This window comes from Callithrix jacchus, chromosome 6, assembly GCF_049354715.1.
Source record: "Callithrix jacchus isolate 240 chromosome 6, calJac240_pri, whole genome shotgun sequence".
NCBI lineage: Eukaryota > Metazoa > Chordata > Mammalia > Primates > Cebidae > Callithrix > Callithrix jacchus.
Genome location: NC_133507.1, coordinates 162,972,789 through 163,094,900, shown reverse-complemented (window position 1 = coordinate 163,094,900; position 122,112 = coordinate 162,972,789). Strand labels below are relative to the sequence as shown.

The following is a 122,112-nucleotide window of genomic DNA, read 5'->3' as shown; positions in this document are numbered from 1 at the left end:
ACGTGATCCACACACACCCCAGATTCCCACAGGACACACGCATGACAGAATGCACCCAGCACGTGATCTACATGCGTGCTCCAGGTTCCCCTGTGGAAATCTTAACCCCAAGGTGCTAAGTCAGGAGGTGGGGCCTCCTGGGAGGGTGGAGTTCTCATGAACAGAACAGTGCCCAGATGGGAGACCCTGGAGAGGCCTCTCCCTCGTGTGACACAGTCAGAGGCCATCATCCATGAACCAGAAACTGGGCCCTCACCAGACACAGAACCTGCTCTCATGATCACAGGCAGTGACCTTGGACTTTGAGCCTCCAGAACCAGGAGAAATATAATTCTGTTGTTTCCAAGCCTCCTGGTCTATGTACTCCATGTTAGCAGCCCCAAAGGATTAAGACACAGACCCCCTAAAACCAGCACTGCCAGCCCCACCATCACCTGAGCCCCTCCTACAAGGGGCTGAGGCTACCTGAGGTAGGGCGGGGCCCCAGTGATGGTGAGAGCTCAGGGCTCTCGGGGGCCCCAGATCTAGGCCTCCATCCTGCCCCTGCCTGGAACCCAGTGGTGGCCCCTCTCAGGCAGCAGCCCTCCCTGCAGGGCAATTGCTGGGGAAAAGGGGGGCACCAAGGGAAGCTCCTCTCTGCTCCCTTAGGGACCGTCAGCGACTCAGAGACCACCTGGATGCCCTGCACTGCTGAGGGCTAGCTATGGGTCCCCACCCTTGGGAATGGTCACCAAATCCTGCCCAAGGAGTGACCAAACCCAGAGACACACAAGAGAGCCCATAACACACAATTTACGGCTGGGAAGAAGGTATGCACCACCCGCTGGCCTGGCATCCATGGGCTTGGCAGCAGGCTGAGCAGGGCTGGTTGAAAGGAAGCCAGAAGGAAGCAACATGGGGAGAGGGGCTCAGGGGGCGCACTTCTCTTTTTTCTTTATAGCTTTCTACATTTTCCAGATTTTTTTTTTTTTTGAGTCGGAGTATCACTGTCGCCCAGGCTAGAGTGCAGCACACAATCCACACATGCCCCAGATTCCCACAGGACACACGCATTACGGAATGCACCCAGCATGTGATCTTGGCTCACTAAAACCTCTGCTTCCCAGGTTCAAGTGGTTCTCCTGCCTCAGCCTCCCAAGTAGCTGGATGACAGGTGCCCACCACCACGCCCAGTTAATCTTTGTATTTTTAGTAGAGACGGGGTTCCACCATGTTGGCCGGGCTGGTCTCAAACTCCTGACCTCAGGTGATCCACCAGCCTTGGCCTCCCAAAGGGCTGAAATCACAGGCATGAGCCATGGTGCCCGGCCTATTTTCCAGATTTTCTGCAGTGAGCATATGTTACTTTTATCACCAGAAATGAAGACTTTAAAAGGAGAAGAAACAAAAAGGAGCTTCCCTGGGAAACAGCCCCAGTGGAGCCCAAGCCCCTCAGGGTGGGCTCAGGGGAGTGGGACACTGGGCTGACCCTGGAAGGCGACCCCCTCCTGGCGTCCAGCTCTGCTGGGAGAGGCCCTGCCTCCTGCTCCTCCAGCAGGAAGTTCAGAGCCGGGCAGACCACAGGCAAATCACGAACACAGGAGGCTGACGGCGGACGCCGCTTCCTCCCCTCTTGCCCTCCCTCTGCTGGCTCTGGGACAGTTAGGAGCAGAATTTTTCGAAGGCAGCGAGATTTCGCAGTGGGGGTCAGAGAAGTGGGCTAGAGCAGAGCTACTCTCCCCAGGGCTTGAACCTGACAAGGAATGGAAAGAAACGTCCACCCAGACACAAGCACAATCCGTTTATTTCTGGCCAGAAGGTAACCAGTAGGCAAGTGCTACAGACCTGAGGTTCTGCCCCGGCCCTGGCGGCCTCGAAGGGAGCTGTGGGGTGTCGCCCAGGGCCCAGTTCCTGCCCCGACCCTGCCCTGTTCATGCCCAGTCCCTGTTCCCCTTCCTAAAGAGCAGCCCCTGCCTGAGAGCTCTGAGGAGCAACTTGTTCCTCATCCACAGGGTCCTCCACTAAGACCCCCCCACATCCATCCTGGGGCCCCCCCTGAATATTCCACCCTTCCTCCCCAGGAACCCCCACATCCATCCTGGGGCACCCCAGCATATTCCACTCCTCCTCCCCGGGACCCCCCACATCCATCCTGGGGCACCACAGCATATTCCACCCCTCCTCCCCAGGACCCCCCACATCCATCCTGGGGCACCCCAGCATATTCCACCCCTCCTCCCCGGGCACCCAAGGGGCATGGGTATGGCCAGGAGGCCTGTCAGGAGGGCCAGCAGCGTCCCCAAGCCTTGTCCCCAAGGACGGGTGGCTCGGGGCCAGCAGGCACGTTCTCTAGGACATCATGCAGAGAGAATGTGCAGAAGGAAATCTCCTCATAGGAGGTCCTGGCCCCGTTCTCAAACAGGCAGGCAAAGACCAGGCCCCCGCCAGGGGCCGGCCCAATGGACGCCAGGTCAGAGTAGCCGCTGGGGCCCTCATAGATCACCCAGGGCCCTGTCCAGCTGTTCGGGTCCAGTGGGGACCGGCTCAGGCGGATGCCCATGTTCAGCCGAGCCCTGCGGCCCACGGGGTGGGAGTACAGCAGCCATGTGGGGCTCTGGGGCACGGTGGCAGAGGGCACTGTGGGCGCCAGGGTCCAGGACCCCACATCTCTGCTGACCCCAGGCCTGGGACTGTCCCCCTGAGGCTGTGGATGGCTGGAGAGCCCTCCAGGCACCTGGCCTCCACGGGGGTCTCCAGCAGCCTCTTCGGGGGGTTCACGGACTCCAGGACAGAGGCGTGGAGGGTGGGGGGCACTCCCGGGGCCCGTTGACCATCCATCATCCCGTGGCCTGCTGGGGGTGGGGGCTAGGAAGCCCACGATGCTGCCCTGGCAGCCCCAGGCGGTCTCGGGCAGGGTGGCCACGCGCTCTGCGGGCAGGAAGGAGGTGCCCTCATCGGTGCTGAGCGCCTGCACGCGGCTGCCCAGGGGGCTCCGGGCATTGCAGTAGAGGAAGCTGCCAGCCTGCCCCCCGTCCACTGCCGCCAGCTGGCACTCGCCTGAGCGCAGGTTGGGCACGAGGCCTCCACAGCGCCAGGTGCGGCCGTGGTCATCGCTGTAGAAGGCGAAGGAGTGGGGGCTGGTCCGACAGATCTTGCCAAAACACTCTCGGCGGTCCACGCGGTAGGTATAGGCGGGCACCAGCAGGCGGCCTGAGGGTAGCTGCACGCCGTGGCCTGGGCCCACCGCAAACGTGGCCCAATCTGTGGAGAGAAGTGGGGGTGGAGGGGCTGCTGGAGAGAGGAGGGTGGGGTGGGAGGGGCCGCTGGTTACCCGAGGTGGGGGGATGGAGGGAGGCACAGGAGGAAGGGGAAGGAGGGTCTGGTGCCTCAGGTCAGGATGGTCACTTGCCAATCGCCCTTCCACACAACTCATCCCAGCCGCCCTGAGTCCTCCCAAGCTGGACAAGCCTCTCACAGCCCTCAGCCGGTGCCCAGGAATGCATGAGTCCCCGCTCCTCAGGCAGCCAGCCCCAAGCCCAGGTGGACAGCACCCAGGGAGCCTGGTGAGCGGTGCCCACAAAGAGAGCAGAGGGCAGCAGGGGGCGTGAGGCCCTGCGGCAGAGTCCCTGGGTCAGCCATGTGTCTGTTCCACTCCCTGGTGTGGTTCCCACGTGCCAGGGTCAGGTAGCCACAGAGGACAGGGTGGAGGAAAAGCTGTGGGCAAGGCCTGGCCAGGCTCCAGGCAGGGTGAGAAGGGAGTGAAGAGGAAGGAGAGAGGGTAAGTGGGGGTGGCTGTTGGTTTGGGGGCTAAGAGACACCTCAGCGTCCAGCCCATGAGAGTCTTGCGTCAGCCATTCCTGCTTCTGTCCACCCGGTGGCTGGGGGGACGACCAATACCCATTTGCCTGGGATGGGGGGACGCAGGACAGTCCTGGGGAGAGGGATGGTTGGTCCCCTTGTGGTTGGAGGCAGGGGCAGGGGTGGGCAGAATGGAAATTTCCAGCTGGAATCTCCCATGTGGACCGTGGCCAATCATAGGGACCCAGACCGGTGCACTGCCCACCTGCCCTGCCCACCTACCCTGCACGGCACCACCAATGGCCTCCTCGGTGAGGTCCCGGGCACTGCCCCATGTGAGACCTGCGTCATGGCTGGTCACACAGCAGAGGCGCGCGGCGTTCCTGCCCGTGGCAATCTGCACGGCCTCGGGCGTGTGACCCAGCACCGCAATGAAGAAGAGGAAGACGGTGCCTGTTCCAGTGTCATGCACGGGGCAGGGGTTCATGGACCGGTGCTCCTCCAGGGCCGCGGTCCCCAGCACGTGCAGAGCGCCCCACTGCCCAGAGAAGGAAGTGCCGCTGGCCAGGATGTCCAGGGACCTGGGCGCAGCCCCTGCAGGGCACCCTGGGAGAGCTGAGCCTGGTTTGCTCATCTCCACCTTGGCCACCCACCTGCCTGCCGCCCCCGCCCCCCGGGAAATGCAGCCCCAGCCAACCCAGCCACTCACCTGCATGGAGCCCCGGGCCAGTGTGCCCCTCCTCAGCACCAGGCGGTGGGCATGGGCGTCATCAGGGCTGAGCCGCTGCTCCACAAAGGCCAGCAGGGTGGGCCCGGGGGGCACGGGGAGCAGTGAGGGCACGCGGTAGGTCAGGCCAGTCCTCTCCCGCTCAAAGAGCACTGTCCTCGCAGGGGTACGAGGGGACCCCATGCTCTGCCGGTCACAGCAGGTCCACAGGTCAGCAAGATGGGCCCAGGGAGCCCCACATTTGCCCCCATCTGGATTGGGGATGGGGCTCAGGAGGTACAGACAGCCACAGCCCCTTCCCACACCTCGGCCTCTTCCTGCACCCACCATGGGGTCAGCCCTGTTTCTGACTCCCTCACCCCAGATCTGGAGCATTCCCTCCCCCACCCTCCTCACAGCCACTGCACCCCAAATATCTGTGGAATCAGCCCCTTCCCCTCTCAACACGGCTCTGGAAGCTGACCCTTGGCCAGGATGGTTGGGGCCGGGGTACAAGGGAGGCTGGCCGGAGAGCCCCAGGGACCCTGTGAGCCATGTGCCCAGGATACAGGGTCATCCAGAATTCACCCAGCAGGAGGGCATGTGGTTAATCAGGACACAAAACCTCGAAGGAGGAGCTCCGTGTCCCCAAAATAGAGGCCACTGCAAACAGAGACATAGAGGTGTGCCCACAGGAAGCCTCGGGAGCCATGGGGCTCTCTGGGGATAGGGGACCCGCTGCCACTTCCTAAACCTCATCCGGTGGCCCAGAGCCAGGGATCCTGCAGGGGACAGGCGCTGGGCAACCGGACCCCCGCCCACAGGCAGCTAGCCCTACAGTGCCCTCACCCCACCCCTAGTGCTCCCCGCCTGCAGAGCCCTGACCCGAGGAGCACCTGAGAAGCCCCTTTGCAAATCAGAAGCCCCAAGCTAAGTGGGGCTCGGGCAGCCGTTCTGGGTGTTTGCTCCCAAGCAGCACCCACAAGGGCAGGGCCTGGGTTAGGGAGCACACATGGGGTCTACTCACTGCAGGCAGGAACTTCCCAGGGGCCTCTAGGTCTGAGTCACACAAAGGCAGGCCGAGCGGGGTGTAAGCACACACAGCCTGGTGCCGGGCGGTGGCAAAGTTGCAGACAGGTGGGAGCACCGGTGCCCACCATGCAGGACATGGAGTGGTCAGCGCCACGGCCAGCCACCCAGGCTAAGCACACGGGGCACTGGATGGGAGTCGAAGGGAAGGAGGGAGGCGGGAGATGGCCTGCTACGACCGGGACCTACGCACACTCACGAGTCCAGTGGCACCCACAGATGGAGACCGGGATAAAGGCGAAACACTCGGGCAAAACCCGGGCAGGCCTTGCCCCAACGCCTGAGCCCAGACACCGCCACCTGCAGCCACCTCTGCCCCAGGCCGCCGTTCCCAAAGGCTCTGGGCGAGGCCAGCCGCCTTCTCCTGCCGCTCGCCCCACCGCCAGTCTTGCAGCTTCTGAGAGCAGCTTCCTGTCCCCAAGAAGCCCCTGGCTCTGCTCTCAAAGGGCAATTGTGGCCAAGTGGGAAGCAGGTGCAGACGCCACGTGTCCCTCTGGGCTGAGCAGGCACAAGCAAGACATTCTCTCCACACTTGGCTCACTCCCCGAGGCCTGGACCACAGGAGCAGCTGCAGCACCCCTGCAGATCTGAGGCCCGGCCCACCCTGGGGACAGAGAGGGAGCGAAGGAGGCTCCAAGAACAGCTGGTCACTCCCGTTGTTGCGCAGAGGGGAAACTGAGGCCCACAGAGGGGATGGGGCTGCCACACATGTGGTTTGGGGTATCCTTGCCATGGCCAGGGCCTGGGTTCCACAGAGCCTCTGTGTCCTCAGGGGCTCCTCCATCTCAGAGGCCAGCCTGCTCAATGTGGCCAGCTCAGCACATTCCAGGGGTTTGTCTTCATTGGGACAGCTGTGTCCTGACATTAACCAGTGCCCCTGCCCTCCCTGACAGGGCCCTCCTCGGGGGTGTGGAGTCACAGAAGGGGAAACTGAGGCCCAAGGGAGATGAGACCTCCAGGAAAACCTGGCCTTCTGGCCCCTGGACCCCTACACAGGTTGTATGGGGTCACTCTGGCTCAACAGGCAACCATCAGACACCCCACCCCTGGCAGCCAGTCCTGTGGGGCCCCCCCAGAGCCCTGAGGTCAGCCCGGGCCCTCTGCACACACCTTCTGGGGTCAGCACTTCTTGTCGTGGGACCGCTCAGATGCAGAGTAGGACCACCTCAGCGAGGGGCTTCACAGGCACCACGTCAGGCATGAGGCCCTTTGCACAGAATCTCAGCAGGGGGCCCTCGGGCAGCTCTGACCCTCAGCCTGTACTGTGAGCATCCTGTGCCCTGGCCAGGGCAAAGACTCCAACCACAGACCCTTCACCTGGTGCAGTGTCCCCGGCCAGCCCAGCCGCAGAAAGACCCTGTGGTCTGGGGCAGCCCCTGCATTGGGCCCCTCACAACTGGTCTGTCTCCATGCCACGCCCTGAATCTGCCCCCAGGATCCCTCAGTGTCACACCCATCCTGTGGGCCAAGAAACTGCTCCGTTCGGAGACACGTTTGGGACTCTTGCTGTAGGGCCCCTTGGGATCCATGCAGCCCGACCCGTTTGAGAGGTGAGGAGCCACCCAGGGCCTGACAAGAGGACTCGTCCAACAACCACAGACAGAGGGGGCAGCCAGCGGGGTGGGTGCCTGAGGAGGGTCCTGGCCCCGAGCAACAAGGTAGAGGGTCAGGGCACGGGGAATGCACAGGACGGGGACTCACCGGCCACCTCGGCAAGGCCGCAGAGCTCATCATGGGTGGCCGCCTTGCCTGGCCCAGAGCAGAGACAAGGACCCACTGTGCAGGCGGCAGGCCAGGGAGCTGGCCACGCCCCAGGGCGACGTCAGGACCCTGGAGCCTCCCACGTGGCATGGCTCCACTGAAGCCCAGAGCAGAGGCACAGGTGCAGATGGGCACCCAGGAGCCACACAGACACCGGAGCCAGCACAGGTGCCTAGGACCCAGGGCTCGCTCTCTAACAAGGGCCATGCTGAGATAGGCCCAGCTGTGGGGCCAGAGTTGGCCTCCCAGGGACACAGGTTCTGTAGCTCCAGAGGCGCAGCGGGGAAGGGGGACTCCAAGTGCAGGGCCTCCCTTGGCACAGCACAGCCCTTGAAGCGCAGGACACACCTCGCTGGGCCCCAGCTCTGCAGCCACGCTCCTGGCAGGCCAACACCCCGCCCCAACGTCCTGTGCCTCTCAGGGCCCAGGTGACCCCTCCCCAGCACAACCACCCCCACAGGACTCCTGCCAGCCCCATTCTTTCCCGACCCAGGCTGCCATTTTCTAGGCAGCCTTGGTAACTTGATGCTCACGTGACTGCTGCCCAGGCCAGAATCTCAGAGAAGGCCACGAGTCCTGGTGCACTCTGAGGGAGGCAGCCTCCGGGGGCTCCCTGGGCCCTGAACACCCTCCCTCTGCACTGTCCCTCCATCCCCTGTGAAGGGCGTCCTTGGCCACTTCTGAAACCTCGGGGGCTGTGGTGGGAGACAGGCTGAGGGACAGCAGGAGGTCACGTGGTTTCCAAGCTGAAATGAGAAACCTGTCATCCCTCCAGGTCCTGGGGGCCTGAGGGGATTTACTGGGGGGAGCTGGGAGAGGGCCAGGGAGGATATGGGAGAGAGGGAAGTGGCAGGGTGGGCCCCAGGTCCTCCCGAATCTCCTGCATGGCCCCCGTGGGCCAGGAGAGGTGTATGGAGTGCAGGCAGCTCGGCCATTGCACACATCCCTCCTGCTCACAGCCAAGAATCCTAGGGCAGGGGCAGCTGGGTGGGAAGGGACAACCTCCCCGCCTCTCAGAAGCCCCACCCCAACCAGAACCAGGCAGCCATCTCCCTTTTCCTGTCCCCAAGACTGGTGAAGTCTGACAGGGCCGCCCCTAAGCACCCAGGCTCACAGGGAAATGGGGCCTGCAATCCCCCACATCATCTGGCAAAGGCCCCTCCTCAGCCACCCGGAGACAGAGGCAGGGTCTGGAGCAGGGCTGTTTAACCAGGCTGTGCCCACAGAGCGGGAGTGAGGGGCAGACCTCACCCCCTCTGCTTGAGGCTTTTCAAGCCAGCTTTTTTCAACCTAGAGATTTCACAGAAAAGTGTGTTTCCAGCTTCTCTGGAAAAATCGGATCTTCCCTCAGGCATCACCCACTTCCCCTGGGCACCCTGCCTGGACAAGTCGACCCGGGGCATGTGCCAGCCATAGGTACCCCCAGTCGTCACCCTGTGGCCCACGGCTGCTCAGAGGTCCCTGGGCACATCTGAGGCTCTGTCCCTGTGGGGTGAAAGCCACTGGGAGAAGCTCCCTGGGGGAGCTCTGGCAGCCGAGGACCCACACTGACCCCAGCTTCACACCGATGCCGGGACGTGCCTCTCTGAGTTCCCGCTTCTCCGGACAGCATTTTAACCAACGCTTCTCAACACGCACCCTGAACAGGCTGTTGTAAAACTCTGCTGGAAACCACATACAGTTTTACTTCCCCAGAATTACCCCCAAATTTCTATGCAAAATCACAGGGCCAGTTTCTGTTCCGCCAACCTTGAAGGCAGAGACAAAATGACGGTGCCCCACTCTTGGAACTTCATTTCTTTGGTGACTGTGGGGCTGAGGGCAGGGTCCACACCTGAGGACAGGGCTGCCACCGTAGCGGCCACCATGTCCAACCCTCTTCCTCCTCCCCAGAGGCAACCTGAGCTCGGCTCAGAAGCCTTACCTCCTCATCCTGGTCTCACCCACCATCCCACCATCCCTCAGTCACGGGCCCACGTATGCCAAGGGGGCCGGAGGATTCTTCCTAATCCTCAGAGAATAAATAACTGGATGCTGAAAACTGTGAGTCTTTCTTCAACTCAGGGATGCGTGTCTGTGGCAGGCCAGGTCTCACTAGCGCAAGCCTCTGTAACAACCGCTTCAGCACACTGACTGGAGGTTAAGTTAAATGTGAAAAGCTGAGAGAGCCAGTGCCCTCGTACAAAGGCCAGGATGTAACAAAAGCCCACCATGAGTTTTGCGCCCGGCTTTTCTGGGCTGTGAGGCATGATCAGACAACGGAGGAATTCTTAACAGGACCCACTGAAGATTCAACAACTTTTATTGGGGGTCTGAAAAAACTCCCCAGGCCTCCACAAACAAGTTTATTGGGGTCGGAAGGAACTCCCCAAACCTCCAAGATTTAGCGGAAGACAAGATAAGGGTAATACCCAGGCACCTGGACCTATTTAGATTAAGTAAATTGAGGCTACAGAGGAAGGACTTCAGGACTCAGGCTCAGTTATAGAAGGGAAGAATTGAACCACAGTCTTTAGGCAAATGCAGGCTTACACGTAGACCTATAGCTTAGAAGGTATGTAAGCGCTGGAAAAACTCTGTAACCTGGAGTTGGTCTGGCGATCGTTCCCAGGCCTTCTCCTTGTAACCAGATATGGAAATAAACACTCTTCCTCCCAGTTCATCTGCATTTCCTCGCTGGACCTCTGGAATAAGCAGCCCTGCCCTGGGTTTGGCCGGGAATGTTTTGCTATCTGTGTGACCTGACTTCTCATTTGTGGTCTCTTCTGTCTTTCGGGACTCCTGTCATTGGCCGGTGGGCTCATCCCAGGCCTGCTTTCCCATTACCCGGCAGAATGCCCTACTGTGCCCTCCTGGGCTGAGCCAGGAAGAGTGGCCTGCAGGGGGTCCCTGGGCTGAGGTGGGGAGGGTGGCCTGCGGAGGTCCCTGGGCTGATGGGGAGGGTGGCCTGCAGGGGGTCCCTGGGCTGATGGGGAGGGTGGCCTGCAGGGGTCCCTGGGCTGAGTGGGGGAGGGTAGCCTGCGGAGGTCCCTGGGCTGATGGGGAGGGTGGCCTGCAGGGGTCCCTGGGCTGTGGGAGAGGGTGGCCTGCGGAGGTCCCTGGGCTGATGGGGAGGGTGGCCTGCAGGGGGTCCCTGGGCTGAGTGGGGGAGGGTGGCCTGCAGGGGTTGCTGGGCTGAGTGGGGGGGGTGGCCTGCAGGGGTCCCTGGGCTGAGTGGGGGAGGGTGGCCTGCAGGGGTCCCTAAGCTGAGAGAGGGATGGTGGCCGGCAGGGGTCCCTGGGCTGATGGGGGGAGGGTGGCCTGCAGGGGTCCTTGGGCTGATGGGGGGAAAGTGGCCTGCAGGGGTCCCTGGGCTGAGTGGGGGAGGGTGGCCTGTAGGGGTCCCTGGGCTGAGTGGGGAAGGGGGCCTGTAGGGGTCCCTGGGCTGAGTGGGGGAGGGTGGCCTGCAGGGGTCCCTGGGCTGAGTGTGGGGGAGGGGCCTGCAGGGGTCCCTGGGCTGAGTGTGGGGGGTGGCCTGCAGGGGTCCCTGGGCTGAGAGAGGGAGGGTGGCCGGCAGGGGTCCCTGGGCTGATGGGGGGAGGGTGGCCTGCAGGGGTCCCTGGGCTGATGGGGGGAAGGTGGCTTGCAGGGGTCCCTGGGCTGAGTGGGGGAGGGTAGCTGCAGGGGTCCCTGGGCTGAGTGGGGGAGGGTGGCCTGCAGGGGTCCCTGGGCTGAGTGGGGGAGGGTGGCCTGCAGGGGTCCCTGGGCTGAGTGGGGGAGGGTGGCCTGCAGGGATCCCTAGGCTGAGGGAGGGAGGGTGGCCTTCCGAACGTGCTGCCAGGTAGGTACATTTCCTGGGTGCCCCAGGCACTGGCTTGTCCACATGTGTGCACCCCTTTACCGGTTAACCGTCCCCTGTCCCGGCAGCCAGGATCACGTCCTGCCAGGCAGGGAGGCTCTGCCCCTCCAAATGAATGACAAAGACGGTGCCCACAGCTGCCCTCTGGCACCACACCCGACACCACCTCCAAGGCAACCATGGGTGTGTGGAGCCCCAACCACTCCCACCTCATTTGGTGAGTGAGATGTCCTCTCCTCCGCCAGCATTTCTGCCTGACAGCAGAGGCCGTGGAGTTGAGTTCGACGTGGACCCCTGTCTTTTGAGCAACTGTTCCATCTCTCTGTAGAAAACGTCCTTCCATCAGAAGTAAACCTCCTATAGCCAAAGATGGGAGCTGTTTCCACTCAGCTCCCCCATCACTGGCTGCAGGGCTGAGCCTGGGGTCTTTGTGGCACTGCCTGTACCTGCGCATGTCTCTGGGACCAGCACCCTGTTGCCAGGGCTGAGAAATCCAGGGGAGACACTCTGAGTTCCTCCGAGAACCCACAGCCCCAGTGCCAGGAACCTCGGGAGACCCGGGGTCATGGGCATGGGGTTCTGCCCGGCAGCGTGCTGGCCTGTGGTCAAGCATCCATCACTCCTCCCGCCTCGTGTTCAGTTCTATTCGGTGAACTGAGGCACAGCTGCAGACTAGGTGGGGCTTCCACCAGGGCTCAGGGCCCTCTCTGGGAGGGATCTGGGCGGATGGCAGAGGTGGTGGGGGGGGGGCGGCTCTTCACTGGGGTCTCCGCCCTCTTCATTTTAGAGCAGGGGCCGGCGGGCCTGGGTTTCCCAACTGTGGAGAGAGGGGCTGGTGTCGGCGGGAGGCCCCGGCCCCCGCCCCCTGTACACTCCCCCCTCCACCATCTACGGGATGTTCTTCGGGGGCTTCTCCGGGAACTGCAGGGAGTACAGGTGGGCCATGTACTGGAGCTCGGGCGTCACCATCCGCTGACACACACGCCGCGTCTGGTTGTCCAGGCCTGGCCTGAGGTTGTAGCCCAGGATGTCGGCCGCGCCTGACTGGTAGGGGCGCAGGCCCGGGTCGTGGATCTGCGTCCGGTTCTGGGGCGCGCCGGCGTCCTGCAGGCACAGGGCCGCGAGTTCGCGCCTCCGAGCCCGGAGCCGCGCCACCTCCCCGCGCAGCCGCCGTGGACCCAGCTCGGCGCGCAGCTGCCCCCAGAGGCTGCGGTTGAAATGCTGGTACAGGCGCCAGTCCAGCGCGCACCAGCGCCGCGCGCGCTCCCGAGTCTCGGGCGCCAGGCGGGTCACGGAGCGCGCGCTGCGGGAGTTGAGCCTGAAGGCGACCACGTCGTCCAGCGCCCAGCGCAGCCGGCGCCGCAGCAGCACCAGGGACTCGTCGAAGTGCTCGGCAATGAGCACCAGCTGGAAGCGCCGCTCCACCTCCGCGATGCGCGCGCGCACGTAGCCCTCCTCGACCGGCGCGTTGGGGTCGAAGCCGAAGTCGAACCACATGTTGTTCCTGGCGTAGACGTTCCTGAGGAGCTGGCTGTCGTTGTAGAACGTCCGCGGCGAGGCCAGGAACGCGTCCAGGCTCGGGGCGCCCCGGAAGGCGGGCGCATAGGTTTTGTAGTAGATGAAGGAGGACTCCAGCTGGAACACGGGGTTTCTCAGGATGGAGAAGTAGAAGGTGTCGTTGGGCATGACTTTCTGCACCTGCGTGGGGACCGAGAGGCGGGCTGCAGACCCCGGGCTGGAGCAGGGTGGCCCACCCGAGGGGAGGAGGCGCGCCCTAGCCACATCGCCCAAGCAGCGCCCCCATCCTCACATCGGAGGGACCTGGACCGGGCGCCTCCTCGTGCGGCAGCTCCGGAAGCAGACCCAGGGCCACATGCAGGCCCTGCAGCCCAGTCACTGGTGCCTGGGTGCCCAGGAAGGGGCCTCAGGAGGAGGAGGCCGCGGCCAGAGCAGGAGGCGGGAGGCGGGAGAGGGAGCTCCCATTGGCACCTGGCGGCAACCCAGAGGCCTCAACGGGTGGGATGCCATGGGGCACAGACACCGCACGATGGCCCTCCACGGACCCCTGGCACAGGGGACCTTCAGCACTCCACCAGCTGCCCACAGGCCAGGGTGACACCCACCTAACAGACAAGGAAAGTGAGGCCCGGAGAAGCCCGGTGACTCAGGTTCCCCGCAGGGTGGGTCTGGACTTGCCTTCTCTTGTGCCCCTCAGAGGTCCCGGAGTTCACACGCCACCCACAGAAAGTAAAGTCATGCAAAAACTCACGCCCAACGACACGGTCTGCTTCTCCACCCTCAGAAACCCCGCTTGATGGGAGGCCTACCTTCTTCCTTTCCCCTCCTCCCGGCCCCCCTCTTCCCTCTGCCCCTAGGCCCCCACCCCACAGCACACCCAAGCTGCCCGGCTCTGCCCGTCACCACCTGGTCTTCCTCTGGCCGCGCCTGGCCACCTAGCCCCTGCTGGCCATTTGCCACAGAGCACTAGAGTGACCCTAAAACACCCATGCCTTCCCACAGCCCTCCCACTCACACTCCCTGCCCTGCTTCCTTTGTAAGGAAGGTCAGGGACGGCCTGGGGGAAGGCCAGCTCTATGCTAAGAACCCAGGGACTGGAGCGGGGCCTGCAACCACAGGCGTGAAGGTCATAGGGTGGGGAGAGCTGGGCCTGTGCAGAAGCAGAGGGGGCCAGAGAAGGAAGGCGCTGGGGATGCCCTTGGGCAGGGCTGTGGGGCTCTAGGTCTCATTCCAGGAGCAACTGCAGGCGACTGACCGCCTGAAGGGGCGGGGATTGGCTCAGCTGGGCTTGCGGTCCAGGCCCTCCCCATTCCTCTCTGCATGCCCCGCCCCCAAGCCTTACACCCCTTCCCTCCAGCCTCCCGGCTACACCACCGGACCCCACAACCACAGTCAAGACCGCTGCCCGCCCTCCTCCCCGCAGGGCCCGCCTTCCTCCCCCGCAGGCCCACCTCAGGCAGGTTGAACCTCAGGTGGTTGCACATGATGTTGAATTGCTGCTGCGACCCTACACCTTCCACGTAGCGCGCCAGGAAGAGCCAGGGGTAGCCGAGGTGGACGTGCCAGCCGGTGGGCAGCGCCACGGAGAGGTTGTGGATCTCCGCGAAGCGGTAGAGGATGTTGAGCACTGTGCTGCTGGCCGTCTTGTGCGTCTTCAGGAACATGATGTTGGTGACGGGCGGCCCCTTGGCCTGACCCTCAAACAGGCTGGGAGGGAGGGCACACACCACATCAGCAAGGGTGCAGATGCTCCGACCCATGCCCAACAGTGACCCCTGGCCCGACAACCCCAAAGAGAGACCTTCCAACCTGAGTCCCCCAACTCTGGACCGGGGGCCCACTGGTAAGCACCAACCCATGGCCCCAACCCTTGCCCCACTCCACAGCCTCCCGTCTGGTGGCCTGAACATACACTCCCCCAGCTGTCTCCCATAACCATGCTTCCCCAACCCTGTGCCCCTGAGAACTAAAAACCCTAATGTCCCCCACAACTGACTAAAGAACCCCCTATTGGCCAAGGGGGCCCCAGACACACCTTAAAACTGAGTTCCCAGCAGTGATGCGATGGGAGGTCAGACACCTCATCACACCCTCTCCCCTCTGCGGTTTAGACACAGCAACTGCCCAGCATGAATGTTTAAACAGAGACCATAAAGAAAATGTGGTACATAGACATCATGGAATACTATGCAGCCATAAACAAGAATGAGTTCTTGTCCTTTGCAGAGACATGGATGACGCTGGAAACCATCATCCTCAGCAAACTAACACAGGAACAGAAAACCAAACACTGTTCTCACTCATAAATGGGAATTGAACAATTAGAATACACGGACACAGGGAGGGGAACAGCACACACTGGGGCCTGTCAGGGGAGGTGCGGAAAGGGGAGGGAGAGCATTAAAACAAACACCTAATGCATGCGGGGCTTAAAACCTAGATGACGGGTTAATGGGTGCAATAAATCACCATGGCACATGTATATCTATGTAACAAACCTGCACGTTCTGCACATGGATCCCAGAACTTAAAGTTTTTAAAAAGTTTTTTTTTTTTTTGAGATGGAGTTTTGCTCTTGTTACCCAGGCTGGAGTGCAATGGCGCGATCTCCGCTCACCACAACCTTCGCCTCCTGGATTCAGGCAATTCTCCTGCCTCAGCCTCCTGAGTAGCTGGGATTACAGGCACGAGCCACTGTGCCCAGCTAATTTTTTGTATTTTTAGTAGAGACGGGGTTTCACCATGTTGACCAGGATGGTCTCAATCTCTTGACCTCGTGATCCACCCGCCTCGGCCTCCCAAAGTGCTGGGATTACAGGCGTGAGCCACCGCGCCAGGCCTAAAAAGATATTTTTTTAGCAAAAAGAGACCATAGCCTGGCAGAACCGACTGTGGCCATAAGACACCAAATCCTCAACAGGATCCAAGGCCACGCCAGGCAGGGGCTTCGTCATGCACGCTGCACTTAAAGCAGAAACCAAGTTCTCCCTGCCACAGGCTTCTCTTTTTCTCTGGCAGCCAAATACTGGCCTCCAGATGAACAACGTGAAACCAGGTGCAGCTCAGCCCCTGCCAGACACGCCTCACTGACCCCTGCTCCACTGGCCACAGCCGCAGCTGCACTGGGACAGGAGCCTCATTTCAGCAGCTGCCTCCTGAGCAAGGACCCCTGGCCCGGACTGGTTCTGGCGGTTTACAGAGGCTGCGCATCTAGGGCCTCCCATCCCCGCTTCACCTGTGACCTGCAGGGCCTAATTGTAACGCGGTTTGATGTGAATTCTCCACCCCAAGGTGAACGTGGGTCACATGTGCCATGCATGTTTGTTCAGGGCAAGTGCATCAGGGAAGAAGTGGCTCCTCCTGTCACCTGCTGAACATGTACTTGGCCAAGGTGTTCAGAGTAAGCCCCTGTCCTGTCCACCCCCACCCCTGTGAAGTATCCACCCACAGTCTGTGTCAGCTGCTGTGCTCCCAGCCTGGGGGATGCCTGCACTTTATGAGAAACAAAGTCCCCTCTCCAAATTGATAGATGTCATGATTCTTTAGTTGTCACCCCCAACCCTGGAATCCAAACCAATACTACCTGTCACTGTCCCCAGCCCAAAGACCCTCAGTCCTGGTCTTGGGGGCCCCCATTGAGCATCCCCAGACCCATCACTGTGCCCCCAGCCTAGTAGAGACCCTCAGCCCCGGCCTCGGAGGTCCCCATGGAGACAGCGTCCCCAGATCCATCACTGTGCCCCTCAGGGGCTACACCATCTGCCCCACACATCACCCCAGCCTTCTCCCTGGCTTCAGGGTGCTGGTGCTGCTGGCTCTGTGACCTCAGCCTCACATGCAGTGCTTGCTTCTTGGCTGTCCCTTCACACCAGGAAAAGGAAGGACTCCAAAGCTGAGAAAGCAGCTAGATGTGGGACTGGAGTGGATGCTGGGCCCACTCCTGGGACCCCCTCATGACTCCCACCCAGTGGGCCTGGAGTAGCAGGTGCCCTCCCTGCCCCAGAGCAGGGCCGGCAGGAGTGACCAGGATGGTGGGGTCAGGGTGGCCTGGGGTGACGGAGGTGGGCAAAGACAGGGGCCTTGGTACCCGTCTCCAGCAACTTGGCCCAGAGGGTGTTGGTGCTCCCCTCCCTCCTCCAACCAGAGGGGCTGGGGAATGGTGGGGCCTGGAAGACCCCCAGCAGCCTGGCTTGGACGCACATCTGGGCTACAAGGTGGACACAGGTGGGCATAGGTGAGGTGGGCACAGGTGAGATGGACACAGGTGGGGTGGGCACGGGTGAGGTGGGCACAGGCAAATGAACACAGCTGAGGTGGACACGGTTGGGGTGGGCACAGGTGAGATGGGCACAGGTGAGGGACACAGGTGAGGTGGGCACGGGAGAGGTGGGCACAGGTGAGGGGCACAGGTGAGGTGGGCACAGGTGAGATGGGCACAGGCAAGGGACACAGGTGAGGTGGGCATGGGTGAGGTGGGCATGGGTGAGGTGGGCACAGGTAAGGGGCACGGGGGATGTGGGCACGGGTGAGGTGGGCACAGGCAAAATGGACACAGGTGAGGTGGACACGGGTGGGGTGGGCACAGGTGAGATGGGCACAGGCGAGGGACACAGGTGAGGTGGGCACGGGTGAGGTGGGCACAGGTGAGGGGCAGAGGTGAGGTGGGCACCAGTGAGGTGGGCACGGGTAAGGTGGGCATGGGGGATGTGGGCATGGGTGAGGTGGGCACAGGCATGATGGGCACGGGTGAGGTGGGCACAGGTGGCCACCTCTGTGCAGCAGGGGCCCCACAGAGGCTGTGTCCTGGGCAGGTCAGGGAGAGGGTCTCCAGGCGGGCCCAAGGCTGCAAAGTCTCAACTGAGCATGGGTCTGACCTTTTCCTTCCCAGATCCAAACCTAGGCCTAGCGCAGGCCCACCTCTGCTGTGAGGAGCAAGAAGGCAGCCTCCAGCCCTGCCTCCTGCACCTTGGTACCCTCTGCACACACTGGCTCTGCCCCCAAACCCCTGCTTCCCAGACCCCTCCCCAGAGGCTGGGTGGATTCGTGGTTCACAGGAGACATTCATGGGTCTCCCAAGGAAGAGCCCATCTATCCCTCCTCTTCCAGAAGGATGCAGGCCTGGTGGGGAGGCGTGACCGTGCTGGGGTCCCCGGCTCTGCCCTCGGGGATGTTGGGGAGCCCAGGGCAGGACTTACGGTGTGAGCAGCTCCAAGTCTGTGTGCAGGAATCCAGCCAGCAGGAGCAGTGTCAGGGCGAGGAGGAGGAGGAGGATGACCCGGAAGTACCTGTGGGCAGGGCACACCATGAGTGCCCAGGGCCAGGCTGCACCACCCCCACCTCCCATCCCAGGTCACACAGGTCTGGGCTTCCCTCATCTCTGTAACATCTTGTCCTGAAACACTGGATGCCCACCCGGGGGTAGGGGGTGACCTGGAACAGGCATGAATCTGACTCCACCTTGAACACCCTGCCCGGCTCAGGGCAGGAAAGAGCCTAGTGGGTGACCCATCCCCTTCCCTGGGGTTCGCAAGCTGCCAGAGCCACGCTACTGGGACCAGAGGTGGGAGCAGGTCAGGGGACCTCTGCCCTCTCAGGACCCCCCCGGAGACTGTGATGGGATGAAGACTCTGAGCTCAGCATCCCCAGGGGGCTGGAGAGGCTGAGAGGTTGGTGCAATGGACTGTGCACCCCCAAAATCCATAGGCCAAGCCCCTAACACCCAGCATGATGGTGCCTGGAGGTGGGGCCTCTGGGAGGTGGTCAGGGCTTGTGAGGGAGGGTGTAGTCCCTGTAATGGGAGTCATGTCCTTGTAAGAAGAGGAAGAGACCAGAGAGTGGCTTCCTCTCCTCACTCTGGCTCCCCACATGGGGGGCACAGAGAGAAGGCAGTGTCTGCAGGCCGAGGAGGCCCTCCCCAGGAACCCGCCACACTGGCTCAGGACTCCCACCCTCCGGCCTCCAGAACCGTGAGAAGCACATGTCTGCCGCTGAAGCCACCCAGTCTGTGGCGTCTGCTGCGGCAGCCGGGATGACTGAGCCTGGGGAAAGCATGATGGCTCGATAGAGAGGTGGGGCCCAAACAAGGAGGCCTCAGAAGGCCTGGACTGGGTCCCAGGAACCTGGCAGGTGCAGCCAGATCAGAGAAGAGCAGATCCGGATGATCCTGCCTGGGAATCAGGTGAGGAGCCAGGCTCCCCCATCCTCTGGGCAAAAGCCCCCATCAGTGGAGAGCAGCAAAGGGGTCTCTCAGTGATGGATTGGGGGTGCCACATGGGCCATGTCCCCTCGATGGGGTGGGGGGTGCCACATGGGGCCAGCTCAGGGCCACCAACAGCCCAGCTCCCCATGGGAACCACCCAGTAACCATCTGTCCCTGGCACCCAGCTGCTGGTCGGGGCCACACTGTCTCCCAACCCCACCCACGGGCCCTGCTCCATGTCTCTCCTCTCAGACAAGACCAGAGCTGGCCATGCACCCCTCGGCCATCAGGGAGAGAACAGTGGGATGTGGGGAGGTGGGTGTGCCGGGCTCCACTCACAACAGCAGAATTAACTCTGGATGAGATGAGTCTGTCTTCCACAGAAGCAGACCGGGCAGGGCCCTGATACGTGGTGACGCATCCGTGGCCAGCCCAGGAAGGGCTCCCGCCCTGGTCCTCGGCAGCTTCCCTGCTGACCAGGATGCTCCGAACCTGCTTCGTATGTTTCCTGGCCCAGGCCTGGAGTCAGCCACGTTTCCAAAGGGCCCTGGGTCCCGCTGGTAGGAAGCAGCCTTTAGGGATCACAGTCTGGGTGCTGGGGTGCTCACTGCCCAGAGAAGGCCGCATGTCTGGGTCTTCTCCGTAGCCAGAGCTCAGAGCTACACATCAGAAGACGGAATCCTCACGAGTCCACACCAAGAACCTCCAGCTCCAGTTCAAACCTGTGGCTTTCAGCGGAACCTCTATGTGGGACATCCTGTCTCCTTTCTTCCACACCAAGGGTCTGGGTCTCAAAGACACTGGGGATGGCAGAGCTAAGACCTCCCATAATTTCTCACCTGCTTCAGGCTCACGGCACACCCAGCACCTCAGACACCAACACCAGCTCCACCACCGTGGTGGTCCCACAGCCACGCCTGTAGGCCCTGCAGATGGCACAGGACTTTCCCCGCCCTCCATTCACCATCGCCCTACAATGCTCTCCAATGCCCCCTCCAGTCCTTACTGAAAAATGGGAACCACCTCAAAGAGGCACCCAGTGGCCAACCCCAAATACACATTAGAATCCCAGGTGCAGGGAGGTGAGTGGGAGGGGCCAAAGAGCAGAGACAGCCACACCCCCAGCAGGGTCAGGGTCCCATGGGAGACAGACATCCTTGTGAGAAAGGACATGTTTCCCAAACCCAAGTGTGGTCCCACACAGACTGGGGTTCCTGCTCTGCCGTTGAACCACTTCTGTGGACCTGCCAAGACCTTCCCAGGGAAAGCGACTGCACCAGGGTGGGAAGGGCAGTTTTACAGCTCCGAATAGTTAGAGTTTAACCCACTACTGATAAGCCCACGCAGGACTTCACCAGCCTGGCCTCTCAGCCGCCTCCGTTGGCCATCCCTTCATTCCGCCATATTAAACTCCTTCCTCAAACACTGCACTTCTATGGCCCCTCACACACTTTTATGCCCGCTCTGCACTTCTATGGGACACACTGGCCGTCTGTTAGAGGTGTTGCAGTCACACTTAGAATAACCCCCTTGGCCTTGGGGCAGCATGAACTGGTCTCCGTTCTCTGCAGCTGCCCAATTGTCTCCAAAATCTCACAGCTTTCTCAAGGCCGCTCTTCCCCGTCAACAGGGGTCAGGTAGGGTGGTCAGTGTTGGAGCAACTGGGAAGGGGGTGACCTGGGGTCCCCAAAGGTGAGTCCAGCCACAGGTGCGCTTGACCGACCCAGAGGACCAATGGGGCAGGAAGTGGGTGATGTGTTTAGCCAAGCAGAGATGAGGCTTCTGCCCGTACACCCAGGAGTTACAGTGTTACACTTTCCTTTAAGGAGAGCCCACGGCTGCACCACTGTGAACTTACCAAAATCCACTGAATTGTGCACTTTAATTGGGTAAGTTCTTTGGTATGTGAATTGCATCTCAATAAGGCTGTTTAAAAAAGCAATTAAAAGGCCAGGCGTGGTGGCTCACCCCTATAATCCCAGCACTTTGGGAGGCCGAGGCGGGTGGATCACGAGGTCAAGAGATCGGGACCATCCTGGTCAACAAGGTGAAACCCCGTCTCTACTAAAAATACAAAAAATTAGCTGGGCACGGTGGCGCGTGCCTGTAATCCCAGCTACTCGGGAGGCTGAGGCAGGAGAATTGCCTGAACCCAGGAGGCGGAGGTTGCGGTGAGCTGAGATCGCGCCATTGCACTCCAGCCTGGGTAACAAGAGCGAAACTCCATCTCAAAAAAAAAAAACGATTAAAAAATGAAAAAGAGCTCAGCTACTGCAAAACTTGAAAGCCAAGGATTGTAGGGGAGGGAAATGAAATATTGCTGAAAATGATAAACCATCTGACATTGCTTTCAAGTGTTTTTAGCGTTTAGTGGCTTCCTGAAGTCCCCAGGACCCTCCCCTCAAGCTGAAGCTGCCTTATGGGACTAGTGACTGTGGGGCCTGTGGCCAGGCCCTGCTGCCTTTGCTCTGAGGTTGCCAGAGAGCTCAGTGGATCCCAAAGAGCCTCAAACTTCCTGCTGTTGCAGCCTCGGGGCTTGGAGGCTGGCGACCTGCTGCCTCCTTGGGAGCACCCAGAAGGTCTGGTTTTCCAGCTCTGGGCACGTTGCTGAGGCTGATGGTTCTTGATCAGGGAGGGCCATGAGGGGCCATGGTGCACAGGCCCCAGCAAGTGGCTCCAGCAAGTCCCTGAGGCTCTCCAAAAGAAAAAGCAGAGAGGCTGGGAGGCACTGGCCCAGAACCAGTGGGGACAGCAGGGACAGCCCGAGATGCCAGCCCAGGGCCTGCAAGCACACCTGGTGACCTGTAAGCGCCAGCAGGATGGCAGTTTGCAGCGCATTCAGGGAGAATCCTGCGACTTCTGACCAGAATATCTAAAATTAGGGGTAATAAAAGTCTTGGCCAAGCGTAGAGGTGGCAGGATCAACTGAGTCAAGGAGTTCAAGACCAGCCTAGGGAATACAGTGAGACCCACAACTCTAAGAAAAACACAAACATTAGCCAGGTGTGGGGGCTGGAGACTGTGGAGGCTGAAGCAGGAGGATCACCTGAGCCAGGAAGGTCTGGGCTGCAGTGAGCCTTGATCTCACCACCGCACTCCAGCCCGGTGACTGAGCCAGACTGTCTCAAAGCATAACACCTAAGACTTCCCATCTCCAGCTCAGGGAACTTCCGGTTTGGGAAACCTTTATGACTATGAGGAAAACTCATGGAAATTCTTATGGTGATGATGTGTTTGCACCAGGATTAAACAAACAAACGTAAGAGGATATTTTCCTCTCACATTTCACGCCATTTTCTTCTTAAAATCTTTTGGAGAAAGCATTTTAGAAGAAAACGCATGTCTGGTCCCAGGTTTTGTCTGACCCCTCATGACAAGGGTGGTTTACTCCTAGACCGACAGGTCCTGAGTTATTAGGAAAGCTCATTTTTAGAAGGTTGTGAAGACTCATGTCCTATGAAGAGAAACAGGGGAAGGAAGAAAGAAAAGCAACAAAGCAAAGAACACTCCAGGAAAAATCGATACAGGCCACACACTCGGAAGCCCATCCGTCCGCAGGCAGGCGTGAAAGCGGCTTATGCACGTAGACAGGCTGTTCTTCTCTTCTCAGGTTTAAGTAGCCTGGCTTCAGTTCGCAGGGCTTTATGAAAGCACAGCTCAGGTTTCAGTGACTCCAAATTAGGAAAAATGGGGGCGGGGTGGGCGCGGTGGCTCCTACCTGGAACCCCAGCACATTGGGGAGGCCAAGGCAGTGGATCACATGAGGTCAGAAGTTTGAGACCAGCCTGGCCAACATGGTGAAACCCTGTCTCTACTAAAAACATAAAAATACAAAAATTAGCAGGGTGTGGTAGCAGATGCCTGAAATCCCAGCTACTCGGGAGGCTGATGCAGGAGAATTGCTTAAACCCAGGAAGTAGAGATTGCAGTGAGCTGAGATCACTCCACTGCACTCCAGCCCGGGCGACAAAAGTGAAACTCCATCTTAGAAAAAAAGAAAAGAAACATGGCGGGGTGAAGCAAAGGGAAAAAATTGAAAACATTATTTTGAAGACTTGTAGCCAAGAAAAATTAGAATTTGGTCCAAACCATAGAAATAGTAAAAATCGAAAACACCGGGCAAGACTAGACGCTAACAACAGTTTTACTATAGTTTCAAAACATAACTTTTCTCTCTCCAGTTTCCTGTTTTCACTAAAGACATATCATGGTAGGGCTGGTCTGCTTTATTAAACCTAGCCTAATTATTTGTATACAGTACAGCAAGAATATTTTTTACATAGGTTTTTAAATTGGCTTTGACAGAACATTGTTTCATGGGAGGAAACTCAGATGAGACTTTTTTAAAGCTGAGCCCAGGCCGGGCGCGGTGGCTCACGCCTGTAATCCCAGCACTTTGGGAGGCCGAGGCGGGTGGATCATGAGGTCAAGAGATCGAGACCATCCTGGTCAACATGGTGAAACCCCGTCTCTACTAAAAATACAAAAAATTATCTGGGCATGGTGGCACGTGCCTGTAATCCCAGCTACTTGGGAGGGTGAGGCAGGAGAATTGCTTGAACCCAGAAGGCGGAGGTTGCGGTGAGCAGAGATCGTGCCATTGCACTCCAGCCTGGGTAACAAGAGTGAAACTCCGTCTCAAAAAAAAAAGCTGAGCCCAGCCATGAATTTGTGCCGCCAAATACCCATGAGTTGAGTGATTCTCACCTCTTGAGGTTCCAGGATAAACTTGGGGCTCCCAGGCCTGTCAGAGAGTGATACATTTTTTTCCTTTTTTTTTGAGGCAGAGTCTTTCTGTCACCCAGATTGGAGAGCAGTGGCATGATCTTAGCTCACTGCAACCTCCACCTCCCAGTTTAAGCAATTCTCCACCTCAGCCTCCCAAGTAGCTGGGATGACAGGTGTGTGCCACCACACCCGGCTATTTTTTTTTTAGTATTTTAGTAGAGATGGGGTTTCACCATCTTGGTCAGGCTGGTCTTGAACTCCTGACCTCGTGATCCACCCGCTTTGGCCTCCCATAGCTCTGGGATTATAGGCGTGAATCACCACATCTGGCCCAGAGAGTGATATTCTTTACTTGCCAGACGTCAGGAACCCTTACAGGGACTGTGTAGACAAAGTTATGAGGCCAGTTTTCCAAAGGGCTTCTGTTGGCTCCATAAGTCAAGTCTGATTCCTTAAAGGAACGCTCACTATTGCAGTTAAAGCCTTGGTAAAATAACCAGTTTATCCAATCGTGTCCTGTTGCAAAATGAAAAGACATTCTTATTGCACTTATACAAATAACTGTATTGCCATAAGTTAAAAATAATCACAAATAGGTTCCAAATTCTGGAGAAACTACATAGAGAGTGTCAACGAAAAGAGTCAAACTGTAAATAATTGAAGAGATTTATTCTGAGCCAAAATGAGTGACCATGGCCCACGACACAGCCCTGAGGAGGTCCTAAGAACATGTGCCCAAGGTGGCTGGTATGCAGCCTGGTTTTATGTATTTTTGGAAAGCATAAGCTATCAATCAAAAACATTTAAGAAATACATTGGTTTGGTTCAGAAAGGCAGGACCAATCAAAGCAGGGACTTCCAGACTATAAGTAAATTTAAACATTTTCTGGATGACAATTGCTTGGGTTTATCTAAAGACCTGGGATCAACAGTAAGGAACGTCCAGGTTAAGGTAAAGGATTGTAGAGACCAAGTTTTATTGTGCGGAGGAAGCTCTCAGATCGCAGACGTCAGAAAGAGCAGGTTGTAAAATGTTTCTTATTGGACCTAAGAGGGTGCCTGGCTCTTAGCTGATTATCTCCTGGATATGGAAAGAAGGGAAGGAAAACAAAGGAGAATGGGGATGATTCTCTACAGAATGTGGATTTTTCCCACAAGAGACTTTGCAGGGCAATTTCAAGGTATGGCAAAGAAATATATTTCGGGGTAAAACATTTTAGTTTTCTTCCTTGTCATGCCACAGTCAGATTGGAAAGTAAGTCATGATATACAGGGTCAAATAAAACCCATCTGATGAGAATTTATGGTTTGTAGGTCATGACTCTCCAGACCCCTTAGACAGGAATTTGGGCAAGATGAAAAATCAGAGCCTAGTCCTCAAGAGAAACAAATATACCCCAAATTATGTTCATAGGAGTATACAGAATTGTAAAAAAGTTGTCAGTAGCTCAAAAGAAAAGTTTTCTCAGCTCTAAAAAATACAAACGAAAGAATCAGCAACATTTAAAGCAAAAAGATTACTTCAGTCTTCTGTCTGTTCAGTTTATACAGTTAACTCCTGTTCTGCTTGATATTCATGAACATTTCAGCTCTCCATGAGAGTTCTGAAAGTTTATTTCTCTAATGTAATGTCACAATGTCCAAAGTTATCAGAACCCTGCCTTTAAGAACACCTGGCTGAGCATGGTGGTTCTCACCTGTAATCCCAGCACTTTGGGAAGCCGAAGCGGGCAGATCATGAGGTCAAGAGATCGAGACCATCCTAGTCAACATGGTGAAACCCCATCTCTACTAAAAATACAAAAATTAGCCAGGCATGGTGGCACGTGCCTGTAGTCCCAGCTACTCAGGAGGCTGAGGCAGGAGAATCACTTGAACCCGGGAGGTGGAGGTTGCAGTGAGCTGAGATCTCACCACTGCACTCCAGCCTGGTGACAGATCCAGACTCCATCTCAAAAAAACAAAAACACTTGTTAGAGTTCTACACCTGATCATAAAACCACCTTAAAGAGGACCAAAACAAGACAAGAATTGTCTGTGAATGACAAAAAGTTTTAGGGCAGCCATAGTCAAAGACACAATTGACAAGGAAATTTGTTACCTCTCTGGCACACAATAATTTAACATAAGAATTACAATTGTTGGCCGGGTGCGGTGGCTCACGCCTGTAATCCCAGCACTTTGGGAGGCTGAGGTGGGTGGATCACGAGGTCAAGAGATCGAGACCATCCTGGTCAACATGGTGAAACCCCATCTCTACTAAAAATACAAAAATTAGCCAGGCATGGTGGCACGTGCCTGTAGTCCCAGCTACTCAGGAGGCTGAGGCAGGAGAATCACTTGAACCCAGGAGGTGGAGGTTGCAGTGAGCTGAGATCTCACCACTGCATTCCAGCCTGGTGACAGATCCAGACTCCATCTCAAAAAAACAAAAACACTTGTTAGAGTTCTACACCTGATCATAAAACCACCTTAAAGAGGACCAAAACAAGACAAGAATTGTCTGTGAATGACAAAAAGTTTTAGGGCAGCCATAGTCAAAGACACAATTGACAAGGAAATTTGTTACCTCTCTGGCACACAATAATTTAACATAAGAATTACAATTGTTGGCCGGGTGTGGTGGCTCACGCCTGTAATCCCAGCACTTTGGGAGGCTGAGGCGGGTGGATCACGAGGTCGAGAGATCGAGACCATCCTGGTCAACATGGTGAAACCCCGTCTCTACTAAAAATACAAAAATTAGCTGGGCATGGTGGCGCATGCCTGTAACCCCAACTACTCGGGAGGCTGAGGCAGGAGAATTGCCTGAACCCAGGAGGCAGAGGTTGCAGTGAGCCGAGATCGCGCCATTGCACTCCAGCCTGGGTAACAAGAGTGAAACTCCGTCTCAAAAAAAAAAATTACAATTGTTATTGATAAAGTACACTAAGTTATATCAGAATTATAGGAGTTTCCCGTAATTTTGGAACACATACCAATAATATATTTATACAAATATAGCCTAAAGAAAACCAAATACCATTTCATATTTGACAATGCTTCCTGTATCATTTTTATATCAAATAAGCCAAACTACGTCATTGTTGGACTTTAACGTCTTAAAGGATTGATCAGGTCAGAAAGAAACATGATTTATAATTGGATTTTGGAAGTTTGTCAAACATCAAAAGCTTAAAACATTTGATATCACAAAATAGCATCGTTCATTTAACCAAAGTGACAACTCAAGGATTTTAAAAAAGGCAAAAGCATTCATCCTTTGAGAGAGAAGATTCAATGCTCCAAACAATAAGACCTAATAAAAACAGCATGAGGTCAATTAAATTTATCATTTTTTCTATCTATTTATGTATTTATTTGGAACAGAGTTTCACTCTTGTTGCGCAGGCTGCAGTGCAATGGCATGATCTTGGCTCACTGCAATCTCTGCCTCCCAGGTTCAGGCAATTCTCCTGCCTCAGCCTCCCAGGTAGCTGGGATTATTACAGGAGCCTGCCACTACGCCCGGCTTTTTGTATTTTTAGTATTTTTAGTTTCACCCCGTTGGCCAGGTTGGTCTCAAATTCCTGACCTCAGATGATCAGTTCACCTAGACCTCCCAAAGTGCTGAGATTATAGGCATGAGCCACTGCGCCTGGCCCTATTTTTCAAAATTTTATAAACCATCTATAACATTTTAATCTTGACCATAAGATACAAATTCCATAAGCCTTTATAACCTTTATTTAGAAGTGGGTTAATGCGTCAAGAAAACATTGTCAGTATGCTGGTCCTGCATCAGTATGTCCTTGACATTAATGATTAATTTGTAAGGAAACAACTTATTTTATCTCTCAAAGTCAGCCCTTATAATCTCATACACTTACCTCTTCCATGATAGCTCCTGGGTCTAGAGGAGTTGAATATTTATTTATTTATTTATTTATTTTTATCTTTTGAGATGGAGTCTTGCTCTGTCGCTCAGGCTGGAGTGCAATGGTGAGATCTTGGCTCACTGTAACCCCCACCTCCTAGGTTCAAGCAAATATCATGCCTCAGCCTTCCAAGTAGCTGGGATTACAGGCCCACACCACCACACCCAGATGATTTGTGCATTTTTAGTAGAGACAACTTTTTGCCATATTGGCCAGGCTGGTCTTGAACTCCTGATCTCAGGTGATCCACCCACCTTGGCCTCCCAAAGTGCTGGGATTACAGGTGTGAGCTACCATGCCTGGCCCTAAGGAGTTGAATAGCTTTAATTTCTGACCTGTGTTTCAAGAATGCAGTTTATTTTGATTGGCATCTTCTGCCAAGCCTGAAGATGGGCTTTAATTGCTGACAGTGTTTAAAATGTAGCAGGACTTGGTGTGTCCTTTTCACACAGAGGAGTCAAAGTCCTGTAACTCAGTGTCACAAGTACTTTAAAATTACTACAAAGAGATAAACAGATGTAATAACCTTAGTTTAAAATTTCAGATTTTTTTTTCCTAAGCAAACCAAACTGAATAATAATGTGACAACTTGATCATATAAAAGTGTTGGGTTTTTTTAAAAATATAAATCCTCTTATTGGGACTTACACAGACCATTCATGACATGCTTGGATTTTCTGGTTTGTCTTGAAATTCTCTCCTTAAACAACCAGTCATTTTACTCTAGGACTACATTTATCATACAAGATTCTTTCTAATATGAAATTATTTCTCTTTAAGCTTTCTTACTAAAAAAACACTCTTTATTTTTATAACCTTCTATTTTGTTTCATACATAACCTTTAAGCTTTGAATTAGACAAAAATTATTTGCCTTTTTAAAAGGGCACCTTTTTTAATGTTTTCCGACAACATATCTTTATGGGAAAATGCCCAAATAACAAAATATTTGTTTTTTAATGTAATTTTTGATTCTAAATTATGACGTTTGTCTACAAGTATTTATCCTTTTACATTTGTCTAATTATCTTATTTTAATCATTTACTTAGTGAAACACTGTGTACACAACACCTAAATACATAGACATCATAGGCATGCTGATAGAAGTACATCTTTTTTTTTCTGAGGTGCAGTCTCACTGTTGTCAGCCCAGGCTAGAATGCAATAGCATAATCTCAGCTCACTGCAACCTCTGCCTCCCGGATTTCAATTCGCCTGCCTCAGCCTCCTGAGCAGCTGAGATTACAGGCACCTATTCACCACACGCAGCTAATTTTTGTATTCTTAATAGATACAGAGTATCAGCATGTTGACCTGGCTGGTCTCAAACTCCTGACCTCAGGTGATCCACCCTCCTCGGTCTCCCAAAGTGCTGGGATTACAGACATAAGTCACCATGCCCAGCCAGAAGTACATCTCACAGATTCTTAAAACACCATTTTTTTCCCTTAGACTTCCAGATTCTTGGTAACCTGTATCACAACCCTAAGGCAGTTGTCAGCTAAACAGCCTGAAATTTGCATATTAAAGGAAACAACTCAGGTGAAAATCAGACAGGAAAATTTACACAGTAAGGTATGAAGAGAAAGTCTGGTGAGCTAGAGGGAAACTAAAACACATTTAGTTGCCAATTGAACATAAAATTATAGAAGTCTACTATAAAAGCCTTCAACTATATACACACACACATTTACATAACACATACACACCCACAAAGATTCTATAGCTCTTACTTTAGGACTTGTTAGATCCAGACGGGGCTTTTTATTGCAGTAGAAAAGTAACAGCAGATTTCAAGCAGGCAGAAGAAAAAAAAAAAAACAGAGGAAAAGGGGACATAGGAACTCCATTGTTTTTGGGTCAACCTTAGGGCTCTTTTTCCTTAATGTAAATGTGTACAAAGGCTATATGACTTCCATTTACTCTGGCAAATAGATGTGCCATAAAACCTACGGAGAGCTCAAAAGTGGATCATTCTCTGTGTTTTCTCCTCAGAGTATTTGTTTCCTGCTTTTTTTTTCTTAAAAGGAGGAACTGAGCTGTGGCCTAGGGTCTTTGTGTGGATGATCAAGCGTGCCGCTTGTGGGCAGGACTCCACAGTGTGTCACCACTGAGTCATTTCCACCCTCTTATGAGTCTCAGTTTCTCTCTCCAGAGGTCTATGACCTCAGAGAGGGCTCAAAATGCTGGGTCATCAGCCTTTACATGAATTTCCTGGATGAGCTATTTTTAAATTAATTTTGGGAGGAATTTCCCTGAAGGGCCACTGCATGTCACGGAGGGGGGTCAATCCCGTAGACACTCCCACGAGGCCCCCCGGTCACCCAGGGGCACCTTTTGGCTGAGAGGACCAGATGCCGTTTCTCCTTGGAGCTAAAAAACTCAGTCTGTCATTCATCTATGAAAACAGCAGTTTAGCCCCTCATGCAAATGCACACAGACAAACCAAGCCGAGATTAATTTTGGGAGGAAAGCAATAGAGAAGACCCTTTAGAATGCATCTCTGAACTACAATTAGGATCCTTAAGCAATAATTTCCAAGGAGAGAAAGTAAAAAAAGAACAGCCAAGACCACTTCCTGTAAACCATACTCAGCCACATGTAACTATGTAGCACTCCTGCCATTGTACCTGCCAAGGACAAACCCTCTCACCGTACAAGGTCATCTCTGGTATCCTCAAAGCCGAAGAGGTCAGGTCATGCAATACAAGAAAACAGAGCTTTAGACCTATACAGAATCTGCCCATGATTCCTGAAACTCCATGAAGAAAACCAAACACCCCAAAAGGAGTGAGTGGTGCCTTTGTTCTGAATTCTTTAGAGGGGTTCAAGTCATTAGAAGCCATCTCTAGGTGTTTCGGTGTCACAGATGACAACCAGGAGGAGGAGGAATCGGGTGGAAGAAAAGTAAATAAAAGAACAATTTTTTTTAAGACAAAAAGCAAACACAGAAGGCAAACACATCTGTTTTTTTCTTTTTCCCCCCTTTGCAGCTGCAAGGAATTATAGACAAATTAGAGGGGACTTGTTACCCACAATTTGGAATTCTCACTCAGATTTGACCAAGTCAGGTTGAGTTGGCCAACATGATCACTGAGCACTCAGATGGTAAGAGGGGAAATTAAGACCAGCTGGTTGTTAACTTTAGCCAAGACAGAACCCCAGTTCAGTTACCCACCTAGGGAAGGGTCTCAGGCTGAAAACAGCTCTCTACCATCCTAGAGCAAGGAAAAAACCTCATCTTTGCTGTAGGAAGCAAGTTCAAACTCCATAAACGAGTTACCTGCCTTCCATCATCATGGAAGCAGGAGAACTTGTCTTCCTTGTTGGAAGCAAGTAAAACTTCAAAAAAAAAAAAAAAGCATTGGGGGCAGTGTTGTATAGCAAAATAAATTTTAGATCTTGACCAAATGTTGGGAGATCAGGGATTCTCTTGATCTGAGTCCTGAAATTCGCACAGACCAATACCGAGCACCGATAGGAGATTTGTCAAAGGTCAGAATCCATCTCTGGTTACCAAAATGTGAACCTAAAAATGTGAGACACGTCTCAGTTAATTTAGAAAGTTTATTTCGCCCGGGTTGATGACACGCATCTGTTACACAGCCTCAGGAAGTCCTGACCACATATGCCCAAGGTAGTCAGAGCACAGCGTGGTTTTTTTTAATACATTGTAGGGAGACATGAGACATCAGTCAACATGTTATATGAACACGGGTTCAGTCCTGAAAGGTGGGACAACGCGAAGCAAAAGAGGGACAACTTTAATCGCGGAGGGGCTTCCAGGTCATAGTTAGGTAAGAGACAAACAGTTGCATTCTTTTGAGTTTCTGATTAGCCTCTTCAAAGGATGCAATCAGATATGCATTTATGTCAGTGAGCAGAGGGGTAACTGAACAAAATGCGAGGCAGGTTTACCCAAAGCAGTTCCCAGTTTGACATTTCACTTTATCTTTGTGATTTCACTGGCCCAAGATACTTTAGTTTCGTAGAGCTGTCTCAGATTTCAGGGTTTGCATTTTGGTAACCATGGAGGGATTCTAAGTGGAGATGCCCCTGACCTTTGACAAATCTCCTGTCAGTGCTTGATACTGACATGAGCTAACTTTATGGCTCAAACCAACAGGACAATTTGCTGAGGTCTGGGAGTGCTCCCTCCAAAAAATCCCTGATCTCTCAAAATCTGGGCAAGGTCTAAGGTTTATTTTGCTGTATAACTCCCTTTGGTTTTTTTTTGGAGTTTTACTTGCTTCCCACAAGGAAGACAAGTTCTCCTGCTTCCGTGATGACAGAAGGCAGGTAACTCCTTTACGGAGTTCGAGCTCACTTCCAACAGGGAAGATGAGGTTTTTCTTTCTTTTCCTGCTTCTAGGATGGTAGGGAGTGTCTTCAGCGTGAGACCCATCCCTAGGTGAGTAGCTGAACTGGAGTTCCGTCTTGGCTAAGTTATCAATCAACTGGTCTGAATGTCTCCTTACCATCAGAGCGCTCAATAATCATACGAGTTGTGTGATTGTTTGTTTTACTTAACTGTTTGTTGCTGTTGTTTCTGTTTTTGTTGCCGTTTCAGTATTTTTCCCATTGGGTTTGACCAACTCTGTCTAACTTTATCAAATCTGAAGAAAAGTTCCAAATTATTGGGAACAAAGCCGCTCAAGTGCTTAAGTGCCACACACACACACACACACACACACACACCCCACACCCCACACACACACCACACACACACACCACACACACACAAACCACACACCACACACACCACACACACCACACACACATCAGACACACCACACACCACACACACAGACACACACACAGACACACACACACAGACACAGACACACACACAGACACACAGACACACACACAGACACACACAGACACACACCACACACACCACACACACACCACACACACAAACCACACACACACCCCACACACACAAACCACACACACCACACACACACCACACACACCATACACACACACCACACACACACCAAAGACACCACACACACACACCCCACACACACACAGACACACACAGACACACACACACAGACACACACAGAGACACACACACAGACACACAGACACAGACACACAGACACACACAGACACAGACACACACACACAGACACAGACACACAGACACACACACAGACACAGACACACACACACACAGACACACACACACACACACACACTAGGTGGCATGGCGGATGAGAAAAACACCAGCCAAAAAAACAGAGGAAAGATTTTATTTTGACTACTAAAGGGACTTTATTTACACTACAAGGCCACCTTTTTGCTAGGCAGGCCAAACTGGAAGAGCAGTGCTGTTCCTCTGAAACAGCAGCAATCTGTCCCAGGTGAAATACGATAATGAGATTTCAAAACCTTTTTTTAAAGGAGCTCAATGGTTAAAGTCAGCTTAATTGAAAGCTAAGATCCAAGGGGTGTGTGTGTGTGTGTGTATTTAAAGGCCTTCTTCATGTTTTGGGGTTTTCTGTCTCTCGTAGGACCTTGTCCTTTTTTTGAGCAAAAGTCTTTTCTCAGTTGACTAAATTCTGTTTCTCTTTATTTACTTCTGCTGTCTCTCCTTTCTCCTGCACCCTCTGCTGCATGAGAGACCTAAAATAGTTCCTAAGAGCCTGGGGTTCCTTAAAGAAAACCAAGAAGGTGCCAGGCTCCTTTTGGGGAAGAACCTACTTTTCCTTATGGAACCCCAAAAGTGTAAACAGACAAGTTTGTCCCAGTCTTTTTTTTTTGACGGAGTTCACTCTTGTTGCCCAGGCTGGAGTGTAATGGCGCAATCTTGGCTCACTGCAAACTCCACCTCCCAGGTTCAAGCAATTCGCCTGCTTCGGCCTCCTGAATATTCAGCTGGAATTACAGGAGCCCACCACCACGCCCGGCTAATTTTTTGTATTTTTAGTAGAGACAGGGTTTCATCATGTTGGCCAGTCTGGTCTCAAACTCCTGACCTCAGGTGATCCACCCGCCTCGGCCTCCCAAAGAGCAGGGATTACAGGTGTGAGCCACCACACCCGACCCGTCTCAGCTTTTAAACTGCTTGCTTTTGTGTCGTGTTACCTGATTTATTGACTAAAACAGTTATTTGAAACACAGGCTACTCTTGGGTTTGTACAGAAGAGTGTAGTTTAGACACTTACAAATGTCTGCTTGGCCGGGCGTGTGGCTCACGCCTGTAATCCCAGCACTTTGGGAGGCTTATGCAGGTGGATTATGAGGTCAAGGGTTCAAGACCAACCTGGCCAAGATGGTGAAACATGATCTTTACTAAAAATACAAAAAAATTAGCTGGGTGTGGTGGTGGGCTCCTGTAATCACAACTACTCAGGAGGCTGAGTCAGGTTCAAGTCAGTTACTTGAACCCAGGAGGCAGAGGTTGCAGTGAGCTGAGATCACGCCACTGTACACCAGCCTGGGTGACAAAGCCAGACTATATTCCCCGCCCCCCCGGCCCCCCGCCAAAAAAAAAAAGAAACGTCTTTGCTTAAAAGAAATTAAGTAAGTGCACTGTAAAAATATCACATGATCTAGCCTCATAGCCCTTTTTGGAAACCGAGGATTCAGCATGGGCTCTGCCCAGAGCTCAGAGATCCAGGTAAAAGATAGGTAGTCCCTATCTAAATGAAACTGGTCTCCTTATACAGTCTATGGTGGATTTTTACATTTCATGTTTGATTTGCACCCACCTTTAATCTCCCTCTAGCACAGCAGACTTTTTCTCTTCATACCACACGATGAAAACTTTGCTATTTGATTTTCACCTCAATTGTTTCCCTTAATAGGAAAACTTAAGGCTCTTTAGCTGATAACTGCCTAGGGTTCTGAAACAGGTTAGCAAGAATCTGAAAATCTAAGAAAAAGAAAAAAAAGTTTGTATGAATCTGTAAGATATACTTCTACCAGCATACCTAATATGTATTTATGTGCTGTGTACACGTTTCACTATTAAAAATATATAAAATAGACAGCGGGGGGTGGAGAGTTGCGGAGACAGCATGGGGAGAAAAGACAGATGTAGGTGATGGGGAGGAAGGCAGCAAATCACACTGCCATGTGTGCACCTATGCAACAATCTTGCATGTTCTTCACATGTACCCCAAAACCTAAAATGCAATTTTTTTAAAAGTAATTAAAAAATAAAAAGACCAGCAGGGCACAGTTGCTCATACCCATAATCCCAGCAATTTGGGAGGCTGAGGTGGGTGGATCATGAGGTCAAGAGATCAAGACCATCCTGGCCAACATAGTGAAACCCCATCTCTACTAAAAAAATACAGAAATATATATATATACACACACACACACACATACACACATATATAATAGCTCTAATTAATTGGCTTAAAAACTAAAAGTACTTAGATACTAAAGAAAAAAGACTAGTCAAATGCCTTTTCAAGTTCACATGACTTAAGTAAAATCTTTAATATGCTGGACTTTAAATTTTTGGTAAAATAATATTAGAAATGTCTTAAGAATTTGCCAGCAAACATTTTTGTCTACATTTATTAATCAAGCAATTTCACACATATCCCTGCCACGAACACTGTAAGGTGTCAAAATCCGGCACAGAGGTTACAAAACTATAAACTCAGCACAAAACGGAATGATCTTTACTTGTGTAATCTTTAGTAAAGAATACATTAACATTGGTTTAATGAAAATAGCTACAGCCTGAATTGGGTAAGATTACCATTTCTAATCCTGTGGCTTTAGGCAGCCCACTCCACAGGCAGGAAGGAAGTTCGTTTTCGTTTTGGGAAAGGGCTGTCATCATTTTTGTTTCAAAGCTAAACTATAAACTAAGCTCCTCCCAAAGTCAGTTCAGCCTACAGCCAGGAACAAACAAGGGCCGTCTGGAGGTCAGAAGCAAAATGGAGTCAGTCAGGGCAGACCTTTTTCAGGGTCTCAGTTATAATTTTGCAAGGGCAGTTTCATAACTTTATTTATTCTTGCCATAAACACAAAGCAGGACATTTCAGAACTTTAAATGATGAATATCACAGTTTTCATGAAAGTAAATGATTAAAATAATTATGTAAATGTATTATATTTATCTACAAGGATAAATACTTGTAGACAAACTTGTCATAATTTAGAATCTAAAGTTATATTAAATCAGATCATAGATATTTCATTATTTGAGCATTTTCCAATAAAAATAGATTGTAGGAAAGCAGTCTGGCTAAAAAAAAATTAAAAAGATGAATACTTTTTGTCTAATTCAAAACTTATTTAAAGGTTATGTATGAAATAAGATAGTTATAAAAAATAAAGAGGTTTCCTCAGTAAGAAAGCTTAAAGATAAATAATTTCATATTAGAAAGAATCTTGTATGGTAAATTTAGCCCTAGAGTAAAATGACTGGTGGTTTAAGAAAGGAGGTATGTTCAGGACAAACCAGAATATCCAAACAGGTTATGAATGATCTACGTAAGTCACAATAAGAGGATTTATACGAAAAAAAAGAAAACGTTTGTATGCTCAAGTTGTCATATTATTATTAAGCTTTGGTTTAGAAAAAAACTGAGGTAAAACTTTTTTTTTTAAGATGGAGTTTCACACTTGCTGTCTAGGCTGGAGTGCAGTGGTGCCATCTCCGCTCACTGCAACCTCTGCCTCCCAGGTTCAAGCAATTCTCCTGCCTCAGCCTCCTGAGTAGCTGGGATTACAGACGCCCACCACGACACCCAGCTAATTTTTTGTAGTTTTAGTAGAAATGGGGTTTCATCATGTTGGCCAGGCTGGCCAAGCTGGTCTCAAACTCGTGAACTCAGGTGATCCACCTGCCTCAGTCTCCCAAAGTGCTGGGATTACAGGCATGAGCCACTGCATCCAGTCTTAAACTTTAAAATTAAGGTTATCGCATCCGCATATCTCTCTGTATGCACTTTTAAAGCACTTGTGACACTGAGTTACAGGACTGTGACTCCCAGGTGTGAAAAGGACACCAAGTCCTGCTGCATTTTAAACACTGACAGCAATTAAAGCCCATCTTCAGGCCTGGCAGAAGAAACTGCATTCTTGAAACACAGAGTCAAAAATTAAAGCTACTCAACAATTTGCAGATGGGTGTGGTGCTACCTACCTGTAATTCCAGCACTTTGGGAGGCCAAGGCAGGTGGATCACCTGAGGTCAGAAGTTCAAGACCAGCCTGGCCAATGTAGCAAAACCCCATCTCTACTAAAAATACAAAAATTAGCCAGACATGGTGGTAGGTGCCTGTAACCACAGATACTCCAGAGGCTGAGGCAGGAGAATCGCTTTAACCCAGGAGGTGTAGGCTGCAGTGATCTGAAATCACGCCACTGCCTGGGTGACGGAGTAGGACTCCATCTCAAATAAATAAATAAATGTAAAATAAAATAAATAAAGCTATTCAACTCCCAGAGAGTTATTCAACAAGGCCCAAGGACTATCATAGAAAAGGTTGGCATGTGAGATTATAAGGGCTGATTTTGAGAGATAAAATAATAATCATTAATGTCAAAGACATGCTGACGCAAGACCAGTATATGGACCTGTGTCAGAGTCACAAATTTTCTCTTTTTTTGAGACGGAGTTTCGCTCTTGTTACCCAGGCTGGAGTGCAATGGCACAATCTCGGCTCACCGCAACCTCCGCCTCCTGGGTTCAGGCAATTCTCCCGCCTCAGCCTCCCGAGTAGCTGGGATTACAGGCACACGCCACCGTGCCCAGCTAATTTTTTGTATTTTTAGTAGAGATGGGGTTTTGCCATGTTGACCAGGATGGTCTCGATCTCCTGACCTCGTGACCCACCCGCCTCGGCCTCCCAAAGTGCTGGGATTACAAGATTCACAAGGTTTTCTTAATGCATAAATGAAAGTTATAAAGGCTTATGGAAGTTATTTCTTATGGTCAAAATTAAAATGTTATAGATCGTTTATAAAATTTTGAAAATTAAATTGGCTTCATGCTGTTTTGATTAGGGCTTACTGTTTGGAACATTAAGTCTCCTCTCTCAAAGAATGAAGGTTTTTGTCTTTTTGAAATCCTTGAGTTTGGTTAAATGAATGACCCCATTTTGTGATATTAGTATTTTAAACCTTTGATACTTGACAAACTTTCCAAAATCAAATTATAAGTTATGTCTTTTTCCAACCTAATTAATCCCTTAATACATTACGTTCTCTAAAGTCCAAAAATGACACAGTTTGGCTTATCAAAATCTTACAGGAAGCACTGTCAAGTTTGAAATGGTATTTGGTTTTCTTTAGGATGTATTTGTATAAATATGTTCTTGGTATGTATTCCAAAATTATGAGAAATTTCTATAGTTCTGATATAACTTAATGTACATTATCAATAATACTTACAATTCTTATGTTAAATTATACTGTGTCACAGAGGTAACAAATTTCCTTGTCAATTGTGCCTTTGACTATCGCTGCCCTGAAACTTCTTGTTATTCATGGATAGTTGTCTTGTTTTGGTCCTCGTTAAGGCAGTTTTATAATCAGCCATAGAATTCTTAACAGGCGTTCTTACATATAGGGTTCTGATACATTGGAGATAGAGGAAGAAACTTTCGGGAGAATGATCCAAGATGGCCGATCGCTAACATCCCGGGATTGCAGCTCTCAGGGAAGGCGCGGAGAACTAGAGGACGCCACACTTTCAGACAAATTCTGGTCGCTCACAGAGCAGAAGATCCCCCAGTGGTGGAAACACACGAGTCGCCAGCGCGACTCTCGTGGTCAGCGCAGAGGTTCCGCCGGCACCTCAACGCCGCAGCGCTTGGCGCAGAGTAAACAGGACTGGTTCCCCTTCTGACCGAGGTTTGGAGCCCCAGGAAGGCAGAGTCACCTACTACGGAAACAAGAAGGAAGCCCGACAGGGGAATCCTGGGCAGAAAAGCACCATCAGTTTTAATGCCGCTGCTCTGGCCCTGGGAACTAACAACCTGGACGTCCACTCAAGAGACCTAATCTGAAAGTTGGTAATTTCAAAGAGACAGGAGGATAAATTTACAATGACGGGAAGAAACCAGCGTAAAAAAGCTGAGAATACTCAAAATCAGAACTCCTCTCCCTCTAAAGATGATCACAGTTCCACATCAACAATGGAACAAGGCTTGATGGAGAACAAGAGCATCCCAATGACAGAATCACTCTTCAAGGAATGGATAATAAGAAACTTCGGTGAGTTAAAAGAACATGTTGTAACCCAACGTAAAGAAACTAGGAACTTTGAAAAAAAGGTTTGATGAAATCCTATTGAGAATAGACAACTTAGAGAGGAGTATGAGTGAATTAATGGAACTGAAGAATACAATACAGGAACTCCGAGAAGTATGCACAGATTTAAACACTCGAATTGTTCAAGCAGAAGAAGGGATATCAGAGGTCAAAGTCCAACTTAATGAAATAAAACGTGAAGAAAAGATTAGAGAAAAAAGGATAAAAAGGAATGAGCAAAGTCTCCAAGAAATGTGGGACTATGTGAAAAGACCAAATTTACGTTTGATAGGTGTACCTGAATGCGACGGAGAGAATGAATCCAAGCTGGAAAATACCCTTCAGGATATTATTCAGGAAAATTTTCCTAAACTAGCAAAGCAGGTCAACATTCAACCCCAGGTAATACAGAGAACACCACAAAGATATTCCTCAAGAAGAGTAACCCCAAGGCACATAATCGTTAGATTCACCAGGGTTGAAACAAAGGAGAGGATACTAAGGGCAGCCAGAGAGAAAGGTCAGATTACCCACAAAGGCAAGCCTATCAGACTTACAGCAGATCTCTCGGCAGAAACTCTATAGGCCAGAAGACAGTGGGGGCCAATATTCAACATCCTCAAAGAACAGAACCTTCATCCCAGAATTTCATATCCAGCCAAACTAAGCTTCACAACTGAAGGAAAAATAAAATCTTTTATGAACAAGCAAGAACTCAGAGATTTTATTACCACCAGACCTGCTTTACAAGAGCTTCTGAAAGAAGCATTACACACAGAAAGAAACAACCAGTATTAGCCTTTCTAAAAATACACCAAAAAGTAAAGAGCACCAACATAAAGAAGAATTTACACCAACAAATGGATAAAACAGGCAGTCAACATCAAATGGCAGCAACCCTAAATTTAAATTGACTGAATTCCCAATCAAAAGACACAGCCAAAACCCAACGGCATGTTACATCCAGACCTGTTTCACATGCAAGGATACACAAAGACTCAAAACAAAGGGATGGAGAAAGATTTACCAACCAAATGGAGAGCAAAAATAAATAATAAATAAATAAAAAGCAGGAGTTGCAATTCTTGTATCGGATAAAATAGATTTTAAAGCAACAAAGATATAGTGGTAAAAGGATCAATGCAACAACAAGAGCTAACGATCCTAACACCCAGATAGGAGACTTAGATTCAATGAGACAGAAAATTAATAAGGATATCAAGGACTCGAACTCAGATCCGGAACAAGTAAACTTAATAAATATTTATAGAGCTCTCCACTTCAAATACACAAAATATACATTCTTGTCAATACCACATCACACCTACCCATTAGTTTAAATGAAACATTGATTGGCCATTATTAATACCCAATTTTTTTCAAAATAAAGCAATATTTCCATTTACTCTCCCTCTTTCTTCCTCTCCTTTACTTATTTTTTTTTTCTTTCCTTCTCTCAAAAAAAAAGAAATCAACTTGTAAACCTCTAGATCCAGGTCGGCAATGTCTCTTTCATTGCTTGATTTCCTTTCTTCCCTTCCCTCCCTCCCTCCCTCCCTCCCTCCCCGCTTCCTCCCTTCCTTCCTTCCTTCATCCCTTCCTTCCTCCCTACCGTCCTTATTCCCTTCCTTCCTGCCTTCCTCCCCCCCCACAAAAAAAAAAAAGAAACTTTCGGGACTCTCATAAAGAGCTGAAATGTTCATGAATATCATACAGAACAGGAATTGACTGCATAACTGAACTGATAGAAGTCTAAAGTAATCTTTTTAACTTTTTTCTTAAAACGTTGCTGATCCTTTGTTTTTTAGCATTAAGAAAACTTTCCTTTTACATTATTACAGCTTTTAACAATTGAGTATAGTCCTACCAACAAAATTTGGAGCATATTTGTTTTTCTCTACCTGATTTCTCCAGAATTTGGAAACTATTCATGAGCATTTTTAACTTATGACAATATAGTTATCTGCATAAATGCAATAAGATTCTGTTTTCATTTGTAACAGGACACAACTGGAGAAACTGGTTATTTTACAAAGAATGACTGGAACTGTGTGCTTTTCTTTAAGGACTCAAACTTGACTTATGGACCCAATAAAAGCCCCTTGTAAAAACTGGCCTCATACCTTTGTCTACACAGTCCCTGTAACACAAGCGTTCCTGACTTGTGGTAAGCAAAGAATATCACTCTCTGACAGGTTCAGAAGCTCCAAGTTTATCTTGGATCCTCAAGAGGAGAGGGTCACCCAACTCATAGATATTTGATGGCACAAATTGGTGGCAGGGCTTGGCTTTTAAAAGTCTTATCCGAGATTCCTCCTATGGAACAATGTTCCATCAAAGCCAATTTAAAAGCCCAAGTAGGACAGGTATGGTGGCTCACACCTGTAATCCCAGCATTTTAGGAGGCTAAGGTGGGCAGATGACTTGAGGTCAGGAATTCGAGACAAGCCTGGCCAACATGGCAAAACTGCATCTCTACTAAAAAATACAAAATTAGCTGGGCATGGTGGCATGCACCTGTATTCCCAGCTGCTCAGGAGGCAGAGGCATAAGAATCACTTGAACCCAGGAGGTGGAGGTTGCAGTGAGCTGAGATGGCACCACTGCACTTCAGCCTGGGTGACAGAGCCAGACTCCATCTCTCCTTCCCCCCAACAAAAAAAAGCCTATGTAAAAAATAATTATTCTTGCTGCACTGTATACAAATAATTAAGCCAAGTATAAAAGAGCAAACCAATCCTACCATGGTTTGTCTTTAGTAAAAATGGGAAACTGGAAAGAGAAAAATTATGTTTCTTTTTTTGTTTTTGTTTTGTTTTGTTTTGGGGATGGAGTCTTGCTCTGTCACCCAGGCTGAAGTCCAGTGCCACAATCTCAGCTCAGTGCAACCTCCAACTCCCAGGTCCAATCGACTCTCCTGCCTCAGCCTCCTGAGTAGCTGGGATTACAGGTGTGCACCACCACACGCAGCTAATTTTTTTATCTTTAGTAGAGATGGGGTTTTACCATGTTGGCCAAGCTGGTCTCAAACTCCTGACCTTGTGATCCATCCACCCCAGCCTCCCAAAGTACTGGGATTACAGGCGTGAGCCACCCTGCCCGGCCAAAAAATTATGTTTCAAAAACTATAGTACACTTGTTTTTAGATTCTAGTCTTGCCTGACTTTTTAAAATTTTTACTATTTTCTACAGTTTGGACCAAATTGTAATTTTTCTTGGCTACAAGTCTTCAAAATAATGTTTTCAATTTTTTTTTTTCCTATTTTTCCTAATTTGGAGTAAGACAGACAATTTAAACTCCAGAAAAAAATAACAGAAATCTGTTTACATACACAAGCCACTTTCATGCCTGCCTGCTGGTGTATGGACTTCAGAGTGGTGTGGCCTATATTGATTTTTCAGGATTTTTCTTTTGTTTGTTGTTGTTTTTCTCCCTTTATTCCCCTGATTTCTCTTCCTAAGACATGAGGCTTCACAACCTGCTAAAAAATGAGCTTTCCTAGTAACTCAGGACCTGACCATCTAGGAATAAAGTATCCTTTGGAGAGGCTGAAATCAACTCAAAAGATCACAACCATTTATCTCTTAAGTACCTCTGAGTTGGAAGCTCCCTCCGGAAGCCTCCGGTCTTCCAGCCTTGCCACCTTTCCAGACAGAACCAATGTTCATCTTGCATATGCTGAGATGTCTCATGTCTCCCGGGAATGTATAAAACCAAGCGTGCTCTGACCACCTTGGACACACGTCATCAGGACTTCCTGAGGCTGGGTCACCGGTGTGTGTCCTCAACCTTGGCAAAATCAACTTTCTAAATTGAGACCTGTCTCAAATGTTGGGTGTTCACTCTGGCATGGTGGCCCCATGGGCTCTGTATCACATCTTCTCTGTTCATGAGTCCCCTCCCCACCAAAGATACCTAGCCACACCCCAGGGAGGCAACTCCCCCAAGTTAAATTGCCCCAAACCTTGCTATAGCTCAGAGTCTGGTGCCTGAATCATTGCCAGCCAGCAAAACAAAGGATCGGCAAGGACCCAAGTGGGCACTTTGCCTGACAGCGTGGATTTACCATGGCCGGTGGTTAAGACTGGGCCTCGCTGGCGTCCCTCCTCAGAGCAAAGTCTCTCCTTGGCTCTGGGCAGCTCCTTGAACCACCGGGTGGGCAAGGCACCTGCCTGGCTGCACCACCCATCACCATCCCCTTTGTCCACAGGATCCTTCTGTCCACAGGCCGCACAAGCTGGGCCAAGCAAAGTGAGCCTCCCACACTTGCCCAATCTCAGGCATACACATACGAGGCTCAGGAAGGCTGCTGTCCAGGGCTGTGGAAAGTGACTCGGGGCTTCCCTCTGGGGGACGGCGCACACAGCCCTGTGTTCAGCGGAGCCAGGGACACGCGGAGCCAATGCTCCTGGCCACAGCATGGGACTTGCAGCCTGGGGGGACCACCACAGGGAGCCCACCCTGCCAGGCACTGAGACCAGGGGCCGAGGAGTCTGTGCCCTGGCCTCCCCCTGGGACCCTCGGCCACAGTGCCTCCCAGGTCTCGCCCAGTCTCAGCTGGGGTCAGGCACACCCACTCTGGCCGACCTCAGGTGGCCCCAGCTAATCAAGCCTGATCCCCCAGCCCCTGGGCCTCCTCTTCACAATGTGGTCACAACGTCCACAGGAGAGGACTCCTAGGACTCCCAGGCCAGGCAGCAGGCCACACACCTCTCAGCCCTGAGACAGGTTCCTCAGCCAGGGTCCCAGCAGCTGGTCCTAAGTCACCCCTTAAAGGAAGGTGATGAATTCATGACGGCACATGCCCTGGGGAGGCCGGGACCTGCAAGGGCAGGGACAGCTTCAAACTGCCCTGGAAACCCCAGCAGGATGGCGAGCAGGAGAAGGAAAATGCAAGGCATTTCTAGCCACACCCACCTCCCCTCCAAACCCAACTGGGAAGAAATCCACCTCCTCCCTGTTTATAGAAGGGAGATAACACAGCAGAGCCCAACCTCCCCGTCACCACCCAGAGCTGCAAGACCATCCTAAAGCACACACACAGCTGACGTCCCAACAAGCACCAGGCACTCCCACCAACACGGCCCAACCATGGGCCTGAGTCGCGGACCAAGACCAGGACGTCCCAAGCCCACCAGGTCTTGCCCTCCTTGGCCATCCCCCGAGCGTCTCCATGTCGCAGTATTCGTTTAGCTTTCTCATGGGGCCCACATCCAAGAACCCCCAAATACCCAGAACCAGCCCCAGGCCTGGGCAGGAGGGGCCCCCCTACTTCCGAAATGAAGCCGCAGCAGGTGAACTGAGGGAAGCGTGAGAAGCAAAAGCCTCCGAATCCGAGTAACTGCCTTTGAGAGACAAACACGAAGCTCACTTCTGTCAGTCTCCGAATATCCAGAGGTCAAGAGCTCTGTCCACCCGGGAGGGCCCAGTTGCCCCCCTTACCTCTGCAAGCCACCCAGTGTGGACATCATCTTGGCCCCAGGCATCCAGTGAGGGGACAGCCGAGGCTTGAGCTCCCCGAGACGCAGGCACAGGTGGGGTGAGGCTGTGGGGCAGAGTGAACTGAATCCCCAGCCGCTCACCTGCCTGCCGGGGCGGGAGCCACGCCCTCTCCCCACACCTCCATCCAGGGCTTGGGCTTAACTGTTCTGTTCTCGGGAAGAACTGGCTGAGGGAGTCTGGGGCGCCCTGGATGGGCCTCTGTGTTCACCAGGCCTGGGAGGACCTGCCCAGGGGCTGCCCCCTGCTCCCCCACCCCACCCTCAGGGTCCATCCCTAGGGGGCTTGGAGGGAGCTGTCCCCACAAGGGACGGATTTGGTGGGCCCCAACAGCACAGCAAGGGCTTCTGAACTCAGGGCCAGACACGGACAAGAGGGCCGAGGGCCAGGCGGCCATTGCGAGGATGAGCAAGGAAACCCAGCCGGATTCCCCTGCTTCCTCCCCTCCTCCTCCTCTTCCTGAGCCTGCTTTACACTAGATGAAAATCCGACTTTTTAAAATCTTGGGCTGGACAATAAGTTTTGAAACAGGACACGGAAGTGGAAAATAAATACAAAAATTCGTTTAGATTTTACTGCATGAAAGTTCATTTCTCTCTTCAAGAAACAGATATAACTCTGAGACAAGCAGTCACAGACATGCGGCAACATTGTGGCCAAGAGCTAGAGTGAATCCAGGGAAAAGCGCAGATGCTCCACGGAGCTACAGGCCACGAACTGTGCCGCCCTGGCTGCCTCCCGAGGCCCTAGTGCCCACCATGCCCTCCAACACGCTCTCCACACACCGGCCACCATCCCACCACCCCTCCCTGCCGGTGCCAACCCAGCCTGGATTCTGGGATTGGCCCCAGCCCAAGCTGGCCTCCCTGCCCCAGCAAGGGCCTGGCTCAGGCCCCCTAGCCACAGGGGCAGAAACAAGGTGGCTGAGGGGCTGGGAGGAGGGGCCGAGCAGACATGGACTCCCTGGCATCAGACACCTGGGCTGGGTGGCTGGGACACCCCCTGGAGGGAGCTCTGCACAGCCCCTCCCACCGGGACCCAGCCCTGCTGTGTGGCTGCCTGCAGAGGCCCAGTGCCCCCAGCCTCCCTTCTCCATTTACCTGCACCTGCAGCCCAGGGGCCTGGAGCCCCCGCCCCTGCCTGGGCATCTCCCTCCAGCTGCTCTGTCGACCTCCTTGGCCCAAGTCTGCAGGAGTGGCCGGCAGAGCCGCTCCCAGTGCTCATGGCAGGCGGGAGGATGCGGGGCCTCGCTGGCACGGCTGGGCATCTCTCCACCCGGCGCGCCCTGCGCCCTCCACATTCCACTTTCCAGAGACATCTGTGTGGGATCTCACTCCCCCGTTAGGGAGCCTCCCCGGCTCCTTCCACCCAGCCTGACACAGGCTCAGCCCAGGAGCAAAGCAGATGGCACCTCATGGGTCCTGACCCCAGAATCCCCTTGGCCAAGCTGCACGTTACAGACAGTGGGGCCGGTGGGCAGCGACGTGCCCAGGGACACACGCCTGAGGTTCACAGCCAGGCACCTCCCTCCTGGGTCCAAGTCCCCAGCTCCCCAGACTCCAAGTGACTTATGGGGCCTGAGCAAGAAGGGTGGGCCTCGTTGGGGGGGGTCCTCAGCTGTCAGCCACCTTCAACCACCCCTCCAGGGGCAGACAGGGACAGTGCAGCGTGGAGTGGAGTAGTGGTCCCAGCCCTAGGCCCAGCCACAGAGGGAAAGGGACAGAGACCCAGCAGCCAGAAGGAGGAGGCTGCCTGTGACCAGTGGGGCTCTGCCAGGAGGCCCAGAGAGACAGGAGGCCTGGCCCCAGCTCCCCGATAGGAATCAGCTGCTCTGTCAGGCCCCTGGTCCACGGTGACTCAGGAACGCCAGTCAGACGCACACGTTCTGTCGGAGCAGATGCACACACCCATGGCAGAGCCCTAACCCGCGGGGTGCTGGCCAGAGGCCCCTCAGCCGCTTTGTGTAAGGGACAGCTCCACGTGCCCAGGAACCCGTCTCCATCAGCATTGGTCCCACTGGGAGGGCCACACCCAGAGACCCAAGGCCGGCGGGGAGCAGCCAGGAATGGGCAGGACAAATGCTCGTTTCCCTCTTCAGCCGCACTGAGGGCGGGTGGGCGAGCCCAGGGCCACCTAGGGGCAGGGGCAAGGGTACCCTAACTCAGAATACAGCAGACAAAGGATGGAGTCAGCTTCTGGGTCTCAGATCCCAGGTCCAGGGCTGCAGAAAGCAAGTCTCCTGTCCTGGGGCAGGCAGTGGAGTGGACTGTGGGTCGGCCAGGGGCTGGCAGGAGGGGGTTCCCCACAGGACTCCTTCTGCCCATCCTCCACCATCCAGGGCCACCCACCTGCCCGCGTGCACACCCCCAGCCCGGGAACCCTCACTACCAGGAAGAACGGTTCTCACTGTTCCCCAGTGATGCCCAGCATCCCTGGCCGCCATGCACCGTCCCTGCACCATCCCCGCACCGTCTCCTCCCTGTCCCTTGGGTCCCAGGGCCATGGAACCCGGGAAGGTGGCTCCAGGCACCGCACACTTCACCTGAAACAAAGGGAGTTATCACACTGCTTCCTGGCCACTGTGGCCTCTGTGCACTGCCGCTGGCACAGGCCGGTGGGGAGGGGGCGAAGCAGAAGCCACGAAGCCGCCTGAGGACCTGCCCCAGGCACGGGAGCAGACAGCCCAGCAGGACCCCAGCCCTGTCAGGCCACGCCTGGGCACACCCAGGAGGCACCTCCTCACCTGTCTGCCATCTAGAAACTTCACAGCAACTCTTGCCATCCAGAAAGGCAGGTGGGGAGACAGGGCCTATGCTCCCTATAGGGACTTGCCCTCCATGGGTGGGCACAGGAGGGCAGAGCCCTTGAATGTGAGGCTGCCAGGACCACCATGCCTACTGGGCCCTGTGGCCTCCTGGGCCCTGCCCTGGTCTGTCCTCCCCACTGAGGTCCAACAGGCAGCATCGGGGAGCATGGCCAAGCGCTCGTGCCTGCCCTAGGTCTGACCATCTACTAAAGCCAGTAGGGGCCTGGCCCAGGGCCTCAGCCTGGGGGCAGCCGGCCACCCCAGCTCCTTGTGTGTGGGTCCATGGAAAAGTGGGCAGGAGGGCTCAGGTCTGGGATGTTCCACCAGGAGGAAACTGGCCCGGGGCCTGGGTATCAGGAGGGCTCCCAAGACAGCCCCAGGAGCCCTGGTCCTTCCACCTGCCTCCAACCCTCAACTCAAGCTCCCGGTCTCTCCCGAGGGCCCCGCCCTCCCCCACCAGCCAATGCCTCATTCCAGCAGCTGTTTGCTCTCAACCTCTCTGACCGGCTTTTTATTTGGGGGTCTTGCTGTGTCCCCAGGCTGGAGTGCAGTGGTGCAATCATGTGGGGCTCCCTGTAGCCGAGGCCTCCTGCAGCTGGAACCCTAACCTCCCCTGTGGGAACTTCCTGTACCTGGAGCTCTAGGTGCGTCCCACCATGCCTGGCTAAACTCTAATTTTTTGCAGAGAAAGAGTCTCAGCACGTGTTGCCCAGGCTGCTCTCAAACTTCTGAGCTCAAGCGATCCTCCCACCTCGGCCTCTCAAAAGTGCTAGGATTCCAGGTGTGAGTCACCACGCCAGGCAATGGACCAGCTCCTTGAGGTAGGATTATTTTCCATTCCTCTGCGTCGCCTGGGCGGGGTGGACACAGATACCACACAGGCAACTTCAGGGTCCCAGACAGTCAGGGACACAGGCCAGGGGTAGGGCCTTTGCAGATCATAGGTGCCCAGAGGCAGCGGGACAGGGCCTGAACCCCAAGAGCTCTGGAGAGCAGCCAGCATGAAGCCCATTGCTAGGAGGCTGACGCACCAGGACAGGTGGGCAAGCTCTGGTCACTGGTTGGTTATATGCCTGCCATCTGGGCCCAGGCAGGCCTGTCATCTCTGCCTCCCACAGCCAGGGTCCTATGGACATCCTCCTGGGCCTGCAGGGCCACAGGAGCCCTAAACCCTTCCTCTGGGCCCTGAGTCCACAACCAACAGACACCCCTGGATCCCAACCACTTGCCCTTCTGCTTAGGAGATTGGCTTTCCCAAGGGCGCTCCCAGGGGCCAGCTGTCCTGGGATGGGTGGGGTGGGAGGGGCAGGCAGTTCCCTACCCACACTCCACTCCCCTGGGGCTGAGGCCACGAGGCCTGCACCTTCTTCCCTCTCCGGAGCTGTACACAGGCAGCTCTGACCCTTCCTGGGCCCCCTCCTCGGCCTCAGCCCAGGGGCCCTGGTTGTGTAACATCTTCTCAGGTTGCAGGAGCTTAGTTCTTAATGTGACAATTACCAGCTTCTAATCCGAACACAAAGGCCGCCCCTCAGCACCTTCAAACCCCAAGACCCTGGCTGGAGCCGCTGCGGACGGAATGGGGTCAGCACACGCCTGGCCGGAGCTGCTGTGTAAGGAATGCAAGGTCCAAACCCGCCTTCCTCCCCACCTGTTTTCATTGCTTTCCACGTGGCTGCAGCTTTGTCAGAACCTCTCAGGCTGAGGTTGGGCGGTGTGGAATTCCTGCATTTCTTTTGCACGTTTCCACCTCTGAGCAGGATCCAAGAGCCTTGATGCCCACAGGGACAGGAGGGGCCTGTGGATCCACCTTGGACAGGCCCAGCCGCTGAGGGCCTCCAGGGCCACCAGGAGCCACAAGGTGCCCACTCCACGTCCAGGCCTGCCCCGTGCAGCCTGCAGGAGCTCAGCCACCACCAGGGCAGTGCATGGAGACAGCGGCAGGGAGAGCACAGCGGCAGTCACATTAGGGCCAGGCCCTGGCCACACTAGGGCCCCAGCGGCCCAGGGGTTTTGGGAACGGGATGCATAGGCACTTCCAGACGGGCTTCGCAAGATGATTTCCCACTGACAAAAGCATAGGGAAGGTTGCAGCCAGTTCAGATTTTTACTGGACATTCACAACAGAAGCAGAGGTGCCTCCAAGTGTGTTGCACAGCCCACGGCTGCCAGGGCTGCTGGCCGGCTGAAGCGCTCTGCAGTGGCCCTCACTCACGCCTCCGCACACTCTCTGTAAGAAGCAGAGCCTGAGACTCAGAGCACAGCTCGCCCTGGTAACTCTTCCCAGCCGGCAGGCCCTCTAGAAGACGGAGGAAATGACACGTTCCTGTCACTCGGGCCCAGACACCAGCCACCATCACCCCTCCCAAGGGCACCCACAGCCTGTGGGACCTGGATCCATTCAGCAGAGCCTCAGTGCCTGGGTCATCTCGGCAACCAGGGTCATGGCCTACGTGGCCCTGCCCACAGCCCCCGACTACCCACCAGCAGCAAACAGCAGAACCACCCAGTGCCTCAGAGCTTTGGCAAGCGAGGCAGAGCCAGACACCCCCCTGCCAGGCAAGTGAGACCCAGTTCCACTTCTGTGCAGGCAAAGCTGATGCCACCCCAACAGGTCAGGACGGCAGCAGAGGCCTCCCCTCGCCCTGCCTACAAAGGAGGGAGTCTGTCCCACTCCCAGCTCTGCCAGACACTCCTGCAGAGGGCCTGCGTCTTGCAGTTCCCAGTGTGGGCCACAGTCCCCTACCCACTGCCAGCTCAGCCCTCAGAGCCAGCACAACACTCCCTCCCCGAGAGCCATTGCTGACCCCCAGTGGGCCCTGGCAGTGACGGGAGTGGCCGTCAGGCCTGGCTGGGCAGCGTCTTGTAGGGGTTGAGGATGCCCTTGGGGTCCAGCAGGGCCTTGAGCTGCTGCATGAGCTTCAGGGCCTCGTGTGGCTTGCTGTAGCCCAGCACGTCCCTCTTCCTGAAGCCCACGCCATGCTCCGCGCTGACGCTGCCCTGCTGCCTGGCCGTCCACTCATACACGTGAGGCTCCAGGGCGCCTAGGAGTGATGGGCTGAAGGCCTCCGCCGTCACGTTGAGGTGTAGGTTACCGTCTCCTGGAAGGACAAGGGCACTCGGGTCAGGCTGGGCAGGGCAGCCTCCAGGACCCCACTCCTCCCCCAACAGCCCCTCCTGAGATCCCCTCCCCAGCAACTCCAAGACACCCCTGGCTGAGCCTCACCCTCATGACACCTGCCCTGGACATGCCAACACCTGCTCTGGGACCTCTGCTACCTGGGCTTCTCCCTGCTTCTCTACCCAAGTTCTTCCCGACTACTTCCTACGCCCTCCGCTTGAGGCCAGCCCAGGGCTCCCATCTCCCCGAGCCGAGAGTGACCACATGAGAGACCACCTGCCACTGCCTCCGTCCTGACCTGGAAGAGCCCAGGACAGTCTCCCAGTCTGTACCCCCAGCACCTGGTCAGACAGAGGGGTCCACAGTGGCACCCAGGGCAGCTCTTTCCGGATGCCTGCCCCCCATCCCCCAAAGTCACTGCCCCTGGGGCAGCTCTATCTGGACGCCCACCCCCACAGTCACTGCCCCAGGGCAGCTCTATTAGACACCCCCATCCTGCAGACACCGTCCCTGGAGCTGCCCCAGGGACAGTGCCCCAGCCCCCCACCATCTCCCCTCTAGTCCACTCACCCCACACTGAGCCCCCAGGGCAGTGGCTCTCAGAACTCTCCCAACAGACCCTGCCTCTGGCCCGGCCCAGGCACAACCCCCTCTTCTGACTTCAGAGATCAAGAAGGTCATGGCTCAGAGAGGCTGGGCAAAGCCGGTGTCAGGGCCAAGTGAGGACCCCACCACACCTCCAGGCCAGCAGGAGAGGGAGCCAGAAACCAGCTCAAGGGCTGCCAGGACGAGAACAGCGGCTTTTAATGCAGAGCTGGACACTGAGGAGGGGCCCCAGAGGCAAACCAGGACGCACCACCCCAAACTGTGCCATGTTGGGGTGAAGGCAACTGAGAAGCGGCAGGTCCAAGACAAGCTCCCCCCACTCAAGCGCTGCCTGAGAGTACAACAGGAGTTACGGGAAAGGGCCCTCCCTCCACCAGCACAGACAAAGGTAAAGGCACCTCAGGCCCTGCCGTCCTCTGCCACTCCGTGCCCCCTCTGAGATGCCACCTGGAGACTCAGTCCACGTCCTGCCTGTGACATCCCTAAATCATGACTGTTGGTTGAGAGGCCATGTGGGCCTGAATTCATGCCACCTGTTTGAGAATCACTCATTCCCGTGGCTCCCAGGTGGCTGTGAAACGGGCATGTTGAGGAGCCTGTGTTTCTCCTGTTAACCTGTCTTTAGCTACAGGGTCCGTGCCAGCTGGGAACTAGAGCAGGAAACAGACAGAAAACTATTTCTCCACTCCTACCAGAACACCCCAGGCAGGGAGTAAGGCAGGGACCCCCCCCAGTCCCCTTGAGGCAGAGTATAGCAGGGTCCCCTCAGTCCCCCGGAGGCAGGGAGTATTAGCAGGGACCCCCCCCAGTCCCCCCGAGGCAGGGAGTATAGCAGGGACCCCCCCCAGCCCCCTGAGGCAGGGAGTATAACAGGGACCCCCCAGTCCCCCCAAGACAGGGAGTATAGCAGGCCCCCCCAGCCCCCCCAAGACAGGGAGTATAGCAGGACCCCCCAGTCCCCCCAAGGCAGGGAGTATAGCAGGACCCCCCAGTCCCCCCCAAGGCAGGGAGTATAGCAGGGACCCCCCCCAGTCCCCCCAAGACAGGGAGTATAGCAGGGACCACCCCCAGCCCCGAGGCAGGGAGTATAACAGGGACCCCCCCAGTCCCCCCAAGACAGGGAGTATAACAGGGCCCCGCAACAGTCCCCCGACACACACTCAAGCCAGAGAGGGATGAACACAACCCCCACCAAGGCCAGGGAGGACTGGCTGTGAAAGGAGAAGAACCATTTCCACAGAGTAACGTTTGTTTGTTTTGTTTTTCTGAGACAGGGTCCCCTTCATCACCCAGGCTGGAGCGCAGGAGAGTGATCGTCACTCTGCAATGCCCACCTCCCATGCCCAGGCAGTCCTCCAAGCTCAGCCTCCTGAGGAGCTGGGGCCTCAGGCATGTACCACCATACCCAGCTCATTATTTCTTTGTAGAGACGGGGTGTCTCACTATGTTGCCAGGCTGGTCTTAAACTCCTGACCTCAAGCAGTCCTCCCATCTCAGGTCCCCAAAGCGCTAAGAGGACAGGCGTGTGCCACATGCCTGGGGTCCACAGAGTATGTGAGCACAGTCACACTTCCCACTCACCCACCACTCACCACTCACCCACCGCTCACCACTCACCCACCACTCACCCACCCCTCACCACTCACCCACCGCTCACCACTCACCCACCACTCACCCACCCCTCACCTACCACTCACCACTCACCCACAGCTCACCACTCACCACTCACCCACCGCTCACCCACCTCTCACCCACCACTCATCCACAACTCACCCACCGCTCACCCACCTCTCACCCACCACTCATCCACAACTCACCCACCCCTCACCCAACACTCACCACTCACCCACAACTCACCCACCACTCACGTACCACTCACCCACCTTTACCCACCACTCACCACTCACCACCCACCACTCACCCACCGCTCACCACTCACCCACCACTCACCCACCGCTCACCCACCACTCACCACTCACCCACCACTCACCCACCGCTCACCACTCACCCACCGCTCACCACTCACCCCTCACCCACCACTCACCACTCACCCACCGCTCACCCATCACTCACCCCTCACCCACCGCTCACCACTCACCCACCGCTCACCACTCACCCACCGCTCACCACTCACCCACCGCTCACCACTCACCCACCACTCACCACTCACCCACCTCTCACCCACCTCTCACCCACCACTCACCACTCACCCACCACTCACCACTCACCCACCACTCACCACTCACCCACCACTCACCACTCACCCACCACTCACCCACCTCTCACCCACCACTTACCCACCACTCACCCACCGCTTACCACTCACCCACCGCTCACCACTCACCACTCACCCACCACTCACCCACCACTCACCACTCACCCACCACTCACCCACCACTCACCCACCTCTCACCCACCACTCACCCACCGCTCACCGCTCACCACTCACCCACCACTCACCACTCACCCACCGCTCACCACTCACCACTCACCCACCACTCACCCATCACTCACCCACCTCTCACCCACCACTCACCCACCGCTCACCACTCACCACTCACCACTCACCCACCTCTCACCCATCACTCACCCCTCACCCACCACTCACCCCTCACCCACCACTACCTCTCACCCACCAATCATCACTCACCCACCACTCACCACTCACCCACCGCTCACCCACCTCTCACCCATCACTCACCACTCACTCACCACTCACCGCTCACTCACCGCTCACCCACCACTCACCACTCACCCACCACTCACCCCTCACCCACCACTCACCCACCACTCACCCATCACTCACCATCCACCGCTCACCACTCACCCACCACTCAGCCCTCACTCACCCCTCACCCACCACTCACCCACTGCTCACCACTCACTCACTCACTGCCTGGCCAGAGCCACCCCCAGTCCTGCAGACCCGCTTGTGGTAAGCACCCTACACAGATGTGGCATTTTTTATGCCACATTTCTACGGTGCCTTTCCTAGGACAACCTTTTGTGTTGAGACACACACTTAGCATCATGTCACAACAGCTTCCGTTGTGAAGTGGATGACAGCTGTGGTTTGTCACCTCAGGCGATGGCTGTGCCACACTGCCTCGGTGTGTACAAGGCTGTGCCATCTGGGCGTGAGTGCCCTTGTGGTGCTCACACAAAATGAAACCACCTAATGACACACTGCTCAGGACACATCCCCATCACTGAGCAACACCTGATCGCCACCCGAGCAACGGCAGCCTGCACCCGGATCTGCAGCTGGAACTCAGGCTGCCTCGGGTCCCAAAGGCACCGAGCTGAGAACATGCAGATTAAAGCGTTTCCCGGTGGGGCCCCGGGCCCTCGCCCTCCCCACCCATTGCAAAAGCAAACCACCTCCCCTGCAGGCCTCAAATAATTCCTACAGATAAACATCTAACGAATATGAGCTCACACCAAAAATCACACACACAAGAAGACAAACCACCGTGGGCAAGGTCACAATGAGACCCAGAAATGCCTCTGACACTGTCATTTCCAGACACAGAACACCAAGCTGTCAAAAGTATAAAACCACAAAATCTGATCCAGCAGTTTTCAAACATCCACGCCGACCTTCTGGAGATGAAACGCATCATGCTGGCCTGTAGCACTTAACGGGCAGGTCCGATGGCGGATCACAGCGGCAGAGACCACCAAGCCAGAGACAATGCCAGCAGCATCTGAAAGCCGAGGTGGGGCTTGGACTGAGTTCCAGGAAGAGAAGAGACGGAGGGAAGCGTGGTTTGAAGACTCTGGTGGCTGAGGAACTTCTAAAGCCAGCAAAACCCCAAAGCCCAGGAAGTGCCAGGCAGGTAAGCAAACACTCACCTGGCCAGACAGACTGAAACTGCAGAACCCCAAAGACAACGAAAGGAGCAAGAAAGAAAAAGCGGATTCCCTCCATTCCACCCCAAGGGAACAGCAGATGTCAGAAGAGGCAGAACCAACAGGCAGAAGGAGGCTCCCCTCTGCCACTGGGAAGTACTGTCAACCCAGAACCACTGAAATCCACTGGAGAAAAGACATTTTTATCCACTACATCAGTACATTTCCAGATTAAATCTGAACCGTTCTGTCACCTGTTTTCCATGCCAAGGAAAACACTGTGTGAGATTCAGGCAGAGGCTGTGGGTATACTGGCCACACACAATCAGGATGGTGACAGGGTGATGTGTGGCTGAATGTGGCAGAACCGGAATACGGCCCAAACAGCATGCAGGTGCCCCTCGGTGTCCCCGGGGGCCTGGATACAGGACCCCTCAGATACCAAATTCCTCAGATGCGCAAGTCCATGGCAGAAAATGGTGTGGGATTTGCATATAAACCACACACATCCTCCTGGTATGCTTTTTTTTTTTTTTTTAATGGAGTTTCACTCTTTTGCCCAGGCTGAAGTAGTACAATCTTGGCTCACTGCAACCTCCATCTCCTGGGTTCAAGTGATTCTCCTGCCTCAGCCTCCCAAGTAGCTGGGATTACAGGCACCCACCACCACGCCAGGCTACTTTTTGCATTTTTAGTAGAGAAGGATTTTGGCCATGTTGACCAAGCTGGTCTTGAACTCCTGGCCTCTGATGATCCACCAGAGGCTCCCAAAGTGCTGGGATTACAGGCTCACGTAAGCCACCATGCCCGGCCCCTCCCGATACTTTAAATCACCTCTAGATCACTTACACCGCTGGTGCAATGGAAATGCTGCGTCAGCCGCTGTTATACTGCAATGTCTTTTATTTGTATTTTTTTTATTGCTGCATTGTTATTGAATCTGCAGATGTGGAGCCCGTGAATACAGGGGCTGACCATAAGCCAGTGGGGAAAACAACAGCGAACGTGACGGGCCAAGAAGCCCTCCTGCCACACACCCATCAGGGCTCCCAGAGGCAGAACCAGCAGGGCAAGTGTGCAGAGAGCGAGTGAGAGCGAGACTAGACACCCTCAGAGAAAGACGCACAGAGAGAAAAATGGACACACACACAGCCAGACACAGGGAGACGACAGACGCTGATTTTAATGAACTGACTCGTGACTAGGGGAGCTAAGTCCAAAATCTGAAGTGCAGGTCACCAGGCTGGAGATCCCAGCAGGAGGTAGGGCTGCAGCTCAGGTCTCCATCTACGCCAGAATCCCCTCTTCCTGGAAAGACCACAGATTTTTGCTGTTGAGGCCTTCAACTGACTGGGTAAGGCCCACCCACACTACGGTGAAGGCCTTCAACTGACTGGGTAAGGCCCACCCATGCCATGGTGAAGGCCTTCAAATGACTGGGTAAGGCCCACCCATGCCATAGTGAAGGCCTTCAAATGACTGGGTAAGGCCCACCCATGCCATGGTGAAGGCCTTCAAATGACTGGGTAAGGCCCACCCATGCCATTGCAAAGGCCTTCGACTGATTGGGTAAAGCCCACCTACCCCTTGACAGGAGAGCTTCTGTACTCAACATCTACTGATTTAAATGTTAATCACACATAAAAAATACTTCCACAGAAACACCCAGAGTAGAGTTTGAGCAAACAAGAGGGCACCAGACCTAGCCCAGCAGACACAGAGAATTCACCGTCACACACTTTTGGGGAATGACTCTGATTAACCTCAAACCCAGAGGGCTAGACATGCCCACCACGGTGCCAGGATGACCACCGACAGTTAGTAAACAGCAAAAAGGTAAGTGACAACATAAACCAGAAGAAGAGCAAAACCTAGAGGAAAAAACAGACAAGAAGTGAGAGACAAAGAGCAGGGTGAAGTACAGAAACCCGAAACCTGGCCACAGCCCATGCACACCAACCAAACGCTGTCATTAAAGACGGAAACAAGAGGGACGCAAACAAGAGGCATGAAAACTGCCTGGGAGCGTCCACAAGAAACACATCTAAATCACTGAGAACAGAAAGGCTGAAAGCAACAGGAGGAAAAGCACCACATCTGACAAACGCTCAATAAAAGCAAGTTAGCATCTCTGCACCGTGCGCAAAGCAGACGCCACGGCAATGGGCCACGCTGGAGACAGAGTGAGTCCATGGAGGTAAGAGATCCCTTTCACCAGAACCAAGCGCCAAACCTCACATCCCCCGCCCCTGAGAACTTGTCTTCAGAACCTCCAAAGCTACAGAGGGAACACATCAGTCATGTCCAGGGATTTCCAGCGCCTCTCTCGGGGACTGGCAGCTCAGCAGGATGTAGAGTGAACACACAATGTATACATTTCATCTGATGGATCTGTACAAACGCTGATTCCACCAACTGTGGAGAGCACATTCTGTTCAAGCACTCTACAGTCATGAGAGCTGATCACAAGTTGGCCACTGATCGAGTTTCAATAACCTGATCTGAGGAGGACCAAGTTTCCTGGGTGTGATGCAATAAACACAAAGTCAGTGTTTAAAATAGCTAGAAAACCATGTTTGGAAATTATGAAACATACTTCTGCATAGCCCATGGGTCAAGGAGGAAATGATAATGCCCAGGCAGGTGCCTCACACCTGTCATCTTTGGCTTTGAGAGGCCAAGGAGGGAGCACTGCTTGACGCCAGGGGTTCAAGACCAGCCTGGCCACACAACTGGCTCTACCTGACTCTGGCGCTACAAATATATATGTGGTATAGATCAGATGTCACTGTGCTGCCCAGGCTGGTCTTAAACTCCTGGACTCCAGCAATCTTCCCACCTCCGCTTCCTAAAAACACTGCGATTACAAGTGTGAGCCACCACACTGGGCCTACAAAAACTATTTTTTTTTTGTTAGCCAGGCCTGGTGGTATGTCTGAGGTGACAGGCCTGCTTGATCCCGGAAGGCTGAGGCTGTGGTGAGCCATGATTATGCCACTGCACTCCAGCCTGGATGACAGCGAGACCCTGTCCCCACAAAAAAAAGGGTGCGGGGTCACCCCACAAATGCTACATACAAAGAAAGCAAAAGAACATGTGAACAACTTTATGCTAATACGGAAAAACGACTAAGCAAAACCAATCTAGAAGAAAGGAAAGCTCAAAAGTCCCACAGCTATTAAAGAAATGGAGCTATAACTTTAAATTACTTCCCCGAAAAACCTCCAGGCCTAACAGCTCCACTGGCAAGTTCTACATAATATGCATGTTATGATTTTGATACCAAAATCCAGCACGGAGAGAAGAAAGGAACAGTGCAGAACAGAATCACCCCCTAAGACCCCTGTCAAAACCCCACAGCAAACACAAACAAACTCAATCTAGCAAAATACAACAAGGATCACGGCCGCCTTGGGCCTCCCCGGAAACAAGGACTCACCTACTTCAGAGCAACCATTAGGCGCAGCTCAGCACACTCACTGCCCGTGAGTTACACCGAATGGCGGCTCCGAAGCCGGTGAGTCTGGTGACCACGGCAGGTGCAGGAAGAGCATCTGAAAAATTCAACAGTCATTCTTGTTTTTTGTTTCTTTTTTTTTTTTGAGATAAAGTTTCATTCGTCACCCAGGATGGAGTGCAGTGGTGCAATCTGCCTCCAGGGTTCCAGCGATTCTCCTGCCTCAGCATCCCAAGTAGCTGGGATTACAGGCGCCCACCACCACGCCCTGCTACTTCTTTGTAGGTTTAGTGGAGGCGGCATTTCATTATGTTGGCCAGGCTGGTCTCGAACTCCTGACCTCAGGTGATCCACCACCCCAGCCTCCCATAGTGCTGGGATTACAGGCATGAGCCACCACACCCAGCCCATTCTTGCTTTTGCAAAGTAACAGAGGGCTCACTCCATTTCTGACCAAGATGGTCTGTTTTATCTGTGGCCAAGAGAGGCTGAAGTTCCCCGGCGAAGCGGAAGCCTCCTGGCTCGAGGTCACATTCTGAATTCTTGGGGCTCCCACACCCCTCTTCTCTGGGTGATGACATATGCATCATGCCCTCACCCCATTACCAGTCAGGAGTCCTGCCTTCCTAACACAGAAGATTACCATCCATCCAACTTCGATCTGCCGGATGGACCCATCCCCAGGCTGGGCAACTTTGGGCAAGTTACTTAAATTCTGTGAACCTGTTTACATGTGTGTCAAAGAGAAGCAGCAACACCACTCCTAAAAGCTGTTGTGCAGAACGTTTCTCCACATCAAGTGCTTAGAATGATGCCTGGGACAGCACAGCCCTTTGTAAAGAACACCTATTATCATCACAAACAAAACCCTAGGCCTTCCTTCAGGTGGTACCTGAATCCCATTTACTGGCAGGTGGATGGAGGCTTCAGGTCAGTGACTCCAGTGCCACCAGGCAGAGAAGAAGCCAGAGTGAGCACCTATCAGGCCCCAAAGCCACACTCCACACCCCCAGCCCTGCTCCCACCCCTGTCCTATAAGCTGGCCTTTTAGACACCTTGCTCCAGGCTCCAAAGAACTGATCAGAAAATGGCCCAGCACAGTGGCTCACTCCTGTAATCCCAGCACTTTGGGAGGCCGAGGCGGGCAGATCACCAGAGGTCAGGAGTTCAAGACTAGCCTGGCCAACATGGTGAAACCCTGTCTCTACTAAAAATATAAAAATTAGCCAGGGCTGGTGGCAGGTGACTATAATCCCAGTTCCTCGGGAGGCTGAAGCAGGAGAATCACTTGAACCCATTAGGTGGAGGTTGCAGTGAGCCGAGACTGCACCACTGCACTCCAGCCTGGGCAACAAGAGTGAAACTCCGTCTCAAAAAAAGATAGTAATGAAACATTTTCTTCCTAAGAATTAATACCATGCATGTTAAAGCATGATTTTTTCTGCAAAAAAAAGATGATCTGAAACTGGTTTTGAAATCCTTCCATCTGAAGGGGTGTGTGCCAAGCACTGAGGAGGCCTCGGGGCCAGGTCCTATGAGAGCAAACCCCGCGACCTGCGTTCTGAACTCCGGGTTTAAGGCTAATGTCCTCCAACTGTGCATCCTAGCAAAGACCCTGGAATGTCTGGCAAGTTGAGCCATGTGCTCTGCCATTAGAAGTGCACAACGGCAGAGTCCTTTCCAAAATATCCAAAACAAGTAATGACAATGACTACGATTTTCCCCTCCCTGTCAGACGTGGGGGTCTGCCAGCATCTGCGGGAGATGTGCTGAGCCAGAGACCAAGGTCAGCCTGCCCTGCCTCACAGCCTCACAGGAGCCCGTGACGGTGGAGCCCACCACCCAGCACACGCAGGACCGTGGCCCCGGGGCGCCACTCACCCAGGTGGCCATAGCCCACCACGTGCTTGGCGTGCGGGCCGAGGCGGGCACGCAGGTCAGTCACAATGTCGTAGAGCCGCTCCACAGGGAGGGAGACGTCGTACTTGTACACGTAGCCGTCCCGACTCAGTGCCTCCGTGATCCTCTCCCTGAGGGCCCACAGCATCTAGAGGATGAGATGAGGCGAGACGCAGGCTGGCTATGGGGACAGCACCCAGGGGCACAACACACTGGGTTGGGTGGTGGCACGTTCTGTGTATTCACCAGCTGTAGCTCCGACCCCAAAACTGACCCAGAACAGTGACTGCCCCAGAACAGGTGTAGCTCCCACCCTGGAATAGACCCCAGACAGTGAATACCCTAGACCAGCTGTGGCTCTGACCCCAGAATCGACCAGGACAGTGAATACCCTAGACCAGCTGTGGCTCCAACCCCAGAATCCACCCGGAGCACTGACTGTCCCAGACCAGCTGTGGCTCTGACCCCAGAATAGACCAGGACAGTGAATACCCTAGTCCCAGAATCCACCCAGAGCAGTGACTGACTGTCCCAGACCAGGTGTGGCTCCGACCCCAGAATCCACCCAGAGCAGAGACTGTCCCAGACCAGCTGTGGCTCCGACCCCAGAATTGACCTGGGACAGTCAACGCCCAGAACCAGGTGTGGCTCCAACCCCAGAATTGATCCAGGATAGTGAATACCCCAGACCAGGTGTCACACTCCAACCCAGGACAGTAAATGCCCCAGGCTCCACAGCAGCACCGAGCACCTTGGGACCCTGGCAATCAGGCAGGCAGGCACCTCCTAGAAGGGGGGGCATCAATGACAGAGGCCGGAGGTGCACACTCTGCAGCTTCAGGTCATGTCAGGGCACAGAGCAGCAAAGACCAGGGAAGGCCCTGAAGATGAGGATGGGCCCTGGACACTCCCTGAACCAGGGCAGGGCAGGGAAGGGGCACAAAGAGGCATGCAGGCAGACGCAAGGACAGCACAGAGCACGTGCAGCTCAAGGGATATGTCGGGGGGGAGGGACGCAGCAGGCAGGCCATCTAGGAGGGAAGGACATGGCAGGTGGGCCGTGGGTAGGAAGGACATGGTGGGTGGGCCGTGGAAGAGGGAGGGACATGGCGGGTGGGCCGTGGGGAGGGAGGGACATGGTGGGTGGGCTGTGGGGAGGAAGGACATGGCAGGTGGGCTGTGGGGAGGGAAGGACATGGCGGTGGGTGGGCCGGTGGGGAGGAAGGATTCTGAAGAGGAATAGATGGTGCTGGTGGCTGAAGCAGGAACGGAGCAGAGCAGAACCTGCGGCCGAATCCTGGGGCTCAGGTAGATCGACCTGTGTTGCTTGACTTTTTCTTGCCTCAAACTTTCATTGTGGAGATCTACATCTACAAGGAAGAAGACAGGGCCACTCTCCCTGGGCTGCAGGGACCCACTCAGGGCTCAAGCCCAGCACCTGCCCCTCCAAAGACTCCATCATTCAGGAAATTCTAAGAGAAAGACGCTTGAGCAGGTGCAGTGGCTCACACCTGTAATCCCAGAGCTTTGAGAGACTGAGGCAGGAGGACAGCTTGAGCCCAGGAGTTTGAGACCAGCCTCAGCCACATAGAGAGACCCTGTCTCTTAAAAAAAAAAAAAGGGCCGGCACGGTGGCTTAAGCCTGTAATCCCAGCACTTTGGGAGGCCGAGGCAGGTGGATCACGAGCTCAAGAGATCGAGACCATCCTGGTCAACACGGTGAAACCCCGTCTCTACTAAAAATACAAAAAATTAGCTGGGCACAGTGGCGCACGCCTGCAGTCCCAGCTACTCGGGAGGCTGAGGCAGGAGAATTGCTTGAACCCAGGAGGCAGAGGTTGTGGTGAGCCAAGATCGCACCATTGCACTCCAGCCTGGGTAACAAGAACAAAACTCCATCTCAAAAAAAAAAAAAAATCAGCTGGGTTTGGTAGCAGGCACCTGTAGACTCAGCTACTCAGGAGGAAGAGGCAGGAGGATCACTTGAGCCTGGGAGTTCGAGGCTGCAGTGAGCCACAGCTGTGTCACTGCAGTCCAGCCTGGTGAGAGACCCTGTTTCAAAAAGAAAAAAAAAAAAGGCTCTGTTTTGTTGCCATAACCATAATGCTGGCCGGGCGCGGTGGCTCACCCCTATAATCCCAGCACTTTGGGAGGCTGAGGCAGGTGGATCATGAGGTCAAGAGATGGAGACCATCCTGGTCAACATGGTGAAACCCCGTCTCTTTAAAAATGCAAAAATTAGCTGGGTGTGGTGGAGCACGCCTGTAATCCCAGCTACTCGGGAGGCTGAGGCAGGAGAATTGCCTGAACCCAGGAGGCGGAGGTTGTTGTGAGCCGAGATCGCGCCATTGCACTCCAGCCTGGGTAACAAGAGTGAAAACTCTGTCACATACACACACACAAAAAAAAAACCAAATAACCATAATGGTACAGTCACACAAAAAAATTACTCCTCACCACCACTGGGAATCTGACCAGTGTCCAAAATTCCCCCATTTCCTCACCACCAATTTTTCCTAATTTTTTTTGAGGTCTCACCCTGTTGCCCAGGCTGGGCTCAAGCGACCCTCCTGCCTCGGCCTCCCAAAGCTCTGGGATGACAGGTGTGAGCCACTGTGACTGGCCCCTCATAAACTGTCAGAGCTCTTTGTCAGATCAGTGCCTCGGTCACCCCATGCCCTGAGCAAAGGCACCTCCTTCATCACGGTCACATGGCACGGCTGTGAGGCCGGCTTTCCCCTCCATGGCCTGGTAGGCACCAGCTGCCTGAGGGGCCTTCTCACCTCCTTGTCAGACCAGCCGCCACATGCCTCCCAAGGCCACAAGATGGGCTCTCCCCTCACCTACTCACCACGCCCCTCAGGGCCTTGGTGCTCCTGCACCAGACTTCCTGTTCCTCACACCCTGTCTTTGCTGAAATGACCCCTCAGGGTCATCTTTCCAACCCTCCTGGCACTCTCGGGCACGACCCATGACCCTGCCTGGCCCTGCCCTCCTCCTGGGCGCTTGCTGGCTCCAAGGGGCCACGGGCTGAGCTTGTTCTTGTTCCTTCTGCTCTGTGAGTTCTGTGGCCAGGGCTTCTCCTGCTCTGCTTGCTGTAACCCGGCAGGCACAGGGCACAGGAGGCATCTCCCCGACAGGTCTGCCAACCAGACGACACGAGACGGGTGGACAGGCAGTGCCAGTAAGACCCGCTGAGGTCACGGCTCAGAAGGGCCCGGGGCACCTGGTGGGACCACTGTGGCTTCCACTCGGGTGGGGTGCGGCTCCGGCAGGGCTGGGAAGGGCAGAGTCCCCGGTTAAACACAGGGCCCCCTTGGCAGCAGCTGGACCTGCACAAGGCCCATTTTCTCAACATGTCCCCAAACCCAGGGCTCCCAGGAGGAAAAGACCACAAACAAGTGGAAAGCGTGGACTCAGGAGCTGTCCAACGCCTCGGGCGACGCCAAAGGACAGCAGAGAAAAGCCTCAGGGCGACTGCACACAACCGCATGTCCGGCCAACCCACCGAGCCACCTAGGAAAGGGTGGTTTTGCTACCTGCCAGCCGAGCAAAGCAGAATGAGGCGCTGACAGGTACAGGAGCCTCTCCCGAACCCGGCCCAGGAAGCTTCTGCAGGTGACTTTGTGAACACAGGACCAGCCCTGCCCCGCCCTGTCCTGGTCATGAGCCCAGCTCTGGACATGAAGGTTCAAGTCACGTCTAGGACTGGACCAGGCTGTGGAGGGGCTGCAGGCTCATGTGAGGATGGTGGCGGGGGGGAGGGCTGCAGGCTCATGTGAGGATGGTGGCGGGGGGGGGGCTGCAGGCTCATGTGAGGATGGCTGGGGGGGCTGCAGGCTCATGTGAGGATGGCTGGGGGGTCTGCAGGTTCATGTGAGGATGGCTGGGGGGGCTGTAGGCTCATGTGAGGATGGCTGGGGGGGCTGCAGGCTCATGTGAGGATGGCGGCGGGGGGGCATAGGGGCTCATGTGAGGAGACTGGGGGGCATAGGGGCTCATGTGAGGAGACTGGGGAGGCATATGGGCTCATGTGAGGAGACGGGGGGCATATGGGCTCATGTGAGAAGACTGGGGAGGGATAGGGGCTCATGTGAGGAGACTGGGGGGATGGGGCTCATGTGAGGAGACTGGGGAGCATAGGGGCTCATGTGAGGAGACTGGGGGGCATAGAGGCTCATGTGAGGAGACTGGGGGTGGATAGGGGCTCATGTGAGGAGGCTGGGGGTGTGAGGACAGCCTGCCTAGGGGTTGTGGGTACCTGATATGGGGACTGTGAAGGAGTGGGGGCAACCTGCCTGGGGAGGCGTGGGGCTGATATGTGGAGGCTGCTGGGGAGGCATAGGGGCTCATGTACAGAGGCTGGGCAGGGGCATAGGGGCCAGTGTGCAGAGGCTTGGAGGAGCATAGGGACTAATGTGGGGAGGCTGGGGGCATGGGGGCAGCCACCTGGCGGTTACGGAGGTGCTGATGTGCAGAGGCTGAGGGCATGGGGGCAGTCCACCTGGGGGTGGCATGCTGCCACCCCAGCAAAGCAGCCACTGGGAACAAGGGTCCCCCACCTCTACCACCAACCACAGTTGGGCTCACACGGCTGGCCTGTCCAGAGCAGAAGCTGAGAGAAGCCCCAGTAGTGTTCCCTCAAGCCATCCTGTTCTTTCTGCTGGAGAACGGACTGACTGGCCAGGCAGTGGCTTCGGCCTGAGCCCCTGAACTGGAAGGCGGGGGGGCAGACGCAGCCACGCCAGTCACCCACACAGAATGTGAGGGAGGAGCAAGCCTCTGTTCCTGTGGTCCCTGGGGTCTGGGGACTGCTTGTTACTGCGGCAGAATGCATGGGAGCTGACTGCCACAGTCCACCTAAGAAAAAGCAGGAAAGGCAGACGGAAACCAAGGAAGGACGCACATTTGATGATGCCTCAGTCAACAGACACGTCGCACAGCTGTCATCCACCCAGAGGGTGCCCCAGCCTGGGCCGCGATCACAGCAGTGAGGCCAGCCACCTGCACCCCAGCCCTTGGGAGCAGGCACTGTTCTGTCCAGAAGCAGTGGAATCACGACAGTCAGATGGTGGAGAAGATGACAGGGGAGACAGTAAGGGCAACACCCAGGCTAAGACGAGCCTGGAATCAACTCAGCGGGAGTCAAAGGCCTGCTCCCCCTGCCCAGGCCCCGGGGAAGGTGACAGGAGGCTCCCCCTGCCCAGGCCCCAGTGAAGGTGACAGGGGGCTCCCCCTGCCCAGGCCCCGGTGAAGGTGACAGGGGGCTCCCCCTGCCCAGGCCCCGGTGAAGGTGACAGGGGGCTCCCTGCCCAGGTCCCGGTGAAGGTGACAGGGGGCTCCCCCTGCCCAGGCCCCGGTGAAGGTGACAGGGGGCTCCCCCTGCCCAGGCCCCGGTGAAGGTGACAGGGGGCTCCCCCTGCCCAGGCCCCGGTGAAGGTGACCGACGGCTCCCCCTGCCCAGGCCCCGGTGAAGGTGACCGAGGGCTCCCCCTGCCCAGGCCCCGGTGAAGGTGACAGGGGGCTCCCCCTGCCCAGGCCTCAGTGAAAGTTACAGGGGGCTCCCTGCCCAGGTCCTGGTGAAGGTGACAGGGGGCTCCCCCTGCCCAGGCCCCGGTGAAGGTGACAGGGGGCTCCCCCTGCCCAGGCCCCGGTGAAGACGACAGGGGGCTCCCCCTGCCCAGGCCCCGGTGAAGGTGACAGGGGGCTCCCCCTGCCCAGGCCCCAGTGAAGGTGACCGAGGGCTCCCCCTGCCCAGGCCCCGGTGAAGGTGACAGGGGGCTCCCCCTGCCCAGGCCTCAGTGAAAGTTACAGGGGGCTCCCTGCCCAGGTCCTGGTGAAGGTGACAGGGGGCTCCCCCTGCCCAGGCCCCAGTGAAGGTGACAGGGGCTCCCTGCCCAGGCCTTGCCCCTCCTACCTTTGGCCTCCAAGAGGCCAAGTCATCTGGTAACATAGCCAACGACCCTTCCTCTGGAAAACTGACCACCCCATGATCCTCAAGGTCCAGGTTAAGCCTCCACAGCTCCTGGGGTTCCTCCTGCCTCTACTCATTCTACACAACTCTTTGCAGAGTTGCCGCTGACTGGTGGCTGGACCTCAGGCTCCAGGGGACCAGCAATGGGGCAGTCTCCTTGCTCATCCCGAAGCTTGGGGTGGGGGAGGGACATGGAGGGGAGGAAGTACTTCAAATATTAATGAAAATGACCTAGACACCAGAAGTACATTTTCCATCCAAAGAGGCTACTCTATCAAAGCCATGAAACCTGGTCACATTTCAGCCCCAGCGCACACTGTCTAGGCTGCACCAATGACACCTTCCAGGCATCCCGAGACAAGACTGGAGCGGACCGACAGGGAGGGAGGGAGGGGCCTTCGAGCAGCACACAGGGCACCTTGACTTTCCTCTGGTCGGTGGCCATGGTCCCGTCGGTCACCAGGCCGGAGCCCAGCGCGTGCTCCAGGAAGCTGCCCAACTTCTCAGCATCGTGGCCTGCGTTGGAGCCTGAAGTCTCGATGAGGACGTAAAACGGACTCTCTAGAAGTGAGCAAGGAAGGCAGAGTGAGCAGAGGCTCCGGCTGCCAGGGCGGGAATCAGGGCTGCTTGGGTGGAACGGCTGAAATAGCAACCACTGATCTTTTGTAGCCAAGAAGGATGCAGGCGGCCTGCAGAGCACACAGCTCTCTGGTTAAGCTGAGTTTCAGATGGTTTAAAAGGTCGTCATTTGGCCAGGCACGGTGGCTCAGGCCTGTAATCCCAGCACTTTGGAAGGCTGAGATGAGCAGATTACCTGAGGTCAGGAGTTTGAGACCATCCTGGTCAACATGGTGAAAGCCCATCTCTACTAAATATACAAAAGATAGCCAGGGTGATGGCAGGCGCCTGTAGTCCCAGCTACTCGGGAGGCTGAGGTAAGAGAATCGCTTGAACCTCGGAGGCGGAGGTTGCAGTGAGCTGAGATCATGCCACTGCACTCCAGCCTGGGCGACAAAAGTGAAACTCCATCTCAAAGAGAAATGTCACTACCTGGAAAGCACAAAGAAGCCCTGAGGGCCACTCCACCTGCTCTGGGCCTCCCACTGGCCTTGGGGCGGGCTTTCCACTCAGCAAACACAAGCGTCGGGAGAAGCTGCTGCGGTGGGGTGGGGCCCATGATGGCCTCAGACACTGGGAGGCCACTTCCACCAGAGCATGCTCTTCACCATGAGGCTCTATTTTACGGACATTTGAAAATTCCAGGCCAGGTGAGGTGGCTCACACCTGTGATCCCAGCACTTTGGGAGGCCAACCTGGGCAGGTTGCTTGAGCCCAAGAGTTTGAGAGCAGCCTGGACAACAGAATGAGACTCCGTCTCTACTGCCTCCCATCACAGCTACCAGGACACTGAGGTGGGAGGATCACTTGATCCCAGAAGTTTGTGGCTACAGTGAGCCATAATCCACGGTACCCCAGCCTGAGCCACAGAATGAGACCTTGTGTCCCAGAAATAAACAAAACAGGCTGGGTGCAGTAGCTCAGGCCTGTAATCCCAGTACTTTGGGAGGCCAAGGGGGGGTGGATCACCTGAGGTCAAGAGATCAAGACCAGCCTGGCCAACATGGTAAAATGTCATCTCAGCAAAAAATTTAAAAAAAAATTAGCTGGGCATGGTGGCACACGCCTGTAATCCCAGCTACTCTGGAGGCTGAGGCAGGAGAATTGCTTGAACTCAGGAGGCAGAGTTTGCAGTGAGCCGAGACTGCCTCACTGAACTCCAACCTGGGCAACAGCAAAACTCCATCCCCCACAAAAAAAAAAAATTATTGGTCTTTTTCCCATCATAAAAGTGAAACATGCTTACATAAAGCAATGTGGGAAAACAAAGAAAAGTAGAAATGGAAAGAAAGTCCAAAAGTAGCCACTGTTAATATTCAACTTAGTTCCTTCCCGCCCTTGTAGGTGACCAGGAAATCTGTGTAACTGCAAACATTACACAGGACCAGGCGGCCTATTCTTTGTCCTAAATATGTTCAGAGCGGCTTTCTTACACATGAGCCCGACACCACTCCATACTCCGCCCAGGGACCCTCCACCGCCCAGGGTCCCACACGTCCCGAGGTGCAGGAGGAGCTGCTGCCCAGCGGCAGGGGGTCAGTACCTTGCACAGGGCTGGCCAGGTGGAGATGGCGGCCGACCAGCTGCATGCACTCAGCATCCATGAACTCAAATGCGGACAGGATCTCGCCCAGCATCCCCTTGCAGGTGCTGAAGGTCTGTAGAACCTCAGCAAAGCCTGGGCAGCCTGAAACGGGTCACAGCACGTCAGGTGCTGCAAAGAGCCATGCCCAGCCTACCCATGTCCCCCTTCAAAGCAGCAGGATCAACCCGACTCATGTGGGGCAGGAGAGCTGGCAGCCTCGAGGAGTGCAAGGCTGGCACTGCAAGAAACAGCCCAGGGTTCAGCCGGCAAGTGCATGCCAGGCGTCACCAGCAGCATCAGATCAGGTGGGGGAAGGCAGCTGCACTCACAGGGGACAGCTCTTGGGAATTCTGTGAACACAGGTCCACACCACCAGGCAGCCTTTGGAAATGGCTGTGTTTCTCAACGCAATCAGCACTCAGGTCTTCCCTGCACCCAGGACCTCATCCAATACGTGTTTTACAGATACCCTGAGCTCCCTGCAGTTACCAGGGTTGAGGACTACCATAGGCCCTGCCCTATGGGAGTCGACCATCAAGGGCAAAGAAGAGGAACTGAGTGGAGGTTTCCACAGGTGGGCAGCCCCAGAGACCCTGCAGCAGGAGGGGGAGACAGGGAGGCAATGTGAGGGCATGTGGATACCAGGAAGAATTTTCCAAAGAGGTCTCCTCTCACAGGTACACCCCTGCACTGCATGACACAGGGGCCAACTGGGGTCCCGGAGAGCCGGACGGAGCCCACAAGCACGTAGGACACCAGGAACACCAGGGCCATCCCCACAGGGGCCTGTTCCACACGATTTAGATGTGGGGATGACACAAAGAGGCCAGTGACTCCTATCTGGGACCTGGAGGTGGGTAGAGCAGGACTCGGAGGCTGGGCCAGCCTCGGGCTCTCAGGATTACAGGCAGGTGGCGCCAAGTGCAGTCAGGGTGGGATCACAGCAGAAAACAGAAAATGTGGACGAAGAGGAACCAGGATCCAGATGGCACTGCTGCCCAGAGAATGAGTCTGGCAGAAGCAGGCAGCGCTGCCCCAGCCGTTCCGGGATCGGGGGTGAGAAGCTCCAGCAGGGGCTGAAGGTGGAGGGTGGGCAACAAGGGGGCGTGGGCAGCATCACAGGCCAGGCTCGTGCCAGAGGCAGTGGGCGAGAGGGGCAGTGAGAACTGACGGCTGGGGTGGCTGTGGGAGGACAGTGGCAGCCCTGGCGGGAGGAGCGATGGTGAAGTGGGCAAGGCCTGATTACGGAGGATCCAGGAGAAGGGGCCTCCACCCAGCAGCGATGGGCTAGGCCACATGACACAGTACCCAGTGAAAACCACCAAAAATGCTGGGCCAGAAAACACCTAAGAAAAACACTGAAAAGGTTGGGCATGCTGGCTCACATGTGCAATCCCAGCACTTTAGGAGGCCAAGGTGGGCAGATCACTTGAGGTCAGGAGTTTGAGACCAGCCTGGCGAACATGGTGAAACCCTGTCTCAACTAAAACTACAAAAATTGGCCGGGCGTGGTGTCAGGCGCCTGTAATTCCAGCTACTCAGGAGGCTGAGGCAGGACAATCACTTGAACCAGAAGGCAGAGGTTTCTGTGAGGCAAGAGCGCACCACGACATTCCAGCCTGGGCAGTAAGAGGGAGACTCTAACTCAAAAAACAATGAAGAGCATCAAGAGCGAAGAGCCCGGCCTGATCAGGGGCTGAGCAGCACCAAGCCCAGGCCGCGGTTGGCCAACAGCCCTTGCGCCACCAGCAGGTTTGGCTTCAAGCTTCTCAACCACCCAGGCTGAGGAATCCAGGAGACCCCCACAGGGCCACATACTAGGAGTCAGGGCCAGAAGCAAGTCTGCCCAACCAGCTCACCCTGAAGACTGCAGGGGAAGTCGCTGAACAGAATGAGACAAAAGCAGAATGGAGCCTGGTGCAGGCACTCATGCCTGTAGCCCCAGCACTTTGGGAGGCTAAGGTAGGAGGATTGTTTGAGCTCAAGAATTCAAGACTAGCCTGGGCATCACTGGAGACCCTATCTCTACAAAAAAAAAAATTTTAATGTAGTCAGGCATGGTGATACACACCTGGTCCCAGCTACGTGGGAGGCTGAGGCAGGAAGATCCCTAGAGCACAGGAGGTCAAGGCTATAGTGAGACATGACTGCACCACTGCACTCCAGCCTGGGTGACAGTGAGACCTTGTCTCAAAAAAATACAAAACAATAATGTATTCCAGCACTTTGGGAGGCCAAGGCGGGTGGATCACAAGGTCAAGAGATCGAGACCATCCTGGTCAACATGGTGAAACCCCATCTCTACTAAAAATACAAAAAATTAGCTGGGCATGGTGGCGCGTGCCTGTAATCCCAGCTACTCGGGAGGCTGAGGCAGGAGAATTGCGTGAACCCAGGAGGCGGAGGTTGCAGTGAGCCGAGATGGTGCCATTGCACTCCAGCCTGGGTAACGAGCGAAACTCTGTCTCAAAAAAAAGAAGAATGTAATTAAAAAAAAAAAAAAAAAACTCCTGATAAATCATGGCCATGGATCAGCCCTACATTGACTTACTGCCTGGGAGGCTCAGAGAATTTCATCCTGTGAACTTGGTCACTCCCAGGCTGCACAGACTCAAAGCCACGTAGCAAAAGCAAAAGCAAAGCCTCTCCAGAGGAAGGTGTCTCAGCCTCGGCATCTAGGAGCCCCGACAAAGAATTCTGCAAACATAATGAGCTACACACTGACGTAGACAGCCACGCACACAAGAAAGTAAGGAGCCATGAGCATGAACCAGCAGAAGCAACCGGCACTAAAAGCAGTCCACACAGGCAGGGAGCAGTGGCTCAGGCTGACACCCATAACCCCCACACTTTAAGAGGCCAAGGTGGTCAGATCACTTGAGCCCAGGAGTTCAAGAGCAGCCTAGGCAATGTAACGAGACCCTGTTTCTACACAGAGATTGCTTTTAATTGTTTTACCTAGGCATGGTGGTGCGCACCTGTGATCCCAGCTACCCAAGAGGATGCTCGAGCCCAGGAGGTCAAGGCTGCAGTGAGCTATGATCAAACCACCGTGCTCCAGCTTGGGCAAGAGTGAGACCTTCTCTCTAAAAAAAAACTGGGTTTTTGCTGTTGGGTTTTTTTTTTTTTTTTGAGACAGTGTCTAGCTCTGTTGCCCAGGATGGAATGCAATGGCATGATCTCAGCTCACTGCAACCTCCCCGCCTCCCAGGTTCAAGTGATTCTCCTGCCTCCACCTCCCAAGTAGCTGGGATTACAGGCACCTACCACCACGCCCAGCTAATTTTTGTATTTTTAGTAGAGACGGGGTTTCACCGTGTTGGCCAGGCTGGTCTCAAACTCCTGACCTCAAGTGATCTGCCAGGCTCGGCCTCCCAAAGTGCTGGGATTACAGGTGTCAAACTATGTTTAAAGATACAAATGATGAGCTTGAGAATACCTAGAATAGAAAACTACAGGCTGGGCGCGGTGCAATCCCAGCACTCTGGGAGGCTGAGGCAGGCAGATCATCTGAGGTTGGGAGTCTGAGACCAGCCTGATCAACATGGTGAAACCCCGTCTCTACTAAAAATACAAAATTAGCCGGGCGTGGTGGCGCATGCCTGTAATTTCAGCTACTCGGGAGGCTGAGGCAGGAGAATTGCTTAAACTCAGGAGGCAGCGGTTGCAGTGAGCCAAGATTGCACCACTGCACTCCAGCCCGGGCGACGAGAGCGAAACTCCGTCTCAGGGAAAAAAAAAACATAAAAAGTAACATTGCAGATTTGAAAAACATAACAAAACTTCTAGAAATAAAAAGCTTTCATAATCAAAATTTAAAACTTGACGTATGTAAGGAACCATCCCTGGAGGGGTTCAGCAGCATATAAAACACAGCTGAAGGGGGCGTTCATGAACTGGAAGGCAGATGAGAAGAAATAGCACAGAACGCAGCACAGAGATGCAATGATGAGAATATGGAGAGGAGATCAGGAGACACGGAAGACAGACTGAGAATTTCTATCCGGAATCACTGTCCCAAAAAGAGAGGAAAACACAGGCAGTATCTGCAGCAACAGTGGCTATGAATCTCTAGAACTGGTAAAAGACACCAAGCCACAGGTTTAAAAAATTCAGTAATTCCAAAGAGATGAAAAAGAACGTATACACGCACACCACTGAAAACTTCAGAAGATCAAAAAGAATGATCTCTCCCAAGCTGGGCTGGGAGAGAGGCAGAATCCCTTCAGAGCAGCAGTTACCGGCAGCAAAGTTCCCAACAGCAAGGAGGCCAGAGGACACAGGGTTGGCATATCCAGAGGGATGAAAGAAAACAAATGCCAGCCTGGAGCCACGTGCCTGCAGAAAACAGCCTTCCAGAATGAGGGTGAAACAAGGAAGTGAGGAAGTGGTCACCAGCAGACCTCTACTGCAGGAAATGAATGAAGATATGTTTGCAACGTCATCCCCAACAGAAGACTGGATGGAAGACAGTGAAGAGCAGAGAAAGTGGCCATAAAATCATCATCCTGGTGAGACTGTTTAAAATATAGAACGAAAGCACCTCACAAGAAGACGTAAGTGACTGAGGGAAGAAACAGAGTCACAGGAGGCTCTGAGGCTGCCCCATCTCCTGGCAGGTCAAGACACTGAACTTGGAGTTGATGAGTTAGACCTGCTGCACTGCAGCCACCCTCACACAAAGACAGCTGGGCTGTGCAGCTTCTGAACTTCTGCAGGAGGAAATGCTGGATAAACCCGCCCCATTCAAATGAAGGCAAGAAAGAAGAGGAAGGTAGATCCAGGGAGAACTGCAGATGTGGCTGTGAGCTCCTATTCCAGCCAGCCGTGAGGGAAGCAGGCCCGTGGAGACACAGCAGCAAGCAGGTCTGCTGAGACCTCCGCCATCGGGGCTGACTGGAGAAGCCCCCCACTTACGGGAGGGAATTCTTGATCCCCACGGCAACTAAGAGTGGTGTCCTAAACTTAGATCAAATGACAGCACATCCCACAACCTACTTAACCAACACAGTGGGGTGAGGGAGAGGACACAAACCCCAGTTTTGTTATGGAATAAAGTGTGCTGGGACCAGAGACAGGGAGAGGCCTCACTCCAGACCTTTACCCATGACCACCAGTGGGGTGGGGTCCTGGACTCCTGATTCCTTTGGAAGCAGAGAAATCAGGGGACACACGGGAACTGACTCCTGTGAGGGCTCCCTCCATCCCCTCACTCACACCAGCAGAGACTTTGTCAGAGCACTCGAGCCCAGCCCCCTGTCTCAAGGCACAACTCCAAGAAGCCCACCAAGGAAAGCCACGTTCACAGCCCTGGGCTTGGGTGGACACAGGATGGACACTGCAGTGATGACCCCCAAAGTGCCCTCCGACCCGATGAACAGCTGCTTCAGGTCATAGCCCGTGTTGTCCTTCCTCAGGGAGGTCAGGCAGTCCAGGACTGTGCCGTCGGCCAGCACCTGGGGGACAAGAGAAGCACGTTCATCCACCTGCTAGCCTCCTGACGAGACCTCGGTCATCTCTGGGGCCAGGAGTCATGTGTGCAACAGCCTAAGGTCATACCAAGAGGCTGAAGGATGGACTTTCCTCCTGTAGGAGTGAGACCCCCTCCACACACAGGAGCTCGCTGCCCAAAGCAGGGGCACACCTGTGGGGCAGTGGGGAGGCTCTCTGGGGGTGGAGCATGGAGAACGCACAGAACCAACCAGCCCAGGACCCACCACCAGAGAACACAGAGAACCACCCAGCCCAGGACCCACCACCTCCGGACCCCCAGCCATAAGGCATCAAAGCTCTGGAGCTGCAGGCCTCTCCAAGTCCTGAGTGCTGGTCCTATGAGACGGAGGCTTATGCAGCTCACGAGTGCAAGAAAGTCACTTACAACACAGATAATCAGTGACTGGCCAGAAAAAAAGCTACTGGGACTTCATAATCTACTGGATGAAAACAAAGCATGGTTTTGCGTTTGCCTCGTCCACCTGGGTAAACAGGACGGAGCACTCTGCCCATGACACTCGACTGGTGAGGGTGTGAGGAAACGGAGGGGCCCTGGAGGAACAGCAGGCAATGGGAGGACACGAAACTGGAAGTTTCAGGAGTGAGTCCTCCTTCACTCCTGGCCCCTGGAAGCCCACTGCTGGGGCGGGTCCCCCCGTAACCGCATCCTTTCCGTGTGGCCGAGAGGCAAAGGGTGCATAATCACCGTGGAAGGGCAGGGCAGGGCAGGACCAGGCCTCCCTTAGGGTGGGGGGCTGTGTACCCCGCACATCCCTGAGGGGCCCAGGGCCAGGAACCAAGACCGCCCATCCCCTGAGGAGCCCCATTCACCTCCGCCGCCACCTGGGCCCACGAGGGCCGTCACAGGACACCCCGTGGCAAGCTCTGCACCAAGCTGCTGCCCCAGCTCACCACTTCCAGGCCTAGCACAGTCCCGTGCAGAGAGCCGTATCGAAGAAACCGCAGGCCCCCAGCGTTGGTCGCCACGTTTCCCCCAATGTGGCAGCTGCCCTTGGCTCCTAAGTCCAGCGGCATAATGAAGTCCCGCTCCTCCACATACCGGCTCAGCTCCTCCAGGATGCAGCCCGCCTGGCAAACCAGAATTCCTGCAGAGAGCAACCAGGCTGTTGAGGTACCTGAGGATTGCTGGGTCCCATCCCTGCCTGTCCTGCAAACTCAAGCCACCCATACAGCACATCAGCCTCAGCACCAGGGCCAAGGAGAAGAGGCGCCCCCACATCGCTGGCCCAAGGAGAAATCAGACCTAAAGGGACCTTGATGATTACAGGGATACAAAAGGAAAATGGACAAGATGAAGAGAGAAAAACTTCCCACACCTACACACTCAGGGAAAGGAGTGGAAGAGGGGAGACTGCTGTGAAGCTTCTCAGCTGGGGCTGATGCTGCCCCAGGGCACGTGGGACAACGTGTGCAGACACTCTGGGTTGGGGGTGCTGCGGGCACCTCGTGGGCAGAGGCCAGGGATGCTGCTCAGCACCCTACAGTGTCAGGGGCCTGACCAGAGAAAGTGACCAGCACCTGGAGCCGGCGCTGCGGGAGAGCCCCAGGGCAGGACCCTGACGACCGCGTTCTGCCTCGCCACAGCAGCACAGGGTCCCCTCACACCTGCCACTCTCTGCACCACACATGCTCCAGAGTGGCTAGAGCCGGAAGGGACCAGAGCAATAATCCCTCAGCATACGTCATCCAAGTGACCCCATAGCAGGCACATCTGGAGGAGCTGGGGGAGGTGGGGCTGACGCCCAGGCTACAGACACTGGTTCTTTCCCCAGCCCCACCCCTGACTCATCTGCCCACCCAAGCACAGCACAGTTGCAGAAACTGGCAAGGAAAAACTCCAGCCAGCACCCCAAGGATGGCACAGGCTTACCGGACACGCTGTGGAAGCTGAGGACCCGGTTCATGAGGGCAGTGGAGAGGATGATCTCGTCAAACACAGGGACGCTGCCGCCCACCATGCCTGTGTTGCCCCCCTGTGGGTTCACAGCCAGGTTCCTCTCGTGGCAGTACCTGGAATGAGGACGTCAGGGGTGTTGGGGCTCTGTCCCCACCCCCACGCCGCCATCCTCAAGGACATGCCGCAGGACCAGTGCCTGACCCCAAATCCTGATCACCCTGCACTGCCCACAGCCTCGGCGGGGGCTCACACATGCCTCATGTGTGAGGAAAGAGAGATGCCAACCTGAAAGCCGTGATGGGAGACAGAGCGGAGGCCCTCAGGGAGGAGATGGAGGCCCTAGTGGAGGCCCTCATGGAGGACACAGAGGCCCCTGTGGAGGAGTTGGAGGCCCTGGTGGAGGCCCTCATGGAGGAGATATAGGCTCTCATGGAGGACATATAGGCCCTCATGGAGGCCCTCATGGAGATGGAGGCCCTTGTGGAGGAGACGGAGGCTCTCATGGAGGAGATATAGGCCCTCATGAAGGCCCTCATGGAGGAGATGGAGGCCCTCGTGGAAGAGACGGAGGCCCTCATGGAGGAGACGGAAGCCCTCACGGAGGAGATGGAGGCCCTCATAAAGGAGACAGAGGCCCTCGTGGAGGCTCTCATGGAGGAGTTATAGGCCCTCATGGAGGAGATAGAGGCCCTCGTGGAGGAGATGGGAGGCCACAGGGAGATGCAGGGGAGGCCCTGATTCAAATGTCCTACAAGGCTCCCCTCAAAGGACAGAATGTCTTATGTGCCCCGCTGCCATCCTCCCCCTTCATACTGTGCTCACAGAGGGTCCAGCTCAGGGCTCCCTGACTGCACTGCCCCCACCCCCCTAAACCCTGCCTGCATCTCCTCATCCTTGGCCCATCATCCCAAAGACATGTGCCCAAGGATACCTCACTCCCAACCAGTCTTCACCTTTGCAAAGCCCCAAAGCCTTGAGCACACCCGACGGGTAGGGGTTTGAAGAAACCAAAGCTCTCTGCCCTGGGGAGAGGAATCTGCCATGTACGTGAAATAAACCCTGGAGGGAGCAGGCCCAGGGATGGAGTCCAACAGAGTGGGTGCAAACTGCCCCAAAGCACCTGTCTACAGTCATGGAAACCTGGAGACCAGCTCAGTGGGCAACCCTGTAGTGTATTCACACGGGAGGATCTTTGCTGTTACAAACAGCGCCAAGAAACGGGTATGGGCATTGCCCAATGGGGGGAAATGATTACACACCACAGATGCAGCAAGACAGCACTTAACCACAGAACAGACACACACACACACAAACCAAGATGTCATGGCTGGCTTCGCACGCGTCACCCAGCTGCCCACAGGCTCCATGAGGAAACGACCAGCAACAGTACAGAAGGGCGTGGGGCCACCTTACCTGAGGATGCTGGACACCTCCTCTGACGTCCGTGGCCTCAGCAGTACCTTGCTACAGCCTGTGACAGCAAAGAGACCCCATGAGACAACGTGGGGGGAAGCTGCAGATAAGACTAGTGACCCCTCACCCCAGAGAGTAAGCTTTTTTTCTTGGGGGGGGAGACAGAGTCTTGCTGTGATGCCCAGGCAGGAGTGCAGTGGTGCAATCTCGGCTCACTGCAACCTCTGTCTCCTGGGTTCAAGCGATTCTACTGCGTCAGCCTCCCGAGTAGCTGGGATTACAGGTGTGTGCCACCACACCTGGTTAGTTTTTGTATTTTGAGTAAAGACAACATTTCACCATATTGGCCAGGCTGGTCTCGAACTCCTAACCTCAGGTGATCCACCTGCCTCAGCCTCCCAAAGTGCTGGGATTACAGGTATGAGCCACCATGCCCAGCCCCAAGAGAGTGATTTTATTTGGGAAGCTGAGGTGAGAGAATCACCCAAGCCCAGGTCAAGGCTGCAATGAGCTATGATCACAATACAGCACTTCAGCCTGGGCAATAGAATAAGATCTTCGTGTCAGAAAAACCAAAAGTAGGTCCCGCATGGGACGTGGTGGGCGGGTATTGGGCACAGAGTGTGGAGGTGGGTGAAGCTGGGCCCCATGAACAAGCGTCCCACAGGCCAGGCACTGGCGGCTCCGAGGCTGCCCACCCCCTTGTGGCAAGCGCTTGGTCCATGGTAAGGGGGTGTCTGTGGCAGGCTCCCACACTTCCTTTCGTGAGGCATTCACACCTCACAAGCAGATGCTTGACACCACATGGACATCGTGTTGCTCCTCAAGCCTCACCCATTCATTTGAGCATCTTTGATTATCTTGGACTGAATCAGTTACTAGGACGGTTGCCAACTGATTTTCCTAAATCTATCCATCCACCTACATTTCCTTTTTCTTTTGAGACACAGTCTCACTCTGTCACCCAGGCTGAAGTAAAGTGACACAATCACAGCTCACTGCAGCCTCAACCTCCAGGGCTCAAGTGATCCTCCCACCTCAGCCTCCCAAGTAGCTAGGACTCCTGGCTAATTTTGGTATTTTTAGTAAAAACAGTTTCATCAGGCCGGGCGCAGTGGCTCACGCCTATAATCCCACACTTTGGGAGGCCGAGGCGGGTAGATCACGAGGTCAAGAGATCAAGACCATCCTGGTCAACATGGTGAAACCCCGTCTCTACTAAAAATACAAAAATTAGCTGGGCATGGGGGTGCACGCCTGTAGCCCCAGCTATTCGGGAGGCTGAGGCAGGAGAACTGCTTGAACCCAGGAGGCAGAGGTTGCAGTGAGCCGAGATTGTGTCATTGCACTCCAGTCTGGGTAACAACAGCAAAACTCCGTCTCAAAAAAAAAAAAAAACAGTTTTGTCATGTTGCCCAGGTTAGTCTTGAACTCATGGCCTCAAGCAATCCACCCACCTCAGCCTCCCTAAAGACAGGGGTTGCAGGCATGAGCCACTGCGTCCGGCTTCTTAGCTGCCGCTGCCACAAAAGAGGGCTTTCCCCTCACTCCTACTGACATGTTTATGTAGCTGCTGATTCACAGTGTGGGCTTGCGATTTCTCATTTGTAACTGGGCTGTAACTCTGGGCTGCCTTATTTACCCAATGCACGGATGTGAGTGGTGGGAGCCTTCTAAGTTAACTGCCTGGGGTTGCTAACCACTGCTGCCCCAAGTGAGCGGGCATTTCTGCCTTTGGGTTTCCTTGAGATGACTTTCCCAGGTGACACGGGCTCAGAGAAGCAGAGGTGCACTCAAAGGTGCCCATTCCCACTCTTCAGGAGCTCTGAGAACCAGGCTGTGGCGTCCACCTTACTTTTCTGATTGGAAAGCCACTGATTTCTCTTTCATCAAACGAGCAATTTTTGTGGAAGGTCCTGCTGGCACCCGGACCTTGGCCCGATGCTTCAGCGCAGCACCTGAGGGAACTCTGGCACCTGTGCTTACAGCGTCCCTTTCCGCAAGTGGGCTCAGGAGCCTCAGGACTTGTGGCACAGCTTTCAACTCAGGCATTGTGAAGCGCCTGTGGCAGGGCTCTCAACACACACGGGAGTGCACCCCTCTCTCCTCCCAGAATGAAGGCCAGTCCGCATCCCTGACACAGAATGAGGAGAGGATTTCCCACTCCTGTGATGTCTACCTCCTAACAGGAAAAAGGAGGGCTCCCTCCCAGTGGCCCCGTGTTAACAATGGGAGTCTCACAGAGGGAGGGGCCAAAGGGGCAGAGCCACCAGAGGTGACAGGAAACGCCCAGATCTGAAGTGCGTCCAGGGGAAGGGGCTGGCGGCACACTGGTGATCATCCCTCCTATCCCCACACACGGGGCACCCTCGGCCTGCACCCACAGTGCGCAGAGCACCCCCCCAGTGTGTGACAATCAAAAACTACCCAGAGTCACATCCACCAGGGAGCCACAGGAGACCCCTCCACCTGCTCAACTCCAAAAATGCCAGGAATTCCCAGAGCAGCTGTCTTCCAACTGTCTTGTGGCTTCTGTGCCTTCCCACCCAAGCCTGTTTCATTTGTCTTTGCATGCCTGCAGTTTTCTGGGGGCTGCTGGCCCCTCTCCCTCATGGGGACACCACTGACCTGGGGTGTGGAAAGCACCTGCCTTACTCCACAGCCTTCTCCAGGTCCCACCAGACAGCCGCACCACTCCCACCCCTCCGGGGGTCCCTGCCCCCACCTCTGTCCATCAGCTCCTTTCCCCAGCTCCTCCCGGTACTACCTACCTACAAGAGGGTCAGCAAATGACAGTCCACAGCCACATCTGTGTGCCATCTCCCATGGTAAAGCTGGGCAGAGGCGCAGCCGTGCCCTTTTGTCTGCACTTGTCTACGGCTGCCAACCCACAGCAGTCCGGGATGCCTGGGACTCCAGCCACCCAGAGCAGCAGCTCGCTCCTACGCCGGGCCGGCCCCACCCTCAGGAGCCCCCATGTCAAGCATCAAGCCCCCGACAATAGGCGATTCTCCAGCCTGAGTGACAGGGATACACTCTGTCTCAATAAGAGAAAACTGGGCACTGTTACCAAAAGGAAGTGCCAGCCCCGGAGGCTAAGAGGTCCCTCACTCGTGCACACACTTGTATGCCAGTGTGCAGGGGCGCAGTGGGAGGAGAGGAGCAGGCCATGGCCGGCCAGGAGCCCTGCATCTTACCTAGTGGGCTCCATAAAGATACGCTGGCTTCCCAACCCCATGACCTGTGAATGGGACCTTATTTGAAAAAAAACGGTCTGGCTGGCGAGGTGGCTCACACCTGTAATCCCAGCACTTTAGGAGGCCAAGGTGGGTGGATCGCCTGAGGTCCGGAGTTCGAGACCAGCGTGGCCAACATGGTGAAACCTCGTCTACTAAAAATACAAAGATTAGCTAGGCATGGCGGTGGGCGCCTGTAATCCCAGTTACTTGGGAGGAGAATCACTTGAACCCGGGAGCTAGAGGTTGCAGTGAGCTGAGATCACGGCATTGCACTCCAGCCTGGGCAACAAGAGAAAATCTCAAAAAGAAAAAAAGGAAAAACGGATGTAATTGAATTGACAGCACTGAGATGAGGTCATCCTGGATTGGGGTGGATCATCCAATGACAAACGCTATTATAAAAGACAACTGGAGGGGAGGAGGAGCCCGTCTGAAAACCAAGGCAGAGGCTGGGGCCACCAGGAGCTGGAAGCAGCAGGAAGGAACTCCCCTGGAGGCTTTGGAGGAAGCGCAGACTGTGACACCTTGATTTCACGCTTTTCGCCTCCAGAGCTGAGATAATAAACTTCTGGGGTTGTGGGGGCGGAGGGGGGGTCTGCTTTGTTTTAGAAATGGGGTCTTGCTCTGTTGCCCAGGCAGGAACGCAGTGCTGAGATAAGTCCACTGCAAACTTGGACTCCTGGGATGGAATAACTTTTTTACTTTGTTCTTTTTAGTCCTGGGGGGGCTCATTTTACTTATTTATTATTTTAATTTTTAGAGACGGTGGGGGGGAGAGGGGCCTGACTATGTTGTCCAGGCTTGTCTCCAGCTCCTGGCTTCAGCCTCCGGGGCTGCTGAGATTGCAGGCAGAGCCACTGACCCCGGAAATTTGGGTTGTTCCAAGCGCCTCGTTCGTGGTCAATTTTTCCAGCAGCCTGTGGCGATACACACGCCCCTGTCAGCGCAGCCGGGGCCGGCGCCCCCACCCAGCGTGTTCTCAGCCCGCTCTGAAGCCTCCACGGGAAGGCGCAGGGGAGCAGGGGCGCGGCCCCGCCAAGGCTCCCCGAGCCTCACCCACCTCGCAGCGTCCGCAGCCAGTCTACGTTGGGAGCCCGAAGCGCCTCCGGGTCCGTGACGACCCCGCCGGGCACGATCCGCTCAAAGGCGGCCAGGTCCTGCTCAGACACCGTGGAGAACGGCAGGCGCCGCACGGGGTAGCGTTCCTGGGTCAGCGGCACCTCGGGGGTCCCGGGGGCGGTGCAGCAGCCCCTACGGGGCAGGGGACCAACCCGCCTACCCCAAGAACCCGCGGCTCCGGGGGCGCAGGCCCCGCGCGGTCCCGGGGGACCCCGGAAAACCCACGCGAGCCACGCGAGCGGCCGCCGGGGCAGCATCGCTGCTGGGACGGAGGCCTCGGGCTTCTTCCGGGCGAGGGTCCGGCGGGGAAGGGCCGGGAGCCGCTGGCTGCGCGCCTGGAAGTGGCCAAGGGAATTTCATGTTTCATGAACGTTTTGCTACAAGTCGAAAACTTTTGCAGCAGCAGAGAAAAGGGCCGGGCAGCAGCGAAGCGAAGGCTCCCAGCACCGGCCCCCGCGAGCGGTAAGGCCCCGCCGCCAGCCCGGACTTAGCGACACGCGGACTCGGAGCGACCTCTCCAGGACTCCGCCCAGGAACCCGCGGACGCGCGCACGCCCGCGCGGTCACGTGACTAGCCGCAGCCCGCTCCCCCCGCGCCGCCCCGGCAAGACACTGACTGCCGGACGCCGCCGGAGCTCGCGCCCCGCGCACCCAACTCGCCGTGGAACGGCAGCCCGGGACCCTCGGACTCAGCACCCCGGACGGCCGCGCGCACGCACCCGCGGCCACGGCCGCCGCTCCAACCCGCAGCGCCCGCCGCAGGCCACTAGCCGCAGAGCCGGAGTGAACCGGGCGACGCCGAACCTTCACACTGTCGGCCTCGCCACGCCGTCCAAGCCCCGCCCCGTGCGTCTAGCAGGCCCCGCCCGCCGCCCAACCCCGCCCCGTGCGTCTAGCAGGCCCCGCCCGTCGTCCAGCCCCGCCCCTTGCGCCTAATAGGCTCCGGCTGCCGTCCAGCCCCGCCCCGTCTATTTAACAGACCCCGCCCACCATCCAGCCCCGCCCCGTGCGTCTAGCAGGCCCCGCCCACCGTCCAGCCCCGCCCCGACTGGCATCGGAGGGTCAGCGGCCACGCCCTCGTCCTGCGTTCCCTAAGGGCCTTCGGCGCCCCGACTCCCTGCAGTCAGGGAAGGAACTAGGCCGGGCGCAGCCCTAGACGCCCAAGCAGCAGACGGAGCGTTCTCCGGAACGAAGCCCGGGGCGAGGGTTCGGCCTCGGGACCTGGGAGCCGCCCGCTCCTTCGAGGCGGAGCCCAGTGCCAGTGCTCCCCTTTCCCCGGCGGCCTCCCCCAGCGCCTGCGCGGACCATCCCTTCCTCCTGGTCCCCAGCCTGAGCTTAGGGGGCAGCTGCGTCCTGCAGGTGTTTTCTTGCCTCCGTGCCCCCAAACCCTTTGCATGCCTGGGGGCTCCTGATGGACAGGACCTGCTGTCGGGAGGAGGGCTGGCCCCTGCCGGGGCGCCGCCAGCACTTGCTTCTTTTGTGGGCTTTTTTGAGACAGCGTCTAGCTTTGTTGCCCAGGCTGGAGTTCCAGGGGTGATCTCAGCTCACTGCAACCTCTGCCTCCCGAGCTCAAACCACCCTCCCACCTCAGCCACCCAAGTAGCTGGGACTAAGGCGTGCAACACCACGCCCGGTTAATTTGTTGTTGTATTTTTTGTAGAGATGGGGTCTCATGTGCTGCTCAGGTTGGTCTCGAACTCGTGGACTCAAGCAGTCCACCTGCCTCTGCCTCCCAAAGCACCTGTTACTTCAGCTCACCCAATTCCATCAGGTTGTCCTCTGAGGGGTGCATATGACCCAGATGTCTGAGCAGATGAGGGCAGAGAGCAGGAGCCCCCACATGGCCCAGAGGCAAGTCTGCTGAGCTGTGCAGTGGGTGGAGGGTACGCAGATGGGTCCTGGTAGTCACAGAGAAAACCAGCGAGCTGGGCTTGTCCTGGTGATGAGTCTCTGGAGCAGCAAGCATGGAGTCATATCTGTCCTCCTTAACTGTCAGGCCTCCATGTGCAAGCCCGGACCCAGAATATCTGCAGTCCTGCCTGCCTGGGCTGTAATTCGAATACTCCTCACCTCACCTCTTAACTACTCGTACCCCAACCCCACTGGAACTGAACTTATGGCAATGTACACTCCCTGCCCCTACCCCCACCACTGTAGCTGATCTTACTCTGTAACTTTCCACTGCCCACCCAAACCTACAAAACCTACTCCTATCCCACCGCCCTTTGCTGACGCCCTTTTCGGCCTCAGCCCACCTGCACACAGGTGAATAAACAGCCATGTTGCTCACACAAAGCCTGTTGGGGGGGGTCTCTTCATTCAGGGCGCACGTTTTAACATTAACCACATCCCCAGGGGCCACCCACCTTCTTCCCAGGTGAATCACCCATGCAAAATTGCAAGTCAGCAACGCATTTTGCCTTTGGACTACTACCCTGGAAAGGAGACGTCCACCTGGCCCTTCTTACCCGGCTGGCTCTTGCTCTGCAGGTCAGTGTGGGAGTTTCCAAGTTGTCAAGTGTGACTGTTAAAATTACACATTCAGGCCGGGCATGGTGGCTCTCACCTGTAATCCCAGCACTTTGGGAGGCCAAGACGGGTGGATCATTTGAGGTCAGGAGTTCAAAACCAGCCTGGCCAACATGGTGAAACCCCATCTCTAAAAAAAGAAGAAAAAAAAAAGTAACATACAGGGCCAGGCACAGTGGCTCACGCCTGTAATCCCAGTACTTTGGGAGGCTGAGGCGGGTGGATCACGAGGTCAGGAATTCCAGACCATGCTGGCTAAGATGGTGAAACCTCCTCTCTACTAAAAATACAAAAAATTAGCCAGGTGTGGTGGCATGCACCTGTGGTCCCAGCTACTCCGGAGGCTGAGGCAGGAGAATCGCTTGAACCCAACCCGGGAGGCGGAGGTTGCAGTGAGCCGGGATCTTGCCACTGCACTCCAGCCCGGGCAACAGAGAGAGACTCGGTCTAAAATAAAAAATTACATATTCAGGAACTGGAAAAACAACCACAGATGAGGTCTGTGGACCCCCCTACCAACTGAGCACCACACGCCCTCCCTCTTACTGGCAGGCCAGTGGCATCTTGAACCCCTGGGATTAAGAATGATTCAGAACCCATAAAGATTACCACCCATGTCATTTCCCTGAAATAACTGATTTTTCCGGCCAGGCACCGTGGCTCACGCCCGTAATCCTAGCACTTTGGGAGGCTGAGGCTGGTGGATCGCCTGAGGTCAGGAGTTCCAGACCAGCCTGGCCAACGTGGTGAAACTCTGTCCCTTCTAACAATACAAAAATTAGCTGGGCATGATGGTGGGCACCTGTAATCCCAGGTACTTGGGAGGCTGAGGTGAAAGAATGGCTTGAACCTGGGAGGTAGAGGTTGCCGTGAGCCGAGATCGGGCTACTGCACTCCAGCCTGGGCAATAAGAGCAAAACTCTGTCTCAAAAAATAATAATAATTGTAGGGTCCAGCCCTACAGGATTCTGTGATCCCCTCCCGGCTGGCGCTTAGACGAGAAATTGTAGAAATAAAAGACAAAAGACTCAGAGATAGAGAAAAAGAGAGTTTGGGCCCAAGGGTCCACAAATCGCAGAGACCGGCAGTGGCCCAACGCTGGGACGCTCGCACTTTTATTGAGTTGCAGATCTGGGGGCAGTGAAGGTAGGGCGTATGTAGGGCGTGGCCTTGGTGGTCGGTGACTGGGGGCAGGGTAAAATAGGGCGTGGCACGCAGGTGGGGGTTCAGGAATTAGCGAAGATGATGAGTTAAGCAGCATAATGTTTCAGCACTTTTCCATACTTGTTAAGAAAGAACAAAGACATTAGTATTTATATTACTCTTACTGATTATCTTTTCTAAGAAGAAAGGAACCAGGTACACACACGGAACGTGACCACTGAAGCACAGCACCACATAGAGACAATTAAGCTCCCAATGTCTGTGGGCCTGCCTGACAGCTGTCAGGCCGTACCATAAGAGCTTGGAGAATCGGGGTTTTTCTTCTGTCTCCTCTGGGACGTCTCAGCTATTTTGGACGTCTTCTTCTCCAGCTGGCTAAACAGCGGGTGCTTCCCCAGTGCTGGCGCTTCGGCATAGCTGAGGCGCCCTCCAGGGCATGACAAAGGGTTTAGAGCATCTTGCCTCAGTGTCATTCATTTCACAATGTCACCCCAGGTTTGCATTTCCGACCTCAGAGTCATTAGTAAAAGAATGAAGATCACCTGTGAATAACTAATAACTACTAGGGTTATATTTCTAGTTACTTCTTCATTATTCATATGGAAATAGGCTGAGGCTTTTGGTTCCTGCCTTGGCACTTATGGGGTCTTCTCCCTACAAATAGTAACTGATTCTTCTTTTTTCCCAGGGCACAGTCACCCCTAGCAAACCCCACAGGTACCCTTGGAGAATGCTTGGAGGAAAACATGGCACGTGCTGGTATCAGTGTTGTGGGGCCCTTGCCCCAGCGTCTCAGCCCCTCTTCCAGCGAGGACTCCAGTCTGTGGATTGGTTTCAGCTGGACGGTGGGTGCGAGGCAACCTGTCCCTCATGATGACCAAGTTCTTCCCAGGTTCTGTTAATGCCCTGCTCAAGGCAATGCCTTGAGACCCAACAGCTCCTGTTATGTTTGTGTCCCCTGAAATTCATATTCGAAAGCTGTCAGCCCTGATATGGCCGCATTTGGAGATGAGACCCCTAAAGAAGTGATTAAGGTTAACGGAAGTCACAAGGGTGGGGTCCTGATCAGACAGGATAGGCACCCTTATGGTAAGAGACACCAGAGAGCTCCCTCTCCCAGTCGTGTCGGCAAATGTGAGAAGGCCATGTTCCCAACCCAGGAAAGAGCCCTGGACAGCACCAGACACCACCAGCACCTTGATCTTGAACTTCCAATCTCCAGAACTAGGAGACATTTTTGCTAAGCATCCCCACCCCCAGTCTGTGGTATTGGGATAACAGCCTGATATGGTTTGGATGTGTAACCCCACCCAAATCTCATGTTGAATTGTAATCAGGAGTGTTGGGGGAGGGGCCTGGTGATTGGCTGGAGGGGACAGATTTTCCCCTTGCTGTTCTTGTGAAGGTGAGTGAGCTCTCAGGAGACCTGCTTGTTGAAAAGTGTGGCACCTGTGTCAGTTTGCTGAGGCTGATAGTTTCCAGGTTCATCCATGTCCCTACAAAGGACATGAACTCATCGTTTTTGATGGCTGCATAATATTCCATGGTGTATATGTGTCACATTTTCCCTGTCCAGTCTATCATTGATTGGCATTTGGGTTGGTTCCCGCATGTTCTCTCTCATAGGCAGGTATTGAACAATGAAATGAGAACACATGGACACAGGGAGGGGAGCACTACACACTGGGGTCTGTTGGGGAGAAATAGGGGAGGGACAGCGGGGGGTGGGGAGTTGGGGAGGGATAGCATGGGTAGAAAAGCCAGATATGGGTGAAGGGGAGGAAGGCAGCACATCACACTGCCACGTGTGTACCTATGCAACTATCTTGCATGTTCTTCACATGTACCCCAAAACCTAAAATGCAATTAAAAAAATAATAATAATTAAAAAAAAAAAGTGTGGCGCCTTCCCCCTTCGCTCCCTCTCTCTCCTGCTCTGCCATGGTAAGACATGCCTGCTTCCCCTCTGCCTTCTGCCATAATGTAAGTTTCCTGAGGCCTCCCAGCCATGCTTCCTGTACAGCCTGCGGAACTGAGTCAATTAAACCTCATTTCTTTATAAATTACAGTCTCAGGTCATTCTTTATAGCAGCGCAAGAATGGGCTAATACAGAGCCGAAGAAGCTGACTCCAGCAGCTTCTGAAGGGCAAGTGCACCAGCAAGCTTGGGCAAACCGTCCCGTCCAGAGCACACACAGCACCCCTTTAGAACAACCGCAGCATTCTCACACATGCCTGCCTTGGAATCGACTTCTGATTCTGCAACACAGCAGAGCCCCAGCACTGGCCACTGAGCTTCCTGAGCAACCACCATGCTAAGGCATGGGGTCCTCCCCAGGTCCTGGCCCGTGGTTGGAGAGTGGTGTGCCCCCAAGCTCCATACAGCACTCTCCAACCGCTGTACACCCCTTCAGAATTCAGCTTCACACACTTGACTCTGGGAATGACACTGACATTTTACACCTGTTTCCCAAAATGATGCTGCTATGGCTGGGCTGTGTCTCCCCCAAATCTCATCTTGAATGTAGCTCCCATGATTCCCACATGTTGTGGGAGGGACTAACTGAATCATGGGGGTGGTTCCCACATTCTGTTCTCATGGTAGTGAGTAAGTCTCACGATCAGATGGTTTTATCAGAGGAAACCCCTTTCACTTGGCTCTTTAATTCTCTCATCTGCCACCATGCAAGATGTGCCCTTCGCCTCCTGCCACAATTGTGCCTCCTCCCCCCACCTTATGGAACTGTGGGTCCGTTAAACCTCTTTTCCTGCCAGGTGCAGTGGCTCACACCTGTATTCCCAACACTTTGGGAGGCTGAGGTGGGCGGATCACCTGAGGTCAGGAGTTCAAGACCAGCCTGGCCAACAAGGTGAAACCCCATCTCTACTAAAAATACAAAAATTAACTGGGTGTGGTGGTATACGCCTGTAATCCAGGCTACTTGGGAGGCTGAGGCAGGAGAATCTCTTGAACCCAGGAGGCAGAGGTTGCAGTGAGCCGAGATCACACCATTGCACTCCAGCCTGGGTGAGAGAGCAAGACTTCATCCCCAAAAGAAAAAGAAAAAAACTTTTTTAAACCCTCTTTTTCTTTATAAATGACCTCATCTTGGGTATGTCTTCATCAGCAGCTTGAAAATGGGCTAATACACATGCAGTTTCAAGTATTTGTTCCAAAAAATACTTTTATTTATTAAACAATATATCCATAATCTATGACATGATCCAAAAATACAGATATACATCTTTACATTATTTAATAAAAAGATTTACAATAGTATCTTTCCTTTACAAAGAGAACATAGATAATAATTCCTCGAAAATAAAATGTAACATTCCTGTTAAAGCTGCGTCATCTTTTTGGATGAAATGTGGTTCAGAGTGAACGCCATAAAATACATACAGAGGAAGAAGGAAACCTCAGTAAAGTCTCTCCCGAATGGGAACATTTTCTGACACTTCCCCTGGCTTAAAATTCCTCTCAGCACAGGTAGTGAAGGCCAATCACTGCTCACTAAAAATTTAGGAAAACCTTGTCTTCAATGCCCAAAATAAATATCCCTCACTGCTTTTTTTATTCTAAATCATGAAGACCTAACCCAAGACAGGAGTTCAAGACCAGCCTTGGCTCTGTGGCCATGTGGGAAGCCGCTCTAGGCCAGTGTTATTGCTCAAAGCAGCCCCAGCCAGGACTCCAGGGCAGGACAGGAGGTCAAGTGTGGCAGGGCTGCCAGACAGAAGACGAGCTGGCCGCTGTTCCCATCCAGCCTGGGAAATGCTCCCACCACCACCCATCTACACAGCTGCTTCTCGTTGCTCCAGGCGGACTGGAAAAACCCACCCCCATGGCCCTGGCCAACAGTGGTCTCGTGACCACCCGTCCAGGGGTCCCACCCAGCTTGAGATAGGCAGCCTGCTCAGGTGGCCACACAGGCCTCCGCCTGGCATCCACATCCCCAGCAGCAGCACCTGGGGCACATTCACAGATGCGGAGGGCTGTTTCCCCAGCTGCTCCTGGTTTCAACGCAGCCTGCCTTCCCCTACAGGAAAACTAGAGGATTTCCTCAGATCGCTGACTGATAGAGCAGCACTGGAAACAAGGAAAATGGGCAGAACGCTCCTTCCCTTGGAGGTCAGTCGCACAGCCACAGAGGACCCACCTTCGGCTCAGATGAAGCTGCCAGAGTGACTCACGGGGTCCAGCCCAGACACCCTCAATCCATGAGATGGGTCTGGAGCCGGGCAGCTGTGGAGGGGGGTCTGGTCCAAGAATAAATCCCCGAATCACCCCAGGGAGAAGGTGGCCAGGCCTTCGGAGCAAGGTGTGGATGGTGCAAATGTGTGGCTCCTGTGTCCCTGCAGGGCTGGGGCCAGGCCAGGGGCCATGACCTTCTTTTCTGGCCAGCCACTCCTGAGTGTGTGTCTCCTATGGGTAGGCACAGCATCAGCCACAGAGCACTCAGGGTTCAGTCAGGGTCCAAACTACGGGCCAAGGAATTGTCCCCTTCTGTGCATGTTTCTGTGTTTCTTCCAAAACCCTATGCATATTATTTTGGTGATATTGTAAGTGGCAAAAGTAAACATGAAAAACACATAAGCACAGAGACTTAAAGAAAAGGTCAAAATTCAGTGCCCGGGATGGTGCACAGTGGCAGGTAGGCCCACATCATCACGTGTTAGACAAAAGCTTCCCACAGAGAAGGAAGCCAGTAGTCATATTCCCTGGGAAGGCAGAAGGCTAAGAGCTGGCACCAACCAGCCTAGCTCCTTCCAGGGGGAGCCATGGGCGTGAACATCTCAAAGGTGGAGCACAAATATCAAATTCACTTTTGAAAAATTGCCAAGCACTGTTTTAGCACAGACTCCCTGAACTTACGTATCCCTCTTCACAAAAATGGTAAAAGAGAGAGATATGCACAATGTACTCTCCATGATCATTAAATATCTGTGTTAGCAGGGCACAGTGGCCCACTCCTGTGATCCCAGCACTTTGGGAGGGAGGCTGAGATGGATGGATCCCTTCAGGTGAGGAGTTCGAGATCAGCCTGGCCAACATGGTGAAACTCCATTTCTCCTAAAAATACAAAAATTGACCAGGCAGGGTGGCTCATGCCTGTAATCCCAGCACTTTGGGAGGCCGAGGCGGGTGGATCACGAGGTCAAGAGATCGAGACCATCCTTGCCAACATGGTCTCTACTAAAACTACAAAAATTAGCTGGGCCTGATGTTACATGCCTGTAATCCCAGCTACTCGGGAGGCTGACGTGGGAGGATCATTTGAGGCCGGAAGGTGGAGGCTGCAGTGAGCCGAGATTGCACCACTGCACTCCAGCCTGGGCAACTAAGCGAAACTCCGTCCCCAGAAGAAAAAATACAACGAAAACCACACATCTTGTTTCACAGCCGTGGCTGAGCGTGTGAAGTGGTGCAGCCGGCCCTCTCCGACCATTTTCCTTCTGAGCTGCAGGAAGGCAGCAGCTCAGAGGGAGCTCGTAAAGCCCAGAAGCTGATGGGACGAGGAGCAGCAGCATGGCCGACCGTCTGCCTGCACCCGCACCTGGAGGGTCCACTCCCACCTACTGCCCCACACCCTCGGCCGGCTCCCAGAAAAGACAGGCAGCCAAGAAACATCGGTTTGGCTCAAGAACTGCAGCACATGAATGTGTCGCAGCCCCAACCAGGAATGTTCCAGGGTGTTCTTGTTTTCATTCACGGACCACTAGCTTCTTGTGGGGAGGGCCCCGTCTGAGACACAGAGCTTCACAAGTTCCTTTCTGCTGGATTTCCTCTCCTCAGTAAAACATTAAAAACAGGACGAAAAGGGTGTGGTGGCTCACGCCTGCAAGCCCAGCACTTTGGAGGCCAAGGCAGGCAGATCACAAGGTCAAGAGATCATCACCAACCTGGCCAACATGGTGAAACCCCGTCTCTACTAAAAAATATAAAAATTAGGCGCAGTGGTGTGTCCTGTAGTCCCAGCTATTCAGGAAGCTGAGGCGGGAGGATCGCTTGAGCCCAGGAGTTCTGGGCTGTAGTGCGCTATGCCGATCAGACATCTGCACTAAGTTTGGTATCAAGATGGTGACCTCCCGGGAGCCACCAGGTTGCCTAAGGATGGCTGAACTGGCCCAGGTCGGAATCGGAGCAGGTCAAAACTCCCGTGTTGATCAGTAGTGGGATCGTGCTGGTGAAGAGCCACTGCGCTCCAGCCTGGGCAACACAGCGAGACACCATCTCAAAAAAAAAAAAAGTTGAAAGAAATATATAAAAATTAGCAGGGTGTGGTGGCGCGTGCCTGTAATCCCAGCTACTCAGGAGGCTGAGGCAGGAGAATCGATTGAACCCAGGAGGTGGAGGTTGCAGTGAGCCAAGATCGTGCCACAGCGCTCCAGCCTGGTGACACAGTGAGATTCTGTCACAAAAAAAAAAAAAAAAAAAAACCCAGGAGGAAAAGATCTAGACGTAGCCACAGAAGGAAGTGAGGCCATCACTCGTAATGACTCCCCACTACGAAGAAAACCAGGCTTTTCTTAAACTGGGAACCTCACGCCTCAGTTTCCCCTCAAGTTTCTTTCTGTGGTGTGAGGGCAGAAACAGGCTTCCCTGCATTCCTCAGGAATCCCCTCCTTCCTCTAAACGCACAGGAGAGGATTTCCGAGAGCCTGTGATGCTGCTGGGAACCACACACTAGTGGCACCATCACCAACGCGCCACAACAGAGCAAATCTGCGCAGCCCTCCCCAGCTACCACTGCAAACGTGGCTCCGGCTCAGCTTGGTAAGCACTGATTCAACAAAAAGCACACAAGTTTCCTAGCTTCATTCCAGAACTGCTATTGTGGCACAATACATTCACAACAAATTCACATCGGAGTCCCCTTGGACGGGAGCTGCGGGCCAGGGAACGCACAGTGCAAGCAGGGACATTCGTGGTTCATCAGCTCCTGGCAGACGGGACTCACTTCACAGACACACAGACCCACGATCTTCATGCTATTACGATAATTTCATCTTCACAGTAAAAACGTCACAAATTCCCAGAGAAACGGAACGTCAGCCCAGCTGTTGTGCAGTGTCTTGTGGGTGCTGGTCACAGGACCCACCGCTAATCCAAGCTAATGACGAGCCATTTACTCCAGAGGTGAACCCCCCGAGGGAGGAGGACTGAAGTCCAAGCTAAAAAGGCAGAGCACAGTGAAGCGGAGGCCACTTCCTCCAGGGAAGAGCCCCCAGCCCTCCCGGGCCTGTCAGCGGTGCCCCAAACAGGAGCCGCAGTGGCCAGATCCAGCGTGGAGGTGAGTGTGAGGAGGTACCAGCCGCCACGGCACTGGCCCACATGCGTCTCAGGCGGCCGTGCTCCAGGGGTGGTGGGGCACACGGAGCTCAGGCTGTACCAAACAGTCCTAGAAAACCACAGGAAGGAGATGCCAGGGTGGCTGTGGCCCAGGGGACGGCGTCTCCCCTGCCCGCATGCCTCGCCTGGCAGCCCGAGCTCACGCGCACCCGTCCACGGCCGCTCAGGCTCCCTGCTGATGCTCAGGGGAAGTCCTGTAAAAGCCACACTCACGTCACGGCGGCGAGTCCCCGCAAGTCACCCTTCTGTGCGGACAGGGTTTGGTGGGTTGTTTTAGGAAACATCCAGAATTTCAACTGGACGTTGAGTTACTAAATGTCAACCGAACAAGGTAGTTTTAAAATGAAGGGAAATATTGCAACACGAGTGAAGGAATAGATTAACTTGCTCCTTGGATCCGGGCACGCGGCTCCTCCTACTTCTTCTTCCTCTTTTCCTGGACACACCGTGGACAGAACCTGTGACGAGAAAGGTGCAGTAAGGCCCTGGGCGCCATTTCCGCCAGCACACAGGGTGCCCGGTACCCGCCTGCCCATGTCTCCCAGAGCGGCTAGACGCCGTGGGCGGGACGGCAGCAGGAGAGACGCACGCTGTGTGGGGACGCAGCCCTCCTGCAGAAGGTGACAAATACACGTCAGTGAGCAAAACCGATTTTACACTCGAGTGTTGCTCCTGGCCGGGTGGGTCCTCCTTCCCTGGCCGATGGCAGGGTTGGTGGTGCCCTCCATCTGGGGTCTGGCGCGGCTGCAGGTACCAAGCACACATGAGTGTGGCAGCCCCTCAGGTGCAGTCAGCCAGCCTGGCACCCTGCACCAGCCCTGGAAGCTGCCGCCTCACAAGCGCTCCCTGGTGATTCTGGGCTGGGCAAGTTCTGAAGCCGCATACACAGGGGCTCCAGAACAGAGGCCGCCGTTGGCCACCGGGATGTTCTGGAGGTTCCCCACACCGGCTCACATGTGATGCAACCATCAACCCCCGCCTGCCCAGGGCCCTCCGCCCTAACAGCCTCCAACCCCTGCTTGAAACCCTGGTGCGTCACCCCCCGGCCGCATGGCGTGGGGCACCACGGTGCCATCTGTGCCCAAGGCAGGCCAGCCTGTGTCAGCACCGCGTGATGCCGTGAGCCGGGCCAGCCTGCGAGGCATGGCATCCTTTCCCTCTGCGTCCTCACACGGAACACCAAGGAGGACGGCTCTCACCGACCTGGGTGAGTCTGCCGGAGGTTCACACACACTGCCACAGTGACCTCTGAGGGCCACACAGAAGCACACACTCCGATTTCATTTTCAGAAGATATATCCATGTTTAGATTTTTAGCACAGGCAAACAAAGCCAGGTTTTCATCTTTTTATTTATTGATTCATTTGAGACAGGGTCTTGCTCTGGCGCCCAGGCTGGAGTGCAGTGGCGATCTCAGCTCACTGAAGCCTTGGACTTCCGGGCTCAAGCCATCCTCCCACCTCATCCTCCCTGGTAGCTGGGACCACAGGCACGCACCACCACCACGCCCAGCTAATTTTGTATTTTTGGTAGAGCTGGGGTCTCCCGATGTTGCCCAGATGACAGGTTTTTATTTAAATGAATCTGAGGAACAACAATGCAGAGAGTTGCCATTGCTGAGGGGAGGCAAGGGTCAGGAAGATAAGCTGCACCTGGCACCCACGCCCTTCTCTGCCAGACAGAGTAGGGAGCAGAGCCCCAGACCCACGCCCTGGCTTCAGGGCTCACATCTTGTGTATCTTTCCCAAATCTCCCTAGGGGACAAGAACCTCTCATTTCTGATGTAGGAGGGTCCCTACCTACTTCAGGAGGGGAATGTGAACGTCAGTATTACACAACTCGGTAACTACTGTCCCTGGGTGAGGAAGTCCCTCTTCTAGCTGGACAGGCACAGCAAAGGGGATAAAAAGCCACACCCAGAGCGGCCAGCCAGCCAGACACACTCCTTGAGGCCATGGTGGGGGATGCCTAAGTGGCTACCGGCCGCTAAGCCTGACAAGATCCCGAAATCGAGCGCCCTCTCCCGGGGAGGCCAGCAGTGCAGTACCACACAGCCTGGGAGAAAACAGAGCGAGCGTCCCCACACTCACCATTTCCCTTTGGGTTTCGTGGTGAGGTCCACGCAGGCAAAGTGAAACCACTCAATCGGACACTGCAAAATAAAGGGAAAAGGCACAGTCAACACACCTCGTGTTCTGTACGTGAATCCCAGGAAATGCCAACACCCACCAGCCCCGCCCCACGCAGGACTGCCCCACGGCGTGAATCCCACAGGCCACACTCACGTCTGGATTGTCACAGCCGATCATCTCCCCATAGGAGACCTGGTGGCACAGGCAGTAGGTGGGTTCGTTGGGGTCCACAGGCATGTCTAGCACGTCGGACGGGTGCACGGACAGGATGGCATCAGTGAACTCAGACCTGCAGGGTGGGGGTGGGCACCACTGATGGCCATGGCGGGAAGTGAGGCGGTGCAGACAGCACAGGCCCTTCTGCCTCTGGCTCAGGGTCCCCTCACCCCGGAACTGCGAAGACGATTATTCCAAAGGGGCTATCTATACTGAACTCTGAGGTACACATAACAGATAAGTTTGCTTCCATTTTTCTTATTATCCTTTAGAAATGAAAGCAATTCCCAGGGCCTGCCACTGAAGCCACGCACTGACTGAGCACACACCTTGTGGACGTTTCCTTCTTGGAGCGAATGTTTTCAAAACCTCAATAACCCCTCTGACTGTGCAGTGTTCTTCCAAGAATGCACAGCAAGAAAATAATCAAGGAGATGAACAGACTGTCAGCTGAGGATAGAAAGAACAATGCTACCCACAAAAATCCAGGAACAGCAGCAGCTGGCAGCAGAGGGGTGGAGACCTCACCCCCAGCTACGTACCCAGGTGGGGACACAGGGGCACAGAGGGTACCCAAGAGGCTGTGAGGCGCAGCGCTCACCCACAGCACAGAGACTCTGGTCCCATTCTGGGGACCTCAGTCCCTACCCCGTCTCCCCCCGGGCCCTCTGGACTCACCTCCCTTCTGAGGCCATCCCTCCAAAGACCCTGGCCCCTTTGGGGACAAACACACGTCACCTCCGCCCACAGATGGCTGACACTTGAAAGAAGCCTGCTTGCATCCCACCCGACTGACAGGTGTCAGAACAGCCCGCACAGTCAACAGCTCTCCCATAACCGTGACCTCCTCCCAGGAGAACAGCGTGCGTCCTACGCCCAGGCCCTCGACACACCTACTCAGGCACCTCTGCCCGACACTCACAAAACCAGCAGCTCCCCACACGTGCCCCGTACCACCCACCACCCACCCAGCTGCCCACCTGGCGCAGGGCCCCTTCCAACCACATGCCATCCTTTCACTCCTCTATCCCCGCCAGCTCCCACGTGGGTTTCCACACAGCAGGCTGGCGGGTGTTCCACCCCGGCCACGCCTCCCTCGAAGCCTGCTGTCTGCAGCACCACAGACCTCGGGGAGACCGTCCTGTTTGAAAGGGAGGCACTTGGAGGAAATTGATTATTTTGTATTTCAGTATTTTTCAAATAAACTTAGAAGCTGCAGGTAGTATAAACAGTGTACTCCCATTAGTATAGAGAGAAAACATATCTTCCCCATCCCACCCTCCAACCCAAGAATACCTAGCTGCTATGTAAACACGCAGGTTAGCTGCAGGAACGTGGCTGTGAGAAGATAAACAGCCGCAATGAGGGGGAGCCAAGCAGCAGAAGTCTGGGTCCCAGAGGGAATCAACACAGCTTCTCCTTGGATACCTGTCTAAAGCTTTTCCACGCCCTTGTGATTACTTGCATGTACACACACGCGCGCCCTTAGGCTCAGCATGCAGCCAGCCTCCCCACTGCCCTCTGGCATGGGGCACCCGCCTGTCTGTGCTTTGCAGGCAATCTGCTCTTCTGCTCTCTCTGTCTGGGAATAGGCAAGGGTTTCTCTTTATAAATATATATTATGAAATCTATAAATGCCACAAGTCTGCGTCCTGGTGCTGCCAACACTGTTGTCAAGCAGCCTTAAGGTCTCTGCTCCGACAGTGGCTCAGAGGGTCTTCGTCTCAGCCACCTGCCAATTCTGGGCTGCCATCTGTGTCTTCTCCTCCATGGGGCTCCTGCGGTCTCTTCTCGTCACTTCTTGCCCGCAGAGAGCAGGGCAGCACCCTCTGCGGCCAACAGTCCCGAAACACTTCCCGTGATGCCATCCTCTTCTGTGCTGAGTCTCATTCTGTCTACAGAGCCCAAGCCGACATCCCTACTGACTGAGCTGCCACGTGACCTACGTCTCAGCATCACTGGGTTCGAGGGTGCTGGCCAGAGTCAATGGCAGTGGGAGAGGGCCGGGGGCCTGAGGGGATGGCCCAAGCAAAGGCACCCCAGAAGCTGAGGCCAGCATGGAGGGTTCACTGCCTCTCCAGTCGCACCTGAGGGAGCACCACGGTGCATGGCCAGGGAGCAGGCCCTGAGGAAGGCTGCCAGGAGGCCATGGGGAACCCTGTACCTTGCACAGGCTGGGGCAACCCCAGCTGTCAGCGGCTGCTCCCTCCGGCACCACTGTCACAAGAAGCACTCTCTGTGCTAATCCCGAGGTGTGGAGGGCACCCCTCACCAGGAGGCGCCAGCGAGCCCTGTGCCCAGCCCGATGGCTTCCTGCCTGTCCAAACTCCAGGATTCCAGGCACTACAGGTGACACTGCCCTTCGTCCACACACACAGGTTCCGTGTTGCCAGAGCAAGGCCACAGGGCAGCAGCAGTGCAGGGGCAGCCTTGGGTCACAGGATCTCAGGCGAGACTCGAAGTCTGTGCGGTCTGGGAACACTGCATTTCAGGAAGGGCCCGGCCACGCGGGGAACAGGCCTGGAGAGGGCAGGCCACACGGACATGATGGCACATGCTCCCGGGTCCCCAGCAGGGAACAAACAGGACCTGCCTTGAAGCAGAACAGCCTGGCACCACAGCATGACCAAGAGAGGCGTGAAAACCCACTGTGCCAACAGTCCAGGGATGCGTGCCAGAGTCCAGAGCCCAGGGACAGGAGGGCTCTCACGCACTGCCAGGAGGATGTCCCTGGAGCCACACGGGAGCACACCCCCGCCCTGGCAGGCCCAGGCTTTGGGTCCATCTGACTGGTCCTCTGCCCACCGCACTGCACTATCCTCCTGTCTCTCCTGAAGCTTCAGAGCTGGCCTCACCAGCCCGTCTCGACATCTTGCAACGGGACAGCAGCAGCACTGACACGCGGGGGCACAGAGAAAGAAGAGATTCGCACACAAGCTAGATCCAGCCCAGAGCCACGGGGGCCCCACACTTGTCGCCATCTGTGATCATCTTCTCATCTATCACTGCCACAACCTGCCCGGCAGGCAGCGCTGAGCTCCCGGCTCCACTGCTACTCAACAGCGCCACGGCTTCTGTCACGAGGCCACGGGATATTCCTGTGTTTGAGCTGAGCTCCCGGTTCCGCACTGCCAGTCCACAGCGCCACAGCTTCTGTCAGGAGGCCACAGGATCTTCCTGTGTTTGCAGAGGTGCTGGTTGTTCCTGAGGTCTCTGAAGCAGGGCAGAGTCCTCAAGAGGAAACCCTGACCCCAGCAGGGAGTTGGGGTCTCCTTCACCACCGCGAGGACCCCCTGTGCCTGCATTCCTCAAGCCTAGCACACTCCTGAGAAACAGCTCTGGGTGAGGAAGAGGCCAGCAGGAGACCCGCTCTCACGCAGAAAAGGCTCAGTCGGGATGGGGCCTTCAGGTTCGGAGCAGGAAGGAGCAGGAAGACTCAGAATGCTGTTGCCACTGAGTTAGAAAACACAAAACCCAGCAAGTCACAAAACCACATTCTCAAAGATGTGGGGGAGCTGTGGGGCCACAAGCACTGGATGACCTGCAGTGTGGGGGGCGGGGGGTCCACGTGTGTCATGTCCTGAGTGAGGCTGGGCTGCCCGTTGGGCCACGCTGAGCCCACACAGTCACACATGGCAGCTCATCCCCACAGACATTTACAGAGTCCAGAGGCTGCACAGACAACTAAAAGCAGAGGGAAAGATCCCTGCAGCCTCGGCACTCTCAAGGAAGGGTCTGCTCGGGCATCGCCCGTCTCCTCCTCTGTACTTCACAGCGGCAGAAGCCGTGGAGGCAGGAGGCAAGAGAGGAAATCTAAGCCCACCGAAGTGCAGATGGACCCACGGGGCAGCCTCCGGCTCCCTGGGGCTCTCAATCAAGAGCTCAGGGCCTTTGAGGGGCCGGGGTACAGCTGAAGCTGAGACCCTGCCACACCGCAGCACCCCCAGCCCCATAGGCCTGGATGAAAACAGAGCGAACAAATCCTGGGGGGGAATAGAAACTCCCTCTCCACACTTCCTTTATAGCTAAGGTCAGACAGCTGATAACAAACCGTAAGACACATAAACCAGCAGGAAAATATAAGCTGATTATTTTTTCCCTAAGCTGCTTGGCAAGGAATGGTGGCGCAGGCCTGTGATGCTGGCTACTCAGGCGGCCCTCCCACCTCAGCCTCACAAAGTGCTGAGATTACAGGCATAAGCCACAGCCCAGCCCTACAACCTCTTAAATGGAAAATGTATGAAAGGAAATTAAAACTAAATTAGGGCCGGGTACATTGGCTCACGCCTGTAATCCCAAGCAAGACAGGCAGATCACTGAGGCCAGGAGTTCAAGACCAGCCCGCATAACATGGTGAAACCCTGTCTCTACTAAAAATGCAAAATTAGCCAGTCATGGTGACAAGCACCTGTAATTCTGGCTACTCACGAGGCTGAGGGAGAGAATCGCCTGAACCTGGGAGGCGAAGCTTGCAGTGAGCCGAGACTGTGCGAGCACACACCAGCCCAGCGACATACCAGGACCCTCTCAAAGAAAAAGGAAGAAAAACATCAGAGACCGAGGCAGGCAGGTCACTTGAGGCCAGGAGATCGAGACCAGCCTGGACAACATGCTGAAACCCGTCTCTACCAAAAATACAAAAATTAGCCCGGTGCGGTAACGCTCGCTTTTAATCCCGGCTAGTTGGGAGGCTGAGGCAGAAAAACGGCTTGAACCCGGGAGGCAGAGGCTGCAGTGAGCCGAGATTGTGCCACTCACTCCAGCCCGGGCAACAGAGCCAGAACCTGTCTCAAAAATAAATAAATAGAGTAACAGAAACAAAGTGAAGTACACACAGAAAAATGCTGACAGAAAGTAAGGAGAGCCCCAGTGACCTGTGAGAAAATCTGAGCCTACAAACACACAGACAACCGGAGTCTCAGGGGAGGAGAAAGGAGAGCACAAAAGTGTTTGAAGAACTGCCTGAAAATTTTCCAAACTTGATGCAAAGTATAAGCCAACGTTTAGTTCAAAGACGCTCGACGAGTTCCACGCAATATATATATACACACAAAATCACATCAAGACACAGTTAACCAAACTATTAAGAGCCTGTGACCATGAGAAATCTTAGAAGCAAAAAAAAAAAAAAAAGAGAAAATATCACCAAAAATAATAGTCACTAATACACCATCGGAATCAACGACAGACAGAAGAAAATGAGAGAACATCTTCAGTGATAAAACAGAAAAGGTCAACCTAAAACTCGATATGCAACACAATAAAAGCATTTCCAGAGAAACAAAAACTTAAGAGAATTCATCACCATCAGCGTACATGTACTGTAAAAACCGGGAAAGAAACTTCTTCAGACAGAGGAATAATGACAACAGATAGAAATCTGCATCCACATAAAGAAATATACATAAGCAGAATATGTATGGAGAATTTTTTTTTTTTTTTTCCCCCGAGACGGAGTTTCGCTCTTGTTACCCAGGCTGGACTGCAATGGCGCAATCTCGGCTCACCGCAACCTCCGCCTCCTGCGTTCAGGCAATTCTCCTGCCTCAGCCTCCAGAGTAGCTGGGACTACAGGCACATGCCTGGGATTACGATGCCCAGCTAATTTTTTGTATTTTTAGTAGAGATGGGGTTTCACCCTGTTGACCAGGATGGTCTCGATCTCTTGACCTTGTGATCCACCCGCCTTGGCCTCCCAAAGTGCTGGGATTATAGGCTTGAGCCACCACACCTGGCCTGAAAAATTTTTTTAAAGAAAGAAAATAAATATTAAGAAATGAAGGCGGCTGAGTGTGGTGGCTTATGCCTGTAATCCCAGCACTTTGGGAGGCCGAGGCGGGTAGATTGCGAGGTCAGGAGGTCAAGACCATCCTGGCCAACAAGGTGAAACCCCGTCTCTAAAAAAAAAAAAAAAAAAAAAGAAGGCTGGGTGTGCTGGTTCACGCCTGTAATCCTAGCACTTTAGGAGGTTGAGGCGGGCGGATCACGAGGTCAGGAGTTTGAGACCAGTCTGGCCAACATGGTGAAACTCTGTCTCTACTAAAAATACAAAAATTAACTGGGTGTGGTGGTGGGCGCCTGTAATCCCAGCTACTCAGGAAGCTGAAGGAGCATCACTTGAACCCAGAAGGTGGAGGTTGCAGTGAGCCAGTATCATGCCACTGCACTCCAGCCTGCGCAACAGAGCAAGGCTCCGTCTCACACACACACACAAATTATATTCCGGCACTTTGGGAGGCCAAAGTGGGTGGATCACTTGAGCTCAGAAGTTCAAGACCAGCCGGGCAACATGGTGAAACTCCATCTCTACCAAAAATACAAAAAATTAGTCAGGCATGGTGGCATGTACCTGTGGTCCCAGCTACTAGGGAGGCTGAAGTGGGAGGATCGCTTGAGCCCCGGAGGTGGAGGCTGCAATGAGCCAAGATCATGCCACTGCCTGGGTGACAGAGAGACCTCATCTCGAACAAAAAGAAAAAAAAATCTAAAATACTTTAGATAGGTATTTAATAAAATAAAAACTAAAAACAGGCCGGGCGCGGTGGCTCAAGCCTGTAATCCCAGCCCTTTGGGAGGCCGAGGTGGGTGAATCACGAGGTCAAGAGATCAAGACCATCCTGGTCAACATGGTGAAACCCCGTCTCTACTAAAAATACAAAAAATTAGCTGGGCATGGTGGCGCGTGCCTGTGATCCCAGCTACTCAGGAGGCTGAGGCAGGAGAATTGCCTGAACCCAGGAGGCGGAGGTTGCGGTGAGCCGAGATTGCGCCATTGCACTCCAGCCTGGGTGACAAGAGCGAAACTGTCTCAAAAATAAAATAAAATAAAAAATAAAAACATAATGTATCAAAATTGGATCAAAATTTGTGGAGTGTAACAAAAATAGTAATTAGAACAAGGCAGGCATAAAAATCAATTATCCAAGCTATTTACACCTTAAAAGGCTAGAAAAGTACAGGCAAAGTAAACCTGAGTAGACCAAAAGAAACAGCAGAAACAAATGCAGTAGAAAATGAAAACAATAAAAATAATGAAACTAAAACTTAGCTCTCTAAAAAGATCAAGATGGGCAGACACAGTGTCTCACACCTGTAATCTCAACACACTGGGAGGTTGAGGTGGGGCAGACTGCTGGAGCCCATTTGTTTGAGACCAGCCTAGGCAACATGGCAAAACCCTGTCTCTACAAAAATACACAAAAAACTAGCCAGGCATAATGGTGCATGCCTGTGGTCCTAGGTACTTGGGAGGCGGAGGTGGGAGAACTGCTTGAGCTCGGCAGGTAGAGGCTGCAGTGAGCCATGTGCACGCCACTGCACTCCAGCCTGGGTGACAGAGCAAGACCCTGTCTCAAAAAAAAAAAAAAAAAGGATCAAGACAAAATGAGGGAAACATAAATTACCAATATCAGGACTGAAAGACGGGTCATCACCACAGACATTACAACATCAGAAGGATAATAACGCAAAACTATTATTTTTCTATTCTGAGACGGAGTTTCACTCTGTTGCCCAGGCCGGAGTACTGGGCAATCTCGGCTCACTGCAACCTCCGCCTCCCAGGTTCAAGCGATTCTCCCGCCTCAGCCTCCCAAGTAGTTGGGATTACAGGCGTGCACCACCACACTAGCTAATTTTTGATATTTTTAGTAGAGATGGGGCTTCTCCATGTTGGTCAGGCTGATCTTGAACTCCCGATCTCAGGTGATCTGCCAGCCTCAGCCTCCCAAAATGCTGGTATTATAGGCATGAGCCACCACACCCGGCAATAACGCAAAATTATTAACAACCTGACGTCAAGTCTGACAACTTACATGAAACACATTTCTTGAAAGACACAGATTACCAAAACTGACTTGAGAAGAAACAGAAAAGCCAGGCACGGTGGCTCACGCCTGTAATCCTAGCACTTTGGGAGGCTGAAGGGGGTGGATCTCCTGAGGTCAGGAGTTCAAAACCAGCCTGGCCAACATGGTGAAACCCCATCTTAAAAAAAAGAGAGAAGAAACAGAAAGCCTGAATACTTTCATAACTTTAAAGGAACTAAATGCACCATCAAACTGTACACTTAAAATGTTAACATTTTATTGTATGTAAATTATTCCTTAATAAAGTTAATTTAAAATGTTAAAAAAAAAAAAACCAGCAGGACCAAACTATAATATATAGTGTGTAGGAATGCAGTATAAAACTATTAAAGGGGCCGGGTACAGTGGCTCATGTCTAAAATCCCAGCACATTACGAGGCCGAGACGGGCAGATCACCTGAGGTCAGGAGTTCAAGACCAGCCTGACTAACATGGCGAAACCCCATCTCTACTAAAAATACAAAAAATTAGCCAGGCGTGGTGGCGCATGCCTGTAATCCCAGCTACTCAGGAGGCTGCGGTAGAAGAATCTCTTCAACCTGGGAGGCAGAGGTTGCCGTGAGCCAAGATCACACCACTGCACTCCAGCCTGGGCAACAAGAGCGAAACTCCGTCTCAAAAAAAAAAAAAAACTATTAAAGAAACAAGAAAATAAACACTATAGAAATCTGGATGGTTTATTTGGGAGCAGAAGGAGTTTACAGGTGTATGGAAGGCCTTCCAACAGCAGTTACTCACTGCTAGGGGCTAGTTACAAACAGCTTCACTTTACGGAAATTAATTAAACCATGTTTGTTCTGTGTGGTTTTCTGTATCTGTGCACTACTTTATAATACAAAAATGTTGAAATTTTTTTTTTTTTTTGAGACCGAGTCTCGCTCTGTTGCCCAGGCTGGGGTGGAGTGGCGTGATCTCAGCTCAATGAAACCTCAGCCTCCCAGGTTCCAGCAATTCTCCCTGACTCAACCTCCTGAGTAGTTGAGATTACAGGTGGCTGCCACCAGGCCCAGCTAAGTTTTTTGCACTTTTTGAGATGGAGTTTCGGTTGTTACCCAGGCTGAGGTGCAATGGCGTGATCTCGGCTCACCGCAACCTCCGCCTCCTGGGTTCAGGCAATTCTCCTGCCTCAGCCTCCCGAGTAGCTGAGATTACATGCACGCGCCACCATGCCTAGCTAATTTTTGTATTTTTAGTAGAGACGGGGTTTCACCATGTTGACCAGGATGGGCTCGATCTCTTGACCTCGTGATCCACCCGCCTCGGCCTCCCAACATGCTGGGATTACAGGCGTGAGCCACCGCGCCTGGCGTTTTTTGCATTTTTTAATAGAGACGGGGTTTCGCCATGTTGGTCAGGCTGGACTCAAATTCCTGACCTCAGGTGATCAACCTGCCTTGGTCTTGCAAAGCCACTGTGCCCAGCCAAAAGGCTAAGCAGTCGCTTTAAAAACTGAAAATGGTCCCTTTTTTGTCTCCTTTTTTCTTTGAGACAGGGTCTCATGCTGTGGCCCAGAGCAGTACTATGATTGTGGCTCCTGATCCTCCCAGCTCAGCCTCCCCTAGTAGCTGGGACTGCAGCCCACGCCACCACACCCAGCCAGCTTTCTCTATTTTTTGTAGAGATGGGGGTCTCACTTTGTTGCCCAGACTGGTCTCAGATTCCTGGGCTCGAGTGATCCTCTCGCCTTGGCCTCCCAAAGTGCTGGAATTGTAGGCATGAGCCACCATACCCAGAACTGACACTCTTTGGCCACTCCTGTCACAGTCATCTCCGACGAGGTTACGTGGCATTGCAGTGTGTTCTCTTCAGTCTAAAGGCAACTCCTCTGAGCTAATGCCACGATCTCTTTGGAGGGTATACAATACCTCTGGCAGGGAGGATGTCAGCGGGAGAATGCTTTAAATAAAGTCTCTCAAAGAACTTCAGGTTAAATGATACATCTATTTAACAAATGTGGCCACATAATTTAACAATGAATATGCATGAAGGAACTACATACTGATACAGAAAATAACTGACAGATACACAAAAACCTAGCTACTAAAAGAGTGTTTTCGATTGGCCTGTCGTCAGCACGCTCCCCACCCTCCTGTCCCTAGCGGGGCAAGCATACACCATGGCTAAGAGGAGACAGGTGCTGCAGTCAGACTCCGGGTGCAGGCCCGTCCACACCACAGCAGCTCTCAAGCCTCACCAGGTCCCTGTGACACTGAAAATGGCCCTGACGATGGCACTCCCTCCAAGGCTGCTGCGAGGAGGGGCTGACAACAGGCACGCAGCGGTAAGAATCAGAACACCACCCAGCACGCAGTGTGCATTCACTCAGGGGTCAGCGTCCATCAGTGTTTCTACATCAGGGATACAGGATATTGGTATTTGCTCTCTTGGGAAAAAGAGGGGAAGGCCTCTTACCCTCCTTTATGCTTCTTTTTCTTTGGTGTGTCTTCCTCTGATGTCCTCCTGCCTCGGCCCCGGGATGCTCTTTTTTCTTTCTGACCCCGGCCTTCTGAAAAATAAGATGCAAATTACTTTTATAGAATTCGCTAAAGCAAGACACGTTTTGTGTTTTGTTTTTAAGATGGGGTCCAGCTTTGTCTCCCAGGCTGACTGGAATGCAATGGAGCAATCATAGCTCACTACAGCATTGACTGACCTCCCAGGCTAAAGCGATCCACCCACCTCAGCCTCCCGAGTAGCTGGGACCACAGGTGTGCACCACCACACCCGGCTAATTTTTAAACTTTTCGTAGAGATGAGGTCTCGCTATGTTGCCCAGGTTGGTCTTGAACTCCTGGCCTCAAGCAATCCTCCTGTCCCGGCTTCCCAAAGTGCTGGGGTTACAAGCATGAGCCGCTGTGCCCAGCCTGCAAGACAAGGTTTACCCAAATATGATACTTACCATCGCGATCGTAAGTTAGTGACTCGCCACAGTGACAAAACTCCACAACTCCACAGTTAACAGTAATAGAGAAAAAATGAACAGACTTGCTTTTTAGTCCTCGCCCTCCGGAGCCTTCAAAGTCACTGCCCTCCATCTTGTCCTTCAGGTCGGCCTCAAAGCGTGCCAGGTCTGCATCAAGCCTTCGAATGTGTTTATCCACCTACAAAAGGACACGCACAGTCTCATTTTAGAGTAAAAGCAGGACGCCTCGGAAACCGCGAACGTGGAGTATCCACCAGGCTCACAGTTTCCCTGAGTCTTCGATGAACAAGGCCCACTCCTTCAAAGTCCATCCAAGGGTCTTGTGCTCTTTCTGTATATTTTGAAACTGCGATGGAATAAATCCCATTTAAGGAAAAGACGTGAGTGTAGGCAAGAATGAGAAGTGTTATGAAACGTGGTGGAACAAGGGCTGGACATCCAACACTGAATCTTACCTTAAAATACGGTCACCTAGAGGCCAGGCGCAGCGGCTCACACCTGTAATCCCAACGCTGTGGGAGGTGGAGGCAGGCAGATCACCTGAGGTCAGGAGTTCAAGACCAGCTTGACCAACATGATAAAATCCTGTCTCTACTAAAAAAACAAAATTTTGGCCAGGTGTGGTAGCTCACACCTATAGTACCAGCACTCTGGGAGGCCACGGCAGGTGGATCATTTGAGGCTAGGAGTTCGAGACCAGCCTGTCCAACATACTGAAACTCCATCTATTAAAAATTCAAAAACTAGCCTGTTGGTAGTGGTGCATGACTGTAATCCCAGCTACTTGGGATGCTGAGGCAGAAGAATCGCTTCAGCCTGGGAGGAGGAGGTTGCAGTGAGTAAAGATCGTGCCATTGCACTCCAGCCTGGGCAACAAGAGTAAAAAGTACGTCTCAAAATAACAATAATAAATATGGCCACTTGAAGGCTGGGCACAGTGGCTCATGCTTGTAATCCAGCACTTTGAGAGGCTGAGGTGGGCGGATCAGTCAGGAGTTTGAGACCAGCCTGGTCAACAGGGTGAAACCCTGTCTCTTCTAAAAATACAAAAATTAGCTGGGCATGGAACTATATGCCTATAATGCCAGCTACTCGGGAGGCTGAGGCATGAGAATTGCTTGAGCCCAGGATGCAGAGGTTGCACTGAGCAGAGATCATACCACTGCACTCCAGCCTGGCAGAGCAAGACTGTCTCAAAAAAAAATGGTTCCTCTGAGCACATACACAAACAAAAAGGCCCAGAAAAAAAAAAACAACAACACAGGAATGGTCCCACATGAAGTGTATTCCCCAGTCCGTAGTTTCTCCAGCAGCGTCAGTCTACCAAAGCCAGACTTCCACTTGGCTATGCCCATTTCTGGGCAGCTTTTCCACTTTGTTGCAGGAGAGGCAGGAATAGAGGTTGGAGGAAGAGCCGTGGCCCCTGACCGACCCTCACCATCTCGCAGGTCTGCATGGCTCCGGGGCCCCGCCCTCACCATGTCGCAGGTCTGCATGGCCCCGGGGCCCCGCCCTCACCATGTCGCAGGTCTGCATGGCCCCCGGGCCCCGCCCTCACCATGTCGCAGGTCTGCATGGCCCCCGGGCCCCGCCCTCACCATGTCGCAGGTCTGCATGGCCCCCGGGCCCCGCCCTCACCATGTCGCAGGTCTGCATGGCCCCGGGGCCCCGCCCTCACCATGTTGCAGGTCTGCATGGCCCCCGCGCCCCGCCCTCACCATGTCGCAGGTCAGCATGGCCCCCGGGCCCCGCCCTCACCATCTCATAGGTCTGCATGGCCCCGGGCCCCGCCCTCACCACCTCATAGGTCTGCATGGCCCCCGGGCCCCGCCCTCACCACCTCATAGGTCTGCATGGCCCTGGGCCCCGCCCTCACCATCTCATAGGTCTGCATGGCCCCCGGGCCCCGCCCTCACCACCTCATAGGTCTGCATGGCCCCCGGGCCCCGCCCTCACCATCTCATAGGTCTGCATGGCCCCGGGCCCCGCCCTCACCATCTCATAGGTCTGCATGGCCCCCCGGGCCCCGCCCTCACCACCTCATAGGTCTGCATGGCCCCCGGGCCCCGCCCTCACCACCTCATAGGTCTGCATGGCCCCGGGCCCCGCCCTCACCATCTCATAGGTCTGCATGGCCTCCGGGCCCCGCCCTCACCACCTCATAGGTCTGCACGGCCCCCGGGCCCCGCCCTCACCACCTCATAGGTCTGCATGGCCCCGGGCCCCACCCTCACCACCTCATAGGTCTGCATGGCCCTGGGCCCCACCCTCACCATCTCATAGGTCTGCATGGCCAGCTGCACTTTGTCATCGCTGTATTCCTTGCACTTGCTGTAGGCGTTCTGGATCTTCTGCAGGCGCTCTACGCGCTGGTCTGGAGACAACGTCTTCACTGTGGAGATGTACTCTGCAGCCAGGATGTCTATCTCTGCTTTCTTATCTGATGGAGAAATGGGGGAAAAGCTAGGCCTGCACTAGACACCATGATGTGCTCACCAGACCGCCAACAACCAAAGTCAGCCAACACCGAGTTGTGGCAGAGATGCGGGCGGATGTGAACTCACACTGTGCTGGTGGGAGCGCAAGTGGGCAGGACTGTTCTGTGGTCTTGCGTTGTGTGGATGTGCAGACTCTATGGCAGGGCAGCGTGCCCAGGGCAGGCCCAGTTCTGACCATTATGCAGCAAGTGCTCACAGTGCCCTCTCTGACTCTCAAACATCCTGAGTGAGTAATTATGTGGTCACCTTTCCTATGAGCTGGCATATTACTCTTTTGTTTTCTTTTTTTCTGGTAGGGCAGTCAGAAAGAATATACTCCTCTTAACTACCCTAAAGAAATCTTACGTAACCTAAAGAAATACACAGGAGAAGACATTCATGAGAGCAGAAAACAGAAAACAACCCAAATGTCCAATCCTCAGTAAAATGGAGAAATAAGCTGTGGACCCTTCAGACAACGGAGTGCTACCCAGCAACAAAAAGAGCTAACTCCAGGCCAGGCGCGGTGGCTCACGCCTGTAATCCCAGCACTTTGGGAGGCCGAGGCAGGTGGATCACAAGGTCAAGAGATCAAGACCATCCTGGTCAACAAGGTGAAACCCCGTCTCTACTAAAAATACAAAAAATTAGCTGGGCATGGTGGTGCGTGCCTATAGTCCCAGCTACTCGGGAGGCTGAGGTAGGAGAATTGCTTGAACCCAGGAGGTGGAGGTTGAGGTGAGCCGAGATCGCACCATTGCACTCCAGCCTGGGTAACAAGAGCGAAACTCCATCTCAAAAAAAACACAAAAACAAAAAGGGCTAACTCTAGCTACCCAGAGCAACACGGAACACCCCCCCCAGATGACACGGGGCAAAAACAGCAAGAAACAGAGGAAAATAGACTGCACGATTCCATTAATGCTAAGGGCAGAAACAGACACAACTCTTGGCTCTTCAGTTTAGAGAGGTAAGAAAGGCCGGGCGCAGGGGCTCATGCCTGTAATCCCAGCACTTTGGGAGGCCAAGGCGAGTGGATCACCTGAGGTCAGGAGTTCAAGACCACGCTGGTCAGTATGGTGAAACCCCGTCTTTATATATTAAAAAATTAATTATTTTTAATTTTAAAAAATTATTAAATAGAGAGGTAAGAAAACTACTGAAGGTGGAAGGTGACTGTGACCAAACTCTGATGCCCTTGGTTGGGGATGGGTGTCATGACTAGGAGGGTCACGAAGGCCGTCCGGTGCTAAAGGGCTTGATTTCTCCATCTCGGCAGCAGAAAACAGAGCGGTTCATCTGGTAATATTTGTTAAGGAATCTATAAACGTTGCACACTTATTTCTTATATGTTACGTTTCACAATAAAATAATTCTCTATATTCCCTAGTCAAGATGCTGTACCTAAGTCAAAAACATGTGCCCAGCATAATGAATAAAACAATGTTAGGCCAGGCACAGTGGTTCACACCTATAATCCCAGCACTTTGGCAGGCCAAGGCAGGGGGATCACCTGAGGTCAGGAGTTGAAGACCAAGCTGGCCAACATGGTGAAACTCTGTCGCTACTGAAAAATACAAAAATTAGGCCGAGTGCGGTGGCTCATGCCTGTAATCCCAGCACTTTGGGAGGCCAGTGCAGGTGGATCACAAGGTTAGGAGTTCAAGACCAGCCTGACCAAGAGGGTGAAACCCTGTCTCTACTAATAATACGAAAATCAGTTGGGTGTGGTTGCACGCACCTGAAATTCCAGCTACTCAGGAGGTTGAGGCAGAGAAATCGCTTGAACCTGGGAGGCCGAGGCTGCAGTGAGCTGAGATCCTGCCACTGCACTCTAGAATGGGCAACTGAGCGAGACTTTGTCTCAAAAAAAAAGAAACAAACAAAAAAAAGACCTTCCCATGCCTGCTGGGATTAAAAAAAAAAGGAGACATTTAAGATTCAGCGAAGAGGGTCCCACATTGAAGAGGGGTGAAAGGAGATCCCAAGAAAACCCAGGCTAACAACTGTGCAGGTCTAGAAACAATCAGGACCATGGCCTCCAAGACACAGGGCTCCAAGGAAAGAAAGCACGCACAGAGCTGCCGGGTAGACAGCCTGACAGGCCACACGGAAGAGCAGGCGGGGAGCTGCCGGGTAGACAGCCTGACAGGCCACACGGAAGAGCAGGCGGGGAGCTGCCGGGTAGACAGCCTGACAGGCCACACGGAAGAGCAGGCGGGGAGCTGCCGGGTAGACAGCCCGACAGACCGTACGGAAGAGCACGCATGGAGCTGCCGGGTAGACAGCCCGACAGGCCACACGGAAGAGCAGGCGGGGAGCTGCCGGGTAGACAGCCCGACAGGCCACACGGAAGAGCAGGCGGGGAGCTGCCGGGTAGACAGCCCAACAGGCCACACGGAAGAGCAGGCGGGGAGCTGCCGGGTAGACAGCCCGACAGACCGTACGGAAGAGCAGGCGGGGAGCTGCCGGTAGACAGCCCAACAGACCGTACGGAAAAGCAGGCGGGGAGCTGCCGGGTAGACAGCCCGACAGACCGTACGGAAGAGCAGGTGGGGAGCTGCCGGTAGACAGCCCGACAGACCGTACGGAAGAGCAGGCGGGGAGCTGCCGGTAGACAGCCCAACAGGCCACACGGAAGAGCAGGCGGGGAGCTGCCGGGTAGACAGCCCGACAGGCCACACGGAAGAGCAGGCGGGGAGCTGCCGGGTAGACAGCCCGACAGACCGTACGGAAGAGCAGGCGGGGAGCTGCCGGTAGACAGCCCAACAGGCCACACGGAAGAGCAGGCGGGGAGCTGCCGGTAGACAGCCTGACAGGCCACACGGAAGAGCAGGCGGGGAGCTGCCGGTAGACAGCCCAACAGGCCACACGGAAGAGCAGGCGGGGAGCTGCCGGTAGACAGCCTGACAGGCCACACGGAAGAGCAGGCGGGGAGCTGCCGGGTAGACAGCCTGACAGGCCACACGGAAGAGCAGGCGGGGAGCTGCCGGTAGACAGCCTGACAGGCCACACGGAAGAGCAGGCGGGGAGCTGTCGGGTAGACAGCCTGACAGGCCACACGGAAGAGCAGGCGGGGAGCTGCCGGGTAGACAGCCCGACAGGCCACACGGAAGAGCAGGCGGGGAGCTGCCGGTAGACAGCCCGACAGACCGTACGGAAGAGCAGGCGGGGAGCTGCCGGGTAGACAGCCCGACAGGCCACACGGAAGAGCAGGCGGGGAGCTGCCGGGTAGACAGCCCGACAGACCGTACGGAAGAGCAGGCGGGGAGCTGCCGGGTAGACAGCCCGACAGGCCACACGGAAGAGCAGGCGGGGAGCTGCCGGTAGACAGCCCGACAGGCCACACGGAAGAGCAGGCAGGGAGCTGCCGGGTAGACAGCCCGACAGACCGTACGGAAGAGCAGGCGGGGAGCTGCCGGGTAGACAGCCCGACAGACCGTACGGAAGAGCAGGCGGGGAGCTGCCGGGTAGACAGCCCGACAGACCGTACGGAAGAGCAGGCGGGGAGCTGCCGGGTAGACAGCCCGACAGGCCACACGGAAGAGCAGGCGGGGAGCTGCCGGGTAGACAGCCCGACAGGCCACACGGAAGAGCAGGCGGGGAGCTGCCGGTAGACAGCCCGACAGGCCACACGGAAGAGCAGGCGGGGAGCTGCCGGGTAGACAGCCCGACAGACCGTACGGAAGAGCAGGCGGGGAGCTGCCGGGTAGACAGCCCGACAGACCGTACGGAAGAGCAGGCGGGGAGCTGCCGGGTAGACAGCCCGACAGACCGTACGGAAGAGCAGGCGGGGAGCTGCCGGGTAGACAGCCCGACAGGCCACACGGAAGAGCAGGCGGGGAGCTGCCGGGTAGACAGCCCGACAGGCCACACGGAAGAGCAGGCGGGGAGCTGCCGGGTAGACAGCCCGACAGACCGTACGGAAGAGCAGGCGGGGAGCTGCCGGGTAGACAGCCCGACAGGCCACACGGAAGAGCAGGCGGGGAGCTGCCGGTAGACAGCCCGACAGGCCACACGGAAGAGCAGGCGGGGAGCTGCCGGGTAGACAGCCCGACAGGCCACACGGAAGAGCAGGCGGGGAGCTGCCGGTAGACAGCCCGACAGGCCACACGGAAGAGCAGGCGGGGAGCTGCCGGTAGACAGCCCGACAGGCCACACGGAAGAGCAGGCGGGGAGCTGCCGGGTAGACAGCCCGACAGACCGTACGGAAGAGCAGGCGGGGAGCTGCCGGGTAGACAGCCCGACAGGCCACACGGAAGAGCAGGCGGGGAGCTGCCGGGTAGACAGCCCGACAGACCGTACAGAAAAGCAGGCGGGGAGCTGCCGGGTAGACAGCCCGACAGGCCACACGGAAGAGCAGGCGGGGAGCTGCCGGGTAGACAGCCCGACAGGCCACACGGAAGAGCAGGCGGGGAGCTGCCGGGTAGACAGCCTGACAGGCCACACGGAAGAGCAGGCGGGGAGCTGCCGGGTAGACAGCCCGACAGACCGTACGGAAGAGCAGGCGGGGAGCTGCCGGGTAGACAGCCCGACAGGCCACACGGAAGAGCAGGCGGGGAGCTGCCGGGTAGACAGCCCGACAGACCGTACAGAAAAGCAGGCGGGGAGCTGCCGGGTAGACAGCCCGACAGGCCACACGGAAGAGCAGGCGGGGAGCTGCCGGGTAGACAGCCCGACAGGCCACACGGAAGAGCAGGCGGGGAGCTGCCGGGTAGACAGCCCGACAGGCCACACGGAAGAGCAGGCGGGGAGCTGCCGGGTAGACAGCCCGACAGACCGTACGGAAGAGCACGCATGGAGCTGCCGGGTAGACAGCCCGACAGACCGTACGGAAGAGCAGGCGGGGAGCTGCCGGGTAGACAGCCCGACAGACCGTACGGAAGAGCAGGCGGGGAGCTGCCGGTAGACAGCCCGACAGGCCACACGGAAGAGCAGGCGGGGAGCTGCCGGTAGACAGCCCGACAGGCCACACGGAAGAGCAGGCGGGGAGCTGCCGGGTAGACAGCCCGACAGGCCACACGGAAGAGCAGGCGGGGAGCTGCCGGTAGACAGCCCGACAGGCCACACGGAAGAGCAGGCGGGGAGCTGCCGGGTAGACAGCCCGACAGGCCACACGGAAGAGCAGGCGGGGAGCTGCCGGGTAGACAGCCCGACAGGCCACACGGAAGAGCAGGCGGGGAGCTGCCGGGTAGACAGCCCGACAGGCCACACGGAAGAGCAGGCGGGGAGCTGCCGGGTAGACAGCCCGACAGGCCACACGGAAGAGCAGGCGGGGAGCTGCCGGGTAGACAGCCCGACAGGCCACACGGAAGAGCAGGCGGGGAGCTGCCGGGTAGACAGCCCGACAGGCCACACGGAAGAGCAGGCGGGGAGCTGCCGGGTAGACAGCCTGACAGGCCACACGGAAGAGCAGGCGGGGAGCTGCCGGGTAGACAGCCTGACAGGCCACACGGAAGAGCAGGCGGGGAGCTGCCGGGTAGACAGCCTGACAGGCCACACGGAAGAGCAGGCGGGGAGCTGCCGGGTAGACAGCCCGACAGACCGTACGGAAGAGCAGGCGGGGAGCTGCCGGGTAGACAGCCCGACAGGCCACACGGAAGAGCAGGCGGGGAGCTGCCGGGTAGACAGCCCGACAGACCGTACGGAAGAGCAGGCGGGGAGCTGCCGGGTAGACAGCCCGACAGGCCACACGGAAGAGCAGGCGGGGAGCTGCCGGGTAGACAGCCCGACAGACCGTACAGAAAAGCAGGCGGGGAGCTGCCGGGTAGACAGCCCGACAGACCGTACGGAAAAGCAGGCGGGGAGCTGCCGGGTAGACAGCCCGACAGACCGTACGGAAGAGCAGGCGGGGAGCTGCCGGGTAGACAGCCCGACAGACCGTACGGAAGAGCAGGCGGGGAGCTGCCGGGTAGACAGCCCGACAGGCCACACGGAAGAGCAGGCGGGGAGCTGCCGGGTAGACAGCCCGACAGGCCACACGGAAGAGCAGGCGGGGAGCTGCCGGGTAGACAGCCCGACAGGCCACACGGAAGAGCAGGCGGGGAGCTGCCGGGTAGACAGCCCGACAGACCGTACAGAAAAGCAGGCGGGGAGCTGCCGGGTAGACAGCCCGACAGACCGTACGGAAAAGCAGGCGGGGAGCTGCCGGGTAGACAGCCCGACAGACCGTACGGAAAAGCAGGCGGGGAGCTGCCGGTACACAGCCCGACAGACCACACCGAAAAGCAGGCGGGGAGGCCAGGGTGGAACACAGAAAACAAAGCCAACAAACGAGGCAATGAGTAACTCCAAGAAATATGCAAAATGATTCAAAAGGGGTCACTTGCACAGCAGGCGGCATGGCGCAATGCTGAAGCACCTACACAGCTGCCGGGAGGAAGGCCCATCACTGAAGCACCTACACAGCTGCCGGTGGAAGGCCCATCACTGAAGCACCTACACAGCTGCCGGTGGAAGGCCCATCACTGAAGAACCTACACAGCTGCCGGTGGAAGGCCCATCACTGAAGCACCGACACAGCTGCCGGGTGGAAGGCCCATCACTGGTCCCACCACAAATTCTAACTGCCAGAAGATTGGGGAGCAAAGCGTATGCCTGTGAGCTGCGGGGGGACACTGGAGAGTCCGACTGCATGGGCCATATACGGCCGAACAAAGTCTAAAACTGACGACAGATAAACTAAGAAACAGCAACAAAAACATGTTGTTTAGAAACAGGGAGTTAGATATCAAAAGGCCAGAAAGTACTACGAAACCTTTAAAACGATGCACGCACTTTGAAAATGGAAAACTTTTAAAAGAAGAAAAGGCAATAACTATTTCATTGGAAAGGGTGGTAGTTATGAAAACATGATATGAAGATGTGTAAGAAACCAAGAAACTAAACGTGGCTATGAAGTCTCACACCGGCTGCAAGGGCTCAGCCGCCGCCCCGCTAACCTGGGTCCCCTCAAAACCCTCTGCCCCCGGCCTTCAGGAGCTCCTCACTCCCAGCTGTCAGAACCCACCTTCCGTCCTCTGGTCCAGCTCTCGCATCAGCTGGAAGTTCCTCTGAAGTTCACAGGGAAGGTTCTCGATGCCTGAAACACAAAAACCCGGAAACCATGTACCTTTCAGCAGCAGGACAAAAACCCATCTCCAGAGCTTTTTGTCGCTTTTCTTTTAAGACAGTGTTTCACTCTTGTTGCCCGGACTGGAATGCAGTGGCTCACTGCAACCTACACCTCCTAGGTTCAAGCAATTCTCATGCCTCAGCCTCCTAAGTAGCTGGGATTACAGCCACCACACACAGCTAATTTTTGTATTTTTAGTAGAGATGGGGTTTCACCATGTTGGTCAGGCTGGTCTGGAACTCCCGACCTCAGGTGATCCACACGCCTCAGTCATTCAAAGTGCTGGGTTTACAGGCATGAGCCAGCGCGCCTGATCCAAGTTTTATATCTGAAGTCTAAACTGACAAGCCCACTCTGTCTTCTGTTTCTGTTAGGGTTTGGAGAGCAGAAGGATTGTGATTTCATTTTTAGACTCAGGTACCAAATAGTGCTGACAAGAGGCTAACACACTTCAGAAGCTGTCAGAAATCAAAGAAGGCAGAAGGAAACTTAGAAACCCACAGCAGAGGTAGGGGAGGTCGCCTGGGGAAAGCCTCCACCAGGGTCCACCCTCCAGGCTACCCCACCTCAGTGAGCAGCATCCTCCAAGGCTCAAGAGAAAATCCCCTGGGTCCTCCTTGATCTTCCCCCACTTTACCCAGAAATCCAGTGCGTCGAGCAGTGTAGCCATGCTGCCCATGGGACTTTATGCAAGGATAGAAATGTTCTCTCTCTTGGCTGGGCTCAGCGGCTCATGCCTGTAATCCCAGCACTTCGGGAGGCCGAGGCAGGCAATCACTTGAGGTCAGCAGTTCAAGACCGGCCTGGCCAACATGGTGAAACCGTCTCTACTAAAAATACAAAACTTAGCTTGGCATGGTGGTACACAGCTACAGTCCTGGCTACTGGGGAGGCTAAGGCATGAGAATTGCTTGAACCTGGAAGGCGGCAGTTGCAGTGAGCTGAGATCACACTCTTCAGTCTGGGCAACAGAGACTCCATTTCAATAGAAAAAAACGTTCTCTCTCTGAGCTGCCCAAGAAAGCTGTGGCCATACGGAACTAATGAGCACTGGAAACAGGACTAATGCAACTGAGTTTTTAATTTGACTTCAAGTTAAATAGTCCCTGTGGCTAGTGCGGCCATCCCCAACAGTCTGCCAAGAGGACCCCAGTGCTGCTTTCTCCCCATTGTTATCCCTAGACCAGGCCAACCTCCGCCCCCTGCACAGCCGACACAGGCTGCTCAGGGGGGTGCCCTCTGCAGTCTGGGCCACCCTCCCATCTGCCTAACTCTATCTTAGGCATCTGATGCCTCCAGCACCAGCGTTTTCCCAGCCATCCTAGAGGACAACCGCACAGCCTCCCGGCTCGCACAGCCTCCGGGGCACGCACAGTCAACCCTCCTTGGGAGCCCAGCCCACTGGGCCGGCACCAAGATGGAGAAGGCCTCCCCTCCAGCATGTGCCCTACGTTGACTCTTGCACCCAGGGAACCCCCCACAAGACGCAGAGCACATGGGCAGAACCGGGCGTCCCTCTAGGGCAGGGGTCTCCAGCTCCAGGCCACGGCTCACTGGCCACTGTCTCAGCCCCTGGGCGGGTACCTGAGTGGCCAGACCGTGAGGATCCCCAGTGCAGCGTCCCCACAAGGGCCCTCCAGAGTCATTCGGCACAATCCCAACCACCGCGACCCCAAAGCTGTGCCCATCCCGGGTCGACGTCAAGGGTCCTGCATGGGCTCTGCCCCTCCAAGCGCGGGGGACCCTGAGAAGGCTGCTCGGCCGCGTTGGGCCTTCCCTGGTCTGTAAAATGAGTTGAGGGAAAGCACCATCCGCTCAGCCGCTGGGGGGGCCGACCAGCTGCCATCTGATAACAGAGCACCGCCCCCGGGGTCGACTCGGCGCCGCCCTGCCCGCCTCCGCGGCGCAGTCCCCAGAGCCGGGGAGTGACTCCCCGCGGCCCGACCGCCCTCCCCAGCCGCGGTCACACAGGAGACCGGCGAACATGGGAGAACAGCCAGGGAGGACCCAGACCCTGGAGTTCCCGAGGCCCGGAGCCCCGAAGAGGGAGCCGGCTCCACCTCCAAACTGGACGGGACCCGGCCGGGCGGGGGCGGGGCCGGAGCTGGGGGCGGAGATGAGGCGGGGTCCGATGGGCGTGGTCTAGGCGGGGGCGGGGCCGGAGTTAGGGGCGGAGATGAGGCGGTGTCTGAGGGGCGTGGTCCGTGCGGGGGCGTGGCCAAGCCCGCAAAGCCCCGCCCCACGCCGTCCGATCCCGCCCCGCCGTGACGCACCTGGAATTGGCGCGGCCGAGCCGGCAGGACCCCCGCAGCCCGCCCCCCGCGCCCTCCTCTCCCCAGCGGGCCCGGCCCCGCCCCGTCCGCGCGCTACGCGCCTCAGCCGGCCGCAGCCGCCGCCCTCCCGAGCCCACGGGGTCTGCATGCGGCGTCCGGCGCGAGGGGGGTTGCAGCACGGGGGGCTCCGCGCGGGCGGCGGGCGCGGGGCCCGCGGGGCGCGCTTACTGTCCAGATAGTGCTCCAAGTACATGGCGGTCGCCATCTTCGTCCGCGGCCGCGCTCGGGGTCTGCGCGGGCGGGCGGCACCGCGGGAGGCGGGGGCGGGGCGGTGCCAGCGCGCTCACTATTCATGAGCCGCGCGCGCTGATTGGTCGCGCCCGGGGGCGGGGAAGGACACGCCCCTCTTCCGGCGGGCGGTGAGCGGGACTCAGGGCCTCAGCGGATCGGAGCCCGAGGGGGAGCAGGGGTGCCCGGCCCCGCCGCCCGCCACACGGCCCAGGGCACCCAGGTGGGCGTCTCCGCTCCTCACCTGCGGGCGACCGCGGGACCTCCAGGTGCCAACACGTGGCCCCGGGGACCTCACGCAGTTCCTGATGGCGCTGCCCCGGCGCCCATGCGACCCCTGCTGCGGCCAGGACCCGGGCCTGGCCGCCACGAGGTCCCCCTGCCCGAAGGCTCCTTGGGATGTGTTGGCTCCGCGCCTTCCCTCCCGACCCCGAGCCCCTGGGACCTCAGCCGGGCCAGAGCGGAGGGCCGGCACCACGTGGCCCGGGCGAGCTGCCCCCTCCCTGAGGGCCTGGGCCCTCGCGCCCTCCCCTGCCAAGGCCGCCCCTTCCCTCAGAGTAAAGCGGCCTCCCCGCCCAGCACCAGTGAGGGCGTCGGCTCCTTAGCTGCCGCCACTCGGGGTGGGCAGCACCCGCCCCATCTGGATGTCTTGGCCAAAAGGCACGTGCAGCAGTAGGATAAATACAGTTAGTAAGATGGCGTGCAAAGGTGTGCACCAAGATAGGTGCAGGAATACTGGAGAAGGCCGGCGCGTTGGCTCAAACCTGTAATCCCAGCACTTTGGAAGGCCTAGGTGGGCGAATCACTTGAGGCCAGGAGTTCCAGACCAGCCAGGCCAACTTGACGTAACCCCGACTCCACTCTACCAAAAATACAAAAAAAAACAAAACAAGAAAAAGAATAGCCAGGCCTGGTGTCACTCGCCTGTAGTCCCAGCTACTCTGGAGGCTGAGCCCGGGAGGGGGAGGTTGTAGTGAGCCAAGATTGCATCTGTACCCCAGTCTGGGCGACAGAGCAAGACTCTCTCCAAAAAAAAAATTTTAGAAACATAATTAAAATGTTTATTGCCTGGCACCGTGGCTGCCTGTAATCCCAGCACTTTGGGAGGCCGGGGCGGGTGGGTTACCTGAGGTCAGGCGTTCAAGACTAGCCTGGCCAACGTGGTGAAACCTTGTCTCTACTAAAAATACAAAAAAAATAGCCAAGTGTGGTTGCGGATGCCTGTAATCCCAGCTATTCGGAGCCTGAAGCAGGAGAATCGCTTGAGCCTGGGAGGTCTCGGAGGTTGCAGTGAGCCGAGATTGCACCGCTGCACTCCAGCCTGCATGGCAGAGCGAGACTCCATCTCAAAAATGAAACTAGCCAGGCGCGGTGGCTTACGCCTGTAATGCCAACACTTTGGGAGGGTGACGTGGCAGATCACCTGAGGTCAGGAGTTTGAAACCAGCTTGGCCAATGTGGCGAAACCCCATGTCTACTAAAAATACAAAAAATTAACCGGGCATAATGGCGGGCCCCTGTAACCCCAGCTACTCAGGAGGCTGAGGAAGGAGAATCGCTTGAATCTAGTAAGGTGAGAGGTGGAGGTTGCAGTGAGCCAAGATCACGCCGCTGCATTCCAGCCTGGGTGATAGAGTGAGACCGTCTTTTAAAAATTAAACACAGATGTTTAGATGTTGCCCTTTGGGTTGATTCTTCTGTGCATTCATGCTTTGTATAGCATCATCACGTAGCGCTCACCAGTAACCATGACCTCCCCCCGGAAGCCCCCAAGCTGGGGCTCCAACTCATCTCTGGCAGGTCTTTGATGGGGGAAGTGTGTGCCACGTCCCAACCCTGTCTCCACCCTTTGTGATCAAGAGGATGTCCCAAATGCTCCTCGAGCCCCAGGAACTGATGACCACTAGATGGACAGTGTAGGCCCAGGAACCCCCACCTGCATCCCCAACCTCATCCTCGACTCCTGAGATTCAAGGTTGCTGATCACACAAAATTGGTATAACCTGATCGAAGGAGCAGTACTTTTTGTTATTTAAAGTCAATTTTTTTTGAGACGGAGTTTCGCTCTTGTTACCCAGGCTGGAGTGCAATGGCGCGATCTCGGCTCACCACAACCTTCGCCTTCTGGGTTCAAGCAATTCTGCCTCAGCCTCCCGAGTAGCTGGGACTATAGGCGCACACCACCATGCCCAGCTAATTTTTGTATTTTTAGTAAAGACGGGGTTTCACCTCGTTGACCAGGATGGTCTCAATCTCTTGACCTCGTGATCCACGTGCCTCGGCCTCCCAAAGTGCTGGGATTATAGGCATGAGCCACCGCGCCCGGCTTAAAGTTAATTTTAAAAGATATTAAGCCAGGTGCTGTGACTCACACCTACATGATCACCATGGGAGGCTGAGGCAGGAAGATGGTTTGAGCCCAGGTCTAGGCTGCAGTGAGCCATGATCAAACCACTGTACTCTTGCCTGGGTGACAAACACCCTGTCTGAAAAAAACAAGCTATGTTCCCCCGGTGAACTCTTCCCTAAACCCCTGTCAAATATTGAAAACCAGAAGCAGTGTCGTTGCCACATTTAATTTTTATGTTCATTATAAAAATTCTGGTCAGGCATGATGGCTCATGCCTGTAATGCCAGCACTTTGATAGGCCAAGGCTGGTGGATCACCTGAGATCAGAAGTTCAAGACTAGCCTGGCCAACATGGTGAAATCCTGTCTCTACTTAAATACCAAAATAATTAGCTAGGCATGACAGCAGGTACCTGTAATCCCACCTACTAGGAAGGCTGAGGCACAAGAATTGCTTGAACCCAGCCCAGGAGGCAGAGGTTGCAGTGAGCCAAGATTGCACCACTGCATTCCAGCCTTTGCCACAGAGTGAGACTCCATCTCAAAAAAAAGAAAAAAAAAAATCTGTCGAAACACACACACACAGTTTCCTCTATTATAAACATTTTTCATTAGTGTGGTACATTTGTTACAATTGATGAAACAATATGGATACATTGTTATTAACCAAAGTTCATAATTTACATAAGGGCTCACTCTGCCTTGTACATTCTTTTTTATTTTTTTCTGCCTTCTACATTATTATTTTTTTAAACAGAGTGTCGCTCTGTTGCCCAGGCTGGAATGCAATGGTGTGATTTCAACTCACTGCAACCTCTGCCTCCCTGGTTCAAGCAATTCTCCTGCCTGAGTAGCTGGGATTACAGGCACACAACACCATGCCTGGCTAATTTTTGTATTTTTAGTAGAGACAGGGTTTCACCATATTGGCCAGGCTGGTCTCAAACTCTTGACCTCAGGTGATCTGCCCCCGTCAGCCTCCCAAAATGCTGGGATTACAGGCATAAGCCACTGCACCTTGCACGTTGTGTATTTTTGTATATTCTTCTATGTTTTGATAAATGTATAATGTCAACTATCCCCATTACATGTCATACAGCATAGTTTCCTTGCCTAAAACTCCCATGCTTCCCCTACTCATCCCCATCCCCCTCCCCTGAAGCTCCTGACAACCAATCATCGTTTTACCGTCTCTACAGTTTGCTCTTTTTCAGAATGTCATGTAATTGGAATCATACAATATGAGTTTTTTCAGAATGACTTATTTCACTCAGCAATATGCATTTAAGGTCCCAGCATAGCTTTCCATGGCTTAATAGCTAATTCATGTTTAATTTGAAAAATATTCCAGTCGGGCGCGGTGGCTCACGCCTGTAATCCCAGCACCTTGGGAGGCCGAGGCAGGTGGATCACGAGGTGAAGAGATCGAGACCATCCTGGTCAACATGGTGAAATCCCGTCTCTACTGAAAATACAAAAGATTAGCTGGGCATGGTGGCGCGTGCCTGTGATCCCAGCTACTCAGGAGGCTGAGGCAGGAGAATTGCCTGAACCCAGGAGGCGGAGGTTGCGGTGAGCCGAGATCGCGCCATTGCACTCCAGCCTGGGTAACAAGAGCGAAACTCCATCTCAAAAAAAAAAAAAAAAAGAGAAAGAAAGAAAAATATTCCAATGTCTGGATGTTTCACATTTTACCCATATACTTATTGAAGGCCATCTTGGTTGCTTCTAAGTTTTGGTTATTTTATTATTATTTTTTTTGAATCGGAGTCTCTCACTCTATTGCCCAAGCTGGAGTGCAAAGGTGCAATCTTGGCTCACTGCAACATCAGCCTCCTGTGTTCAAGTGATTCTCCTGCCTTACCCTCCCAAGTAGCTGGGATTACAGGTGCCTGCCACCACGCCCAGCTAAGTTTTTTATTTTTAGAGGCTAAGTTTCGCCATGTTGGCCGGAATGGTCTCTATCTCTTGACCTTGTGATCCACCTGCCTTGGTCTCCCAAAGTGCTGGGATTACAGGGGTTAGCCTCTGTGCCCAGCCTGTTTTGGTTTTTGAGA

General features: G+C 54.7%; 4 protein-coding genes and 1 pseudogene across 29 annotated transcripts; all 5 read right to left on the bottom strand.

Annotated features, from left to right (window-relative positions):
- Window positions 1–1,765: 1,765 nt before the first annotated feature.
- Window positions 1,766–7,339, bottom strand: NEU4 (neuraminidase 4). 4 transcript variants are annotated; one of them, XM_035306390.3, is made up of 4 exons: window positions 7,274–7,339; window positions 4,487–4,690; window positions 4,060–4,315; window positions 1,766–3,240 (listed from the first exon to the last, which is right to left on the bottom strand). In XM_035306390.3, exons 1-4 carry the CDS (start codon window positions 7,304–7,306, stop codon window positions 2,258–2,260), a joined length of 1,476 nt encoding a protein of 491 aa, XP_035162281.3. In that variant the 5' UTR covers window positions 7,307–7,339; the 3' UTR covers window positions 1,766–2,257. The 4 variants fall into 4 exon arrangements, with proteins under 4 accessions (XP_035162281.3, XP_035162284.3, XP_035162285.3 ...); XM_035306393.3 differs by lacking the exon at window positions 7,274–7,339 and adding an exon at window positions 5,511–5,971; XM_035306394.3 differs by lacking the exon at window positions 7,274–7,339 and adding an exon at window positions 5,766–5,971.
- A 2,278-nt stretch (window positions 7,340–9,617) lies between these two features.
- On the bottom strand, window positions 9,618–44,331 carry GAL3ST2 (galactose-3-O-sulfotransferase 2). The gene is made up of 4 exons (XM_008999838.6): window positions 44,215–44,331; window positions 17,885–17,974; window positions 14,141–14,396; window positions 9,618–12,869 (listed from the first exon to the last, which is right to left on the bottom strand). The coding sequence occupies exons 1-4, from the start codon at window positions 44,256–44,258 to the stop codon at window positions 12,060–12,062; spliced, it is 1,200 nt and encodes a 399-aa protein (XP_008998086.3). The 5' UTR covers window positions 44,259–44,331; the 3' UTR covers window positions 9,618–12,059.
- A 4,836-nt stretch (window positions 44,332–49,167) lies between these two features.
- Window positions 49,168–82,202, bottom strand: D2HGDH (D-2-hydroxyglutarate dehydrogenase). 5 transcript variants are annotated; one of them, XM_078329017.1, is made up of 11 exons: window positions 82,088–82,202; window positions 81,310–81,703; window positions 77,011–77,068; window positions 75,571–75,710; window positions 74,592–74,785; window positions 73,474–73,642; window positions 68,145–68,288; window positions 66,402–66,544; window positions 59,992–60,157; window positions 58,093–58,207; window positions 49,168–50,175 (listed from the first exon to the last, which is right to left on the bottom strand). In XM_078329017.1, the coding sequence occupies exons 2-10, from the start codon at window positions 81,623–81,625 to the stop codon at window positions 58,110–58,112; spliced, it is 1,428 nt and encodes a 475-aa protein (XP_078185143.1). In that variant the 5' UTR covers window positions 81,626–81,703; window positions 82,088–82,202; the 3' UTR covers window positions 49,168–50,175; window positions 58,093–58,109. The 5 variants fall into 5 exon arrangements, with proteins under 5 accessions (XP_078185143.1, XP_078185142.1, XP_008998084.1 ...); XM_078329016.1 differs by lacking the exon at window positions 58,093–58,207 and having other exon boundaries at window positions 49,168–49,373; window positions 49,882–50,175; XM_017973878.4 differs by lacking the exon at window positions 49,168–50,175 and adding an exon at window positions 55,811–55,961.
- LOC144576776 (uncharacterized) lies at window positions 60,706–61,619 on the bottom strand (annotated as a pseudogene).
- Window positions 82,203–88,228: 6,026 nt separating the features above from the next.
- ING5 (inhibitor of growth family member 5) lies at window positions 88,229–117,709 on the bottom strand. 19 transcript variants are annotated; one of them, XR_013519210.1, is made up of 9 exons: window positions 117,647–117,709; window positions 115,041–115,112; window positions 107,828–107,994; window positions 105,621–105,732; window positions 105,044–105,137; window positions 95,093–98,216; window positions 94,701–94,836; window positions 94,506–94,567; window positions 88,229–92,873 (listed from the first exon to the last, which is right to left on the bottom strand). XR_013519210.1 is itself a non-coding variant. In XM_054258123.2 (8 exons), the coding sequence occupies exons 1-8, from the start codon at window positions 117,681–117,683 to the stop codon at window positions 92,831–92,833; spliced, it is 813 nt and encodes a 270-aa protein (XP_054114098.1). In that variant the 5' UTR covers window positions 117,684–117,709; the 3' UTR covers window positions 88,229–92,830. The 19 variants fall into 19 exon arrangements, 10 of the variants coding, with proteins under 10 accessions (XP_054114098.1, XP_054114103.1, XP_054114101.1 ...); XR_013519211.1 differs by having other exon boundaries at window positions 96,060–98,216; XR_013519212.1 differs by lacking the exon at window positions 88,229–92,873 and adding an exon at window positions 93,748–93,999 and having other exon boundaries at window positions 96,060–98,216.
- Window positions 117,710–122,112: the final 4,403 nt, after the last annotated feature.

What these genes read in the sequence shown, in the direction of transcription:
- NEU4 (XM_035306390.3), bottom strand. Translation starts at nt 7,306, where the DNA reads ATGATGAGCTCTGCGGCCTTGCCGAGGTGGCCG. An exon ending in CGGCCTTGCCGAGGTGGCCG is followed by an intron (nt 4,691 to 7,273) that starts GTGAGTCCCCGT and finishes TGTGACCGGCAG; the next exon opens with AGCATGGGGTCCCCTCGTAC. An exon ending in TGGCCCGGGGCTCCATGCAG is followed by an intron (nt 4,316 to 4,486) that starts GTGAGTGGCTGG and finishes TTCTCTGGGCAG; the next exon opens with TGGGGCGCTCTGCACGTGCT.
- D2HGDH (XM_008999836.5), bottom strand. Translation starts at nt 81,625, where the DNA reads ATGCTGCCCCGGCGGCCGCTCGCGTGGCTCGCGTGGGTTTTCCGGGGT. An exon ending in CTGGCTGCGGACGCTGCGAG is followed by an intron (nt 77,069 to 81,309) that starts GTGGGTGAGGCT and finishes TTGCTGTCACAG; the next exon opens with GCTGTAGCAAGGTACTGCTG. An exon ending in CTGTGCTAGGCCTGGAAGTG is followed by an intron (nt 73,643 to 74,591) that starts GTGAGCTGGGGC and finishes CTTGTCCCCCAG; the next exon opens with GTGCTGGCCGACGGCACAGT.
- GAL3ST2 (XM_008999838.6), bottom strand. Translation starts at nt 44,258, where the DNA reads ATGCCTGGGGCCAAGATGATGTCCACACTGGGTGGCTTGCAGAG. An exon ending in ACACTGGGTGGCTTGCAGAG is followed by an intron (nt 17,975 to 44,214) that starts GTAAGGGGGGCA and finishes CCCTGCCCACAG; the next exon opens with GTACTTCCGGGTCATCCTCC. An exon ending in GACTTGGAGCTGCTCACACC is followed by an intron (nt 14,397 to 17,884) that starts GTAAGTCCTGCC and finishes CCTCCCTCCCAG; the next exon opens with CCTGTTTGAGGGTCAGGCCA.
- ING5 (XM_054258122.2), bottom strand. Translation starts at nt 108,317, where the DNA reads ATGCCAGCTCATAGGAAAGGTGACCACATAATTACTCACTCAGGATGT. An exon ending in ACTAACTTACGATCGCGATG is followed by an intron (nt 105,138 to 105,530) that starts GTAAGTATCATA and finishes CTTATTTTTCAG; the next exon opens with AAGGCCGGGGTCAGAAAGAA. An exon ending in AAAAAGAAGCATAAAGGAGG is followed by an intron (nt 94,837 to 105,043) that starts GTAAGAGGCCTT and finishes CCCACCCTGCAG; the next exon opens with GTCTGAGTTCACTGATGCCA.